This window comes from Rhinolophus hipposideros, assembly GCF_964194185.1.
Source record: "Rhinolophus hipposideros genome assembly, chromosome: 12".
Classification (NCBI taxonomy): Eukaryota; Metazoa; Chordata; class Mammalia; order Chiroptera; family Rhinolophidae; genus Rhinolophus; species Rhinolophus hipposideros.
Genome location: NC_138058.1, coordinates 2,853,943 through 2,962,998, shown reverse-complemented (window position 1 = coordinate 2,962,998; position 109,056 = coordinate 2,853,943). Strand labels below are relative to the sequence as shown.

The 109,056-nt window shown below is 47.5% G+C and overlaps 1 protein-coding gene across 2 annotated transcripts; it reads right to left on the bottom strand.

Annotated features, from left to right (window-relative positions):
* Positions 1–12,266: 12,266 nt before the first annotated feature.
* MERTK (MER proto-oncogene, tyrosine kinase) lies at positions 12,267–96,627 on the bottom strand. Of its 2 annotated transcripts, XM_081068348.1 has the most exons (19): positions 96,433–96,627; positions 77,077–77,452; positions 68,282–68,382; positions 66,390–66,563; positions 55,141–55,227; positions 52,288–52,403; positions 47,050–47,233; positions 41,771–41,922; positions 33,897–34,050; positions 31,827–31,980; positions 29,283–29,368; positions 27,754–27,849; positions 27,004–27,084; positions 24,585–24,677; positions 23,424–23,542; positions 20,598–20,707; positions 19,052–19,211; positions 18,308–18,444; positions 12,267–13,515 (listed from the first exon to the last, which is right to left on the bottom strand). In XM_081068348.1, the coding sequence occupies exons 1-19, from the start codon at positions 96,506–96,508 to the stop codon at positions 12,993–12,995; spliced, it is 2,979 nt and encodes a 992-aa protein (XP_080924474.1). In that variant the 5' UTR covers positions 96,509–96,627; the 3' UTR covers positions 12,267–12,992. The 2 variants fall into 2 exon arrangements, with proteins under 2 accessions (XP_080924474.1, XP_080924475.1); XM_081068349.1 differs by lacking the exon at positions 27,004–27,084 and having other exon boundaries at positions 96,433–96,612.
* Between the last annotated feature and the right edge of the window lie 12,429 nt (positions 96,628–109,056).

Below are 109,056 nucleotides of genomic sequence, written 5' to 3'. Positions count from 1 at the left end.
AGACTATAAAATGACAAAAAGAACTGGAAACAAATACTGAACTCTAGCTAGTGTATTTGTCTTTCACAGTGACATAGGGTAGCAATTCTGAGACAAATTTCTGTGTTTTTCAGAAGTAAATATATTGAGGATAATACGAATTAGGTTTCCCACTGCCAAAGGAAAGAGTTCAAATGTGGACATGAGAAAGGTGAAAATAAAGCCTGTAATGTTGGCTTGTAACTAAAGATAGGAGTATGAATTCAGCTTTTAGAATTAGATATATGAATGGATTTAATGTGTGTGTACATTTATTTATATTTCCTTGCTCTGATCACTGATGGGACCTAGTGACACCTCAGTGGCAGTGAGCACATCTAACACTAGGTCTTGGTTTATAAACACTACTCGCCACTAAAATAAACCACGGCTCCTTGGAGAAGTGGCTAATTCCAGCGATCGGATAGGGAGGTCATGATGAACTTGGAGCACCTTGTTTTGCCAGAAAGTTAAGGAAGTGGTCAAAGAACGGTGAGGACATGCCTGAAAAACACAGGCACCAGCTTGCAGAGGCTCCCTCCCACTGACCAGGTCTGGGGCAATTTGAGCACCAAAATAAATTATGATCGCGATGGATTATAACTCAATGAATCAAATAAGAACCCATGAGTCCATACTGACATAGATAAGTAAATGATTAAATACATAAATAGGAAAGAAAGAAAACCTCTTCCTTACAGAATACCAACAAATAAGCATAGAAAGAATGATAGTTACAAAAGTGTCATTTGGTAACTGTCATAACTGATTCCGAAAGAATCATCAGTCTAAAATTAGTAAAAGTTTGATGAGGAGGTATCTGCCACAAATTACTTATTAATTACAAAGAGAAAAATAGTAATTTTACAGTGGAGAAACCTGGCAGACTCCACCTTCATGACCAAAGTACATATCACAAGGAGTGGGATGAATTGACATGATGTGTCTCATGATTTGATGCCCTGAAAAGCAGCAGCAGCACTTGCGTGGTCCTTGTGCAGAAATGCATGACCTGAGTCTAATCAAGAGGAAAGGCAAACTGAGGAACATTCTCCAAAGGAACTGGCTGTTGCTCCTCAAAATTGTCACGGTCACAGAACAGACCCTAAGGAACACTTACAGATTAAAGGAGACCAAAGAGACGTGATCACTAAATGTGATTTGTGATCTGACATTGGATCATGAACTAGAGAAACAGATTGTTTTTGCTATAAAGGAAATGAAAAGGACAACTGGTGAAATTTGAATAAGGACTGTACAACAGAAAATAGTTTTGTATTGACTTCAATTTCTTGGATGTGAAAACTATAGTGTTATCAGACTGTAAGAGATTGTCCTCATTTTGGGGAAATACAAACGGTAGTGTTTAGGGGCAAAGGGGCATCTTGTCTGAACTTACTGTCCAAGGTTCAGAAAGAAAAAATACACACAGAAAATGAGAAAGCAAGAAAACCACGAGGTAAGTGTTAACACTTGGAAAATCTGGATCTTCTTCCAGCCCTTGTTCAACTTTTCTATAAGTTCGAAGTCATTTCAAAATAAAAATTTCAAAAACTAAGAAAGAGGATAGATAGCTCACACCTGCTCAGTCCCACACGGAGATCTCTGACTTATTGTCCTCTGCAGTGGACGAAAGTGTTATGATCAGTTGGTCCAAATGTATTGATGATTGATTGATGGCCAGACTACTTTACTCATTCTCTTTTGAGTCTGATAGGATATTTTAAAAGCTACAATATAATTTGAATTTACAATCTTAAATTGTACCATCTGATCTCCAAGGGACAAGAAGAACAAATCTGTGGCAAGCTGACCATTGGCTGGAATGAAAAGCCTCTCCCCACCAGACAGACACAAACAGGTTCTCCTCTTGTGGGGTTGATTGCACCTGAGGTGGAAATGAGACTCGGCCAGGACGGGGCTGTGGGAGGATACGGAAATGCAGCTGAGAACCCGGGATGCCATGTGTCCTGTTCACTGCAGGCCTCTGGGTGTGGTTAACAGCAAGATGGAATCGGTGCTATTTTGTATAACACTACGTGGGACTTGTTACTTTTATTTAATATTTGCAGAGTTAGTGAAAGATTGTGATACAAAGCAAAGCACCTTTGCACCCACTTGCAGTTGCCTTCGTTTAACTTTTTTTCTTAATCGATACTCTCCAATTTTAGTTTGTTTTGTCTTTTGTTTTCTGTTTTTTATTGGGGAATGTTGGGGAACAGTGTGTTTCTCCAGGGCCCATCAGCTCCACGCCGTTGTCCTTCAATCCAGTTGTGGAGGATGCAGCTCAGCTCCAAGTCCAGTCGCCGTTTTCAATCTTTAGTTGCAGGAGGCGCAGCCCACCATCCCATGTGGGAATTGAACCAGCAACCTTGTTGTTGAGAGCTTGCACTCTAACCAGCTGAGCCATCCGGCTCCCCTCTGATTTTAGTTTTGAGTTGAGGTTTAATGTATACCTAAACGTGAAGACTGAAGTTTTGCTGGTTCCTCTTCACAAGAAGCTTATAATTATATATCATACAAATATTTTTTTATTGTGTCAAATTTTTATTGTTTACTAAATTCAAGAGCAGGAAGAAATAGAATTGTTTCTAGAACACCAGCCAATTCTCACCAGCAGGTGACACTAGCAAACTGAATATACTGTTTCCCTGAAAATGGGACCTACCCGGAAAATAAGCCCTAGCATGATTTTTCAGGATGACATCCCCTGAACATAAGCCCTAACGCATCTTTTGGAGCAAAAATTAATATAAGACCTCGTCTTATTTTCAGGGAAACACAGTAGTTTATGTAAAAGAGTGTTTACCCTAACTGTCTTTTTAACCTGCAGTTTATAACATCTAGTTTCAATTGGTGATGCTAGACCTATATATACCTCTGATTTAAATTATTGAGATCTTCAGTCCACAAACACGTGTGCCTTTCTCAGTGCTGGGTATCACACATTTGTGCCGACTGTCCCCAGTGGACTACAGGGGTGTGGCATTGTCACGCAGGGGACCCTGCTCGCTGCGCCATTTGTCGTGCAGGGTCTCAGCTCCCACTCCCCGCCCAAGAACGCAGGACACGGTAAGGCCAAACAGGAACACCCACGGAGCCATAGATAGGGGAGTCAAACCAATATATTCTCGCTGGCGGCTGGGCTGGAGACACAGGAAGCAGGATCTACATAATCTGCCTAACAGCAGTCCGCGCTTGCCAGCCACCATCTTCTTGCTAGCCCCCATTCCTTTTTTTGCTAGCATAGCCACAGCCGTTATATTAGTGGCCAATGGCCTACGGGTTACAGCTGACGGCCAACTAGCCACAGCTGCTGGCCATCTGATCACAGTTGATGGCCATTTACTACCCGAGCCAGCACCTTTCTATGTGAGGCCGAGAGCCTGGAAACTGTTTTTTTGGGGTTTTGTCCCCACAGGCATTGTTCAGGAGCAATCACTTTCATTTGTCGTTTAGATTTTTTTAGATCTACAGAAGGCTTCTTAAATTTGGACATGGGGCCTTTACAGAGGTAATTAAGGTAAAAATGAAAGCACACAGGTGGGCCCTACTCCTTACAAGGAAAGAATCACAGCAAAGAATAAGAAGGGACAGTGCCACAAAGGGCTAGGAAGACGCTGTCCCCACCAGCTAACCGGAACACCTCACCATTCATAGGGCATTGGGGACAGTGCTCAAAGCTTCTTGCCTCAATAGTGGGGACCATTAGCTGTAATTAAACAGGCCTTTGACCTCAATGAACAGATCTTAAAAGTGAGACCCAAAAGAACCAGTTTTCAAGTACTGTGCCCGAGAACAAAGCTCTAGGCTATTTACAGGAAAATCTTTAGCACCCTATACCAGCTCAAATCGCAACGTTGGTCATCCAGTCAAAGATTCCCAGCCATTCAAAGAATCAGAAAAACGTGAGACATAAGGAGGAGAAAAATCAATCAAAACTTACTTAGAACTGACACAAATGTTAGAATGAGCAGAAAAGGACATTGAAATTTATTGTTCATTGGACATTGAAAGGACATTGAAATCCATATGTTCGTAGGCGAAGTAGAGACATAGAAAACAGAAACAAGAGCAAATCAACTTTCTAGTAATGAAAAAAAAATATATATATATAATCTCAAACACACACACACACACACACACACTGGATGGGATTAATGGCAGATTGGCTATTAAAAAAGGAAAGATTAGTAAACTTTAAGATACAGGAATAAAAACTAACCAGAATCTCAGGTAAAACAAGAATTAAAAACATTAACAACAGCATGAGTATTCAAGTGGTCTGATATCTGTGTCATTGGAATCCCCAAAACAGGAAGAACAGAAAGAATATTTGAACAAATGATGGCTGAAAATCCCCCAAACTTGATGAAAACTGTAAACCCACAGATCCAAGAGGTTTAATTAAAGCGGAACAAAAGAAATATAAAGATCACATCAAAGCACATCGTAACTACATCACACAAAACCAGTGATAAAGAAAAATCTCAAAAGCAGACAGAGAAAAAAGATATGTTATATATGATACAGGCCAATGAGTAAGCCCCCCCACCCACTGAAAAACTTTAAGTTTTCTTTCCTATAGAGATTTTAAGTGTCCTTCTTCTTAAAGTTTCCTTTTCCTGTTTTTTAACTCCTACCCCCTGCTTTAGATAATTACCCTAAAACTTGTGATTTATACTTGATTGTAATTATTGAAGTCATTAGGCTTCCCAACCTGTTCTTCCCAACCTGTTCTGGGCCCAGCTCCTGGACAAGTGACGTCACCTGAATAACCGGTTTAGTGGCAATAGGCTCCAAAGAGTAAACAGATTTTCTATCACATAGCCACCTCGCATGAGTAACTTTGAGCACTGCTCTTTCAGAAATTTATTAATTAAAGTCTACTTTTTCTTCATTCAGGGGCCTTGGGGATACAGATGATACCCAGCAAGATTACCAGTTGTCATGCAGGGTCCCTGATCCCACTCCCTACACAAGAAAGCAGGATATGGTGAGGCCAAAAAAGAACACCAATGGAGCCATGAATAGGGGAGTCATATCACTATATTCTCAATAGCAGCTAGTCAAGACACAAAGGCAAACATCTGCCAGTACCCCAACGGGGGGGGGGTCTTCCTGCACCTCAGTCTCGCTGGTAGCCGGTTGAGACACGGGAAGCAGGATCCACATGATCCACAATCTGCCATCCATGCTTGCTAATCCCACTTGCTAGATGCAATCCACAGTCCGCTTCTCTGCCTGCCAACCAACCAACAACCAACCAACCCCCTAGCATAGCCATGGCAGTTATATTAGTGGCTAATGGCTAACCAGTAACAACTGATGGCTACCCAGCCACAGTGGATGACCATCTGATTACAGCTGATGGCCATTTAATAACCAAGTCAGCACCTTTCCACGTGAGGCTGAGAGCCTGGAAACTGCTCTCTGGGACTCTGTCCCCACACCAGTCCCACCCAAAGAAGCCAACACAGTCTTCCAGGGGTCTTCCTGCACCCCAGTCAGCGGCCGGGCGAGACACAGGAAGTAGGATCAACATGATCCGCGATGCAATCGGCTCGCTAACCACACTTGCTAGCTGCAATCCGCTATCTGCATCTCTGCCAACCAACCAACCAACCCTCTAGCGTAGCCACGGCAGTTATATTAGTGGCTAATGGCTAACTGGTAACAGCTGATGGCCTTCTGCTAACCGAGCCAGCACCTTTCCACATGAGGCCAAGAGCTCTCTGGGACTCTGTCCCCACAGATAGGCATTGGTCTCTGCATTCCTGCACGTCCAGCACAACCCTCAGAATGCAACCTCCCAAAAGACCTCCCCTCTCTGCCCAAAACTTCCCCTTCTCACTATAATTATCTACCCCTATAAGGAAACAAATGGGTACAAAATATCCAATTAGATTAAACCCTTCATTCACACCTGTGTAGTAAAGGCCACAATGACTTTCATTTCACCTGGGCCTCATAATATCATGCATATGCCTGGAAGTTCATTAATATCATTATAACAGACTGAATTCTGGGAAAGAATATGCTCAGTCTAAAAAGATGAGGTAATGGCCCCTTGTCAATCACAGGTGTCAATCAAGTGGTCCCATGCCCAGAAAGGAACAGCCCACTTTAGAGAAAAAAGAGATTAAAAACTCCAAGTCCTCGCCAGCCAGGGCCTTTGAGCCTTTTCCCTCCCACCCTTCTTCCGCCTCCCCCCTCACTCTGGTTCAAGCGGTTGTTTCTCAGTCTAGTTGTGTAGGACACAACTCCCTGGCCCATACTGGTATTATGAGTCTTGCTCAAGTCACCGGTCATCTGCCGGCCGTGGGCAGCTCACAGGTCATGTTGGCTGCTGGCAGCTCCAGCACATGGTAGCCAGTGGCAGCTCACACAGACTTCCCGCTGCTGGCAGCAGCCCGCTCGCAGCAGCCCAGCTCCAGGGAGAGCTGTTGTTCACAATCTTAGCTGTAGAGGGCGTAGCTCACTGGCCCATGTGGGAATGTGAACTTGGGACCTGGAGTTAGGAGCATAGCGCTCCAACCACCTGAGCCACCGGGCCAGCCCCCTGTGAGCCTTTTGAATCACACTTCTGCTCAGGCCCGCTCCAATCCCTTTGGAGTGTTCTCTTCTAACAATGCCCTTGAACCATTCTCTACTGCTTGGGTCTGCTCCTATTTCTTTGGAGTGTACTATCTTTTAAATAAATTACTATTTCACCATTTTATTTCTGTGTCTCGTTCAATTCTTTGCTCGAGATGCTAAGAACCTGGAAATCACGCCGAGGAGGGCCCTCTCTCTGGTAACATAGAGGAAAAAAAGATGAGGATGACATCAATTTCTCGTCAGAAACAATGTAAGCAAGAAGACAATGGAGAGACATTTTCAAAGAACTTGAAGAAAAAATAAATTATTTCAATCAAGAATCAATATTCAGCAGAATCATCTTTCACAAAAGAAAAACACATTTCAGATCTATAAAAGCAAAAAGAATTCATCACGAAAATCCCAGCCTTATTTAGAAGACGTGTTCAGAAGACGATTCCAGAATGAAAACTGGATTTACACAAAGGGCTGAGGAGCATGGCAAGGATAGGGTGTGTATACCCTTGTTATTGAAATATATTTAAGATATTTAACTATTAAATAACACTTTTGAGGTCTGTAGCACATATGTAAGTCATGTGGCAATAACATAAGGCCCAGGAAAGGAGAAATGAAAATGTACCCTTGTAAGGTTTTTAAATATTTATTTATTTATTTATTTTGCAAGTCAACTTGTTGTCCTTTCAATCTTAGTTGTGGAGGGTGCCATTCAGCTTCAAGTTGTTGTCCTTTCAGTCTTAGTTGTGGAGGGCGCAGCTCAGCTCCAGATTCAGTTACCAATGCTAGTTGCAGGGGGCGCAGCCCACCATCCCTTGTGGGAATCAAACCAGCAACCTTGTGGTTGAGAGCCCGTGCTCCAACCAACTGAGCCACCTGGGAGCTCAGCGGCAGCTCACCTCAAGGTGCCGTGTTCAATCTTAGTTGCAGAGGGCGCTGCCCACCATCCCTTGCGGGACTCGAGGAATTGAACTGGCAACCTTGTGGTTGAGAGCCCACTGGCCCATGTGGGAATTGAACCGGCAGCCTTTGGAGTTAGGAGCACGGAGCTCTAATCGCCTGAGTCACCAGACAGGCCCCCTTGTAAGGTTTTATTACTGTATTTGAAATGGTGTATCACTGGATGCAGACTGCAGTAAGCTGAGCATATACACAATAAATCTTAAAGCTACCACTAGAAGGACAGAAACAGAACCAACACTTGGTATCTGACTCTGACTCTAACTCTTCCAGGTGGTTTCTCATTGTGGCTTAATTTGCATTTCCCTAATAGCTAACGATGTTGAGTGTTATGATATCTTTTCATTCTCTTAACAGTATATTTCGCAGAGCAAAATTGTAACATTAATCCTTTATGGATAACGTCATCTATGGATAAAGACAGTTTACTATTTCTTTTCCAGCCTGGGCACCTTTTTCCACCCCCTACAATTTTACATCCTGTGGGGCAGGGCTTTGGAGGCTACTTCGCGAGAGAGCACTGGTCTCCAGGTGTGACGTTGCTTAGTGTGTCAATAGCATCTGAGGCCCCACTAATGCCTTCACCGTGGAATTAACATGGTATTAACGGATGTCAACAAAGAGGCAAGTCAGGGCTTTCTGGGGACATTCTTTAAAAGAGAGCCTTCATTAGAGGCCATCTGGTCCCTCTGGACTGTGACCCAGGTCAACAAGGCCAAGGCCTCGACTGCTGTGCAAACCCCACGTCCAAAACAGCCCTTCTCCTCAGGAAATGTCAGCAAGTGGGTGAGTGGGTGGTGTGTCCTCACGTGGCTGTTGTTCCAAGTAGAATTTTTAATTAATTTAATTGTGCCAGCTCAACAAACCCAGTAATCAGTTTAAAGTTACTGCATGCGTAAGAAGTGGGAAGGGTTACTACAAGTACTTAGAACTCTCAAGTTTCTCTTTCAAATCTCTCTTTCAAGTACATGGAATCCCATTTCAATAAAAGATATCACAGACGAATCTATCCTAACACAGTGGTCTTTGGGTTGAAGTTCATTTAAATGCGGTTCATTGCATTTAAATACAAATAAGTCATTTAGGCATGCTTTTTAAAGTAGAATGGCAGTTTTACTTCAGTTCTTAGAGCTTTAAAAGAGAGTAATAAAATCCACATATAGAAATATTGTACATTACTGAAATGTTCATTAAAGAAAACAAACCTTCCCGTTTTCCATTTGTCACCCAAGGTTAACTAAACTTTGTCTTTGGAGAAGTTAAGTTGCTGCTGTAGCTGGTTTATTTTGGGTCACTTATTTTCCCATCGACTCAGCAGAAGTTCCAACTTGCTTTTGCTGTTGACCAGAACTTACAAAGGTCTTGACTTTCTTGAGTCAGAACTAGTCTGGTTAGAATCAATCTGACTTATAAAATAAGAGACTGTGGTTTGGCCCGTTTCCTGAGCAGGGAACATCTGCTTGGTCTGGGGGGCATGGAGACACAGGGAGAATCTCGCCCTCCCCAGGGGCACTGACTCCCCTCAGGTGCCAAATCCTGTTGATAAAGCCACCACTGTTTGCCATCACCCACATCTTGGGGGGCATGGGCCCCGAGGCTCAAAGTCATTGAACTCAGGAGCAGACCAGTAGGAGGGAGATCTTTGGACATCAGGAGTTGCCCACCTCTGAGCCCAGGAGCCCTCTGCAGTGACCGATAGCAGCCAGTCTCTTTCCCTCTGCTATCTGCCCCACTGCCTGCGTCACTGGCAATGATGAAATCCTTCCTTCCCTTCCCAGTTAGTTTGTATTATTTTGGAAGGAGTGGATAATATAATCAGGGAGAATATTTTTAATAGGATAGTGAGTTTATGCTCCATAAGGAATGAAACTGGCAGCAGCCATCAATTGGGAGATCCTCCAACAAAGTACTCTCAAACAGTTTGTCCCCTGCTTCCCCCACGGCCACCCAGGGGCTGCAGGAGGTGGCTGTCGTCATTGTGCATGGAAACATGGGCTCCAGGACAGCCAAGCAACCTGCCCAAGACTGCTGGAGGGGAGTGTGCAGACTGGTCCCTGCCCAGCCCTTCGACTGCTCCTCACTTCTCCTTTCTCCTCAGTAAGAAAACCCAGGAAAAGGAAAAATGAAAAAAGAAAGGGAGGAAGGACTAAGGAAAGTGGGAAGGGAGGGAGGAAGAACACCCCAGAGAGGCAGTGGTAGTTTCCACCTGCAGATCACGGGAATTTCTTCGTAATTTCTCTCACCCTGTTGTCTGACCTCCCCAGCCCTGTCCCAGCCCGGCTGAAGGCAATGACCGGACTGATTTGTCCCTATTTTCTCTCCCCCACGTCTTGTCCATTAGAGCCACTTGCAAAAGTAATTTGAGTCAATACAAAAGAGAACCTGAGAGGCAATTTTCGGTCCCTGCTCAGAATTCAGTACCAGAGTTCGCCAAACACAGGAGACTCTGAAAGCTCATTCTTTCAGACGTGTAGACATTCAGGTGTGGCTGACAGAACACACATAGGGCCACAAGTTCTCAGTGAGGTGATTTCAAACGTCCTTGTCCTTGTCCTGTTGGGAGAAGCAAGCGGGTGGGAAGGAGCTTCTCCCAGTCCTGTAACCTGGCCCTGGAGCACGGCTATGGGCTGATGAGGTGCATTTCTCTGCCGTTTGCTGACATCCCAAGAAAAGCCAGAAGACATTGTGGCTCACTTGTCTTCTCCTGGCCTCTTGCCCTCCTCCGGCCACAGAGCACATACGAGCAGAAGGGACAGGGCTGTGGGGGACCTGTGCCATCCCACGATTGTTCATTATGTATTTGTTTACATCATATAATTAAAATTAGAAGCAAAAAAGCACGGAGGACAGCAAGTGCTCACTTCACGTCCTCCAGGGGCTCTTGGAAACTGCGACTTTAAGTGAAACAGTGTGAAAGGATCCACTGTTACTCGAGGCCGACGGAAACAACAGTTAGGTTCCCAGGCATATTTCTGGTCATAAAAGCCTCACCAAACTTCTACATAAAGACTCAAACACTCCTAATGTTAAATACTGAGCTCTACACACATTGAAGAAAAATAAAAACAAGTAAGAGAATTCTTTTCTAACCTGCTGATTTCAGTGTCATGGGGCTGGGGCCCATCCTGGCAGCTTAGGGCGCAGGCGGGGCCCACCCTGGACTCCATTGCAGGGCCACTCGCAGCCACCCACACCCACTCAGACAGCAACAATGGAGACGTGCCCCTCATGCGCTTGTCTTTGGGACGCAGGAGTAACCAGCTCCCCAGAGAAAACCCACGCAGACCTGGGGGGACCATGCACACTCCACACAGACAGCGGCGCCACCGCGAACCAATTCTTTTTCTCATCAACGTCATAATGAAACGATGTTGAACTACATGATGTTATTCGAGGACCTTTTGTATTCATTTAGAGAGTTAACACTGCATTTTATGAAACTTCCAAATAGGTTTTTCCATTTGCCCACTTACCTTACAGACATGGACACACCATTTTAAGCTGGGGTTTTGCGCTTGAACTGCCACTCAGCTCCTGACCAAGACTTTAATGATGACCTAGTCATATTCTTGAACGTCACCACTGGAAAGAAACTTTGCACAAAGAGACAATACACAATTTTGTGTGTGATTTTTTAAAAACAACCATTCAAACATTTCCCACAACAGAAAGGATTTTTGTTTTTGTTCTTTTGCGGGTCAATGTGATGCTGGTACTTCTCATAACGATGCAGTCTTTTCAAACCCTAAGAATTTTCCCTCCTGGAGCATTTCACAGTAACAGGGGAGCCCCTCAGCCTGGAGACCTGGACATCGGGGCTGGCGGCCAGGGCCAGGACCCAGGGCCACACCGTGAACCCAGTGCAGATATGTGTGGCATCACAGCGGGGACAACAGGCCTGAGGATGACACTGGCCCTCGCCTGCATGACTGCCCTGAGAGCTGAGTGATCAACACTTTAACTGAGCCCTTACTAGCAGAGTAAGGCAGCCTCTTCTTGCCTCAGTCTGCCTGTCTGTGAAGTGGGGATAACAGCAGCACCTACCTGGTAGGGTTGTTATGAGGACTAAATGTGGGCCGTGCCTGGCACACAGGAAGTGCCATCTCTGTGCCTAGTAAATAAAATGAAAAGGCTGAGTCTCTGGAGCAGACCCCAAATCACATGCTTGGAATCAGCCAGAAGCAGGCACCTCGGTTCTGAATTCTCGCTCATGGGCTGTCTCGCTCTCTGGACATGTGCTGTCATTGGTCATTGAGCATCCAGCCTCGGTTCCCGGCCCACACAGGATGACGACACAGGTACCCATGGTTACAATGCACTGGTTCAATAGGAGAGTTCACATAAAGTGCTGGAGGCATAGTAGGTGCTCCACAAACACCGGCCACGGTCACAGCACAGCCCATGCCCGCTCCCTGCCCACTGTCCCGCCTGCCGCCCGCACAGGAAGTCCTTCACCAGCCGGGTGCTCTTTTACTGTTCGTTTTAACTCCTTCTGCTCAGAGCGTATTTTTCAACCCTTTCATATTTTTGTCCTTCCCTTTTGGCCTCCACAGGTGGTTTTTCCTTATCTTTAAGAAATATCTGAGAATAGCCGAGCCAGTGTCCGGAGAGCCAGGCACTGAGGGGATCCTTCTTCAGGGAGCAAGGCTGTCAGTGACCCCGTTTCCACAACTCAAGTAAGCACAACACATCCTTCCTCGTTCATATTTTATTAGCAAGTCATATGGAAAAACAGCTATAAAACTGTTAAGAGTTAAATATCAAATGAGTCACTTATAAACAGATGATTCATGTAGGAGCATCTGATTTGTCAGAAGATTAGAAGAAACAAAGTCAAAAGATGGCATTTCATTTCAGAGATATATTTTTTTAAACTTTTATTTATTTAAGTGTGTTTTTCCAGGACCGATCAGCTCCAAGTCACATAGTTGTTTCAATCTAGTTGTGGAGGGCGCAGCTCACAGTGGCCCATGTGGGGATTGAACCGGCAACCTTGTTGTTAAGAGCGCTGTGCTCTAACCAACTGAGCTGATCGGTCATCCTCAGAGATATTTTTACATTTCATAGTCAGGAAAAAGAAAAGAACTTGAAAAAGATAGCTTTGACTGTTTGCACATGTTAACAGCAAGGGGTAGCTGCAGACAGCAGGCTGACAGAACCCAGCATTTAGGGTCTGCAAGGTAAGTGACAAGGAATAAGGCATCTTCCATTAAAATATAATATTTACATCTCTTTCCATCATATACACACAAAGATTTTTCTCCTTAAATAAATATATACTCTGCATTTTTAATGACGGCAGACTGGACAATACTCATCTGGGGCTTTCGGGCGTTTACTTGGTAAGAAAGACGGAACGTGGGCATGGACGTTGGGGACACAGGCGTCCCTGGCTTGTGGGCGTCTGTCCTCCCTTGTCACACCAGGACTTCCGAGTCGTCTGAGTTGTCCGCAAACAAAAGTTCATCTGGCGGTGGGCCCCTCAAGGGCAGTGTGCTGGCCTGGGACCAGGAGACCCCAGCACTCACACATCTGTCCTCCAGTGGGAGCTCGCTTTCCTCCTCTGTCCCCGTTACTGGGGTGGCAGGGGCCAGGTCTTTCCAGTCCCCACTGCCCCTGTCCAGGATGTACCTTTCCTCGTGTGGTCTGTCCTTGTGCTGTGAACTTGCGTGAACTTGGGCTGTGATACTGACAGCAGTGCTGGGCATACAAGAAGCATACATGGGGTTGGGGTCCATGTCCCTATCTGGCTGTGCAGCTGGGGGGCCGTCTGCTGGGCCCTCACAGTCCCCGGGAGGCTGTGTGTTCATGTAAATGATGTCAGCTTTGTCCTGCTCTTGAGGCAAACTTTCCAAGAACTTCTCTAGCTGCAGCCTCAGCACAGAAAACGCAGGCCGGTCCAAGGGGTCTGCTCTCCAGCAAGACTGCATTATTTCATACCTGCAAGGACAGAAGATGGGTGAGACCCCAGTGCAGCGCTCCCCTTGTTTCACCTCCTCATGGACTTTATCCCATTTTAACTCATGCTAATTCTACCCTTTGGGAATTACTGAGGTTTTCTTAGTGACTTAGTATTTGTTCAAGTTTTAGAAACTCTCTGTGGGCATGTAACAAGAGCTCCTCTGGCTCCAGGAATACAGGACACTTGTGGCAAATACACCTAACCTTGCAAAAAATGAATATTTCAGGCCCTTTGCTGTATTCCAGAGGTGGGCAACCTATGATCCATGGGCCAAATCTGGCCCACCATCTGTTTTGTAAATAAAGTTTTATTGGAACACAGCTGCATTTATTTGTTTACCATGGCTGCTTCTGCTGCAATGAGCAGTTGCTACAGAGACCGTATTGCCTCCAAACTGAAAATATTTGTAATTTGGCCCTTTACAGAAAAAGTGTGCTGTCCCCTGTTCTAAGCAAACAAACTGGGCTTGTCACCAGGAGAGCAGAGTCCGAAGGGCCGAGGGGCAGGGGGAAGAGTGTGCCTCATCGTGTTGGGTGTTTTGTGTGTGTCACCACATGGCATCTTCTCAGCAGCCCTGTTACTGTTATTTTGTAATAAACGTGGGAGTGAGCAGCAGGTGGAAGCATGGGAACCTGCCTGCCGCTACACAAGCCCTGTGCCCAAAGGTCCCTCTGCACAATCCCCTCCTCTGTGTTCCGTAGGGAGGACTGCGTTCTGGGGATGTCCTCACTCCCCAGGTCTGACATAATTAAGAATTACAGTCGGAGGGACAGTGACGTGAGTGCAGTCAAACAGGGAGATGACTGACTCAGGAAGCGTGAGTGGTGCCCATCATTTCACGTGAATTCTTTCCTATTTTGAGAAATTGATATGTACATTGCTGAATAAGAAAACAACCCAAATATAAATCACCTGACACATGAAGTAGATTACTGACCTGTATGAACACAAACATGCAAATCCCGTGTCCATATGCAATCATGCAGAACTTTCACACACATTCATGCACAACAGATCTCGTTCATGCACAACTACCGACAGCTTGGCCTGTGTTTACTTTTCAGCCTCTGTCAACAGGTGCACGTACTTCTGGAAGGTGGGGACCTGCCGATGCTTTACCTGTGAGCACAGGATGCGGAGCTGACAAGCAGCGGGCACATTGTCACCTGGGCATCTGCTTATTCTGCCACTCTCCCTGGGTACTGAGAGGCTTACTGAGAGTCACAAACAGGTTTTGTTTCCTATTTTGAGGATTTTATGGTACAAATGGATTTGCATGAGTTCCTTTTTTCCCAGAGCCTTGGCTGTGTGCAGTATGAGATGAGCTTTGAGGAATCCTGTCCTTAGAAACACGCTCTCCTTTTCTCCACGCCATCAGGGCGCTGTGGTATTTAATTTACTTACCTTTATTTCACGTCTCAGGAGAAAGCATTTAAATATTCTATGCTCTTCTTCATGTAACATGGCAATAACATCACTTTGAAACTTATTTTACTTTCAATACTTCACGAAATATGTAAAAATACACATATGACTTGTAAAGATGTGGCAAGCAGGTACACTGTCTGAGTCGCTCCCACAAAGGGCGACTCCAAGGTAGCAAACCAAGGAAAGCGGCAAGAGGGCTGTCCCTGGGCAGCAGGGGAGCGCCGTGAAGGTCAGCGACTTCAATCTCAGGGATGGAAAGAAACAAGCTTGGTCGCTGCCTTTGCAAACAGCCATTTTTGTTTTTCTGTTGAGATTTTATAAAAGATGTAATCATCTAGGTTGCTGGGGCTGGGGGAGGGTAGGGAAGGGTGCTGTTTCATGGGGATAAAGTGTCAGTTGGCAAGATGGGTGGCGGGGGTGGCTGAGCAACAATGTGGAAGTACCCACACTACTAAACTACGCACTCAAAAATGGTTATGGTTATGGTGGGGGGCGGCCGGGTGGCTCAGTTGGTTAGAGCGCAAGCTCCGAACATAAGGGTTGCAGGTTCAATTCCCACATGGGCCAGTGAGCTGTGCAATTCCCACAGGGGATGGTGGGCTGCTCCCCCTGCAACTAATGGCGACTGGACGTGGAGCTGAGCTGCGCCCTCCACAACTAGATTGAAGGACGACGACTTGGAGCTGATGGGCCCTGGAGAGAAACACTGTTCCCCAATATCCCCAATAAAATTAAAAAGAAAGGTTAAGGTAGAAAATGTTCTGTTCTGTATATTTTACCACAATTTAAAAAAAAGGAGTTAAAAAAGGTGCAAATTTACAAAATTTACAAATGTATCCATATCTGTCAAGCACCTGCTTTCTTCCTGCATCTGAGGATGGCTGAGTGCCTCACATCCGCTCAGAGAAATGGCCCCTGAGAGGCGGGCATCACGTCAGTAGAATGTGTCTACAGCGCTAAGCAGGGTTGGGTGTGCTCTGCCACTCGGCCCATAGTGACCCGCATTGCTGTCCTTCTTGGGGCCTGCGCTGCCGCAGGCACAGTGGATGGACTGGTCAGTAAGTAGAGAAGGGTTTCTGAGAGGGGGAAGACGGTGTGAGCTCAGGTCCTTTCTTACACTGTCGTGTCACTGTGTCACCAGTTCCTCAGGTATAATGAGGGGTGGGAGCAGATGACCCCAGGTCCCACCAACCTGCGCTTCTCTGGTTTTATGGCACTGATGGCATTTGGGGTGAGATCGGAGCTAAGGGGGACTCTGAAGGATATCTGCTGGCTGAGGGGAACCAATGGGATAAAGAAAGAACAGCATGGCTCCCGAGTGTCACTGGAGGACAATGGGAAGGGGAGCCACGGCAAGAACCATAGTGGTCAGCTGGTGAGAGTGTCCAAGGGCTGTGGCCGGGAGGCTAAGAGCTTGGTTGAGGAAGTGTGCCCCGGGGGTACAGAGCGGCCTCTGGGCAAGTGGAGCAGGCCTGCCACCTGGTCACTCGGAGGTGGGTGACGCTGTGAGAAGAGGTGGCCTCAGAGGGCAGGATGGGAGGGGAGGGCACGAAGCATGCTCCCTTACGTTGTTACACATACAGTTGACTTAAAAAGATGGAGGGGCAATGAACACAGGAGTGAACTCATCTCAGAGGACGTAGGCGAGAAGCTCAGTGTGGCTCATTTTGAAAAGAAGATTCCGCAGGTAAGGAAACAGGGTTTTCTCTGGGGGTTGCTGTTGTTCAGCAGTATCCGGACGGGATAGGGACCTGGGAAGGATGCCTGGTTCAAACTCACGGTGGTCTGCACCACCTGGCCGTGGGGACCACAGGGCCACCTGATCCTGACCTCCCGGCCACATGGCGTGTGCTGACTCTGGGACATTTTCCCCTCAAAATCCTCACAGGAAGCCGAGTCAGCATTCCTCACAGGGTTGTCAGACCCCAGACATGACCGCAAACACCATCGTGCTGTCACACACAAAGGGAGCCAAAGAGAAGTGGCAATAAAACTCTTCATTCAACACTGTTGGGCTGAAACGTCCTCCTCCTTTTCAGAAGCACACACTGCATTCATGTGGCCCTTTAAAAAAACTGCCATGAAACCTCAGATGTAATTGAATTAGGAGTTGAGGATGTTGTTCAAGGGCTTACATTTCTCATCTATGCTCTGAGTGTTATAATTCACAACCGCAGTGACAGCTGCCGCCACCATGCAAGCTGAGGCTCTGGTCCTGAAGGGTTCCTTCTGTTTGGTTTGCACAGGGACTGGAAGGCCTGCATGACGCCTGAGCTGTCCCTCCCCCGTGTGAGGGTGTGTGGGGGTACTGCTCATGCCTACCAGCCCCAGCACCCACGCAGGCCATGGTCCCGCCATCCTGCTGGATGTGGAGAACGTGTCCCCTGTCCAAGCCCATGAGCAGCACTATGTGGGGAGGAGACTGGCACTGGAGGGTCCATGCCACCAGCTAGGGGCAGCGGTGCAGAAATTATCTTAAGAAGGTCAGCAAGGCCTGGGCAGGGGGTCTGTCTCTCATAGGCAGCATTGTGTGACACTTACTTTCTGCCTGCTGCAGGCCGGGAGTGCCATGCACCGTACCGTCTTTAACCATCCAAGTACCACTCTGAAGAGCAAGCGACTAGACTTTTCTGTGGCTGATAACGGGCACCGGAGGTCAAGTGTGCTGCGGTGTCCCCACACATGGCGAGCTGGAGGCAGAGCCTGGCCTGTGTGACTCGTGGGCCCGGGCCTCTCCCCAGACCGCCCACCCTAGAGAGGAGGAGCCTAGTGGGATGTGCACCGTGGTCCTGTGTGCTCGGAGCTGGGGCCCCCACGCCAGGCTGAGCACCCATCTCCCAGAGAGAGACTTAAAACACGCACCTCTGAGCCCACTTTGTCCCAACACTGTCACGGTTTCCAGGCACAGGGCCAAGGAACTGCGCTGTCAGAATATACCCCACGTGATTCTGATGACAGCCTAACCTCAGAGTCACGGGCTCAGATTTTAAAACTTCCTGATTGAGGACATCATTGAGATGGGTTTTTTTTGAAATGCTGTCCAGAAAGAGAAGGATGATGCAGCACAAGAGGGCAGGTGGCCATCAGGTACCTCATGTGTGATAAGGTCACCTGCTTATCTAGGACACATTTCCTAGAGCCACCTGCAGACCTGGAGAAGGCACGGGCCTACTGCCCCCCGGAAGCACCGTCTCCCACACCTGCCAACGCTCTGGCCTGTGTGTCTGCACATGCCCGCCTGGCTGAGAGCATCCCCTCCCCTGTGGCTGAGTAACCCCAGATCTCTGCAGAGACACCGGCTGGTGAGGGCAGGTGCCCGGTGGCATGGAGGAGCTCACTCACAGTTCGCCCAGGCAGTCGTCTGGTGGCTTCAGCCTGTGGCCGTGGAGAAGGTAGTCATACATCTCATGGTTCTGGACTCCAGGGTAGGGTGTCATGCCCCGAGTTGCTATTTCCCACATGGTCACGCCGAAAGCCCACTGAGAACAAAGCAGTGAGAAGTCCGGACATGAGCCTTTTCAGGGGACTAAACGGCCTTTTCATCAGCAAAGGTCACTTCCTTAACACCCCCATGACTGTGCACAAAGCTAACAATTATGTCTGGGACATGCTGCTCTCCCGTCACGGCAGTGACGTGAGGTCAGAGCGTCTTGGTCCCCACCCACTCGTGCTGTGCCGGGCAATGTGACAAAGGCAGACAGTCTCCTGTCACACCCCTGCTCGGTTCCACTGCTGCGTCTGCTTGAGGGTACAACTACACAGCCCCTTTCATGCTGTGGCCATTCAATGAACTCACTGAATTCAGTGTGAACGTGAACTATCTCAGTTGTGGGAGAGAGAAAAGTCACCATATCGTGGCAAAGAACAATGGGACTAAATTAAGGGCCTGTGCGAAGCCAGAGATTTGGGTGTCAGGAGATCCCACCAGCATCTAGGGGTCCAGCCGAATTAGAGTGTCTGGCACAAAGTAGGAGGTATAAGTGTGCCCTCCAACCCTCAGATTATCCGACTAGCAACACCAGCTACATTGCTTCCTTTGGCATGGGTCCCCTCGGCCACAAGGGGTCCCGAATGGAAACTACGTACCACGTCACTTTTACTAGTGTAGACACGGTCCGCGAGGCTCTCGATGGCAATCCATTTCACAGGCATCTTGGCAATACGGCCCTGGCGGTAGTAATCGCCGCTGTAAATTTTCTTGGAGAGGCCGAAGTCTGCAACACACACGGTCATGTCATCCCGCAACCTACGGAGAGTGAGTGTGTGTCCTCAGCAACGTCGGAGGCAAAGGCCCAAGTCGCAGGTCTGTTCACACGCCGCTGAGGACATCCACAGTAAGTGACCACCTGGGACGGTCCTGCTTGGGGACCGACGGCAGGGGCAAGGGGGAGTGGGACAGTTACAACTTTGCACCCCTCTGGTCTGGGAGGGGTCTGCACCAGCAAGGCCACCTGTGCACAAGGACGGAGACACATGGAGGGAAAAGAGGTGAGGTCCAGTGGAGGAGGAGCCCAGCTCAAACCTAGGGCCTCTGGTGACACATCAAGCACCCCAGTGACATCGGCACTGGCTCTGGGAGCTTCCTGACAGCTTGGGGGACGTGGGCCAGTACATGCTGGTACAGAGGCCCCTGGGCTCCTGTGAAGACAGCCAGGTGTTACTGGAAGAACGAATCATTCAACTAAAGGGTTACAAATGCATTTATAGCCCAAGCTTTAAAACAGATACTAGACAAGGAGACGGAAGGGGACAAATGGATCGTCTGCAGGTAGAGTGACAACCTATCCCTGTTTTCCCAACACTGACGTTTCAAACTGGACATCCACAGCCTGCAAAACCCCTCAGTTTCAGGCAGACCAACAGCTGGTCACCCTACCTGGTGGGAAAAAAATTCAAGGAAGTATTAAAGGGAAAGAATATTTTCATGATTCTTCCGTTGTAGACAAATTATTCAAATAAACAAAAACAACACCCTCTGGACCCTCAAAACTGAGGTGAAAGAGGTGGGGGGCCAATGGGTGGGGCAGGTGAGAAGGAGTGAGGGGCAGGTACCACTGTCACATCTCCACCCAAGGAAAACTGACGAGCAGCGCATTTAAGGAACACTGCCTCTTCTGTGACAGTGAACCCAAAATCCAGACATAGCCATTGTTGTTGAAGATTTACAGAAGATTTACAGCTGGAACAGGGTGAGGAGATGGGCAGAACTTAAGCTCAAAGTTCTCTAAACGTCCTCGTCCTTCTGCTGGCAAGGAAAGTGTCCACAGAACAGAGGAGGCATCACGAGAACTTGGGGACAGACCTTTAGGATTTTCAAGACTCTGTCTGTCACTAGAAGACTTACGTATAACTCTGGGCCCACTGCCAGCTGCTGGTGATGGGCAAGGAGCACAAAAGCCATCCGTCACCTTCTTGGGATGTGAGAATGTTAAAATACAAACGTGGTTACTGGAGGCAGAGGGAGGGAGAACCCTCAAGCAAAAACCCAGTCACGCATTTGAGCCATAGGGATCCCACCTCCAGAACCCAGCTCGCCTCCTCTCATGACACAGACAGGCCGGCGCCCTGCGTCCCCCCCACAAACACCAACAGGAGGAGGTGTGACCCCCGGAGGACAAGCCAGGACCCTTACATGCAGTTGCGAGCAGCTAAGTCGCGATGAAGGAAATTCCTGTTGCTCAGATACTCCATCCCCTGGGCTATGTCCAGCATGAACTTCACCAGCGTCTGCATGGGGATGTGCTGGGGGGGGAGGGAGGAGCAAGAAGAAATTATGTTTTTAAAAGGAAAACCTGTAAGTCATTTCCATCTGCAGGCGGAAACGGTGTTTTTACTTCTTGAACATGTGACCGTGAAACAGGGAAACAAACCTTTCCTTTCCGTATCACTAATACCACAAGTAAGGTTTTAAAAAAGGAATTAAAAGAAAAAAAAAAAACCACGACAACAAACCCTAAAACTTTTTGGCAAATACCACATTCTCTTCTCCCTGTGTTTAAAAGCATTGATGGTGAATAACATTCTTTTCCCAATTTATAAGATCACAGGCCATCCTCCATGTCCTTAGTGGCCGTGGGACTGAGCACCAATACCATGCAAAGAGGAAACACGAGTGTGGTCTAGCTTTTGTGTGTGGGGGTGTCTAATATTTTGAGGCAAAAAGCCCATTTAGAAGGAGCAGTTTCCAACTATGCAACCACAGTTGCTGTCACTTTACTTTGAAACGCTTTGAAAGGTATAGTTTCTTCTTTCAGAGAGAAATGAGGATGGTCTCATCCCTTACGGCCGGAATATTCACTGTTTCCCGAGGGCCCTTCTGTAAGTTTCAGCAGTCACATTCGGCTGCCAGGTTAGGAACCTGCCAGGTGGGAAGCGATCCCGAAAATGGTGACAGGGGAAGCCGTCCCCACAGTACTTACACGTTTGAGCCCAGTCAGAGTCTACAAAGGAAGGTTCAGCTCCTGCCACCACCATCCGGTCCGTACCCACACCCTGTCCCCAAGACCCTGGACTTGTCATGGCATATGGGCTATCGCACATGAGTTTTCCAAAGTGAAACTCAGGAAGACACTGCATTTTTAATGATTTATGTTCCTAGCCAGGACCTGTGTCAATCACACACTGCATATACGACAGCACGCTTTGATTCTCCTTCACCCTTCCACGTGGAGTTGTTAGAAAATGAAAACAGACCAGGTAGGACAGGATTATGCTCTGTACATCTGGGGCATCTGATTTTCTGGGTGCTAATTTTCAGGGAAGCATTGGGTGCTAAGAAATCTAAAATCTGCTGATGTTCCTGCAGGCAGAATGATCATGAGGTGCTACTCATTTGTGCTGCTTTCTCTAGAACGACTGACGCTATTCTTGCAGACCATGACCAAAAGTCATTTAAAAGTTAGTAGAACTAACACGAGTTCAACAAGGCTGCAGGATACTAGATACAAAAATCAACTGCATTTCTATGTATGAGAGATGAACAATCGGAAAATAAAATTAAGAAAACAATTTTATCACCACCATACTGTTGCCTGCGTCCATGAGTTTGTTCATTTGTTGCTTTCTGTTTTGTATTCCACAGAGGAGTGAAATCCTGTGGTTCTTGTCCTTTTCTGACTTACTTTGCTTAGCATGATACTCTCAAGATGGGGGAGAGGGGAGGTAAAAAAGGGTAAAAGGGGTCAAATACAGGTGATGGAAGGAGACCAGACTAAGGGTGGTGAACACACAATGTGACAGATGATGTGTTACAGAACTGCACACCTAAAACTTCGATGTTATTAACCAATGTCACCCAATAAAATTAATGAAAAAAGAAAACAATGTTAACTATAAAAGAATCAAATATAAAATATTTAGGAATAAATTTAACGAAACAAATGAGAAACTTATACTCTGACAACTACAACATGAAAGAAATTAAAGTAGACCGAAATAAACAGAAAGATGTCCTGTGCTCACAGATCAGAGTGGGGACAGAATGCCATAAGAGGCCCTTCTGGGGACATTCCATAACTGGGACCTCGTCCTCCGCCACTCCTACAGACACAGTATACCTAAGGAACTGACTAAGCAGATAGCAAAGGAAAGTCTGAATAAAACCTTGATTTTCCAGCTTCTCTATGTAACTGGAAACTACCAACTGCCAACTGCCAACTTTACTTGTGCTGCAAAGTATCAAAATATGAAAACATATTCTTTTTTCCTATTTATAACACCTGGGTGTTCCTTTCCATCATTGGAGATGTACTTGTATTTTTGTGAGTAGAATCTGTGCATTAGCCAGTAAAATGCTATGTGCTTGCCTTTCTTGTTATTTTGTTCGAAAGAATGTAAGATGGCAGCACTGTTTCCAGCTGACACAGAGAAGCCATAAAATTTATATGGCAACAGAAGGAGAAGACCTAAAACGATTCCAGAAAGTTGGATAATCCTGGAAGAATCACACTACCCAATTTTCAGATTTACAATACAGCTCTAGCAGCCAATGTGCTTTCTGATTCGAGGACGGAGCAGCTCGTGATCAAGAGAAAGATGGATGGAGTAAATTCATACTCAGAAATTACTGCAAAACAGCTCAGGGCACCTTCTCTCTGGGAACTGAGACGTTTCTGCACCCAGGGATTTCAGAGTGCACAAGCTAAAAAGAGGCCACTCTAAAGAAAGAGGCCACTCTGACAGCATGAGGGGCCCCCTGGCTCCACTGTGATGAGTTTGGGCCAGGAGACCAATCCCAGTGGGCTCCCTCCCCCAGTACAACAGGAACAATAAGACAGAGGAGCAGGCCTGTTGTGAAAATGTTGTGAAAACCCCCAGGGCACACAGTGAGCCCTGCATAAGGGCCAATGTCTTCACTTTCCCTTCTCTATTTTCAAGGTCAGACTTACTGTCCAGGCCCTGTCATGTAAGCCCCACCAGCCCGGAGGGGTGTCCAGAGGCAATGCAATGGGATAATTACCTTTGGTCCCGTGTCCAGTCGGGAGTAGAGTAGGTAGGTATGCAGGTCCCCGTATTTCATGAAGGGTAAAATCACCATGGGCTTTGGAGTGCCTTGAGAGCCCATCTCTATACAAACACCTGAAATGAAGAACAGAGATTGTTACAAAGAGCCCTTGTCAGTAGTGACCAGGAAAGTGCAGTAAGGGCACTGGGCAAATTGAAACCACCTGTTCCCAAGAGGACACTTAAAACAACACATGCTCACAGCTCATGTGCCGTGTTCAAGAACACGCACATAGTGGGTCCACTGCTTGCTGTGTTCTCTTTCAGATCCGCACCCATCTTTGCAGGAGAGCTCTCAGAAATGAACCTACAACAAGCACAGCTCTCTGGAGACCGGCGGAGCTTTTGAGATACTGACTCTAAGTGAGGGGCAGTGACCACACTAGAATTCAAGGGCAAACTGGTTTCATGTGAGAGTTAATACTTAAGCATATGAGGGCATCCACTGCCTAAAACTATGAAAAGGATTTTGGGGGCCGTTAGGTAAAGTCCACATAACTAAATTTTAACGGTTACACAAAAGAAAAGCCCATTTAATGTGGAATTCAAGTACTAGAGCCTGTGTGTTACCTGACACCAGGCTTGCAAAGCCCTTGCACATTTTGGTGCAATGACAAAGCACGATTGTTCTCAGTCTGCTGAAGTCAGTAATCGCAAATGAGTCACAGTCGTCTCTTTGACATAATATTGTATCCAAACATGTTTTCACATCTCCCTGTAGTGCCAAAGACACTTTGCAAGTTCCCCAGAGAATTTAGCATTTGTCAATTCACAGGACAGGAAAAAAAAAAAGTCAGCAGGATAATCAGTTATTTGTAGACTGTTCTTCCCTCTTGGAACAGTGTCCCTTACACAGCAACCTCTGGGACCTGAGCTCCCCCTCTTATGTTTTTTAGCTAATGGAGCTAAAAGCCAAATTCTGGTGTTAAATTGCGCCCTATTTTTACCACTAGCCTCCGAAAATGTAACCGTAAGGAGAAACCTTTGAGGTGAAAACCCCATATCATAAAGTATTTTGGGGTCACACCCAGTGTGCATGTCTCTTCCCTGGAGGTTTCCCAGTAGACAGAGTGGCTGAGCTCCCCTCTGGCCTGCAGTCCCACGTTTCTTGGGGTACCTAGAAGTCGGATGACATTTGGGTGGCTGAAGTCTTTCATGCATGCAGCCTCACTGAGGAACTCCTCGATCTCTCGCTGGGAAAAGCTGTCCACTGAAAGGAGAGACAGAAAATGTCAGGTGTGAGTGACACACTAGGTGAAGGGGAGGGACAGCAGCAATTTTGTTCTCTAAGAGTAAAGTAAGGCACAGGCAAAGCCATGGCGACAGTACACACATGAATGGCTGTCAGGGGTTGGGGGGAGGGACACAAAGAGGTGACATTATAGAGGTTTTAGGGTGGCGGGACTTCTGTAGGACACTGTGATGGCAGACACATGACTATGCATTTGCCAAAACCCACAGGATGAATCTTAATGTAACCCGTGGATTTCAGTCAATGTGTCGATGTGGGCGTGTCACCTGGGCAAAACGCACCATAGCAACGCAAGGTGCCAGCAACAGGGAGGCCGTGTGATGGGAGGGCGTATGAAACACTGTCCTTTCTGACGACCTTTCTGTGAACCGAAAGCTATTCTAAAAATTAAAGTACATTATTTAAAAAACAAACAAACAAAAAAACACCTCTAAAAGCAAATGGAACTGGTCTGTTGCAATCAGCTTTGCCTTTAAAAAGAACACACGCCTTTGTCAGTGTGTTCAAGTCTGGTTGCTCAACTCTGCCTGTGAGCTAGACGCACTTTCACGCCAAGATGCTGGACTTAAACCAACTTAAAAGAGACATTTAAAATCCTATACTGTGCTAAGTGACATCAGCCAGTCACGAGAAGACACATAGTGTGTGACCCCCACTCATATGAGGTCCTTAGGAGGAGCCAGCCCACAGGGACAGAAGCCTGGGTCGGGGGAGAGGCTTGTTTAACAGAGTTTGCATTTTATAGGAAGAGAACATTCTGAAGAGGACGGGGATGGGTGCACAACAGTGTGAATCCACTTAATGCCCCTGAACAGTTAGGGTGGTGTATTTTATCACAATTAAAACCGCACACACACACACACACACACAATCAGGTGTGCCTTAGGGAATCTGCTCTCACAGGATTCTCATGTGACTGACATCACACGAGAGTGTCTTGCACAGTGTCTGTACAGCCTATGGTTTAGGATATATTGATCTTCCTATTAAAGGAAATTTTTTAAAATGTAAGACATGATTCTATAGACCCGTACCACGTGGGCCTCCCCTACAACCTTTGCCGAAACAAGCGGGTGGGTGCGTGGAGAAGGTGTAGGTCTGCCTGCAAACCCTCCCCGGGGACCCGTGGGCAGGACGTGCACAGGAGCCTGTGCTGGAGGCGGGACTCGCACCTCTCGGCCTTTGGTAATTAGCACGGATCCAATCCCCATGCAGGTTATTTTAACTACGGTGAATAGTCAGTTCCTCTGACCAGGTCCGCTGAACCTCCTGCTCAGGAAATGGGGACAATAGAAGGAGTCTTCCCACAGACACACTGCAAGTTTCCGAGGAAAGAATGTGGAGTCCTTGCAGGGCTTAGGCTCAGCAATTGTTCTGACGTGGGTGTCAAAACAGGGAGAGCAGCAGCGTCCTGGGCACATGTGAGCGGCCCGGAAGGACTGGCCATCATCACAACCACGAAAAGCAGGAAGCACCAGCCAACGGTCTGGCTGTTTATTATGGTTCCTTTTCATAAGTGAACTAAGACTTCAGCCTCTGGTTCTGGTTAGAGTCTCAATACATGCTTTTAATCCAACATATGCTTCAATGCCCAGTAAACAGTGGACTTCAACTTTAGAAAGAAATTAATTTATTTTACTCCCCGATCGAAAATCCTATTGAATTTACCCAGGGATTAATGAGGAAGTGATATTAACACACTAAGCACCAATCCTGTCCTCCCAGTGCACTGGCAAGACGGTTGTGGGTGACATGCCACTCGAGCATGCTCTACTGTATGGGCGCCCAGCCTGACACCTGAAGAATCAGACTGAGACACATGTGGGGTCACATGCTTCCATGGGATCAGCGCTGCCTAGAAATTCTTTTAACTCTACTAGGTGACAGAGAGAGGAGAAGAGAGGAGAGGAGGGGAGAGGGAACGGGAGAGGGAGAGACGGAAGCGGGAAGAGGGAGAAGGAGTGAGGCAGAGGAAGAGGGAGGAGAGAGGCAGAGGAAGAGGGGCAAGTGGAGGCGGGGAGGGAGAGAGGGAGAGAGGGAGAGAGGGAGACCAGGGGAGAGAGACTGACACAGGTTGCTGCCTTGAGTTGGAAGACTATACAGCACAGGTATAAAGAGCTCATTACAGCAACTGTCCCTCTGCGACCAGGCAGCATTCCGGATGGCCTTGGGACCTATCGGTGACTGACACCATGACATCTGAACCCCATCTTGGTCTAGGGAACACCAGCCACTGCAGCAGCTGCCCACACCTGGAAGAATGGGTGTACTCAGTGACACTCACACTTCATGGTCTTCACGGCTACTTTCTGAGAGGTCCCATCTTGCTGACTCAGATTTCCTTCCATGACAGACCCAAACTCTCCTGTGAAGTAAAACAACACTGATGGGGACTTTGTGAAAAGTCCCTCCTGCCCACGGAAACTGTCAGAGCTGCTGTTTTCATATGGCCTGAGAGTGACCCACAAACTGGCAGAGCTGCCAGGCCACCCACACTCGCACACCAGGCCCAGGCCAGGCAGCGGCCTCCTGCCTGTCACCAGCTTGGTTGGCTCAGACCTAGCTTAGTTCATCACTTTAGTACAGGACAACGTGGAAAATGTTTTTAAAATTCATAAAGTAGGAGCTCTGGATGCCATTGTCATTTGTCCTGAGATCAGTTTGACAGATTAAATATGTCTTTTCACTCTTGTTCCCGGTTAAGTAGGAACGGGCCAGGAACAGCGAACTTGAGAACTAGATGAATAAATTTAAACAATATAGGAAACTGGCGGATGAACTGCATGCTCATCACTGAAGGGAATTCATATTTCCAAGGTCTATGGCGTGCTAGGCACTGTAGAGCCCGCTTCATGTGCCAAGTCTGCGTTTCAAAAGTTGCTATTCACTTTTTCACTTTAAATGGCAAAACAAGCCTATGTGTATTTATCACTTAAAGTCATAAATATGGTATTTAATAAATGCGTATTTTTAAAAATGACTGGAAACGGCTTACTTTCATACCACACATTTTTAAAAGAATTAAACTGCTTACCTTCGCCCAGAATTTTTCCAAGGCTTAGAAGGTGCCTGTCAATCACGACATCTTCCAGCTTATTTTGCAGCTCCTCGCTGACGCCCAAGCTGCGTACTATAAAGGGAGTGACGGGATATGCGAGTTGTCAGGGTGATTCCTTTCATTGGAATATAATTAAAATTATGTATAAAGTCCCTTGAAATCGTTGTACATTTTCTTCATTTCATACCCATAGCTGTCTCCCCTTCCCCAAATGCCAGTAATAAAACATCACACTTAACTCTGTGATTGAAGTGAGTACAATGAAACCTACAGGGCAAGATCAATTCTGAAGGGTTAGAAACATCAGAATGTGCAGTGCGGCAGCCGGCAACCAGAGTCTTGTCGGGGAGGTTTGCCCTTGACCAGAAGGAGTGAGGAAGAGAGGTCAGTAGGCATTTCCTAATGGAGTATTTACTGTTCTCACTCTAAGGACGAAGACAAAGAAGCCATCAGGCACCCCCCCATCCTCCTTGCTAGGGAAGGGGGTGCAGAAATCACAGGAAGCACTGAGAGCACAAGGCACTGTGCTCAAGTGGAATATGGAGCCTCGTGATGATGACGTGGGAGCTGCCAAACTGAGTGCCTGGTGGGGGCTGGAGAACAAGGTCTTCTGTAATCAGGTTAGACATGCGGTCTGACCGTAAGTGTTATCAACAAGGAAAACTAACCCAGGAGAGGGAGACCAATCAATGACCACTCAGTATGTGCCAGGTAGGGAGTGAGCAAGGCTTTGAAAGAAAAGAATGTGGATAATTAGAAAGGACACATTAGCTCTTAGTGAAAAACTTTCACCCCGAAAAAATACAGCCCTCCAGTAAAGGAAAGAAACTGGTGTGAATTAAGTTTTTAAAATGCATGAACAAACATCTGAAAGTCAAACTTCTAGGTTAGAAAAGTAAGGAAATTAATAACGTCCAACATCACCCAAGATTTTATCTCATAGCAGTATTCTTCCTTTTGGCTTTTTGTTGTTATTTCTGTTTTTTTGGCAAACCTTTAGAGTTTGCATTTGATAATATTTACATACACTTTCAACTTTGTTCCTGAAATTATTCAAGAACGTAGCGATCTATTCCCATTGTTCAACTAGAAGCGTTCGCACTCTGATTCACCAAAACTCAAACCATCACTGTTACACAGTTCTCTGAGTGGGTTGTCAGAAACAATAGGAAATGAGTTCTGAGATTGTTAGTTTTGCTGTTTCCTTTAAACCCGACCTCTACTAGCATTTTCTCCATCACCTCAGACTTCCTTTCCCCCAGTGTCTTATGGCACCAGGAGTCCTTCACCCTGGCTGTTTCACCTCAGATTCCCAGTAAACTGGCCAATTGGGGAGCACAGGGCAGTGTTTGACTCTCCACCTGCTGCTAGCTGAATACACCTTGCACATTAAAAACATCCATTCTTTGACTCTTTTGGCTTTTGTGAGAAACCTGTCAATTCATTTGTTGTTCTTTCTTTGCTCATGAACATTTGCTGACAGAGGGAAAGGAGAGTCAACTTACAGGTGAGTTCAACGGCTCGCCGACAGAACGACTTCTTTGCTGTGTAGTTGACAACCGGTTCTAATTCCTCCCCTGTGAAGGCGTTCCTGGGTGAAGGAGAACAGACACCTCACGCTACGACAACGCTGCAAGACACGTGCTGACCGCACTGTCCTGCTCATTTACTCTTCGAGACACGTTTTCAAATCAGCTTGCCAAGTTGTATCAACAACCCACAGCAACTTACATGGTGATTGTATCAAATTTATGGTTAACTTGGGTACAAATGATCTCACCACAAAACTGAGTCTTCCCATCCATGAACATGGTACACATTCCCTATTTATTTAAGTTTCCGTCCACAATGCTCCTGTACATCTACTGGGTTTAGTCTCAGGAACATAACAGTTTTCACACTGATGTGGGTGGGATCTCATTCTAGCACTTTGCCTTTCATGGATTTAAAACCAGAATCAAAATATTTTTACAACATATAATGTCCTAAAAAATGTTACATTTCCTCCTAAGGAAAGCCAGAAAGGAGGGTGCCAAGAGGAGGCTTTGGAAGAAGCAAAAAGGTACTGAAATTCCAAAGACTGGGAAGGATGGCGTTGCTACACCTTGTTCCTTGGCGAAGCCTCAGAAGGCAAAGCAGAGTCCTTCTTCTGCACCCACCCCTCCAGATGCCCTCACCTGGCCCTGGGAGTGACGGCCGCACCTGGATCTTTGGCCATCATTTTCTTGGTTCTGTCTTTACTGAGCCTATGTTGGAAGTGGGCTCAAGCACATATGTCTATGCCTCCTTCTGTAACAATTACTGTTTCCACAATGATAACAAAGGACTGCTATGTGATGACACACATTTCATGCTGCCACTCATTCCTGAGGACACCAGCCCCTTAGACTTAGTACGTCTCCGTTACTGACTGAGTCTGAAAGTCTCCATTCAGAATCACAGCAATTAGAACTGGCAATGACCTTGCACACCATTTAGAAAGAGATAATATAAAGGAAGGTTGGAAAAGTTAAAAGACTTGTTTCTGTGACAGAATGAACGCTGGACCCCAGGTGTCACCTCCTGTAGTCCGGGGCATCCCGTCTGTGGGCCAGACTGCCTGCACCACAGTGCCTTTGCATGTGCCGTGCTTTATTCAGCTCAGATGTCAGCTCTGGGGGGAGGGCCTTTCTGCCTTTCTTAATGCAGTCAAATCTGTTATACATTCTTAAAGTCCTTTTACATGGAATTTACCACAGTTGCCATTTTATATTCACTTGTGGGATTAGCCTGACTACCCACTAACTGTGAGCCCTATGACGGCAGGGGTGGTGCCTGCTTTGTTCACCATGTACCCCGGGAGACCACAATGCCTAGCACCTAGGCCTTCAATGTACAGGGATTAACTAGTCCTATTCCTTTTGCAGAGGCTCTCCGTGATGAGCCCCCAACCTATACCTCAACTCTGGGGAATGTTATAGTCAACTATGTGTCCAGGGTTTGGATGGCATTTTGTCCACATCTTTAAAATAGTCATTCTCAGAATTCACATACTGATACATACAATGACAAGGACAGAGTTGTAGGTGCTGTGGGTACCCAGCTGCCACCACTGGGATGGACACGTAGAGAGAGGGCTAGCCTCCTCACAGGAACTCCCTCCCTGACCACAGGGAGATTTGGAGGGAGTGCTGCCTGCTCATGCATTGAGTGTGAGAGGCCGTACCAGCCACCCCCAACACAGCCACCTCCTCCCCACCATTCTGTCCTACACCAAGCTGTCAATAACTCGCCTCTTTTACAAAATACTCCCTCCAACCCATGAGAGACACACTAGATTTCACAGGAATCCAGACTCCCTGCCGATGGACGGGAGCCCGAGCACACTGAGTTCCCAAAACAGCATTTATACACAAAGCCTTATTTTCATGGGCCGCTTTACCATTTTTCCTGATAGTCAACTACTGTTTGGCTACAAAAGTCAGATGCATAGAAAATAAGAAAAAGAGCTTAAATTTTAATGTGAACATATAAAGTTTTTCTCTATTGGAAAAATAATTGACCCTCATAGAAAATCTGTAAAATACAGCAAAAAAAGAAAACACAGAATCACCCACAATTACACCATCCAAAATTGCTAATGCTTTAGTGAATCTCCTTTTATTTTATTTTATAATTATTTTTTTTAAATAACTAAGATAATTTTTTAAATTATTTATTTATTTATTTATTTTATTTACTTATTATTTTTTAAATTCTCCCCCCACCTGCTGTCGCCACTGCCACCGCCGCCCAATAACCAGGATCCTTTTTAAAGTTTCTAATAAAAATCCTTATTTAACAGCAACCGACTTTGAGTGGCGAAGGCCTGGCTGGTCCTGGGTGTGAACAAGTCCCCCTGGACTGGCTGCCTCTGCAGCAAGGGCCTCAGCGAAGGGGCTGCTGGCTCCAGAGCAAGTGGAAGATAGGGTACCTGGCTAGGACACGGAGGCGCTAGCTGGGGGACAGGCACTGTCACTTGGCATGCCAACCTCATCAACACCACGGGGCATCTCATCTGGGACACTCACCCGAACCGCGTCTCCTGGACTCTCTTTTTGATGGCCAGAGAAACATAGAACGCCAGCCCAATCAGGACAAATCCGCAGAAGCAGCCAAGGACAATAAGCACAGGGCGTGTGCTGCCAGGCGCCGGGGTCGACGAGGGGGCAAAATCGACCCAAGCTGGTGGGAGACCAAGAGAGCGACTCAGAACCCTTCTCCGGGATCCAAAACGCCGGTTTGTCCCAGGAAAGAGCCGATGGCCAGAGGCTTTAGAACCTAGTCCTGGTATATGCGGTGACTACAGATGCACATGGCCCTCACGGTGACATTGTGAGCTGAGGCTGTGCAGAGGGAACCTGGCTAACTCCATTCATGTCAGCTACACAGGTATGAGGAAGTGAAAAACTGGGAAAACTCATACTTTTCCGGTACACTGTAGTTACAACCCTAGAAACATTGAGACTGAAAATGTTGTATTTCTGTATAAACACTTATCAGGAGCAGTGTGACAGGGCCTGCCTCCTAGTCCTGTAACTTCTGATTTGGACAGAATCTGCTTCTAGGTCTGTGCATTGCCACGCTGCATTCTAAATTTGGGTCCGTCCCAGCATCATATCCTTTGTATTTTCGATGTTGTAAAGTATCTCTGGGAGTTCCTTCGTGGGAAGACTTTGGCCCTTTGGGACATGTCGTCCTTTTAGGCGCAATCGCTCCATTCATGTGGGTACACCTACCTTCTCTGAGCCCCTGGCTACTCCCCAGATAACTCCCCGCCTTGAAGCCCACCTCCAATGCTCCCTTTTCCTTTCCTGGTTGCACTTTCCTCTTTGCTCACCATCTCCCTCTTTCAATTGTCTCTTTTTGTAAAACGTGGGTTAGTCACTTGGCGACAAGGAGGCAACAGGGGATGTGCCTTAGATGTGAGTGAAGCGAATACGAGAAGTGCGGTGACCAACCACCGTAGGCTGAGAAGTGCCTCACTGATGCAGGCACGACACATCTGTTAGGTGTAGGGTGTGGGCTGAAGAGCTGGCGGTGACGTGTATGCTCTGTGCCATTCCTCACGTGAAGGTAACTCAAACTCGAGCCGTCGTGTTCACGAACGGGGTTCTCTGCCTCAGTGTGGTGACATGTACGCATACTAGATCGTGCAAAGCAAGGGCTACCAGGATAGCGAAGCTCTTTATAATTCTGGAGAGTTTAGTGTGTCTGAAGGTTCAAGCTCTGTCACCTGAAAGTCTCAACCTGTGACTTTACAATCAGAGTCTCACTGTCTTTGAATTTCTAAAAGGCTGACAAGCCTTGTGTGCCCATCCCCAGTTACTCAGGGTTCCCAAGTACAGAGCCTCGGGGCTGCAGGCACCATAATGTGGCTCTGATTTGGCAGTAACAGGAGCATGTGTTTGAGGGCCATGGGAAGTGCCAGACGGAGACGCCGCGGTCTGCTCACAAACCCGTCTGCCACAAGGACTTACACGAGTATATGCCCAGGTCACGCTGACACTCATGCCTGTGCATGGACTTGGTGACAGTGTTAACATCAAACACCCGGGGGGGCAGAGTCAGAGCAAAGGCAGCTCCCCAGGTCTCTGGAAGCAAGCACATGCTTGGGCCACTTGGGGCACCACGGTGGCTCCGTGCCAAAGGGCACTCGAACAACCTGCAGAAGGCAGCACGCACAGCTGGGCACTGGCTCAGGTAGCCCAGGGCAGAGGAAACACTGCATGTCCTGCACTGGTCAACACGAAGGACACTGGCCAAGGCCCACACAGGCGGTGACACAGTAAGCAGCACTGATGACAACAGCCCAGCGGGCACTGGACACGAGCAAGTGGCCAACAGTACTGGTCGTAGAGAGAGGCGCAAGCCACCTGCCTCTCCAGCACTCAGCCATGAAACGTCACATGAGTCAGCCAATTCCGACCTGGTACCCAGGGTGCCACTTCTCCTGTCACTCAGTGCACTCACAGTGATGCCGGTGGGAGGACTCTCACATTGGCAAGGCGTGTCCCCCCAGGGACCCTCTATTCCTCAGCCTTAACCCAGCCATCCAACCTGGGTGGAGCGCTCTGTCACCCATGGGTGCCCGCTCTCACCGTGTGCAGGAACGAAGACTTTCACTGGGGCACTGAAAGGCCCCACCCCTCCTTTGGTGACAGCCGCGACCCTCACTGTGCAGGTGGCGTTGTGGACACGGACGGGGATCTGAGCACGACTGCTGTTCTGGCCGACGTCTTCAGACAGCTCTTTCTGGGGATGAAGAAGAAAGGAAAGGGCATGACATGCCGGGGTGCCACCCTTCCTCCCACCCCCCAGGGACGGCGGCGTGCTTCCACAGCAATCCCGCCGCAAACCGGCACTGTGGGCGCCTGATCCTGGCAGTTATAAGCATTTTGACTAAAATCTCCACTGAGGAGAGCACCAACACTATTCTTTCCCTTCCAGTGTGACAAATGCACAATTTGCGCCGTTTTTCAAAATCTGGTTTGACTTTTGTTTTAAAGCCACTGTCATGTAACTGGAGCCATGAAAACACAGGGGAAAGTTGACTTTTGAAAACATAACCAGGACTAAGTATTTACACAACACTTTGCCCTTGGATTCCAACCTGGTCTATCACGACATTCTCTCGGGGTGGAACCTAATTGTGTACTAGGGCTAGCTTTTCAAATGAGGACTGTCCGGTGGCAGCTCTAAAAACATGTCTTTACCTCTGAATTGTGAAGAGCTGTTTCACAGAGAGAAAGAGAAAACTGTCACATCATGTGGGGCACGAACGTCACGGGTCACCAATGAACAGCAACAGCCTGGTTTGGAGGGTAACTTTGTCCTCTGGTCACTCAGTCCCATGCTGGTCACTTCTAACCATGGCGCAGGGTGGAACCAGCTCAGCCCTTAAGCAGAGGACAGTTCCACCACTTGTGACCAAGGGGTCACCTGAGTCAGCCACCCAGAGACTATCACTAAACTACAGACAATGACCACAAAGACCCAGAAACACCCTCAGACAAGGAATGAAAAGGGAAAATATGGCCTTAAAATTGTTTTGTTTTTTCTACCCCACTGGACTCCACTATTGCAGAGACTTAACAGGTTTTTTTCTTGTTGTTGTTAATTAAGTAAACAAATAACTAACTAACTTTTTTGGGGGGGTATATTCAGGCAATATGTTTTTTAGAAATAGAGGATTTTATTTTTGGCAAACCCAGTTTTTCTGATTGAAATATATTTGACATGTAGCACTGCATAAATTTAAGGTGTACAGCATGTTGATTTGACACATTTATGCATTATAATACGATTGCCACTGCAGCCCCAGTTAACCCTCTGTCATAACACATAGTTACCACTTCCTTCAGCGTGGGATAATTAGGATCTAGTCTCCTGGCTATTACAACACAACACTGTGGTCTGTATTCACTGTGCTGTAGGACTTATTTACTACTCGTTGCAGAATTGGGGCAAACTCGGTTTTGATTACGGGTTAGTTGGTCATTCTCTAATTTGGGAGGTACAGAAAATCATCAAGCAGAGAGTATTCGAACCCCGGTCCTGCTGCTGTGAGCCAGGCAGGTGGCCGAGGGACAATGCAGCTGCCTCAGTTTACCACCTGACAGCTCTTCATGTCCAACCAGGAGCACTGGCCTGCTTTTGTTCCCTACATTTTGTCAACAAAGATTCAAATACAAGACATCATTTATGAGAGAAATGATCTCCAAATCAGAGGAAATGCAAGAATTTAATCCCCAGAAGAAGAGAAACGCTGACAAAAGCAGAATTGTCCTTTGGGAAATAAACATAAAGGTTGTTTATGATACCTATCGTCTTAGGGCCTATGACTCACTATAAAAATCCAGAGAAGCTACTTCTTATTTTCCACCTCCTGGTCTATAAGTCAGTAAAGAGCTAATCCATGTAAAGTGCTTGGAATGGCACCTGGCCTGGAACAAATGTCACCCAAGCGGAGAAATGGCCACCATCATAGCTGCCATCCTCATGCTGAGGGATGGAAGTGAGGCCGGGGTACCACTCACTGACCACACTTTGGGAAATCCATACGGAATTATCCCAGTTTAGGGGTGGGAATATAATACAAGTTGAAGTTGTGATTAGAAAGGTAGATGACAAATATTCTAGTGCAGATTTAACAATTTTCTCTAATAAGAATATTCCTGAACGGCAAGCTCCAATGTAGTTTTAAAATGATCACTGTTTTTAAAAATTGATTTTTATCCCTTCTGTTTTGAGGCCAAGTGTGTAAAGAGAGGCGTGACCATATCCACATCTTCAAATATCATTTGATTTTGAAAGCTGACAGAGAAACCCCTTTAAAATTAAACACGTGCAGAAGAGTGCTGTGTGGAGGGTCCCCTTGGTGTCGGGGGCCGACTGCAGAAGGGGGGCCATGTCCCTGGTATGAGGGTCGGTCATGGGCACATGACACTTCATTTTTCACCAGCATAGGCCCATCAAGGACTTTGAATCTAAACGCATTTCCGGGAAATGAAATGTACTACGGCACTGACTACAACAGCACTCCCGTGTACGTGGGCCTGGCCTGTCGGGGCACATATGAGCACATCTGTGAAACGTGACATCTTCTTTCTCAGGTGTGGCACTAGTTAGTCGGGGCAACCGCAGTGTTGTCTGTGACCGTACCACCCCTAGCTCTGGAGGAATTCACCACCTGTTCTCTCGTAGCTGGGTTTAGGAAGATGGCCCTTCTTACTGCCTCAAAGAACCATGACGTTCAATGGGGAAAGGACTCCCAGATAGAAGTTTCATTCATGCTCCAAGTTCACAGGCATCAATGCAAAACTCTCATGTCTTACTCTCCAACATGTCCTGTTCTGACTTCTTTCTGCTAAGGCACCACACTGTGGAGTCTGAACGAGAGACACAATATTGTGAAGAAAGCCAAGGGCATCTGGTTAAGTGCAGGGGAGCTCTGAGAAATACTGGCTTTGCAGTCAGTCAGACTAGGGTTCTGATCCCGATGCTGCCACTTCCGAACTTTGTGATGCTGGGTATGTTACTCAATGTCTCTGAGCCCCAATGTCCTCCAATGGACATTGAGAAGTAGACTTTCTTCCTGCCCGTGTCTTGTAAGGGTTGAGTTCCTTTGTGGGAAAGACTGAGCACGTGATCTAGAGCACAGCAAACGGTGGAGGGGCGACTCTTCTTCCTATACTGGGTCCAACAGGGAGTCACATTTGGGTCTTCTTTCCCTACAAACCTAAGTCCTCCTTGCAGAACTGGCCTTGCAGTATGTCTCAAGCCCGTCTTGTTCCCCAAACCAACACGTCTGACCCATTCACCGAGTTTATCACCACTGCAGTTTCCTCCTCTGGGAAAAAGGTACCATCCTTGACTGACTCTTGGGCTTCAAAGTGTTTCAGACCTCTGAGTGGCCAGTCTCAGAAGAACCCTGCCTGTTTCTTGTATCTTAAAATGACAGCAGCGGAGATTCTGTGCCCTCCTTTGACAGTGAGAGAGGGGAAGAAAGTAGGGAGGGGGGGGGTACAACACCCAGACACGCAGTGTGTGGGGGGCAGAGGTCTTAGCCAGGAAGGGACCCCTCGAGCGCACTGCGACTTCCCTTCCAGCGTCTCTGAGGAAGCTGGTTCTCCATAACAACTTGCTATGAAACTTCCTTCTGGTCTGGGATTTCCACCCTTTCCAAACACAGTCAAATCAGCATTAGAGCCATGTCCCAGGCAACGAGCTCTACAAGAATGACCCGTATCAAAACGAGTCTCTGTCTAACGTATGGGCAATTCCTGGGTCAAGGGTAAACTGATTTCTTTTCTTTTTTTTTAAATTGGGGAACAGTGTGTTTCTCCAGGGCCCATCAGCTCCAAGTATTGTCCTTTAATCTAGTTGTGTAGCGCGCAGCTCAGCTCCACATCCAGTCGCCGTTTTCAATCTTTACTTGCAGGGGGCACAGCCCACCATCCCACGGATGGAATTGAACCAGCAACCTTGTTGCTCCAACCAACTGAGCCATTCGGCCACGCCTCCGGCAGCTCAGCTGCAAGTCGTTGTCTTCAGTCTAGTTGTGGAGGGCACAGCTCACAGGCCCATGTGGGAATCGAACTGGCAACCCTGTTGTTCAGAGCTCGTGCTCTAACCAACTGAGCCATCCAGCCACCACTAAACTGATTTCTTTACTATAGAACATTGTAGAGCCTGGAACTTGCCAGTATGTTCTTTGGGTCTTCAAGAAAGTGCATCAAAATCAATATTTTAGAAACTTATTTGCTCACTGAATTTTTTTCCATCTGATGGGAATGACAGTGAGATGAGAAACACCAGTGCACACTCATCACAAGACTGTCCCAATCCCGGGGGACATTCTCCCGTGGAGCAAGATGTTGGCCAGGTCCATGCATAGAGTCCTCGGTGCCATAAACGTCCTTGCTGGACGTTTGTGACCTGCATTCATATGGCGCCAAGATGGGCAAGACATTCTCTAACTTCAAGGAGAGCAAACTGCATTTGCTCCTGACCTTTAGATGTTGAGCTTCTCTTTGGAAGACAAAGGATATCAAGAAAAACAGAACAAAAAAAAAGTCACTATCTTCTTCAAGATCTAGGAAATGTCAGTATAGTAAATATCAGGAGTTTCTTAGTGTGGAAGTGACACAACAGCTATGGGATAACAAAGGTATAAACCTTTGAAACTAAGTTTTCAGCACAACCACCATAACCCAGCCTTGTTAGAATAGTGACTACAAATTCGCTTTCAAAAATAGCCAAATCTATTGCCTTGCATAACAAAGACGCAGTGTTAGTTTTCTAAAAACGGAATGAAAGGACAATTTTGAGAGATGTAGTTGGGCCTAACAGCTGCCCCTTCGAAATGAAGGATATTTGGGAAATAGAGGTGGAGGGCGCAGAAGTCCTTTCCATGTCGCTTGGGGTTGCAGGCTCCTTCCGGAGCTGGCTGTTCATGTTTTCTTACTGGCTGCCCTTGCACCTCAGCAGGAAGTTATCCACGGCAAACTGAGCCCCTGAGTCTTCCGTTGTCACAAGACTGTCATGATGCACAAAGAGTAGCACAACTGCAATGCAAATGTCTTCCCACGGGGATGACCCAGCCTCTCCAAGGAGGTGATGACTGAAAGGTCACAGCCGCAACCATCGTGTGGAGGCATTGTTCTTACTGCTGAGGGGACCGCTCTGAACAAAGGCCACAAGAATGCCCTGCCCAGCTGAGTGGTAGTGGCAGTTAGTGCATTCGACTCCCTGTGGCTGCATCACTCATGGGGCTGTTGTCAGCCCTGCCCTTCAGCTCCAGGGCCCGTCTAAAGAAGGACAGAGGGTAACCTGCCGCTTGTGTGTCTGCTGACCATTATCTTCTGCCAGCCAGAGAGAGACACAATCCCCACCGAACGGAGACACAATGCCTGTGCCTTCATGTACTACCCTGAGAAGTCAGTGCTGTGAAAAGGAGCTTTCCCCTAAGATTCGATCCCCCTGCCCCAGCCAGGGTGCACCATGCATGGTGCCTCAGGACAAACACTAGGACACGCAGGCCCCTTCCGGTGTGGCTGGGAGTCTCTTGCGCAGGGTTTGCCCAGCACAAGTAATGTGCTGCAGCCAGTTCCTGTCAGGCACGAGGCTAGGGACTTTGAAGCCCTCTTCTTTCTCCTCTACCCATCACCTCCTGCTTCCAACAGTCTGCTTCCTGATAGGTAAACTGAGGCAAGAAAGGAAAAACAATACCCCTGAACGATCCTATTGGGAAATAGCAGTTTTGGTAAAAGTTGGACGATGTGAGGTTTAAAATGGCTGAAACAAAGCTTGGACATCACCAGTGAGTACAGCTGTTCCCCCGTCCCTCTGTCCCAACAAGAAGCTATGTGACTTTCATGTGGTGTCCTGTACAAATGCCACGATGGTGCTGAAACCTGACCCGTCTCCAGGATTAGACGGAGCAGGAACATGAAACATGAAAGAGATGCTGTCAAGACATAGTTCTGATGATGGAAGCAGGGCCTTTGCCCAGAAGTCAGCGTCACCTCAACCCTCCTCCTTTCCCAAGTGGGAAGGGGACCTGTCTGGGAGCTGCCCACACCCCACACCCAGGCACCATCACTCAGCTGTGTCCCCCACTTCTGTTTGGGTCAAGTATTCTCACTGTACCTATCCTGGATAGTAATCCAGTCAGGATGTCCCACTGGCTTGACTGGAGTCGTGCCTGAAAACACCATGCCCCCTGGAAGGGCACTGGCTGCCACTTAGGGAGGCAGTCACGTAGACCCCTCTGCCTTTTGTTTGCTGTTGTGCAATGAAACTACTATTTGCACTAGGCGTCCTTGCTGAACCCCACAGGCTCTTGGCACATTGACAGTAAGGCAGGGCTATGTGACATTCTGACACGTGGACGTATCCCTCAGTTCCCAGCACAGGCCTGTATTCAATCAACGCTCACTAACAATTCTGACGGTTAACGTTAGGTGCCAACTTGGCTAGGCCATGGTACCCAGATACGCGGTCCAACACTAGTCTAGAAGATGCTACGAAAAAACTTTTTAGATGAGCTGAACATTTAGATAAAGTCCTTGGAGGGAGAGTGCAAGGTTGTCTTCAGGGCTGGGTGCCGTGCACGACCCCTGGCCCTCCCTTTGCCAGCCAGTGTGTTCCTCCCCCAGTCACACTGCTGGGTGCCGGAGGGCCAGCTTGGCCCATCGTCTTCTCTACCTTCTCAGCGAGCAGCAGGAGGAAGAGGCTGCATGACGTGTCAGTCGGTAGTACGCTCCAATGCAAAGGCGGCAGATCTGAAGGTTACTTTTATCATTACACTCAATTTTCTTACTTGTAAAAGGTTAACAGTCGTATGAGCCATCTTTGTAATGTACAACTCTCAAGTTGTACTCCTGGCTCAAGACTCTCCTTGGCTCCCTTGCGATTTACCAAACTCTCTCAGATACTACGGCCAAATTCAGGCCCTGCACACATGACCATGCCTCCCCAGTCCAGCTTCACCCCTAAAAGCATTCGTGTCCCAGGCCCTTGAGTGAGTCATGACCCCCCAAAGCTGTCACATTGTGCCTCCTGTCATATTATCCTTTCCAATTGATCTCCTCCATTTTCACCACTCAAAATTACTCCAAGCCCAGATGAAGTACCACCTTTGCTGGAGAGGCGGTCTGCACGGGCCCCAAGCAGCCTTCACAGTCTTGCTAAGCAGACCAATGGCAAGGCCTCCCCATCCCTGACCCTGTGCCTTTCTGGGGCTGGTTGGGTAGGCAGTGAAGTCCGTGAAGGTGGTGGCTGTGCAGACCATGGGCTGTGTGCTTCTCGCTGTACATGGTGCTGAGCTCTTGGCCCAAGGACCCTCAGCCCCATGGAGCTTGGGGACAGGGAACCTGTTTCACCAGGCTGAGGCTCCTCCTCAGGCTGAGGCCATGAGTAACAACAGCCTTGCTCAGGTTCATTGAATCTCACATCTAATTTCAACTCCTGTGTAACTGTGTCAGGTGGCCTGTTGTTTGCTCAGCCCTCTGGTTACCTCTTGCCATTCTCTGTGTGGCTGGGTTCTTCCCTGACAGTCTTCTTCAGAAACGCGTTCTCTGGCATTGCCAAGAAGCTGTGAACGGCTGGCCTGCTAAGCCCTGTAGCTCCTTGACCTTTTGTTATGATTACTTGGGTGGTCACAGCGTCTTCCTACAAGAGCCCAAACTCCCTGGGAGCAAGAATGAGGTGATAAGAGATGAGCTCCACACACAGGTACTGCATCAATAAACGAGCCAGTGAATGAGTGAGTGAGGCCAGCCCCAATGAGCCCTTGGAATTTGTAAGTATTCAGTCACCTACAATTTTAATGACATTCTTCGTCTCCCACTGTAAGGTGCTTTGCCCAACTCAGTAACACCTGGTCTTCTCACAACAAAACCAACGCTTCTGAAACAGCACTAAGCCAGTAAATCAGAGGAGATGTGCGCTCTGTTGGCACTCGACTTACAGAAATGTCGGCACTCTGCCACACGTGAGAAATCCGGAAGCCCACCAGGTCCCCATCCTGCCGCTCAATCGGAGGCTTGGTCCATCTGATGTCCACCTTGTTGCTAGATTCATTCAGAAACACAGTGACGTTCAAGGGTGCGACCGATGGGGCTAAAAAGGGGGAGGAGAGAAGGATGAAGGAGCACAAGGTAAAGCACACAGGTAGAGATCCACTCTCTTCTTGGTTTTTAAATGTTCTACGGGAAGCCCTCAGCTGAGACTAAAATGAAAGGCAGATTTTCACCCTCTTTTCAATTAAGAACCACTGAGATAATACATAAGTTTTAAAAAGCCAGCCTTTTCCAAACTAAAAGGACAAAGGACAGGAAGGCAGAGAAGACAGTGGTGTTGTTCGTGGCCCCCTCCTGGGGAAGCAAAGCAGACACAACTTGAACAGGTTCTCCAACAGAAACCTGTGGCACAGAAGGTCACCCAGAATGACTGGGGGGTCAGGTCCGTGTCACGTGAGGTGTACAAGGCAGGGAACTCTCAGAAGGAAGCCACCACTTTCAAGTCCAGAGGCAGGTGACTGATGATCTGAACACAGCTAATCAGTCAGTAAATCTTCATATATATGTCAGACATTTCATTATTGAAGACCAGAGGAACAGATGTTAATTACTGGGCTAGATGTCAAAATGGGAGCATTTAGCACTAGTTTTCATGCTCTAGTTTACAGTAAATCCTGCTAAGTCACATACCCACTTCATATCCAAATGTTTGCTATCTCTCACAAAGACACAAGGACAATAAAATCTAAAGTACTTTGGAAAAATTATATATATACATACATATGTATATATGTATATATATGTGTGTGTGTGTTTTATATATATATATATAAAATCTCCAAAGTAATTTAGGAAACAGGTTAAGGTTGTTATTACATTGTTTTTTGGGAAGGAAGAACTTGACTATATATATTAAAACTGAAAGAAAATATGCTCTTTGACCAAGTATTTTATTTCCGGGAATTTAATATAGAAAAATTATCCTGTGGATGGTATTACAGAGTCATTGAAACATAATAGTGACCAAAAAGGTATAAATGTAATGCTCAGTCAGTAACTGTGATATAAGAAATTTTGATACATTTTCCAATGGAATACTTACTACCCAGCTACTGAAAAAAATTAGGTGGATCATAGGAGTATGTATTAAAATGAAAAAATATCTAATGGAGGAAAACATTAAACTGCTACAAAGTATGTATCAACAATCCATTTTAGAAATAAAAAAGTGTATATATATATATATATATATATATATATATATATATATAACAAAAATAATTGGAATAATATATAACAAACCATTGCCTGTAGTTGTATTTAGGGGAAATTACATCATATATTTCTGATATGTCTGAAAGGAAAACAAGAGGGAACCATAACTCTCCTCGAGACTCTGCTGATTCCAGGAGCAGTTAGATGAATTTCAGTTTAGGACATGTGATACGGTCTCACTCAGGGCTAGGAATAGTTTGTTCTCAGCAATCAGACTGGAAAATCTAATGATTCAAGGAGCACTGGGCAGAGTACATATAATGGTCTTGTCTCAATAGCAAGTAATAATTGACGTTAGACTGAGCACTGTTCTGGTCTTGCCTCATAAATCTTAAAAGCAAAATCCAAAAGGATCAAACTTTTCCCAATAGTTTAACAGTATCCCAAAACAAAGCTCAATATTTACAGGAATACAAAAACACCTAGCATCCCACAAGGTTAAATTCACAATATTGGGAAGCCTATCAAAGATTACCAGGCATGCCAAGAAACTGGAAAGTACTCTACATAACAAGAATATAAGTGACTCTATCAAAACTGCCCCAGAAAATAACACAGATGTTAGAATTAGCAAGGACATTAAAACAGCTATTATAACTGAATTCCATTTGGTCTAAAAGTTAAGTAGAAATATGGAAGATCCAAAAAATACAATGTGAGAGATGAAATATGCACTGGATAGAATGGCACATTAGATACTGCACAAGAAATGATCAGTGAATTTGAAAACACAACAATAGAACCAATCCAAAATAAAACACAGAAAATAAAACATGGAAAATAATTAAGAGCATCAATAAGTTATGAGGCAACTTCAAGTGATCAAATATATGTGTAATTGGAGTCCTCAAAGAAGAGGAGAGGTGGGAACAACAACAAAAAAATACTTGAAGAAATAATGGCTAAAATGTTTCCAAATTTGATGCAAACCACAAACACACAGATCAAAGAATTCAATGAGCCCCAAGCACAAGGAATAAAAAAAAACAACAAAAAAAAAACGATTCCAAAGCACTTCATAATTAAATTGCTCAAAATCAATAATAAAGGGAAAACCAGAGACAAAGTACAGACAGATACATTACATATGGAGGAACAATTAAAGATTACTTCAAAAAAAAAAAAAAAGATTACTTCAGATTTCTTATCAGAAATAAGTCAAGCAAGAAGACCATGAAATAACATTTTTAAAGTACTGAAAGGAAAAAAGAATGTGAATCTAGAATTCTGTATCTAGTAAAAATATATTTTAAAAACAAAGGCAAAAGAAATACATCAATGGTAAAATAAAGATTTTTCTCAGATATACAGAAGCTCAATTCCTCACCAGATCCATATAATAAGAAATAATGAACTCCTTTATGAAGGAAAGTGAAACCATGTGAAAATATGGATGTACACCAAAAAATGAATAACATTAGAAATGGTACTTTTATGGGTAAGTATACATTTTTTCTAATTATAGAAATCACATTAAAACATTATTGATTTATGAGACAAAAATAATAACAATGTAGTATGAGTATATAACATATGTAAAAGTAAAATGGATGACAACAATTGCACAAATATTGGAAGGAGAAAAATGCACATATACAATTAGAAGGTTCCTACACAGTACGCAAAGTGGTATAATATCACTTGAAGGTCAATGGTAATGAGTAAACACGTTTAGTATTAACCCTAAAGCAACCACTAAAAGAATAGAAAACAAGAGTTATACAAAATAAGCAAAGGAGATAAAATAGAATAAAAAATATTTAATTAACCTAATAGAAAAAAGAGAAAGAAGAAAAGGGAAGCAAATTACAGACAGAACAGAGAGGAAATATGATAGATTTAAATCTACCCATATAAGGGGACATCCCAGTTTCAGGTACCCCCTCTCATAAGAGAGCTGTATTTTTGCTTTAATAAAAATCTTTGCTCCTCTAAAAAACAAATAAACAAACAAAAAAATCCCTACCCATATGAATAATCACATTACATTTTAATGGATTAAATACCCTAATTAAAAGGCAGAGATTGTGAATGGATTAAAAAGCAGGACCAAAGTACATGCTCCATATATGAAACACACATTGTATATAAAGATATAAAGAAGTAAAAAATAAGGATGAATCAGATAGACTATGTAATCAAAAGAAAAATAAATGGCTATTATAATATCAAATGTCACAAAAAATAATATTACCAAGGATAAAGAAAATAATTTCATAATGATAAAGCAATTTATTAGGACAGCACAGCAATATTAAATATTTATGGACAAAATAACAGAGCTTGAAAATATTTAAAGTAAAACCTGCTAGAAGTGCAAATAGAAATAGATAAATCCACAATTATAACTAGAATTCAATGCCTCTTTCTAAGTAATTGACAGAAGTGGGCAGAAAAATCAGTAAGAACACAATTTGAAAAACAAGATCCACAACTTGATGAAGTTGACATTTACATAACATTCCCTCTAATAAAAGTGGAATACATATTCTCTTCACGCACACACCGTTTATTGAGACAGACCATATCCTGGGCCATAGAACAAGTCTGAATAAATTTAAAAGGATTCAAGCGATACAAATTATGTTCTCTGACCCCAACAGAATTTAGGAATCAACGTACAGGTCTCCAGAAAACCCCCAACTATTGGGAAAGTAAGTTATACACCTAAACAACTAATGGGTCAAAGAAGAAATCAGAGAGTATTTTGAACTGAGTGAAAGCGAGACATGGCACATAAAAATTGTTCTCAAATGTTTTCCTTCCTTGTTTGAGGAAAGGAGACATTTTACAATTTGGGCACTAGAGTTACATTTGCTCAAGGATGGAGTGCTACCAGTTTCTGACTGAGATCTGTCCCACAGTCTGTACTAAGAGGAGAAGGCTGACTGATTGAGGCTGGAGCAAGGGGCAGGAGGCAGGTTCTGAGTGGTGTAGAAGTCTATGTGAGGAAAGAATGAAGTCGGTGCAAGTCAGATTGAACAATAGTCATTCCACTAGTCATAGAAAAGAGAAAGAACCTCAGAATTCAAGAGCAGCACACAGAAAATCACTTAAAGTTTAAAGATGTAAATTGAGTTCGCTATGAGCAAGACAATACAGAGAAAACAGTCCCTAGTCCCTAGGGCTGCTGTGAGAATCTAACAGAATAATGCACATAAAGCACCTAATGTGTCCCTGCACATAGTAGTGTTTGGCGAACATGAGCCCTCTTCAAATTAATTAGTTCTCTTGTGTTTGGTGCTATGAGTAATAGCTTGTATATTGATGTGTATATATACAGATATATATATAGTGCCTAAAAAATGTATACACATTTTAAGAAAGGAAAAAACTATTTTAAAATTATGCTGATGGTAACCATTTTGAGCACCTCTTGTAATTGCAGGAGTCAAACACGACTTTATTCATTTTTTGTTATTGGTATGCATTATTACAATTTTAATAGTTTTTCCTTAAAATGTTTATACATTTTTTTGGCTCTTTTCTCTCTCTCTCTCTCTCTCTCTCTCTCTCTCTCTCTCTCTCTCTAGATATATAGATATATATTTTTTCTTTTTAAACTAAGCAAGCAGTGAATGTATTGATTTATTCAAAGAAAGAGGATAGGACAATACACTCCCAGAGTGGTGGGAGTGGGCAGGCTGGGAGAAGAGCCACTGCCTATGTTGCTATATTTTAATTTAAAATAATGTACACTATAAAGAGTGTGGTATTATTACTATTTTTCTATGTGAAAGAAAATATGACCTATCCATAGTTAAGTGTAAGTTTGTTACTAATCCTTTGAAAGTATAGAAGGAAACACCTTCTTTCCCATTTTTCTGGCCACATCAATAAAACTCTCCTCCAGATATGAAGACACACCAAACAAAACAGAAACTCCCGACCATGGCTGGGGTGTGTGTTCAATCATGTGCTGTGAGGGGCGGTGCTCTGAACCAGCAGTTACCTCCTTCAGTCGTGCTGGCCAGGACCCAAGGGCTCAGCGCAGACCAGCCGACTTCATTTCTGCAGGAGACACCAATGCTGTAATTCTCCAGGGCTCGCAGCTGCTCGATTTGATACACAGGTGGAGAAGCAGAGGTGTTAAAGGTGATGATGGAGCCATTACTCAGCGGGTCAGCTTCCTGAACCTAAGTGAAGAGTGGACATGTAGACCAGGATGAGTAAGGTGGCGGGAATGTCAGACCCGGGCTCTGAGGTTTTCCGTGCATGGGGCCTTCCTTTCCACCGGGGGAGTCACCTACTTCCTTCCAGGCCACACACCAGTGTCCCCACCATTATTACTGAGCATTAGTCATGCTGCTGATGGCCCTGAGGACAATGCCTAACAGCAACATGTGCACGGTGGTTATAATTCATGTTATAATACAAAATAAAGTGGCCTTTCCTCTCTCAGAACCAGTGCAATTCTCAACTGCGTTCAGCTGTGTCACAGAAATCTGCAAAAAAGGCAACAAGCATCACATGTGAGGGCTAAGCCTGAAGTATTACTACCCAGGCCTTTGAAGAAAACCATGCCCAAATCCTACTTTAGAAGATGAGACACTTGATTTTTTAAAAAAATCTGTATTTCTTTTCATTATATAGCCTGAAAACCTTTGCTATTCTTGGAGGTGAATTTTTGTGTGTCCTATATTCTCCCCCAGCTCCACCCTCTATGAAGTCACTCCACAAGCATGTTATACATAGGGCCGATTTTATGACATTTCTTGGTGGGGAGATTTGTCATTTACCCCTCACCCACCAAAATTTTCTCCAAGTTTCTAAAACGTATCAGTTCTTTCCTCTGAGTGCCTTCTTCGTCCTGTCCCCATAAGCCCCACTGGTCTCTCCACACCCCTGTCCAGATGTCCTCTGTATGCACAGGCAAGAGGGGGGGTTCCCAGCCAAAACCTCGTCTACGCCACACTTCAACCCTTTTCCTTAAGCTCACCTCCTGTCTGGGAATGGAGACACCTGAGAATGGTTGTTTTTTTTCACTACATGTTTTTCAAATTTTCTATAGTGTGGCATACTTATAAAATCAGAAAAGACAAAATGATACTGAATAAAACAGAAGTAACCAAAAGCAAGTTGGGGTAAAAAAAATCTTAAACCCTGTATTTATTTCTAGTCGTAATGGGCTTGCAATCATGATGTGTACAAAACCAATGTTGTTATTTCAGGACATATGTGTTGCAATTTAGGCCAAGGGGACACAAATCAACATTTTGGAATTCCAAATCCACTAGTGATACCTCGAGGGGGGCCAGGTCAAGACTCCACTGTGCGACAAGAAGCCACCAGAGAAGCAATGAGTGGTGTGCTTATCTAGGAGGTGATGGTTGGCAGACAGCACTATCTGTTTCTTCACTTTAGAGTGTGCACCTCCTTCCTGGTGACCAACCATGGCAGCTAAGGTGGAGGAAACCTGTGTCCACCCGCCCATTTCAGGAGTACTTCCAAGCACAGGGCGTCCTTTGAGAGCACATTCCTGGAAGAAGACGGGGTTTCTATAACAATCCTTCATAGTGGGTCCTGGGGGAAAACAGGGCATGAAACGGCAAGAAGTACGTGAGAGAGTTAAAAATAGATGCAGAGTATGCAGCCCAAAAATGGGTGAAGAGAGGAACTCACATCAGGACCAAAGGAAGTGCGAGGGTGTGTCCTACTAGAGCGTGGACCTGAATCTCGGCCAAAACATTCATTTGTTACCAAGTCAGAGTTTAAAACTGCAATGGATCAGGAACCCGCTACAAAGCTACAACTATCTTTGCTTCCTTCAGGAATGGGAAATATTGTTAATCATAAGAATATGCAAGTGTAATGGCTCGAGCCAGTCCTGACCAAGCCTGCCAGGATAACCAGAAAGGATAAGGCACTGGTTATATGTCAAATTTCAGGTTCACAACAAATAATTATAGGTATAGGTATGACACAGAATTACTCATGGAATTTAACTTTCAAAATAACTTTCTTATTTGCTAAATCCGGTTGCCCGACCAGACATGGAAAGGAGAAAGGGTGAGGGGAGGCAGACCAGGCTGGTTGGCAAAGATAATAACAATGTCGGCACTGCAGGATCCAAGGTGGGTGAGGGAGGCCTGTAGTTTGGCGCTCACAGGAAGCTTGTTCACTCAGGCCACAGCCACCCAAAGCCAAGGCAAAGAGAGAGAGAGAGTTGGTGAAGCTTGGGTGTCACCTCTTCCACCTTCAGGGAGACCTGGTGTTCTCAGACTTTCCAACTGCCCTACTCCACTTCACGTCTACCCTGAGCCTGCCTCTCTCGAGGTGGGACAGCTCTTCCCCAAAGCCCCCCTGAGGGCAACCATTCTCGTATGGGAGGAGCCCCATGTCCTCTTGGGCTCTCCAAACAGCTCAGTAACTGGGTAACAGTTTTTAAGGGCTGAACCATGCTGTACTCATGTCCCCATCTAGGGAGACAGGCCCTGGTAGTTTCCAACAACAGAGCCCTGAGCTACATAAAGCAAAAACTGACAGAAATGAAGGGAGACATAGACAATTCAAAAGTAATAGTTGAGACTTCAATTCACCCCTTTCCATAATCAGTAGAACCACTAGCCAGAAGAGTAATAAGGAAACAGAAGAACTGAACAAAAGTATAAACTAACTCGACGCGACAGACGTAGAACACCCTACCAGCTCTCGCCAAGTGCACACAGAGTACTCTCTGGGACAAAGCTTATGCTCGGCCATAAACAAGCATTGATAAATTCATAAGGGTGGAAATTGTACAATGGAAATCGTATCCTCCAAACACAACAGAGTAATATTAGAAATCAACAAAGAAAGAACATTGGAGAAATTCACAACTATGTGAAAATTAAACAACTTACTCCTACATTACCAATAAGACAAAGAAGAAATCACAAGGAAAATGACAAAAAAACTTGAGATGAATGGGAAAAACACCAAAAAAAAAAAAAAATCAAAACTTATGGGATGCAGCTAATGCAGTGCTTAGAGGGAAATTAATAGCATATTCACGCCTATATTATAAAAGAAGACATTTAAAACAATCATCTAACCTTCCACCTTAAGAAATAACAACACAGAAAGAGCAAACTAATCTAAAGCAAACAGAAGAAAGGAAATAAAGATTAGGGCACAAATGAGTGAAAGAGAAAACAGAAAAATTTACAAAACCAAAAGTTCATTCTTCAAAAAGATCAATAAAATTGCGCTTTAGCTATAGTGACCAAGGAAAGTAAGAGGGGAGATCTAAATTATTAAAATCAAGAATGAAACAGGGGATATAACTACTAATGACAAAGAAAAGAAGATTATAATGGGATATTATGAACAACTGTATACCAACACATTAGATAACTTAGAGGAAATGGACAAATTCCTAAAAGACACAAACTTCCAAAAGTGACTCCAGAAGAAATAGAAAATTGGAATAGACCTCTAACAAGTAGAGATTTTTGAGTCAGTAATAAAAGAAAACCTCCCACAAAGAAAGTCCAGGACCAGACAGCCTTGGTGGTGATTTCTACCAAATATTTGAAGAAGTATCATCAACCTTTCACAGAGTGTTCCAAGAAATAGAAAAGGGAACACTTCCCAACTCGTCCCATGAGGTCAGTGTCACCCAGATACCAAAGCCAGAAAAAGCCAACACAAGGGAACTACAGCCCAGTGTCTCTGATGAATACAGACACTACGTAGAGGTGATGGCTGCACAACTCTGCGAATATACTAGAAACTCCTGAATTGTATGCTTCAAATGGGTGAATACTATGGTGTGTGAAATACACCTCAAAAACAGCTGTTAAAATAAAGGCTATCCCTGGTGAGGACTTGGGAGACACATAAGAACTCCTGACGCTTGACAGTGCTTGGGCGGTTTACAAATAAAGCTGGGCAAGATATAAGCTTGGCTGGGGTAGTGGGGTGAAGGTGAGGCTATGGGGGAGGCGGGATGAGGGTGAGACTACGGGGGTGGCGGGCGAGGGTGAGGCTATGGGGTTGGCGGGGCAAGGGTGAGGCGACTTTGGGGGTGGTGGGGTGAGAGTGAGAAGACTGGGGGTGGCGGGGTGAGGGTGAGGTGATTTTGGGGGTGGCAGGGCGAGGGTGAGGCTGTGGGGATGGCGGGGCGAGGATGAGGCAACTTTGGGGACAATGTATGCTTTAACAGAGCAGTAGCTGCGGTAGACAATAGTGGGGGCAATAGGAGTAGGGAAATGAATTCCATTTGGCATTAAAAACATCTGGTGTCAACAGATAAATTGTCTGGAGGTCACTGTCACTTCCTTAAGCTGTGTGGGCATGAGCCACCTGTGTCAGGTTAACGTGTTTGTAACTAATAAGAGCAGGCATTACGAAGCTGGGCACCGTACCTACCCTACTGTAAGACAAAGTGCAGGACAGAATGCATCCAGTGGACAAGCCACACACATCCATGCCTGCTCCCAAATGCAGTGTCTCTGCTGACACTCAGAGGGCCAGGTGGGCTGGGCACAGTTTGAGGCACCACTGCCCGGGCTGGAGTTCCCAGTCACCACTCTGGGCTCCGAGGCGGCAGTGCTGCTGTGGGTGCTGGTGACACAGCATCTGCAAAGCCCTTGGGCCGGATGTCTGCTCCCTCTGCAAGCCACAGCAGGGTTCCTGCCGCCCCTTCCATGTTTATGAGGCAAGCACTCAGCAGAACCCACACTGTGGCGTGGAGTCACGGTCAGCACTCACCTCTATTTCTTGCAGCACCATTTTATACCAGTTTCAGAGAGTGGCTAAAAATGGGTGAAGACTTTGCAAGGCCTGTAAGGCCCAGGTTTCCTGGAGCCATAGGCCAAGGTGCTACAGTTGACAGCAAAGGTGACCTGGCTTGGGCCTGCACATCTGTCCTTCACGGCCACCAGCCCTGGAGGGGCCAGGCTGACGCCGAGTATCTCGCTTCAGGAATGCCTGGTCCCAAGCCAGCCCTGACTTAGGGATGTGTTCTTGTGCCTTAACAATTCATTCTCCCAGCTTTGTGGTCCCCTTCTGGTTGGGACCTGGCCGTACAAGGAGGAGGCATCCTCCTAGGGCGCCATGAGACGGACACTGAGCAGGGATGGTCAGTGTGGGCACTGGACGGAGGTGCCGAAGTGCCCACAGCGCCCAGCCTCGGGAGGAAGAAAAGCCAGGGAGAGCACAGGGCACCAAAGCCCCACTTCGCTCTGTGCCCTGCATGTCTGTTTACCTGGACGCTGCAACTGCTGAGTGGGGAGTAGCCATCAAAGCCGGGGACCCAGGAGATGAGGAAGCCATGCGCGCTCCGGTTGCGGACACTGATATTAGCTGGTGGAGAGGGAAGTGCTACATGAAACACAAGGACACACACACAGACACGTTAGAAACCTCAGGAGGCCACAGCGACCACAAAGACACTTTAATACCAAGTCTTTCTGTTTAAGATTTGGAGACTCAAATACAAGTCACCCTATGCCTGAAGGTGACCGTGTTAGCCTATGACAGGCCTTCCAGTGATGGGGGCGTTCTGCCTGGGCCGCAGGAAGGGGACACGGGCTTGCTTTTCTGCCCACAGATGAAGGGAGAGCATTTAGCTAGAAAAGGATGTGGAGACGTCCATCTCCTTCACTGAGATCGCATCCACGGTCCTACTGTGTGCAGACACCTGGCTGAATGCTAAATGGGGATGGAGAGCCACTGCTCTGCCCTGGCAGAGCTCTTGGCTGAGTGGGGGATCCATGTGAGCAAGGATGAGAGCACCCTGCGCCAAGAAGAGAGGGTGCCACAGGAGCATATGTATACGTGTGTGCATATGTGTATTGTGTGCATGCACATGTATGTACTGCATGAGTGTGTGTACGCATCTGTGTATATGTGTGTGCATGTGTGTGTATGCATGCATGTGTGTGGAGGGGAAGGAGAAGCTTTCTAGGCCAAGGAAGCAGCTGAGAGTCAGTTCAAGCAAAAGGGCCACTGCCTCCGCTGAGGGGGCATGAGTGCATGATGACCTCTCAACATGGGACGTGCACAGGTTACTTCCATTAGAACCTAAAAAGGAGCCGGACTTTGGGAATCTTATTTTCTTGTGCTAAATCTAATTCTTAGTTAATAGCAATAATCACACTAATAACAAAAAACGATGACTAATGCTGTGTGACCTACTTTCTGACCTCCACTTCCTTGAGTCACTATTGGAACCCCATCAGAGAGGTCTTCTTACCACCCCCATTTATGGATGAGGAAACTGAGAATCAGAGCAGTTAAAAACTAGCCAAAGGTCACAGAGCTCATAAGCAGTAGAATGGGGACCTGAACTCAGGTCTACCTGACCCCAGAGCTCGTGTGCCTTTACAGGACATAGGAGGCTGGTTGAGCAGACAGCAAGCAGAGTGGGGTGAGTGCCAGTAGGGACTGTGGTAGTCTGGTCACCGCTGGGCTGGCTGCATGGCCTGGGGCACAGTTGGATGCCCTCTCTAAACTCAGTTCCCTCTCAGTGAGATGGGGCCATGGTGTGGACTAAGTGAGCAGACACGCACGAGGCCTGGGGCGGGCGTGGAGGTAGGGAAGGCGAAGACAGAACAGCAGGAGGGCTGTGCCATATTCAGGAGTTTGTTTTACCAGTTTTACACGCCACTTGGTGAGTGGGAAAGAATGAGCGCTTTGTTTGGCTCTCTTCCCTAAACAGATTAGTTGTAGAACTGCCCTAAAAGGTCCACCTTTCCATCAGAATTTGCCCACAGACATTATAGCCAATAACAGACTAGAAAAAGGAAGTCCTGGTTGCTTTGATATAAATTTTTAAATGAATGAAAACCAAAAACGTAAGTTTTGGAAATAGGGTTTATCCAAAACAAACAAACAAACAAAACTTAGTTGACATTCTGTGTGAAGCATAAAATTAAAGAACTACTTCACTTTTATGGGTTTTTAAATTTTAAGATGTTTGTGCTTGATGAAAATGTCTATAAATTTACACCCACTCATGAATTCCTGAAATTCCCAACATTTCTTTTGGAAATGGTAATAATGGTGTTAGGAGTGAAGAAAGGAAGTTGTACAAGTACTGTGTGATGTGCTCAGTTTTTCCTCCCCAAGGACTTTTAGAAAACGCCCTCTCGTCGCTACCTCTAGTGGCCTTGCTGAATAGAAACACCAGCACCTTTTCAGAGTTTAGCTTCCTTTGTGATTTTGAGGCCACTGCCCTGCATCCCCTCACTTCTAACTGGGTATTATACTCATTCTGTTTTTCAGTGTTGTTTCCCCAAGGGGAAGACCAACAGCATTAACTGCTTCTGAATATTTAAATTAAGAATTAATACTGAAACATAAAATGTGCTTGCATTTCTGTGAGAGCGGGTAGAGAAGATGATTTGAAAAGGGATCAAGAGACAGTTTTTATGTTTAGGCTTTCCTGTCCTTTCACGTTTCGGTTTAAATGATCCCACAGAAGGAGGAAAAAGGCAGATGACTGAATTGGGATGGCTCCACTCACCGGGGGACCTTCCGTTAGGTTATGTCCCAGCTCAGAGGAAGCAAGAGGGACAGGGAGGTGAGGGCCAAGGGGCAGGAGGGCTGGGCCGGGAAGGACAGTGACCCTGCCCTGCTTCCCCGCCCTCGAAGCAGCAGCTGGCGGACTAGCTTCAGTCCAGCTGCCCTGAGAGGACAGAGCCCATTCTCAGCCCAGGGCCCCCAGCCGCCCCCACATGAGGGTCTTCGAGGGCTAACGGGACTGACTAGTCCAGGCTAGAAGAAGGCAAAGTAGAAACAGGCTGAGATGGTTAAGGTCACATTTTAGTTTCCTTTTTCAGACTAAGCCCAGCTAAAGCGGCTAATGCTTATAAACTTATATGCCAGGCACCAGTGTGAATGTTTCCATGGGCGGGATCTCAGTTAAGCCTCAAGAAAAGGTAGGCTCTGTCATTATCCTCATTTTACAGAGGGGAACACTGAAGCCGGAGAGGTGGGTGACTTGTGCTGGGTCACAGAGGCAGTCCGTGGGGAAGCCCGGGCTCCTGGCCGCAGGGCTCACACTGTCCCCCAACCCCAGCTCCCAGCCATGCAGAGGGGCTGTCCTGCTGCTCACCTTTGATGTTGACCTGTGCGCCCGTGGACACGGTCAGCCCCTTGTCATTATGGGCCTCACAGCTGAAGACCGCTGTCTCCGTCAGACCTGGAGCAGAAGGGGACCGTGAGACTGGCACAGAGACACAGGACGTCGCAGAGCAGAGCCCTGCGGGAAGGCGCCTGGGCACGCTGCACTTCTTGGCTCATCACTGTGAGCCTTGAAGGCAAAGTTAATTTTTTTTTTTTAAAGATTTTTTTTTTTTTAAATCTTATTGACTTTTTATTTATTTATTTATTTATTTATTTTATTTTATTTTATTTTATTTTTTTTTTGTTGAGAGCCCACTGGCCCATGTGGGAATCGAACCGGCAGCCTTCAGAGTTAGGAGCACGGAGCTCTAACCGCCTGCGCCACCGGGCCGGCCCCAAAGTTAATTTTAAAAGTGTGCTGGTGTTTGAAAAACCACACACACCTGGGATTAAACTCTAGGTGCCAGGAGCCAACCACACGGGAAAGGCAGCTGCCCTCCACTCAAATCTTTCTTTTCCCCTGATGGTGAGACATCAGGTAACAAAGCAGTATCTTTTCTTTTTTTTTTTTAGATTTTTAATTTCTGCAAGGAGGTGTGGGACTCCCTGGCCCCAACATCAAGAAAAAACAGTCTGCTGCAACTTGGCCACCCAGGACACACTGTGTCACACCTTGCAGACACTTTATAATTCCAAAACTAGCAGGATAAAGGCCACAGTTTAAAAAGTTTCAGATGATCTGCAGTGGGGAATCTTCTTTTAATAGTAAAAATCGGTCGATTCATAAGGAATTATTATGCATAATAATACAAGGCAGTAAGGCAGTACCATAATACAAGGCAGTAATACAAGGCAGTATTACTATTTGAAGAGAAGATACTTGTGCTAAATGAAGAAAAATTCTATCTTTTCAGAAGTGTGAAGACCTCTGGTTCATTCATGTCAAGTAGAAAGGAATAGAGGTAACCCAGGTGTTGGGTCCTAATTCCATTTTCAATAAAAGAACCTGGGCTCCTTGGAGGAACAGCTGATTCTCAGATAGGGACAGGAAACATATAAGAGGAGCCTGGGGCAAAATGTAACACAAACACAGCATCACACAATAATTTAAGTAAGAAAATAAATGAAGTACTACTGGATTCTAACCCAAAGCATAAGATAAATATCCACAAGTCTACACTGATATAAAAAATGATTAAATAAAAGGAGAGAGTAGACAACCTCCCATGCATGAGATGCCCCCATAATCAGCATGCGCATTCTGCTTTCAGCACGGAGCGTAACTCACCCTCCTTCTTAAGTGCGGGTTGTGCACAGTGACTTCATTCCAAAGAGGACAGTGTGGAAAGGAAGAGAAAGGGAAAACTTCAGAGAGGGAAAACCAACAGATGCTGCCTCAGCCCAAAGGCCAAGGTCAGCACCAGGAACATTGAGTCACGTTGACAGAATGCGCCCTCGATATGACGTGATGCAAATGGCACTTCCCCTCTGAGGTCTTCCTCCCAAGAACAGATAACCCAGGTCCACTTGTGAGGAAGATGACAAAAACATCAGACAGGTCCAAATCGTGGGACATTCAACAAAAAATCTGACCAGTCCTGCTCAAAACTGTCCAGGTCATTAAAAACAAGGGCACTTTGAGAAACTGTCAGCCAAGAGGAGCCTAAAGAGACATGACAGCTGAATCCTGGATGAAATCCTGGAGTAGGACATTAAAATTGGGGGAGAAATTGCCCTCTAGATTAATTATCCTTACAATCATTATTGGGGCACAAATGATCGAAACAATATATTTAACTCTTAAACATATAAAGTAGAATTTCATTGGAAGGGCAACTCCTTGGCTGAGCAAAATTTGGGATATTCGATGCAGTCATCTAGAAGACACTTTAACCTGGAGCCAATGCACTACAGACATTCTCAGAGCGCGGGGTCCAGGGCTTCCCGGGCACCCCACAGACCCTTTCAGGGGTCCTCCAGATGAAACCTATTTTTGTGACAACAGCAAGCTGTTCTTTGCCCTCTTTATGCCCATTCTCTCAGGAACGTATGACTAATTTTCTAGAGGTGGCGTGCTGCGTGATGATGGCCTCAGCTCCATTAGCTACCAGAACATGTGCTGTATATCCTTGGGTTTTAAAAGTTTTCAGTTTCCACGTCGACTTCAGTCCACATCAACGGACAGAACTCTGGTTGGGTTCTCAATAATTTTTAAGACTTCAATTTTAAAGGAATCTTGAAACCTAAGCATTTGGGTATGGAGTCCCCATGGTGACTGGAGATGAGTGTGTGTGTGTGTGTGTGGGGGGGGTGTTTCGTAAAGTCAGGAAGCGAAGATAGGGGAGCAGGAGATGGGACAGGAGACCTGGCAGGGTACCTGGACTTTGGGTACTTTGTCTGGCGTGGATTTTAGGAAAGAAGCCATATCCAGGATAAGGATGGAGACACTGACCCTCTGGGCCAGCGCTTGGGGCTCAGGTTCCCAATCCCTATTTCACTGCTGGCCAATGACACTCAAGTTTCATGCTGAAGTATCCCTTTTAACTTTCCAGCTTGTAAGCTCCCAAATGAGATGCCTGTGTCACCAGGTTCCAACACTGGACTTATATTTAGAAAAATCAGCATTGGCTCAATCAGAAGACACAGGGAATGGCTATGCAGCTTATTTTTTTTACATATTCAAGCACATATTTGAGGCTAAAACCAGTCACTTGAGTTCAATTACTCTCACCAACACTCTTGGGAAATACTTGAGTGCAAAGTACAAATCACGTCTGGCGGAGATGGGGGAGCCGGCCCGTCCATGAACCGGGAGGACGGAAGGCTTTCGCTGAGGTCTGTTGTCCGTGGTCCTCGCGTCCTGCAGGGTTCATTGACGCAGAAAGTGAAACTGCTTAAGGCAGGCCATGACTTCAGGTTAAGAGGAAGTCAGTCTTCCTCTCTGTGTTTCTTTTCAGAGGGCACACAAAGTCAGGAAGGCCATCTGTGGCAAGCTTCCCGGCACCAAACTGCCTCTCAGAACTGCCTAGAAGGAGCCAGACCACCGATGACAGCAACTCTCCACATGGGCCAAACAGATGCCAGGAGAGCGTGGAAGCTGGTCCAAACCAGTGAGCTCTCTCCCAAACCACATGGACGCTTGGGGCCGAGTACTCTCCTTAGCTTGAGGTACTCAGTTACACCCCTTTGGGCGCGAGCTGCCTAATCAGAGACACATGTATCAGCCTGGGTTGAACACAGCGCCTGGAGTGCACAGGACAGCCAGCTCTCTGGACGAACAATAACCACCAGAATGGAATAGACCTGCACGTTTTATACCCAAACGCTTGTGGCTTTCCAGGGAAAAAATGATCCAGGTCTCCACCCTGCCACCCACTCTCCCCTGAGTGCCCCACGCTCCCGAGCCGTGTCCTCTTCTGGCGAGCCCCCCTTCCTCCATTACATCTCACCCCTCCACCCCATGATGGCTCAGGTCCCTCTTGTTTGGTCCTCTGCTGTTTTAAAAAAAGATGGCCTCTGACACAAAGTCTGAGAGATATTTTAAGGAACATTCAGTAACAGGACATTCCCTCGAGGGAGGGACATTCAGAGCTGCTGACGAAGCAACTTCTAAGAGCACAGTTAGACCATTTCTTTGAGTTCTGATTAAGCAATCCTGTCCTTTCATTTTTTTCCCCCTGGTGTCTATCTTTCTACCCACAGAGGCAAGAAATAGAAAAATATGCTGCACAGATTAAGGTGCTTAGGCTCCCTACCTCGGAATTCATTCAATTGCTGAGACCTTACCACGTGTCAGACGTTTGCCCAGGCACTCGGGTTTTGTCCCTGCCCTTACAGAGCTCACGTTCTCATGGAGGGTCATGGGCAAGAAATAATAAGCTTATAAATAAGTGAGCTGCATACTCTCTCAGAAGGTACTTAGTACTGTGGAAAAACAGAAGTCAATCACAGGGTCAGAGGTGGCTCCTTGAGAAATGTCCTCTGAGGAAAGACTTAGCGTGAGGGAATAGGTCAAGTTTGTCCTGGGGGTGAAGGAAGATTCTAGGCAGAGGAAACAGGTAGAACAGGCCTTTGCTTTGTCCTCTAAGTGGGGTAAGAAACCAGGAGCTTCAAGCAGGAGACTGACATGATGTAATTTGTGTTTCATCAGGATTGTGCCAGCTGCCATGTAAAGACTAGACCTGAGCATGCATAAGGTATAAACAGAAAATACAGTGAACATTTAAATTTTAAAAAGTTTATTACGGTAAAAAACACATAGCCGTTAATCACCCTCAAAATACTCCCCTTCACTTCAAAGACACTTATCCCATCATTCTTATCACTTTCTGAAGCAGTTCTGGAAATCCTCTTTCCTGAGTGTCCTTACTTGTGCTGTCGTGGCTGCCTCGATGTCCTGAATCGATTCAGAACATTTTCCTTTAAGGGTCATTTTGACTTTGGGAAAGAGCCAGAAGTTTCACAGTGCCAGATCCGGTAAATAAGTGGATGAGGACACACTGTAATGTTTTTATTTGACAGAAATTGCCATATCAGAAGTGATGTATGACATGGAGCGTTGTCATGATAGAGGATAAAATAAAGACACTCACAAAAGAGGACTTCCAGAACTGCTTCAGAAAGTGGCAAGAACGATGGGATAAGTGTGTTCGAAGTGAGGGGGAGCATTTTGAGGGGGATTACAGTGTCTTTTACCGTAATAAATACTTTTAATTTAAACATTCACCGTATCTTTTGATCACAACTTGTAGATCCCTAAATCACTCCAAATTTTTTCCTGGTCTGTAAAATGGGTATAAAAATGCCTAACTATATCTTAGCTTGCTGTGAGGTTCAAACTAAATCTTTATTGAAGGCACTGTGAAAATTACAACCCCATTTATATAAATCCTAGTTATGTTACCATGGTTATTCCAATGAATATTAATAACTACATCCAACTAACTAAAATAAAGACTGGCTTTGCTGCTTTCTAAATGTGGATTTAAATATAAAATAAGTATTGATTTCAAAAATAGAAGCCAGAGGTCAGCATAAGCCCACCACTCTTCATAGGCAGGTGGCACAAAATCGACAGTAGTTAGTAACTATTTCATATGAAAATGTATAACAGGGAACATTTGAATCATTCCTGCAGGCTGTTTCTGCACCCAGGGCTTTATGTTCATTATTTCACTGGATTCTCATAAAGCTTCCATGAAGCAGACACTGTTATCCTCCTCTTTTATATAGAGTCCCTTGCCCAGGGAGACACGACAGTAAAGTGGCATTAGTCTCCATGTCACAGCTGGGTACCTCAACTGTTAGCCTATTTTGGATGCATCCCACCATTAGACACCATGCAGCAAACATGCTCTGCAGTTCTGCTTTTTTGGGGCGGGGGTGGTGGGGGTGGTGATTGGGTGATGAAGTGATTCTTTAAAAAAAACAAAAAAACACTGTTTTGAAATAATTTTGGATTCACAAGAAATTACAGAAAAGTAGAGAGTTCCTGTCCACCCTTTACTCAGCTTCCTTTGCTGATAATATCTTACATAATCATAGGACGCTGACCAAAACCAGGAAAGTGGCTTGTAGCAACACCATTCACTAAATACAGACTGTATTCAGATTTTGCCCGTTTCTGTCTTATTCTGTTTCGGGAGGGAGGAGTGAAGAGTTCTGTGAGATTTTATTACAGGTGCAGACTATGTACAGACACAGAACTCTCCCGTCACCAGAAAGAAGGTGCTTCCTGTACCCCCTTTTAGGATCATCACCCCCCTAACCTAACCTTGGCAAAAGCTGGCCTGTCCACTCTACCTGTGCCATGTTGAGGCTGCGACATAAATGGAATCCAACAAGTCAGTCGCGTTTGATTTCAAAATGAATTCCAGTCTTAATATGACACTTACTAGCCCGACATATGAAGGAACATCTCAGAAGACAGAGAAAAAAATGGTAGAAAAAAAAACAAAAGTACGTAGACTGGCTGGTTGGACAGTAGCCGCAGGAGTTGACTTAACGAACTGAGGTCAACTCAGGGCTGCCTGAATTAACGGGCCCCTGGCTCTGCCCTTGGTTAGATCAGAATCTAGATTTCCATCAACAACATGAAACAGACCAAAACGGCAGCTGGCACAAAGCAGGGAGAAAATCTGCTAATCCAAATGAATCAAGGTTCAAAATGGGTTCAGCAGGCTAGCACGATGGATAAAATTTTTATAAGGATAAATGCCACGTGGTAGGCAGAGATTTCAAAAATAATTAAATATGCAAGAAGCTGGAGAGCTTTGGCTTTGCCTCAATTTAATGAGAAAAAAGACCTGAGGATTTCAACTAACCTCAAACTCAACTTTAACCAATGCATTAACCTTCATCAAAAAGCTTTGCATTATAGGAAATATAGTGTCCGAAACATGAACAGGACGTTACAGCCTGCACAGAACCATATGGATGTCTCTGCAAAGTCACATCAATGTTACTAAATTTTTCAGAAAACAGAGGATGCGGGAACACTTGCTACCTAGTTTTAGGAGGTCAACACTACCCAGATGTCAAAACTGTCATTAAATAACAAATTATAAGCCAATTTCCCTCATCAGCATTGTTGTATAATAAAGAATCTGACTGGCTTTTGTCCCTTACAATTTCTTGAATGATCAGAGTGGCTTTGTTAAGCTAACAAGGTGACTGTGGTGGGCCCCTCAGATAGCTTCAGGATGGATGCTGGTCCTCAGAATGACTCATCACGTGATGAGAGGATGGGGCGCTCAGCCCCACCTCCAAATTCCAGGGAGCATAAGGCGGTCTGGAGACTGTGTTCAGTCACGTAAATGATTTAATCACTTACACCGATGCGCCAGAACCCCAACAATAACTCTGGACCCTGAGGCTCAGTGAACACACTGATGTGCCAGGGGGTGACACACCTTCATTCCGCGAGGAGAGGACACGGAAGCTGTACGCTCGGGACTTTCCCAGACCTCCCTCTGTATGCATCCTCTGTAATAAAACTGTAATGCTAAGTATAGCACTTTTCTGAGTTCTGTGAGCTGTTCTAGTAAATTATCACAAGAGCTGCCACACTTACAGCCCATCAGTAAGAAGTGAAGGTGGCTGGGGACACCCCGTCCACCCCAGTCCTGTGGCGGACTTCACCCTTAAGCTGTGGACTCTACTCCCTCGGAGAAGTCAGTATCAGAACTGAACTGCAGTCTGTCCACCCAGTGCTACCCCAGACTGGGGTTGAAAAAGAATAAACATAAAAGCAAAAATCATTAACTCAATGTCGAACCCACCACCACACATTGTGACCAACTAGAGTTTACCTCGGGAATGCAAAACTGGTTGCTCATTTGGAAATCAAATCAGTGTAAGGTACCATACTGAGAGAATAATGCAGAAACCACACGAACTTCTCAGAAGACGCAGATTAACAAATTTGACAAAATTTGATATCCATCATGATAAAAAATAAAATTTTCAGCCACCCAGGAATAGGAGCAAACATCTTCAATCCAATGACAAACTTCTACAAAAACCCCCACTTAACATCATACTCGCTGGTCACTGTCACCACTTCCATGCCGCATGTGGCACAGGTGTCCTGACCAGGGAGATGGGAAACAAGCTAGAGATGAAAGGTTCGGACTGGAAAGATAGAAGCAAAACTGTGTCTATTTGCGGGTACCAACATTGTCTACAAAGAAAATCCAAGGATAGCAACCACACTAATAAGTAAGTGTAGCAAGGTTGCGGAATGTAAGAGCCACACAGGAATCCATTTGTTTTCTACAAGTTACTAGCGATCAGTTGGGAAGTAGAATCAAACGCCACTCACCAGCATCAAAACCAGAAAATATTCAAAAATAAATTCCACAAATGACATGTAAGATCTCTACTCCCAAAACTATAAAAATCTGTGGAGAGGAATTAAAGAAGACCTAAGTAAATGGAGAGACGAGACTGTGAACTGGAAGTCTCAATCTTATGAAGATGTCATCTCGCCTAAACTGATCTATAAATTCAATACAGTTGCAAACAAAATCACAGTAGTTTTTTTAAATAAAAAATGTCAAGCTGATTCCAAGATTTATATGAAAATAGGCAAAAGACCTGAAGTGACACTTCACCAGAAAAGATATATCATTGGTAGATAAGCACAAGAAATCCTTTCTAAATCTAACCTAAAAGTAGACACCAGGGAAGTGAAATGCGAACCAAAGTCACAGTCATCAACATTTCCCATCCATTAGAATGTCTGAAATTAGAAAGACTCACTGTATCAAGTACTGGCAACATGTACAGAGAGCCCCCAACGCCTCCTCCACGGCGGAGGGGCACAACCCTTTAGAAAACAGTCTCCTGGTTTCCTTAAAAGTCAAACAGATGCCTACCATGCAATCCCGTTGTTTTTCTCCCGCTATTTACCCAAGGGAAATAAAAATATATGCTTCCCCAAAAGACTTGCATGCCAGTACTCAGAGCTGCTTTATTCACAATTAGTCAACAGCCACAAACATCCTAAGTGTCCACCAAGCCAATGGATAAACACTGTGGCACCGTCACACAACAGAGCGCCATCAGCAATAAAAATCAGTGCATCACTGATAAACAACGTGCGTGAGTATCAAAAACATCACATCAGCCGAAGAAGTCGGACACAAACAAATATACACTTTATGACTCCATGTATTTGCGGAGTGAGAATAGGCAACAGTGATCTGATGATCGTCAGAACAGTGTTGCCTGTGGGAGGCGGGGTCTGATCAGAAGAGAGCACGAGGGAGCTTCCGAGGTGACAGCCATTTTTCTATATCTTGATGGAAGCGGCAGTTACAGGGGTGTCTTATCAAAACCCGGAGTTGTGTACTTAAGTTCTATGCAGTTACTTGTAGGTCCATTTGACCTCAGTAAGATAATCCTTCTTTGTGGGACTTCAGAGCAAACATCCTACAGAGGATGGAGTGTATTTTCTTACTGATTTTCGAACAAAGAAGTCACTGATGATCACCTCTTTGAAGAAACTCAAAGAAAACTCAGATGACGGCAGAGAGAACCATAATTTTCCTGGTGGAGCCAGGAGTTAGAAAAGTGACCCAGACACAGCACGGAGGGGCGGGCATTCACTTGCTGATCTGTTCTTGCCACAAATATTTAGTGAGTGCTACCACGGGTCGGGCTCTGCCTTGGGACAAAGTCCTCGTCCTAACTGAGCACACGTTCTCAAAAACAGGTAAGGCGACTAAACAAATAAACAGGGTAATTAGAGGCTGAGAAGCACAATAAGGAAGTCCCCAAGAATGCATGAGTGGGAGTCAATAAAGGGGCGCAGAGAACGGAAAATAGTTACCTCAGAATGACCAGGGAGGCCTCTCTAAAGTGCTATTTGAGTTGTCATGGGACAAAGGGCAGTTGGAAGAACACTGTAGGCAGACAGAAGAGAATGCAAAGGTCCGGCAGGAAGGAGGGAGGTATGTCTGAGGAAATGAAACACAGCGTGACTGGTGCTTAGTAAGCAGGGAGGACAATTGGGAGGGGGCAGGAAGAGCTCTGAGTGAGTCTAACACATTGGGAAGTCACTGAAAGGTTTCCAGCAGGCGGGTGACATGTTCTGATGGTCCTGTTGACAGGGGCACCCCAGAGAGCTGTGATAAAGGAGTCGTGTGGGCACAAGGCTGAAAGACCGAGACCCTCCAGGAAGCTGCTGCAGTGGTGCTGGCCAGAGCTGGTGGCCACCCAGACCAGGAAGACGGACGTACTATAAGAGCAGGACGGGTGGAAGCTGCTGATCCATCCATGTGAAAAAGGAGAAGAAGGAAGGATGGCAAGTGGTGACATCCTTTGCTAAGAGGGGGAGTTTTGGGTGGAACAAGTACTGGGGAAATCAAGAGTTTCATTTTAAGACGCCTACATACCCAGCAAGTGGAAACACCATGGAGATGAGCATGGAGAGAACAGGAGCCTGGAGCTCAGGAGAGAGGTCACTGTCACACAAACGGTCAGGGGCCGGGAGGAACTCTCCCAGGGGCGGGTCTGAGACAGCAGACCCGAGGGCGCCCCCCATTCAGAGCTCTTGCCAAGAGCACAGCAGAGCAGTGAGGTGGGGACAGGCAGGATGATGGGTCCAGGAGCCACCAGCACGTCCTCAGCATCCAGAAGTGCCACTCAAAACACTGGCTGAATGCAAGAAGGAAGGAAGGGCTAGGGGGTATGCGGGTCAGAACGGGCCACCCACGCGGTGCCTCTGTGGTGTGCCACTGCTCTGAGCCAAAGGCAACCTACCTGGCTGCCTTTAGGCTCACGAGAAACTTCTGCCCCTCCCTGAGCGCCTAGAAGAATTTGAATTAGGGGCCACAATAAGAGATGGTCAGAGACGACCTCTTCTGACCCACCTACAGGGCAGGGCACCTTCTGTTTACTAAGCTCTGCTCTTGTCATCCTGCAGTGACCCTCTGAAGCCCCCGGGGCCCCTGACGTCGTCCCTAGCTCAGGGTGTCTTCTACACCCAAGTTCCCTTCCCGTCTCTCTACCTTGCCTGCAGGTGGGGTCTGACTCTCGTGTGTGGGGTTCCCACAGGTACATGTGCATTAAATTGGGTCATTTTCTCTTGCTAATCTGCCTCATGTCTATTGGTTGTTAGACCAATGGGAGAACCTAGAGGGTACAGGACACTTTCTTCCCTTCCACGGGGCTGGTACTCTGGCCAGATGTTGCAGAAAGTCACAACAGGAGGAGCCCACTGGCGTTAGCCACACAGGGACACCAATGGCATTGCCTCAGAGCAATGGAAATGAAGCAGGCACATCCATTTAGATAAAAATCAAGATGACCTCGGACCGTCCTTGCAGCCACAACACACAATGACTCAGTCGCCCACAACAGCACCCGGGACCGTGCGCCTGCTTTGCTATCAGGCCTCACTGGCGTCTTCACACCAGTGGTTCCTGACATGCCACACCTGCCAGGAGAGCAAGGCCACAGCTGCCATGGGGGATGTGAGTGGGCTCCCTGTCTGGGCTGGGGGTTCTGGCTACTTCCCCAGCTGAAGCATAGCCACCCTCGGAGCGCACTCAGCCAGCTGGCAGCCCCGGCCTGAGAACTCTCCCAGCCAGGACTCCTACCAGGCTTGCCCTCACCTGGGCCCCACATCGGCGTCTCTGTCCTCCTGGTGCCCAGCAGTGCCCAGCAGACTTCTGACCCTTCCCACTACTAGAGAGAAAATAAAGAAAGAAATGAGCACACGACTTGACTCACCGGGAACAGTGAGCACGGACGGGGACTTTTCGGGCCTTTCGTTAACACGGCTGCTGTTTTGAACCCAGAAAATGTTGACAGGCTCGGGCGGGCCCACGGCCTGACAGGTGAGGTTGAAGGCGGTGTTCCTGGTGATATTCATGCTCTCAGGTGGCTGAGTAAAGTGAGGAAGTCCTGCAGAGAAGGAGTTAAGGGAAAGAAGGCTGCAGATCACAGGCCCTGGGGCATGGGAACCACCTCCAGATTTCCTTCTGTATCACCTGGTCCTAAATGCCAGTCCCCACTTCCCCAAGACGGATATGGAGGGGGGTTGGGTGGGGGAGTACAGCAAACAGAGGCTAACTCCCACCAGCCTAGCTCCAGAGGATTTTCTAGGACACTTTCCCGCAGGGCTTGTCATGGGGATTCAGAACTGGTTTTACCAGAAGGGAGGCCTGGCCCGCTTAAAATCAAGGGTTGCTCATACCCCTGGGGCAGGCTGGCAGGCTTTCAGTAATCCTTACCAAAATAAGAACAGAGTAAAAACCAAACCACGCAATAGGTCTGCCTGCTTTTGAGGACAATCTATTGTGTGGGAGACTCTGAGATGGGTAATGATGAATTTTAAATTCTGTGCACGTGTGAACTCCTTTGAAAGCACAGTGTTGTGAAAACACTGTAGGCACAGTTACAGTCCCAATCCTAAAATCTCTCCCTGTAATCCAGGATCAAGGCGGTAAGAAACGGGACTTCAGGGACATCTCAGAGAAATCCAAAACTTCTCTGGGGCAAGTGCCAAACTTCAACAGATGAAGCCAACAGTCCTCGTGCATTTAAATTGTGTCCTGGTGGACTGGGGACTCAGATCTGGTCCCCACAGGAACGATGCGGGAGTGATAAAATGAAAATCTTTTTTTTCCTGCTTCAAAGTTTTGCAAAACTCCATTTGGACTTAACGTGTTCCTGGGCATTTTGCTGGAGTTCTGACAAGTAAAATATCCTCTAAATATTTTCCCCAGATAAACAGCAAATGTAGGATGCTATCCCCCTACCCCCTCTGCTTAGACAACCCTGAAGCACTAGCTGTCCAGCCTGGGGTGAGGAGGGTCAGGAGAAAGGAGACAAGAAAGGTGACCTGATAGTCTGCCGACAAGGGGCCCTCAGGAAGCTGAAAGCAGGGGCCCCGGAGGGTTCCCCTGGGAGGTGGGGACAGACCACTGGGGTGATTAAAGTAAAGGTGCTCCCTCCTTGAAGCCTTTCTCCTTGATTCCTGCCACTGCAGAACCAGGCTTGCAAACCCAGAGACCCAGGGACCTGGGCTCACCTGACCTGGCTCACCTGGGCACCAGCTCTCATTCCCCAATGGAGTTCAACTCCGCCAGGGCACAGACTGCCTTCCCCTTGTCTCACTTCGCACCTCCACTGAGCCCCTGCCACGTCACGTTGTGGGACTACACTGAACACCCATCTAACAAATCCTAGGGCCCAGAAAGGAGCCCCAGACCGAGCCACTGACCCCGTCCAGGAAGACCGCTCACACCCCCAGTCTCAGCACCCACGTATGTGAGACAGGAAGAGATGCTGAAGAACAAGCAAATTGCCACTTGACGAGGTGAGTGGTGCCTGGTGCCACTGAGAACCCGACAGTGCAACGCATTTGCTCCCTAAAACACGGTCATCAACTTCTTTATTGTACATTACCCAAGGAAAAGGAAACCCCCAATCTCCTAGGATAGAGCTCACACTTTAAGAAATAAACTCATTTTATTGTTACCTAAAGTCTGAAAGATGATTGGCTCGTGAAGTTCCGGGGCTTAGCGGTCTGCAAGGTTTGCACCCCGTGTTATTAACGGGCCTGCCAAACTCTACTCTCTCACCCCCAGCAGTACGGCCGGCCCGCTGTGGCCTCTTACCTTGGACCTCGATGTAGATGGGCTCAGACACGATCTCTTCATCATTTACTTTCGTCTTACAGATGTACGACCCGTTATCTGGACGCTGCACGCTGGCGATGCTAGAGGAGACACAGGAAGGTGTTTACGGTGGGCACCTTTGAGCCCCCGCTACAGACACCGCGTCCTTTACTTCTGCTGTCTGCTGTGCTGATCAGTCTCACGTGTCGAAGAGCTAGGCTGCGGTGCTCAGACAGGGGTCAAACAGCACCCCCTGCGTTCCTGTGCAGGTATTTGGTAGATGAGATTAGCACTTACATCAGTGACTCTCAGTAAAGTAGGTGAGCCCCCATAGCATGGGTGGGCCTTGTCCAGCCAGGCGACGGCTTGTGAGCAAAGACTGAGGTCCTCCGAGGAAGAGGGGTCCTGCCCGCAGAGCTGGCTCTGTGTCTCCTTAGAACCCTGACTAGTGCATGCTCTGTCACTTGTCTGGACGTCTGTGGTAGGCTTATATTGGGGTACTGCCCCTCGAGGCATTTTGCAAACTTGTACAGTACTTTTGGGTGGTCACAATAAGTAGGGGGCACCATGGCTTTTAGGGGCTGGGGGTAACTGTTCCACATCCCAAATGACCTTCTGAGACTAGAACTCAATCCCATTGCACATACACACAAAGTATGTTGCCTGGTTTTAATAGCCACATAATTTCCCAGGGCTGCCGCTACCATGAAAATGGACGTGGTCACCAGCTGGAAAATGGATCAGTGACAACACGGCTCCAGCGGCCACGTGCATGGGGGTGGGCCAGGGCGCAGCTGTCTGCGTCCCTGATGTGGCCACACCCCACATTTACACGTTCACATTCATGTTATTTTGTTATTAATCACCTTTCTTTTGTTTTTCTCCCTTTACAGCTAGGACACTATGTTACAAAGTATCTGATACCAAGAGTCAGCCTTGGCTGTAAGAGGTTGAGATTCCTGCTTTCCGCCTTTCTGGTGTGTACGTGACACATGCACTCAGCCAGGGCTGGGAAGGATGAGGGAGGGGGCACTGAGGTGCTCACAGACCCTCTCTCACAGAGGGTGCCCCTACTGGAATGGGGAGCAGCTTGTTTATCCCAAAGCAAAAGACAACCCATCCCTCAACCTGTCAAGGGCTGAGGCTTAAGGCTTAAAAAAGACAGGGAAGCTGGCAAACTTGCTGGGGGCCCCACAGGCAGCGAGAGGCAGCCTCCGGGGGCTAACAGCACAACACCATAGAGGCAGTGAGGCCCTCAGGCTTCCAGAGCCACAGTTCCTTCCCTTGGGGCAAGCACACAGTTTTTAGCACAAACACTGGACAGTTTGCAGAATCCCACTAGCCTATGCTAAATAGCCGCTAAATTCCATGTCAAGAGTGGTGTCAATCAGAACTAGGGGACCAGGGTTGCTTTGTTAACATCACCTCCTTATTCCCAGGACCCAGCAGAGTGACTGTCACCTGACGTGTAATCTGAGCAGCATCTGTCTTCCCCTTTCCCGACACTGCTGTGTGGGGGCAAATTAATTCTGGAATACATCTGATGGCTGAATGTTGGACCTGGGAGGACCCAGGATCCAGGAAAGGCAGATCTCTCCATGCTTTAGGGCAGAGGCTGAATGTCATAATGTGTAGAGGTCAGCAGGGGAAAATGGAGAGACCTCCCAGGATGAGTATCTCCACATCAGGGGCTGGCCCTCCCCTGGTCATCTCCCTGGATGTCATGATAGCAGGAAGGGGCTGACGACAGAGGAAGAAAAGCCTGTCTGGGGTGCTGGCCTGTCCGTGGAACAACCAACGTGGGAATGGCACACACTGGTTCAGCAGCTCTGCAAGGCTCTGTCCAGTTGGCCAGCCAGTCTAGTCTTCTCTGCATTCCCAAGAGAGACAGGTCATGGCTGCTGCAGAGGGAGCCATTCCACAGCTCACAGTTTACTTTCCAAGAGGCGTCATTTTCAGGCAAGGCCCAGGGCTTGACGGAGCGGACAGAATGATCTGACAGACGGAGGGCGCTTGCACCTTCCAGACCGGCCGTGGCTTGGGGCCTGGGACTTTGGTGTCATAGCAGGCTCGCCACGCGGCGACTCAGGGAGCCAGGGACCAGGGACAAGGCAACAGCCACAGAGGGAGGCAGGGTAGGGAACCAGGAAGGCAGCCCACGGGGGTCGCAGAGGCCCAGGGAGCCCGAGAAAGGACTGGCACAAACAGCAGGTGAGCACCTTGAGCTGCAGAAGTCACATTGCACAGAAAGTCCAGGTATACAATCAGGTCAGGACTAGAAAAGGGGACACCAAGGGAGCAGGACCAAAACTCTGTGTTCAGCCATTCAGGTCAGGAAGAGCTTAGCAGTCGTCTGGGGAGAAGGACTATGTGCCTGCACGACAGCCAGTCCACATCCATCGTGCCTACAGCAGGGGAAAATTTCAAAACTATTCTACGTGTTGTTTCCAGACACCAAGCAAAGGCTCCCGTGCTGAAGGCAGGGTGGGGTGGCTACAGACAGGAGGAGTGGCGTCTCTGAGCCCCTCCTTGTCCTCAGCAGAAACAGCAGGCACAGTCTCCACGCAGGCTCAACAGGAAAGGCTCTGAGCTCAGAATAGCAAGCTAGGCGTTCCAACAACTGAGGAACGGTTCCAGAAAGAACACAGAAGGGGGGCATAATTCAAGAAAAGGCCCAGAACTGGAGATTCGGGTATTCCCTAACCAGGCCCCTAGGTGAGCAGCACAGTGGGAGCAAAAAGGAAGCATATCAATGACTTCCAGGTGACAACAGGAAATTATTTTCATTTTGACGTCTCTTTCCAGCCAAAGTCCCTCAAGGTGAGGGTAGGGAAAAAGATGAGAGTAGGGGGAAAAAAATCTCTGAAAGACGCAAGTCCCAGGAGGCTAGTGGAAGATGGGCTCCACACCAAGTGAAGGAGTAAAAGCCGAGAAGGGGCTGAGCTCCCGGAAGCAGGAGAGTGAGGGTCCCCAGAAGGAGAGCAAAGACAGCTTAGCCGGACCCCAGGCTCAGAGGGCACCGGCCCAGAACAGAGCAGGACAGGGGACCTTCAGGGCAGGCGTCTCCAAGGAGAAAGTCAGACCTGATAATTTCGTTATTTGGAGAGGAGATGCATATTTTCCTGTAGAGTTTAGAGAAGAATGAGTGGTTGCTACTTACAAAATTAAGCAAACTAACAAGCAAGGAAACTATTAACTTCAGGAAAATAAAAAAGCTGAGAAGTAAAAGGTGATGACTGTCTACGACTTCATTCAGCTGAAAACAGCATTTATGTAGCCCCCAAAACATGAGTCCTATGACACTCTATTAGATTAACACAGCACACTGGGGCCTGGCACACGTGCACGCACACACACAGAGACACGTGTGTCCGTACAGAGACACACATGTGAGCACAAATGCAGACACATGTGCACAGACACACGTGTGTGTGCACACATGTGCACACATGCGCACACACACACACACTCCGTCTGCAAAGACACCTGAGGAATCAGTGACCTCAGGTCCCCAATGGGAAAGAGCTGGGGGCTGGAGTGGGAAAAGGAATTTCTGAAGAGACGAAACATTTCACCATATGTGTGCGCTGCTTTAGAAAAAGCATAAAGACCCCATGAGATGTTGGTTAAATACAAACGTCTGAACCAGGGAGAACCCAAGAAACCGTGCAGATGGCTCTGGCATCCAGACAGGAAGCACCTGGCCAAGCCCAGGGCCAGCCGCTGCACAGCCTGTCACACCAGGGCAGCCTTGGCTGGCTGGCCTTGGGACGTCCTGCAGGGACACGCAGCGCCTCTCTGTCCCTCAGACCTGTCCCAGCTGGGCTGGACTGCTCAGAAGTGGCGCATGAGCAGCAGCTAAGCCCTAGAGCCTCTTAAAAGAAATCAAAACAGGACAAATATTGTATGGTTCCATTTACGTGAGGTCCCTAGCATGGGGAAATTCATGGACAAAAAACGTGGAGTGGAGGCTGCTAGGGGTTGGGGGACGGGGGTGGGCGGGGTCAGTATTTCACGGGCACGGTTTCCGTTTGGGAGGACAAGGAACTTTTGGAGGTGACAGAGGTGATGGCTGCATGACATCCTAACTGTGCTTAGGGCCCCTGAACTGGACACTCAAAAGGGCTAAAGTGGTCAATTCTATGTTATGTATATTTTACCATGGATTATAAAGGAAAAATGAAAAAATATTTTAAAGCAATGCAAAGGCGCACTGACAAGCATCCTGTCTGTACGTGCCACGGATCAAATGGAGCCCACAGGCCACCCGCGTTCAGGGCCTTGTACAAGTTCTCAGCCGAAAGGAAGTCTTCTGAGTATGGAGCAAGTCACAAGTATCAGCGATCTGTGGCTAATGACAACTTTTCTAGCTGACATCAGGCTTGGCTTCAGAAATCATGTCCTTATTTGCTGTTTTCTCATGTATGATGCCATTTAGAGGCCACCAAAAGCAGCAGGATAAGAACACCCTGCAGCAGGTGGCAGGTTCCCACAGGGCAGCTGTGGACACGCCCCTCCCTCCCCCCGGCAAACACCGGCTGCTCAGGGCACCAGGAGCCCACAGGGACACAAACCACTCACTTCCATCTTTACAAAGAAAGTGGACTAGGAAAGCAAAGTCCTTCCAGCCTCAGCCATGGGAACCATCAGGAGGCCCCGACTGTATGGAAAGCAAGCCGCAAACACTTCCCGTTTGCCACAAGTCCGGTCACTAGGTCTACAGGCCCCAGCCACAGGACCACCGGCTTCCGCTCTGCTTGAGCTGCCTCCCCATCTCTAGTCCTGATGGCAGTGCCCCCGCCCAATGCTTACCGGAGAGGGGGTGTCCCCAGCTGGCGGGAAAACCATCATCCCTACCCCAGCCCTGAGAGCTAATTATGTCCCACAAATGACACCCTCCTGTAGGGACGCCAGGCCAAGCGGTGTCTGAGGCCTGGACACACGGATGAACTACAGTTTTGAGCTGATGTCATAAGGCAGAGGGGGCTGGATACTGGTTGGGAAGCCAGGGGGATGCCAAGCCAGTGACTTGAGTCCCGAAAAGGAGGCCTAGTGAGGTGGCCTCAGCCCCACACCATCCAGGACAGGGGAGGAGGGCTCAGTATTAATCATCAGGGAGGGCACCCCAGGGCTAGCTGACACTGAGTGTTTCTACACCTGCAAACGAAAGACAACTCAACTCTTGATAGGAACAGACAGCCCAGTGAAACAGGGAAACAGTGTAAATTACTAGCACAGACGCAGCTCAGGTGAGCTCTGGACCTGAAGCACTGTCTCATTTGTCCCTTCTCTGTCTATGTCCCCAACCTTGGCATTGTAAGAGTAATTTTAAATGCCTTCCCTTTATAATTTTATTTGCATTCTTCTGTTTTACCATAGCCGATTACAGTGGCATATAGCAACCATTAAAATATTTTGAAGACTTTTAACATCATAACAGAATGTTATGTGATTGAAATAAGACATCCATGCATCTGTGTGATAAAGTACAAACTTATTTCAAGAGTATTAAGTTTATATGTGCCTGAAAGAGTTTCCTCGTGGGTGTGGGACCCTAGTTTTCTTCTCTGTGTTTTTCTGATATTTTCCAAGTGTTTTAACAAGATACACATATTACTGTTAAAATAATCCAAGAGCAAACACAGGCAGCAGTTTTAAGAATCGTTCACGCCTGAGCCCGAACTTCCATCACGCTCATCAGACAGCATGGGACTCGCACTTAGGTGCCTTGGACTCCTCCCGCAGTCCCCATCGTCCACCCTCTGGTTTCAAGAATCTAAGGTTTGACTGAGACATGTGGCCCCACCGAGTGGCATCAGTGCCCCTCTCTCCATCCTGGTGCCAGGTCCTCCTCCCCAAATGATCCTTCCAGGCCAGACCTGGAACCTGAAGGAAACACTAGTGTGTTAACACTGCCTGAGCACTCACACTGGATGCTGGAGTCTCCCCCCTGCCATCCTGTGCCCAAGCACAGCAGGCGGACAGGGACCGGTCTGCCCTCCATCTCCACGTGCACATGTTCGTTCAATTAGCTGTTCATCTACCCAGTGATGGCTTGCCTGCAAACGCACGAGCAAGGCCGGCTGCTTTTATAACTGGTGGGCAGTGGCCTGTGTTCTGATTGGGGAATAAAAACTCTACTCCTTGTGTCCAAAATGATGTCACCAATGGTGCTGCAGCTGTCCTTTGCATAAATTACTTTGTCACATTGCTTTCATCCTTTGCAAGGGAGCAAGCACTCAGGGCCTCGGTGGGAAGAGACAGTAGAGCAGTGGATGAGGGACAGAGAAGACCGTTCTGGTGATTCGATACACAGGCCTCCTGATTACCCTTCAGCCAGGCCAGGTCCCATTTGAGGATCAGGACCAGGCGCTTACTGAAGGCATTCAGGAGCTTAGGGGTGGGATGAGAGGAGGTGAGGGTCTGCACGATACGGAAGAGACAGTGCGGAACCCACATCGGGCCGAGAACATTCAGTAGAGTGTCCACAGTCCTGCCAGGCCCCAGCAGTTCACAACCCTTTGTACTTTAGTATGAGACAGATACAAACTGTGGGGCCTCCTCGATTTCAGGTTCACGTAAGGTCCGCCCTTCTTTCCTACAACAGCTTATGGAGACCTGAGGCAAAATGCCTTGTGTCTCTCTCTCTGAGTTCCTCTGCCTCTTGTCTGTAGTTTGCACATTCCCTTGAATAAACGCGGTCCCTACGGGTGTCGCTAATGGCAACCCCAGCAAAATGCAGGCTGAGGGATTCCTCTTGGAACTGCGTGCACCAGAGGCGTAGGACTAGTTTTTAACTGTTCCTGTTGCTGGAACCAGAGTGGACTCCCTCAGGGCCCGTGAGATGGGAGACGAGAGGACCCTGCAGGTGTGCGAATCAGGCTGCCCGCCTGAGGATGGCCAGCTCGCCAGCTGGTGACCCCGGGCAAGTCACCCTACTCAGAGGGACCGCAGGGCCCTCATCTAAAAGACATCAACATCCTCTCTCTTGCCCCGAAATTACACAGATATTTATAATCTGGATGAAGCCACTGTAATTTACCTCCTTGAATCACTCTACAGCCATTCTGCCACCTGAACATGACTTCATTCAAGTTGCATGTTATGGCAGTGACTTGGTATTGTCCCAAATGCTCCTCAGTTCAGCCGAGTGTCCATCATTTGCAAGAATTCTGGTCACTGAGATTTGCTTTAAGGCTTAGTTTGGAGGTCAAATAAGATGTTTTTCCTTCACAGTGAATTCATGAGAGTTAAGCTACATACATGAAAATGTATACTTTTTCTCTGAAGTTCTCAAATGATCACCCAGGTCACTTCCTGAAGCCTAAAGACATTAAGTCCAAAGAAAGATCAAACACTCTCTGATGCGAGTCCTCTGACCCTCACGATGTACCTGGACCTGATAGTCATGTGGCCCAAGCCCACCTCTGCCAAGCAGGCCAGGGTCTCATGGCTCACCCTGCTTAGGACCTCAGCCCAAGGAGAGAGCAGGGCTGCGCTCCCCTCTCAGTGACACCTGATGACACCAGTGCACCAGCTTTGTTTCCTTAAGCATTTAAATTGCCCCTGTTCATTTTAAATGGCAATTTTACTTCTTCCACCAGAAGCTGTGTCTGCATAATGGTAAAGCATCTGTGTTTTGTAGTTAATGCAAAAAAAAAAAAAATAGTCTAATCTCCTGAGGGGTCTCAGCCACTGGCTAAGAAAGGCCGCCCAAGACACTAGCCCGAGTTTGAACCAACCGAAGGAAATAGGGAGGGTGTGATCTGTGTGTTGGCCTTGACCAAGCCTGTAACTGGGGAAAAAGGCAAGTAAAGGGTGCCTCATATGGGGGTGTTGACGCACCAAGTTCTAACTGACTCCAAGGTGGTCTTCTGTAAAGGAAGCATGAAATGGTTCACCAAAGACATGACACAGACCGGACTGCCCCGAGGATCAGGCCAAAGGAAGTGACCGGTGACAGAGGGCCCCACGCCCAGGGGAGACCCTGCGTGACTGACCTCATTCTGAGTGTGCAGCGACTACAGGCCCACCTACTTCTCAGCATACAAGCCAGGAGGTCCCCACACAAAAGCAGAGCCCTCCCAGCTAAAGAGGAGAAAACAGAGAATAACACAGGGTGGCGGGAAGAGAGCAGCTCCCTCAGGTCTAACTTTCTGAAGCGGGGTGCCTCCATCCCACTGACAATGGACTGTGCCAGGTACACATCCTTGCTTGGCGTGGCCTTGTCACTCCCCAACTCAATGGCTTGCCCTGACAGAAAGAAAGCAGAACACTGAGATGGTGACCCAAGTAGCTGAAGGTCTGTCTCATTTCCCAGGACTTTAGAACTGTATCTTTCCCTACACCAATTCGCCTGCGGCCTACATCAGTGCCTTGATCTGCAGCAGGGTGGGGGTTGCTGGGGAGAGGTTGGGGGGGCTGGTACAGGGTAAATGAAAGCGATGGGAGGACGGCATTGTTTTAAAAGCTCCAGGCAGGTGCTTTAGATGTGTCCTTGTGTCCAAGAAGAAGCTGTGCCTGGACAGGTTCTCGACTCCAGCCCTGGACTCAAGCAGCACTTGACATGGCAGCTAGGTGAAGTGGGAGGTAGGCCCACAGGACCCAGAGCATCTGATAAGCAACAGTTCCAGTGCGGCCAAAAGCAATTTAGAAGAGAGCCACCATACAGACTGTCACAGTCATCCACACTCTGAATGGACCAGTGGAACACAAAAGGTTGTTGTTTTATTGACGAGGCTTTTGCTTTCGAACCATCAACAGCCTAATGTTTAGAAAGAAAGGAAAACACATACCTGAAGGACGCGATCACTTCTGTGAATTCATCGTCTGGATAGAAGTGAGTGACTGCATGATGTGCCCCCAGTAGCTCCTTGCCATCTTTCCACCAAGAAACGTGGATGTCCTGGTATGTGTTGGGAACGCTGATGGAGCAGTTGAACTTGACGCTCTTGTGCTCAGAAAGCACGACGTGGCCGGCCGTGTGATGAAATGCAAGAGGCGGGAGGCGCTTGGCCCTGGCAGAGGTCATGCTGGGAGGGGTTGCACTTCCGGGTGGTGACAGCTCCATGGAGGCCCCACGGCCGAGAGGAAAGGAAGGTGGCCGGTTGTCGGGCGGGCCTCCTGGGAATGGCAGGGTGTGCATGGTTTCTTTTCCCACCTCAGCGAGAGCTGCAAAAGAGAAGACGGAGTTTCCTTTAAAACGCTAGAGTTTTCTCCAAGCAGGTTCCTAACTTATGCGGCCACGACGAGGGCGCAGTGGGACACCCTCAGTGTCTTCAGACCCCATGGGAGGAGTTTAACACACACGTCTGATTCACAAGCTCCTTCAGTGTTCATTCAACACCTTCTAAAGAAGGTTTAAGAAATATAACTGCCCCCACCACTACAGTTGTGCCGGGGGAAGAAAGTGTCCTCTCCCCTCCAGGTTCTCCCATTGGTCTAACAACCAATAGACATGAGGCAGATTAGCAAGAGAAAATGACCCAATTTAATGCACATGTACGTGTGGGAACCCCACACACGAGAGTCAGACCCCACCTGCAGGCAAGGTAGAGAGACGGGAAGGGAACTTGGGTGTAGAAGACACGCTGAGCTAGGGACGATGTCAGGTGCCCCAGGGACTTTAGAGGGTCACTGCAGGATGACAAGAGCAGAACTTAGTAAATAGAAGGTGCCCTGCCCTGTAGGTGGGTCAGAAGAGGTCGTCTCTGACCATCTCTTATTGTGGCCCCTAATTCAAGTTCTTCTAGGCGCTCAGGGAGGGGCAGAAGTTTCTCGTGAGCCTAAAGGCAGCCAGGTTGCCTTTGGCTCAGAGCAGTGGCACACCACCGAGGCACCGCGTGGGTGGCCTGTTCTGACCTGCACACCTCTATTAGAAAATATTTGTATAACTGTGACTCATTCCAAGTTCTTCATACCCAATTCAGCAGCATGGTAGGAAGATGATGGCAAGGACATCACTTTCTGCCAGTGGTCTTACAAATAGTGCCATTGGTCCTGCGAAGGCTGCTACTTGTCACAAAGAGACCCATCCCTACATATGGGGCGATCGAAGCGCGCCTGTCTCCAGCCACACGACGAGTTGGTCCTTCTAGCAAAATGCTTGCCGCTGGAATGGACCTAGAAATGCTTTTTTTTCATGTGGCTCACAAGCATTTCTAAAAGAACAGGCTCACAATAGTAAGACTTTTAGCTTTTTTATGGCGTTTTTGGAGCCTACAGTCTACGCTGTCGTTACATTATATATTCAATCTTGTTGACCGCGAGCTGGGGAGACTGGCCTGGTGTTCTGTGGGTTAGTGACCAGGGGTACACCGAGGCACTTCAATCCCTACTGGAGGGCTGTGCCTGCTGTCATGCTCGAGATGTCACACTCTCGTGTGTGTGCAGGAGTAGGATGGTCTGTGCTTTGGCCTGTGCCAGATTTAGGGAATAAGAATACACCACACCCAGTTAAACTCGAGTTTCAGGTCAACAGCAAATACTTTTTAGCATAAGTACCCAGCTAAACACTGATATGGCTAATGGAGCTACAGGCCGGAGGTCTGGGGGCAGAAGGGGGGACCTGACAGTGTGTTCGTCTGCCCTTGTCCTGGTCACAGCTCCGGCCAGCCAGTCCTCTCCATACAACTGCCTCCCACGCCAGGCCACTCTCCTGGCTGCTGCATTTGGGAACACCGCAGGTGGGGGACAAGAGATGTCACTAGAAGGAACCAGGGAAAGCCCCCTGCTGGCCCTTGGCCTGAGGTCCACGGTGGTGGGGATACGGAGCCCTCTGCATGCCTGGGGGACAGCTCTGGGGGCAGCCTTCTGGACAGAGGAGTGCGCTGAGGCTGGAGGGCTCACCTACCGAGGACCATGCCAAGCCAGCCTGATGCCCCATGTGGCCTGGGCTCTCAGCACGGGGAGGAGAAGCCCAGCCTGGGCCTCCTGGCCCCCACTTCCTCCGAGTTGGGGAGCTTTGTGCCATAATGACTGGTCTGGCGTTCACCTTGTGCCTTATGTATGCACTCTTCCTGCAGGCTTCCAAGCACCCGGGTGACCTGTGCCTCTTCCATCAGCAAACTTATTGCGAGTCCTTCTTCCTCGCTGAGCACCAAACACGGGAAAGCCGGGTTTTGACCAAATCACTATTTTTTCTTTTTCTTTAAATATACATTCCTTTCATAGAAGGCAAAAAGTAGAGTGAGGAAGAAAACGGTACTTTGGTTGGTTTGTTTACCTTACTTAAAAATACTTGACCTTTGTAATTATAAAGGTTAACACCAGTCTGCTGTGAAAAAGCCTGCAGAAAGTATGAAATGGAAACCTGTTTTGTAATCCCAACCCTGCAAGTTAAGCCCTGATTACTGTTTGGGGTGTAACCTTCAGTTTTCTATGAGCAGAGCTGCTAACTGAACCAAATAATGGCGAGCCCCCCACCCGCTCAGGGGATGTCATAAAATCAGGGAGCAGCCACACCCACCCTGTCACCACCAGATGCTTTAAAGATAACTCATCTCCACAACCGAATCTGCCAGAAGTTGGCAGAATTACTTAATTGCCAACAAATATATCTGGGTCTCAGATTTGCTATGAAAACCCAATGGGTCAGAGAGAGGCACTTGCCCAGGATAGGGGAGGCACACAGCTAACTGGGGGGTGGAAGGGGCCGCTGATCCCTCCCCACCTGACGGGTCAGCCCTCCCAGGTGGGTGCTGCCCCCCACTTTGTAACATCTGTGACCACTCATTCAGTTCCTTGGCCCCCGCTGGACCCCTGACAGCCGGTGAGACCCTGTGTGGGTAACACTATAGCCAGTTCAAAGAGGTGCTCAAAATACAATATGTGCATTGAATAAATACATACACATGAATGAGAGGAGGGTAGGGGGTGAATAGGGTGTCAAGGGGCAGAGGTGGTGGGAAATTGGAGAGAAAGTAGAGGTCCTAATAGCCTGGGAATGCCATTTAGCTGTAGGTGGCTCTCCTGTGAGCCCTGAATCCTGACAGGGGCTGCTGGAAGGTTCCTGAGCAGGGGAGGAGGGAGATCAGAGCTGGACCAGGGCACAGGGAGAGGCAGCCAAGAAGTGGGAAGGACGCAGGAGACACAGGGATCTGGCCACATGAGCATTCTCCCCATGGCCGCCATTTCACACAAGAAAGGTCAGTCTGACCCAAATATCTAGGAAGCACGTAATCTCAGAAGTGGTCACTTGGCAGCTTTACTCTGGGCCACTGCTCGAAGAACATAGGCTGTGAGCTGCTTCAGGTCCAATCTCCTTGTGTAAAAATGGGAATGGAACCAGGAATTTTCCTGGGAGTGCCCCCAGGAATAAAGAAAGCAGGGCTATGTCTGGGTCACAGTAGCGCTCGGTCAAGGTTGGCTTTTAGCATTTGATTCATTCCTTATCTTATCAGGAGCCAGGAAAAGCCTGCCATGGTGACATCCTGGAGATCTAACTGCTCATCTGCAGGCTTGGGACTCAGGCCCTAGGTTGTGAGGCTCATACTGCACGTTTTTGGGGTGTCGCCATCCACACGGTCAGTGAGAACAGAAAATGTGCAAAAAGGTGAAATGAACATCATTCCTAAGTTCTGGGCCCAAAGGCAACAATCGCTTAGAAATCTCAGCTGAAGCTGCCAGCTGTTCACTGTTCTGACTACTTCATTTGCATGATGTCCCACCTCCCCATTTTTCCTCCTCCTAGTGGATTATTTCACCATTATTTTGGAGGGAGTGATGGCAGGATGAGGCCAGACCAAAAGTGTCACAACTTTTCATTTTCATTAACCTTTCCCTGAGAACTCATCTTCAAGGTGACAAGAAGTAACGAGCTGGACCTGTGTGACGATTGCAGTTGTGGAGACAGCGTTCAGTGTGCAAGGGGTATGAGAATTCCAACCAGAGATGCAGCGGGAACGGCCCTTTCTACAAAGCACACACGGAGAAGTGGGCTGCCTCTGGAACTCACAGGATATCGCCCCTCCTTACCCCTCCCACCTTCTCTCACAGTCATGTCCTTGTGTTGACTGGACAGCAGCTAAAGTGGGAAGTTTAACCTGACAAGCAACCCTGGATAAGTGGCCTCCCGCTCGGGTCCAAGAGTCGCTTGCTGTCCAGGTGCTCCGGCAGCTGCATTTGTGAACTCCCGGGGCCACTCCTATCCAGCCCTGGGGTGACATGATGGAGTGTCCCTAATGCCCACGTGTCTCCAATCACTGCTCAGCCCTTGACCAGGTTGCAACGTCAGCCTCTTCAAGACGACTGTGTCTCCATCATCTTCCTCCCAGGCCCAGCACAGGGGCAGCCTGCTTCATGTGGCTTTGTCTTGTTCTTGAACAAGTTTGTCTGCAGCTGCCTTGAAGACTGGGGAGGTAGGAGGGGGTGGCATCTTCTGAGGACGGCGTGGTGCATAGAGTGGAACAGACACGCAGTAGACACTGAAGGAGTAAAGGGGTGTGATGCGGGCAGCATCCCAACAGGGGGGCAGGGAGGAGAGGTGGTCAATGCAGGGACACTGCTGTGGCTGGGAGTGGGGCCGCCTCTGAGGCTCCCCTGCCACCAGCCACACACAGCACAGTGGGCCAGACATTCAGGGACCTTAGTGTCTTATACTCAAAATTGGTCCATTAGGGGCCCCTAATAAAGAAGCTATTTTCTATGTGATCAACTTGAGCACACACCCTGAAATCCACAACTGTTTGCTGAGTGCTGGTGGGCATGTGCGACGGCAGGCAGCGTGGGGAGGTGCTACTCAGAGCCCCCAGCCACTTGTACGGAGACATGACCTTCCCAACCACCTAAGTGGATGAAGACGACAGGATGTACAGGTCCCCAGAGCACTGCACAGATGCTGGCTGATGTTGTGTTGCCTGCATCTGAGGTGGGCTTGGCGGCCACCTGAAGCAGGAATGTCTGCACCTCATGGGAGCGAGTGCTGCGATCACCAGGGTGGTCTGTCTCAGAAGACCACAGGGAATGGCAGTTCTGGAGCAGGGTGACTGCCACCCATGAATGAGCAAGAGGGTAAGTGAACTTCCAGCCTGTGATGGCCAATGAGCTCTGAGCTCCAAGGGGCCTCCAGAGGGCTGGCCCCACAGCGTCTCCTAGCACGAGCACCTTAGATTCTCCGAGAGTCTCAGGTCAAAGGTTGAGAAGGGCACAGGAAGCGGCAGCTGCTGAAGTCACGGGTCCCAGGCTAGCCAGTGGAGTAGCTGTGTGAAGTGACCCCTGGCCCTGGATGGCTAAGCAGGGCGCTGGGCACGAGGAGCCCTGTTTAATCCGTGCCCTCGGGTGTCTTATGCCCTCAGCCCACTCTACAGTCCTGGGCACTGCGTGGTGGGACAGGAGCACCAGGGTGTGGACTCCTCCAGGGGAGGCTGCAGGAACGGCCAGTGGCCTTGTACTTCCAGGGGCTTTGATTCCATCACGAAGCACATGTGGGCAGGGAGCAGACGGCAACCTGAGGTGGGTGCTGCCGGTGACCTCGGCCACCTACCCGGGTTTGCTGTCCAGCAGCCCCTGAGCAGGGAGCATCCGGGCTTTGCAGAAAGGCCTATGTCCTCTGGAATCCCATTTGTGCCCACGACCGTCCGCCCACTCCAGGAGAAAGGCCAAACCTGGACCGGTGCCCTGTCACCCTGTGTAAGGACCACTCCCCAGGGCCGCCGGCTCAGGCCAGACCCAGAACAACAAAAAAAATTCTACTTTAGGCAAAAGCCAAGAACTCTCCACTGATAAAGAGTAGCAACAATGCTGAACGAGAGAAAACTTAAGGAAGACTTTCAACCTGCAGTCACTTGCCCTGGTTGCTCCCAAGGCGTAAACAGTAAACATTAACTTCGCTGGACTGAATACACTCAGCCACTCGGAGAGGGCCGGCCTGGCAGGGGCCTTGCTGGGAAGGAGGGAACTGAGTGGTGGGCGGCGTGAGCCCTGGGGGGTCACAGCTGCTGGTGGCAGTGGGGGAGCCAGTGAGGACCCACCAAGAGGCCTACGCAGTAAAGTTGGGGATAAAACAGAGTTGGCATCAGACTTTCCACATGGGCCCCAGCGGGCACAGGGCCACCAGATAAAAAACAGGACGTCCAGTTACATTTGTATTCAGATAAACAAGGACTGCTTGTGCGGGGGGACACCCTTAGTCAAATAAATCTGACTAAGTATCATTTCACGGCACCAACTGGAGCTGAGCCCCGGCAGTTAGTTCACTGTTGCCCCCCCCAAGCTGGCTGAAGAGTGTGTCTGGGGCACACAGGGACTCCCGCACACCCATCCCGCCTCTGTGAACCCTCACCTGGAGGGGCCGAGGGCTCGGACCTCTGAGCAGAGTGATGATTATCGGGTGCCCTCCCACTTCCCGGGCCCCACACACTGGCTCAAAATAAGAACAGCTCCTCCACCGCCCCAGCCTTGTGCGCACACTCAGTAATGGAGCCCCAAGGCCCCCCAAGGGCTCTATACAGCCCCTCATTATCCCCTTCAGCCCGAACCCCACTTTCTGCCTTCGGCATTTGACTTTTTCTTGGTAGAAGTGGTTTGCAAAACAAACTCCTCAGGGAGGCTGTAGCCTCAGGTCCTTCGTGTAGGGGTACCAATGCAACCAGAAAAGAGAGTTCTAGAACCTGACTCTGACACCCCCACCTCCACACGCTAGTAAGCTCTCAGACCAGCAAAACATCAGCATGTCCAGGGAGGGCTTTACCCAGAGCTCGCGTCCTTTGGCCGAGGAGGAGGGATGCAGCTGGGCGTCAGGGTTGTAACAAGTCTCTTCTAAGATTCTGAAGGTCGCCAGAGCCAGACCCCCTACTCTAGGGAATGGAGCCGGTGGCCCAAATCACATTGGCTAGGGGGCTCCTGAGGGTCCAGCCCGAGAACCCCCACTCAGAAGGCCCAGGTTTGAATGCATGTGGCCCGGGAGTGTGGTGAGTACAAGAACTCTAGGGTCAGAGGGCAAGGGGCAGCCCCCACTTAGCTTTGCAGAGGACCCTATGCAAGTCACCTGTCCATCTGAGACTCAGTCTCCTCACTGTAAAGTCACACAGGTGACACTGACTTGTCTCCGAGGTGAGAGCAGAAGACTGCACGTGGAACACTGGGCATGGTGCTGGCAGATGTTATTTTCATAACACGAGACACCGAACCTGTCTTGTTTCAAAGGCGCAACTAGTCATGCCTGGACGATCAGTGCTGAGCACCCAGGACCCATCACACCGCCAGTCCACTCAGCCTCCTGCAGTGAGGCAGGCACATGCACCTACTCCACCCAGGGCTTGCCTTCTCCTTCCCCTCTGGCAGCACACCAAGTGTCACAGAAAGACGCCGAGGTGACACTTTCTGGCCAGGGTCTTGCAGCAGCCTCCTCACTGGGGGTCGGGCTGATTCTCCCCGAGGGACAGATGTGGTTGCTCCAAGACTGGGAGAGATTCTCAGACTCCAAGTGTGATTCCGCTATCACACCACCCCCAACAGACATTCCCCAGCCCACCAATACCTGAATTCCTGTTAATAAAAAGCCATTCTTTTAAAGAAAAATACAATTTCCTTTTAGAATGTGACTATCTCTGGAAGACCAAACACCTCAGCAAGAGTAGTTTGTCTTTTCTAAGTGACAGAGGGCAAAGAATTCCTTCCAAAAACAGATGCACTTTCCCTTATCCCCCCACAAAAACATTCAACATCATATATAAAACAAACATTAAAAACAAAACAAAAAACACAATGAAACTGAAAAGTGGAGAGAAGGCAGACTGACTAGGGATTTCAGGACCCAATAACACCATAGTGATGAATTTCCGGGGTTTTCTTTTTGCCTCATTGGTCCAATATGAAAAGGCTAATAGGCAAAGGTCAAAAAAAAAAAAAAAAAAAAGAAAAGCCCCAACTAAAGTCTGTTCTCCCTAGCCAAAGGACCAAGAAAGGGGCAGCGCAGCGACTGAAGACTTTTAGGCAATAAACTGCTCTCCTCCAGGTAAGCAGCCCAGAAAATAATTACACCTCCCTCCCCACCGAGACCAGCAAAGGCCAAGTGGGGAGCCTGGACCTCACCCTTACCAGGCTGTAAAGAGGTGACAACAGTTCCTCTGTGTGGTATCAGACAGGGCCAAGTAGAGAGCTGGGACTTTCATCCCCACTGGCTGGTGTTGGTAAAGCTCATGTGGGGAGCTGGATTTCCACTCCCACCTGGCATTAACAAGGCGACCATCCTCGTCCCCATTGGGGTGGTTATCAGAGGAAGTCTAATAGAGGGTCTGGGCTTTCGCTGCCCATTGAGGGCATCCCTCCTCCTCCTGCTGGGGAACAGTCAGAAAGTAACAAGATTCCCCTCCCCCTCCCAGCCAGGGAGGTACCAGTGGAGGCCTAGTGGGCAGTCAGAAGTCCCGCCCCACCTATGACCAGCAGTGACGAGGGGGCTCCCACTCTCCAATGTCAGTGGAGGATGAGTGGGGACCTAGAATTCTACCCCCACCAGGCAGTAAAGGGCACATACCCTCCTCCCCTCAGAACATTTCGGAGGAAACCAGGTAATTCAAAAGGTTTATATAAGAGCCAGAGTCTCTTATATAAATGTCTAAATACCCAAAATGTCTAAATTTCAACAAAAAAATGCTGTCTCAAAATGAATGAAATACCAACACTGAAATGACAGAGAATTATCCAAAAAAGCTTTTAAAAAATTATAAAAATACTCCAATGAGCAATTATGAACACGGAACACACGAAGAAACAAAGTCTCGGCAAAGGAATAGAATACATAAAAAAAGAACCAAATGAAAATTTCAGAACAGAAAAATACAATAGCCAAAGTAAGAAACTCAATGAATGGGCTCAACAGCAAAATGGAAGGGCAGAGGAAAGAATCAGTGAACTGGAAGATAGAACATTAGGAAATATCCAATCTGGCCAACACAGAGGAGGAAGGAAGGAAGGAAGGAAGGAAGCAAGGAAGCAAGGAAGGAAGGAAAGGGAAAAGAAAATAAAAGAAAAGAAAAGAGAAAAAAGAAATAAAAAACAACTAGAGTTTCTGGGATCTACAGAACTATTACTAAAGATCTTACATTTGTATTATCAGTCCTGGAAGGAGGGGAGAAAGAGGGCAAGGTTAAAAAGTAGTTAAAGAAATAATGGCTGAAAACTCCCCAAACCTGGCAAAAAATATAAACCTACAGAATCAAACATCTGAGTGAACCCAAAAAAGGAGACATCCCTAAAATATCCATGACAAGATACATCATAGTCAAACTTCTAGATACTAAAGACAAAGATAACGTTTTGAAAACACAGAGAAGGAAAGCTATGAGAACTTGTCACCAGCAGATCTAAGAGAATAAAGGAAATTCTTTGAACAGAAAGGAAACAATAAAAGAAGGAAATTTTAATCATTGGGGGGAGGAAAAAACAAAAAAAGCAAAAATATTGGTCAATACTCCTCGTGCATTTTCAAAATTATGTCTAGTGGTTGAAAAAAAATGGAACACTATCTGATGGGTTCTATATATGAAGAGAAAATATTTAAGATAATAATGTTTTAAGTGGGAGAGGTAAAGGGACTTAAAAAGCGGTGAGGGTTCCATAGTTCATTTGAACTGGGTAAAACATAAACACCTAATATACCAATAATTACATTAAATGTAAATGATCTAAATATATCTATTGAAAGACAGAGATTGGCCGAGCAAAAAAACATAACTATCTGCTGTTTATAGGAAATTCACTCCAAATATAATTATGTACACAAGTTGAACACAAAAGCATAGAAAAATATATCATGTAACCATTAATGGAAAGAAGTCAGGATTGCTACATTAACATCAGATAAAGTCGATTTCGAAGCAAGAAAATTGCCAGACACAGAAAGGCACACTATATAATGATAAAAGAGTCAATCTACCAAGAAGAAATAGTCTTAAATGAGGACAGTCGGTCCTTTGTATTCACAGGTTCTGTATCCACGGATTCAACCAACTGCAGATGGAAAATATCCAGGAAAAAACATTACGTTGTCGCCGACACAGGTACTATGTAGTCAGGCCTACTATGGCACACGTACAGGCTTTTTTTCTTGACATAGTCCCTGAACAATATACTGAACAGTATATACTGAATATATACTGAACAGTATAACAAGTATTTGCGTAACATTTACATTGTATTAGGTATTGGAAGTATCTGAAGTAGGTGGGAGGACGTGCTGTGTATAGGCTACATGCAAAACTATACCATTCCATGTAAAGGAGCATCCATGGATTTTAGTACCCTGAGTGGGAGTGGGTCCTGGAACCAATCCCCACAGATAACTAGGGAATACTATATGTGCCATAGCAAAGAGATGCAAAATATGGGGAGCAAAAATGAATAGAACTGAAAGGAATAAACCAATCACAATTATAGAAGGAGACGCGGCCCCTTCCCCAGACCTTGCCCTGTGTGTCTCTTCTATTTGGTGGTTCCTGAGTTGCATGATTTATAATAAAACTGTAATCATAAGTGCTTTCCTGAGCACTTATGTTATGAAGCCTGAGGAGGAGAGGAGGGCGTGGGGACACCTGAATTTGCAGTCTCTCCATTTGAGCCAGTGTCTGATGGGGGATGGTCTTATGCAACAGAGCCCTTAACCTGGGGGTCTTCACTAACTCCAGGTAGTTGGTGTCAGAACTGACTGTAGAACACCAGTTGCTGTCAGAGAATTGGAGAATTAGCTGTTGTTGAAAAGACATATTTGATGGCCGAAAAAAAAATCACACACACAATTCTTAACGATCCTAGGAAGACTTTTTGTAGACACAGACAATATATTTCTAAAATTTGTGCAGAAAGGCAAAGGAACTAGAATAGCTAAAACAATTCTGGAAAAGAAGAATAAAATGGGAGGAATCAGCCTATCCAATTCCAAAACTAGTTATGTAGCCACAATAACCGAGTTGTGCAGTGTTGGCAGAGGGACAGACACTTAGATCAATGGAACGGAAGAGAGAACCAGAAATAAACCCACAAAATTCACTCCACAGCTTCTGGCAACGATGAAAGCAGTTCAATGGAGGACAGACGGCCTTTTCAGCAAATGGTGCTGGAGTCGGTACTGGGGTACAGGCATGTGGCCACCGGAAAAACAATGAACTTTGACCTACTCTTATACCATATTCAAAATGAACTCAAAATGGGTCACAGATGTCAGCGCAAAACATAAAAGTTTTAGGAAAAAAACAGAGGAGAAAATCCTCAGGATCTAGAGCTAGGCAAGAGTTCTTTCCCTCGATACCAAAAGTACGACTCCTAAAAGGAAAATTTGATAAACTGGATTTCAACAAAATTAAAAATGTTTGCTCTGCAGAAGACCCTGCTGAGAAGATGCAAAACGTGCAGACTGGAAGAGATGATTTGCAAAGCACGCACCTGACAAAGGACCAGCATCTAGAACATTAAAGAACTCTCAAAACTGAGGTGAGGTTTTCTGTGACATGCAGCTAAATGGAAACCTTAAAGGAGTGTTGTCGGTACAATTTTGTGTGGTCACAGGATAAGGAGATGCCTGGGAATTAAAACACTTAAAGTGAGGAGGTGGTTTCTCTGGGGGAGGGGAGGCAGGGGATGACATGGTGAGGGAAGGAAGGGGACCTCACCTGTACTGCTGATGTCTACTTTCTTTTCCTTTCTTTTTTTTTTAAGGGGGGGCGCAGCTCACATGGACCCATTTGGGGATCAAACCGGCAACGATGGTGTTATCAGCACCACGCTCTAACCAACTGAGCTAACCGGCCACCCCTGATGTCCACTTTCTTATGCCAGGTGGTGAGCAGCAGTGAATTTCAGTATCCTTTATATCCTTTTGTGGGTCCTAAATATGTTATAACAAGACTTGAATATAAAGAAAAGGAGTAAGGGAGAAAAGAGAAAAATGTAATGGTAAAAGTGAGGTCTCTTTGTTTCCTGGCTGGGCCACAGGGTGACAGTGGTGGTATCCCTCTCTGACGGGCTCACACAAGAGACCTGAACCTTCCTTCCACCTGTTAGTCCTAAAATCATAAGGGAGCTTGGCTGGAGCAACCATGAAGCCTGCAGTTCTCACCCTGGGCCAAGACTTGCCACCTTCCCTGGATAAACGTAACTATCATATTCCTGCCCTCAGTGGCTGGTTCTGAGGGAGCGGGGGTGTGAGGCTCCCCACCCCTCCTCAAGAATCAGACACACTGGATTCATGATGGTAACAAGAGCTGTGTACCCAAAAGGTCCTGGGTGGGGCCTGGGCTTCTGGAAAAAAAACTTCACAGAAAAGCTTCCCAGTTCACGTTCTCCTTGTCCACCCAGATAAAACACTTAAGAGATTTACATTCTACAATTTCTATTATAAAATATATTTTTAAATTTCCAAATATAAAATTACATGCCAATAGTAAATACATTTTTAAACATGACACTATTTCCCCTGGGCCCTGGGGATTCTGCAAGGCACCTGGGGAGACATGCCCCCCGCAGCCCAGTCAGACTGACTTTGAGTATCTCCTGCCTTGGAAGCCAAGGTCCACGCTCCCTATGGATTTGAGTTCATAATTTAGGCAGATTCAGTTTTCACAGAAATACACCTGTGCATTTCCAGACAATTCTACTGCTCCAGATAAAGCCGCAGGGGCTGCTTCTTGGGCGTAGGGAAGGGCAGCTGCCCACAGTAAAGAACCCACAGGTGTGACCCATTTTTAGGAAACGCCCTGCATTTCCAGGCTGATGCCTAAGGATAATGACAGCCAGAGTCAGGCTCAGACTGAGCGGGTCATGTGCACGCTGGCACCGTGTCTAGAACCCATACCATAAGCAAGTGGCCCAGCCCACCTTTCAGGCAGGTGGAGTCTGTTTCCAGAATCACCTATCTGCCCTGCCATTGGACCAGTGTGGACTCGGAGCTTCAGAAAGGTGTCACGCCACACCCCCATGCCCCTGCATGCCAACATCAAAACTGGGGTGCCCACGTACGCCTACGCCGCTGGGCTCCCAAAGCATTTTTTGGTTTTGTGTTTTTTAACTAATGCTTCAGATTTAATGCTGAACCTAATGAGCTTCCTTTTTTCTTTGCTCCCAAACTTTCAGAGAACATTGTTTTCATCCACAGGTCTGCAAATCACGTGCCAGAGCTGTAAAAAGGCTGACAGTCTGGTTCCACTTCCTGTGTGGGGCAGTGGCCAGGGGCAAGTGGAAACAGGCCCTTGGGAGCCATGAATATGGATCAGCTCGCTGTGCATTCCGTGGGAGGTCAGTCCCAGGACACAAAGCCACGTGCAACAAGTCTGGGTCCCTGTTCTAGTATTCTCCACCGCAACAGCCCGTTCTGACTTGTGAAAATGATCATTTTTCTGGAACCATAATGAGGCCAGTCTATTAGCAGCTTTAACAAGCCCGAATGCTTTCTCCCCAATAAACAAGGCTTCCCTTCATGTGTCTTAGCAGAGGCAAGACCACAGCTAAGGCTAAGATGTTAACCGTTCCTGAAAGCTGAGGGAACTGGGCACCTCGCCCTCCCCCAAAAAAGTAGATTACATACACAAAAAAGGGATCTGTCCCATTGGCCCGGTTCTTAGGTGCCAACCTGAGACCTCAGTCCTGAGGGTGGGCTCCTCCCCGAGAAGCTGGGGCAGGCACTACACGGTGACCACATCTTGCTGAGGCCTTAGCTGGCTTTGCAGACGCTAGGCAGCACCTTCAAAGGGATCGACTGAGAAATATCCAGAAGACACCACTAATAACAAGGAAAGACACACAAGCATAAAGATCCCTATACATTCAGATAGGAAATGGATTTTCTCCAAGCTTAAGTCTCTCAAACATTCTTAGCTTTTAGTGTGAAACTTCTCTTACATGACCTTGGTCCAAACGCAATGTCAACATCTGTTTCTCCCTCCCACCTTCTCTTCCCTCTACCCCTGCTTCTTCCCCCACCCACTGCCACCCCAATATTCACGGAAAGTCCATTTTACCATTAAGTGAAGAAAGAAGCACTAACAGCGGACACAGGGCAAAGGGTGAAATAAAATGCTTTAGAGTTGAGTGTAGGTTTCTCAATGAGATGTTGAAGACACAATCACCCTTTCTTCCTTTATTGCTTTAAAATGTGGGGTTCTGCTGCCTGACAGAGGCCCAGAGAGTGGGGATGACACAGCTACCAAGAAGGAAGCTACCAGCTTTGGTCTCACAAAACGGGGGAACACCTGGGTCCTCCAACAGTCAAGTTCAAGCCACAGTCAGACAAAGCAAACCGAGGAAGGAGAACACAAGTTCTCTCAGGACTCAGTGGGTCCTCTCAGTACTCATGTCTCCTGCCAGATCATGGTGACATTCCCAGGCCACATTTTAGCTGAAGGCAGGAGGGCTGGAACAGGGAAGAGGTGAAGAAAGGGAACAGGTTTCCTCCCTGTCAGGGGTCAGCAAATGCCCAGAGGACCAGAGGTAGGATCAGGGCTTCCCCCTGGCACCTGGGGGCTGGCTCACACCTGCCATCCACAGGAAGTGTCCAGTCAGAAGGGCACCTGGGCTGTGCTCCCTGCCGGTCTGGCTGCTGCAGCCCACCTGCAGACCACCTGCGCACGGGGCAGGTACCTGGAGCGTCATCTAAGAAACAAAGCCACGTTTTCCAACCACTGCTGCTAGAGACTTTACTTAGAAAACCCGGTTTTAGCTGGTACAAAAGAAAGGAATTATCTGAATGTTTACACTCAACAAACAAAAACAAAAACAAAAACCACACCCACATTGGCCCAGTTATGTGGGAGAGTTGAGAAGGAATTGGCCTTCATTTTTATGTCTTCCTGAGAGGCACGTGACAGGAGGTGATTCCTGCTGCCAGTTAAATCTGGGTCCAGCAGGTGAAGGTAAGGGGACTGTCAGGGCAGTGGCGGAAGGGCAGGCTTGCCCCGTGCGGACAAGCTGGGTTCTGCCAGGGAACCACCAAGAAACAAAACCCTACAAAACACAGCCAAGACTGGACGCTCAGGCCAGACACCCCACAGCCCTGCCCCAGAGGGAACAGGGGAGGGTGGTCCACAGCTCCGCCCTCATAGTTCAAGGTGCAATTTAGGACACATTTTGAAGAGAAAAGCAGAGCCTTTGTCTAGGAAAAAGACCCCAAAATTTGAGCTCAGAAGAGCGGTGGGAACCATTGGGAACAATGGCTAATATTTTTGGAGCACTTACTCATTAGCTCATTTCATCTTCCACACTGCTCTATGAGGAACTTAGAGTCCTACTGACCAGAGGAAACTGAGGCCGGCCAAGCAGCATCGGAGTGGGCTTGCTGGCTACTCGACCCAGAGCCAAGCCCCTGTTAAGCATTTCATTCCAGGTGAGCCGCTTTTGCCAGTTTTTATAAAAATTAACCTCCTGCCGAGATGCATGTCAACGAAAGCCATGTGCTCCAGGTTATGAATAAACTAGAGACAATAGCGCAAAGTCCAGGCACTCAGGACCACCAGCTGAGCACTGGGTAACCCGCGCAACCTGCCCACCCGATGAGGAGCTGCTAACTCTGTGTGTTTAACGTGTAAAATCCACTTTTTATTTCCCCCCTACTTGTAATAGTTAAGAGAATATACACCAGGTTAACTAGCTCCACTGGGTTAATGTAGTCCAAAGGCCATCTTCTCTCGAGGTCCTGACTTTTCTAGTAATGAAATCACTTTGACATCACAGCAAAATGAAAGATGGCTTTCTATCAACCAAGCCCCAGGGACAAGGGCCCAGAGCTGCAGCAGTTCTGCTTCTGGAAAAGCCCGTCGGGAGAGAGAAGGAGGGCACAGGAGGCCGCGGAGGCTGGGCCTTGGCCGTGTCCACAGACACCCACTGAGCGTGTGAGTGGGCCCAGCACTGTGCCATCCAGTGTGAGGTGGTCAGAAGGGTCATCAGGAAGTTAAATTTGATGGAGAGAGTCTGTGTGTGAGTCTGGCTGGGGAGGCAGTGAGAGAAGGCCACTGAGAGCATGATTTGAAACCCAAACAATCAAGCAGACCCTGGGAAAGATTCAGCCAGAGGGCTCACCGCCTGCAGACTAGGAAGGAGGCGCTGGCTGGAGCAGCAAGGACGGGGCGGTGACTGCCAGTGAGTGGACAGGAGCGGAGGCCCTGTGAGACCCTGCAAACCCTGGGAAGGAACGGGAAGCCACTGGAGGAATCTCAACAGGGGACAACACGGTGGGCTTCACCCTCAAATCTCATTCTGGCTGTTAGGTGGGAGTGGCCATTACACGTGTGTCCTTTGGCAGGTGACGGGGAACCCATTAAAATCCAAGGTCCCAGCTCAGATGTCCACCTGGTTGCAATGGCCCCAATTCACGGGCATCTAAAAAGCCACCTATTCAGATCCAACTCCAACTGGTAACTCACTGGCCCTGCTCCTAGGATTCACTGGAAATTATTTCTAAAGATTAAGATTGAGAAACATCATTAGTCTTAATATGAGAATCATGTTCCATTCAACACATTAAGAAAGTGGGGAGTGACCCGTTAGCTAAGTTGGTTAGAGTGTGGTGCTGATAACACCAAGGTTGCCGGTTCGATCCCCATATGGGCCACTGTGAGCTGTGCCCTCCTTAAAAATCAGTAAATAAATACATAAATAAATAAGTAAATAAATAAGAAAGTGAGTCAGAACAACTTTTTAAGGTTTATTTTTGACATACGAGTATGCCCGGCTTACCTCCAACAAGCATTGGAGAGACCACTGTTGTAAAACGCACAAGCAACAAGACAGATGAAAGCTCTCCCTGGGAAAATGTTTACGCATATCGTAATGTCTGCTACAGCATCAGTTTGCGTGGAATGTGCAAAATCGAAGCATTTTAAAAGCCCAGTTTGTTCTGAAGGTTGACTGTAGCTGCCTCCCAGCATGGTCTTGAGCTACGTCCTCCACATGCCTGCCTTTAGCCACTTTTATGTTTCTCTTCTGTCCTCTCCCACCCCAAGAGCCAGCTCACTAGCACCCCCACCAGAGACTGAAGGGGAGGAAGGGCTGAAATGGCTCTGGTTCAGCAGTTTCAGTTCCGCCCAGTGTGGCTTTGTGGGATGGTGTTTTTCTGTAGGGAGGTGGGAGGATTCCTGGGTTACAGCGATGTGTGTCTTAATTCTTTATCCATTTGTCTGTAGAGCAGAGTCTATACACACAATCCACCCTGTCTCTCCCCCTCTCTCCTGTCCAGTAAGCAATATATGATACGCAAATCTTAAAACTAGACGAAGAGTCTAAGTTCCATTTGTGATCTCTTCCGAGAGCACTCTTCCTTCTGCTCTAATTCAGAATCCCACTCTCGAAGCTTTTCACAAGGTAAGTTGTAACACCGCCAGACATCTCCAGGTAAACGCTAGACAAGTGAAAGGCAGAAGAAAAACTGGAGAAATTCTTTACTCCTCCTACTGGCTGCATTTACAGACCGTTCATGATTATCTGACTAAAGCTGATTGTCAGCTACGAAAGTTTTTTATTACAGCTTTTAAAAATCTGGAAAAAGAAAAACACTCTTTTTAATATCTTACACAAAACTACTATTTCCATTGTTTCCCCATCATTTTTACCACACTCACTACCTCCAAGACTATTATAGCCACGCCTCACTAGTAGAAAAATATAACAGCTCTGCAGATTATGAAAAATGGGTCTGGCAGAAATGCTGAGGAATATTTGAGGGTTTGGAGGGGGAGTGGAGAACAGAATTGTTTTAGTTCTTTGACTGGTTTTGGCTTTCGATGTTTGGTTCAAATTGCTATGTTGTTCCAAATTATAAATTGCTTATGTAATTTAATATGCAAAAAGAGGGGGCTTAAGAACTTTTCATTTGAGCAACTGAGCTTTCAAAGGAAAACCTCAAAAGAAAAAGTTGTAAGAAAATTGCTTAACTTTAACTAGAACTTTCCAGGTATCCTTGAAAAACATCTTTGACTCTAACAGGCAAAAGCTACTCACCATATTCATGGTCAAAAGAGACCCCAAAAACCAGCACTTTGGATAGAAATAGTTTAGCTACAGAAAAATGCCTGGTATGTGTTTATTTAGCATACCTTTAACACACCCCCATCCCCTCCACACACCATTCTTTTGTCTTTTTGCTAAGGCCGGGTTTAGTTTCTTCCAGCTTTATGGAGAAGTGCATGGGCACCCAGACTTCTAAGCCGCTCGTCCCTCACCTGAGAAACAGCTGTGGGTGCAGGACGGGCCATTGTCTTACAACGGGATGCCAGTCACCACACCTGGCCAAAATGGGATATATGCTATCCAGGCAGGTCCTGGCCGGCAATAACAGGGGTACAAAACGCACCCCCTCTCTCCAGGCCCCGCAGCCCTACAGGGAATCCAGAAAAGGGGCGCTAGTACTGCTCATTAGGGTCCAGCAGGAGCAGCCAGATGGCCGCCCCTCGCCGGCTCAGGCCTTGGTCCATCGCGCGCCGGGACCGCAACCGCAAGTCCGCAGCCTGCGCGTCAGCTTGCGCGGGTCCCTCGGGTCGTGGCACTGCGGCCCTAAGCTCCCCGCGGAGCTGGTCAGCAGCGCAGGGATCCGAGAGGCTTTTCCGCGCATTCCCGCCCCGGCCCGCGACCACAGTCCTCTTGGCCGAAAATGTAGGGGCCCGCGGTGCGCCCGCCGAGCTTCCCCTCCTCCCTCTGTGCCCCGCGCGCGTTCCACCGGGCGCGTGCCCACAGCCAGGCGAGGCGCGGGGGTCCTGCGTGGTGCCCACCCTGCGCTCTGCTCCCCGCAGCGCCGGGGGCGCGGACGTCGGCAACCTGCCCAGCAGCCGGGCGCCCCGGCCCCCGGCCCCCAGCCCCGGCCCCGGCCCCCGGCCCCCGGCCCCCGGCCCCGGCCCCCGGCCCCCGGCCCCGGCCCCCGGCCCCCGGCCCCCGGCCCCCGGCCCCCGGCCCCGGCCCCCGGCCCCCGGCCCCGGCCCCCGGCCCCCGGCCCCCGGCCCCCGGCCCCGGCCCCCGGCCCCCGGCCCCGGCCCCCGGCCCCCGGCCCCGGCCCCCGGCCCCCGGCCCCCGGCCCCCAGCCCCGGCCCCCAGCCCCGGCCCCCCCCCGCGCCCTCCTTTCTCGGCCCCAGCCCGGGGGCATTCCCTCCCTGCGCGCCTCGCGCTCTTCCAGCCCGACCGCCCTTCCCCCGGCCCCGGCCGTGCTGGCGCCCCCTGCCCGGCTCAGGCCCCAGCGCGCTCACCCCCTTTCCGGAGAGCGGGGACGACGAGCCACGGCGGCAGCAGCAGCAGCAGCAGCAGCAGCGGGGCCCGCCCCATCCCGGGGCCGCGGGAATGGAAATGCTTCCCGTCGGGCCGGCGGCGGGGCGGCGAGGCCAGCGCGCAGACCAGCCCGGCCGGCGCCAGAGCGGAGCGGGAGGCGCCGGCTCTGAAAGGGGCGGCCCGGGGGCGGGGGCGGGGGAAGGGGGGGACCCCGCGGGCCGGGGGGGCGGGGGAAGGGCGGCCCGGGGGCGGGGGCGGGGGAAGGGGGGGACCCCGCGGGCCGGGGGGGCGGGGGAAGGGCGGGGCACGGGGGCTGGGGGCGGGGGAAGGAGGGGACCCGCGGGCCGGGGGGGCGGGGGAAGGGCGGAGCACGGGGGCGGGGGCGGGGGAAGGAGGGGACCCGCGGGCCGGGGGGGCGGGGGAAGGGCGGGGCACGGGGGCTGGGGGCGGGGGAAGGAGGGGACCCGCGGGCCGGGGGGGCGGGGGAAGGGCGGGGCACGGGGGCGGGCCGCGGGGGAAGGAGGGGACCCGCGGGCCAGGGGGGGGCGGGGGCGGGGCGGGGCACGGGGAAGGGTGCGGAGCCCGCGCGGGAGGCGCGGCCGGGGCGGGGCGGGCCAGGGGCCCGGCCTCCGGCGTCCCGCGCAGCGCCCGCCCCGCGTGGAGGAGCCGCAGCCCGCGTGCCCAGTGGGCGCTCGTGGAGGGTCGAACATCAGGCAAAGCGCGAGCAGGAGTGCAGGGAGGCAATCCATGTGCGGGCGTCAGGGGAGCAGCAAAGTTAATGCTAAACGACCTCTGAGCCACGTTCACATAATCGCGACGATAACAGGCATTCCTAACAGTACTTTCTCAAAGGAAACATTTTCATGTGATCTTTTCTGACAGCATAAGCTAGACCATGTCATTCCTTGGCTCAAAACTGTCAGATCCCTACAGTGGCCCCCGCCTTCTGGCTGCATGAAAGTCTGCAAGGTACTGCATGGCCTGGTCCGGGTCCCCTCTGACCCCACCTCCTCACTCCACCTCCGTTTGTGCTGGTTTCTTGCTGCGCCATCCCTGACCCCTCAGCTGCCTGGCCTCTTCAGGTAGGTTTGGCTGTAAGGAGACACCCAGGCAGTGGATTTAGACAGGTGAGTGCTTACACCCGCAGGCGAACAGAATCAGCTCCTTTGTCCCTATCCCACAGGACAACACCAAGGCAGGTGACCAGTGGGTGGGCTGCTGCTGAGCGGCCAACGTGAAACTAGAGCCAAGCCATTTCATTGACTTGTACTGAGCCTGCAGCTGTGTCCTTGGGAGCCAGGGAGAGGCATGGAGGGGAGGAGATGGACAGGCCTGTGCTCCATGGAAACAATGGAGGAGGAAGAAAAACAGCCTTGCAGCATTTTCCACAAGATGGGAATATGGCGCTGTCCCCCCCCCCACACACACACACACACTCATACACAGCTGCTCCCCAGGCTTCCCTGCTGTGCTCCAGGAGGAATCTTGGGCAGTGTGCCCAGACGTGGAGAAGACTACAGTCAAGCCTGGCCTACATGCCTTTGTGGAGGGGTCCCCAGGACACCTCAGCAGAGCCCTTCTCACAGGCTCCTGGCCCTTCCTCACATACACCAGGCATGCTCCCACCTCAGGGCTTTGTAGGGACTGTTTCCTCTGCCTGGAATGCTGTTCCCCCAGACTCACACCCTCTCAGTTAACTCTCTTCCTTCAAGTCTTTGCTCCAATTTCACTTTCTTGATGAGATTACTGCCTTGTATAAAACTGGGCAGGTTATCTATTGCTGTGGGACATACCACCCCAGACATAGCAGGGGCAAAACACCACCATTGTATGAGATTGATGGAGCCTGTAGGTCAGAGACTTGGACAGGGCTCACCGGGAGATGGTTTCTTTCTTCTTTCGTCTCTGCTGCCATCTGAGGCCCAAATGGCCAGGGACTAGAATCACCTAAAACAGGGGTGAGCTAAGTGTAAACTGTGGGTCCATCGCCTGTCTGGCAAATAAGTGTGATTGGAGCATAGCCATTCACGTATGTATTATCAATGCTGCTTTTGTGTGATAACAGCACAGTTGAGCAGTTGTGACACAGCTCATATGATCCACAGAGCCACACGACCTGGCCCTTTACAGAAAAAGGTGGCCAACTCCTGACCTAGAGGCTCCTCCCGGCAGATCGCTGGCCCTAGTGCTGCGATCATATGAGTCTAGGGCAGCTTCTCCACTGTGGCCTGGGTGCAGCCGGAAGTCTGCGAGGCGTCTCCGGGCGCCAAGAGCAAGCGTCCATTATAGTGAACAAGGTAGAAGCTGTATGGCCTTTTATGACCCAGCCTTAGGTCACCTAGCTCCACTTCACCATTTCCTCTGGGTGGAAGCAGTCACTATCCACCCTCTCAGGGAGGAGCCAGAGCAACCCCCTCTAGAAGAACTTGCAGCCATGTTTTAAAACTTCCACAAGCACCAAAACTAAAAGGTGCCATATCCATTCCATTGTATCAGTCTCATACCTGACACCCATCTAAATGACATAGGCCCCCGTAGGGGTAGCTACATGGCTCAGTTGGTTAGAGCGCAAGCTCTGAACAACAGGGTTGCCAGTTCGATTCCCACATGGGCCAGTGAGTTGTGCCCGCCACAACTAGATTGAAGACAACAAGCTGCCGCTGAGCTTCCAGAGGGGTGGCCGGATGGCTCAGCTGGTGAGAGCGTGGCTCCACAACAAAGTTGCCGGTTCAATTCCCGCATGGGGTGGTGGACTGTGCCCCCTGCAACTAAAGATTGAAAATGGTGATTGGACTTGGAGCTGAGCTGTGCCCTCCACGACTAGATTGAAGACAACGAGCTGCCGCTGAGCTGGTGGAGGGGTGGCCGGATGGCTCAGCTGGTGAGAGCGTGGCTCCACAACAAAGTTGCCGGTTCAATTCCCGCATGGGGTGGTGGACTGTGCCCCCTTCAACTAAAGATTGAAAATGGTGATTGGACTTGGAGCTGAGCTGTGCCCTCCACGACTAGATTGAAGGACAACGACTTGGAGCTGATGGGCCCTGGAGAAACACACTGTTCCCCAATAATCCCCAATAAAAATTTTAAAAATAAATAAATAAATGACATTGTAATTTAATGTCCTAACTATTCAAGTGATCAAAATATGGAAAGGGAAGTGTGAGCAAAAGAAAAAGAAAAACCAGACCCCACATTACACAACCATTTCCATGCTTATAGGACCTCTGCCCCAAAAGGCTACATCGCAAGCTCAGCAGGCAACTCCAGCCAAGAACCCACGTTCGGAGGCCCAGCATGCTGCTGGTGTCTGCTAAGATTCCGTGTGACGCTGTTCACTCCGAAGAAAAAGAGAGACTGGCCACAGCCTACAGCAGCAGTCCTTCAGGAGATCAACACCCACTGATTCCAGTGCAGAAGGGCTGTGCCCCAAATCAGGTGGCATTGTGACCAGTCCATCATGCTGAAGACACCAGTGGTGGGATTGAAGACTTCCATCTGCAGGCCCCATGATGACAGGTGAAATGTGTAATGACTCAGTCCTCAATGACACTATTCTAAACCCACATCCTACCTCTCTTTGTCCTCCTACCACCCTCCCCATCCCTTGCTCTTTTCAGCCTTGACCCCAGCTGTGGCTTGTAATTTACTTCCTCCTCCTGCCTCCACTCTATGACATGGACCTCCAACTCAGAGCTGGCCTCCTCCCGTCCACTTTGACATATAGCAGACTGCCTAATATTCAGACACCTGGCTGGACCCCAGAATACTCTGTGAATGACGGTGCGACCAGAAATGGCCTCATCCCGGTGTCTGTGCCAGAGGGCTATGCATTCATTTACCATCGCACAGAGGTTGACTGAGCACATGCTCGATTCCAGGTGTAAGACACATACCTGGGATGTGTCACTGAGCCAATGCATGGTGCCTCCATCAGGGACCCTAGAGCCAGCCAAAGCCTGGACCACTTGGGCTCTCAGCCACTCAGAGTCGTTGCACAGTCCACCAATCACAGTACCTTGGTGTTCCTCTGCTGAACCACTGGTTCCCACACTCGCATGCTCTCCTGCCCCTGAGCTTGGTGGGGTTCCTCTGGCTGCCTGAGACTATTTTGTGTCCCTGCTCCACAGTGTCTCCAGCTTTGAGCCATATGACCTCAGACTGCTTGCTGTGGTCATCCACAGACCCCTAGGTCTCTCCTCATTCCTTGATGATTTCAGTGCTAACACCACTGTCATCCCCTTCACTCTGTCTTTGTCATGATTCTTGGTGGTTTTGGTACTATTTAATGACCTTCCAACACTTTAAATTCCAAGCCCCTTGGCCTCTATTCAGTATGCGAGCAACACGTTGGTAATATAAGTGCCATGTTCTCTCAGTTTGCTGTGGGACTGGTGCTTATAAGAGAGTCAACTAAAGTGCACCAAATCTCAAGGGAGGCACAAGCAATTGTCATTTCTTGGGTTGTGTGGATGGTGAGTGGGAGAGTCTCCATGCAGTGTGCTGGAAGGACAGCTGGATGGCTTGGATTCCGTTGCCGGTAAGGTGACCCATTCAGATGACGGACTCAAACACAGTGTACACTGCACTTGTATGAGTCAGTGCCAAGCAGGAATCCATAGCTGAAGAACACGTCCGACTGCAAGCCTGCAGTTTGTGATAGGAAGAGGGTACCACGGAGCAACAGCAGTAAAGTAAGAATATGTGTGCATGCCCCACAATTAAAGGGACCAAGAGAGGCTGGAGCAGGGTCCTTCGTCCTCCCTTCTGCAAAGAACGTGGCTGGATATACTTTCTCCAATCAGGAGCCACCTGGAGCACTTGGACATCAGGACCCAAAATGGGGGCTCACCTGGGGACTTATATTCTGCTGGTCATCTGCGCATAGTCCCAAGACATAACCAGCCTCAAATGTCCACCTCGCTCTCACAAACCTTCCCATCATTCTCCTCATTCCTCTCTTTACTCCGACTTATCTTTTGTTCAGAGCATCCAGCACACTGATTTCACCTTATGTATCCATGTGGTTGCTGGTTTTTTTATGCCAACATGCGCTTCTCGTGCCTGGCCCATAGGAGGCGCTCAACACACACCTGTGAAGGGAGCGGGGATTTCTGCAACGAGTGCAGTGATTAGCCCATTAGCCTAGTCCCCCACCTGGCACTATATAGTTGTTACAGCATTATTTACTATATTCCCTATGCTGTACTTTACATCCCCGTGACTATTTTGTAGCTACCAATTTGTACACCTGAAACTAATGTAAAATATTGAATGATAACTGTAACTGAAAAGAGTAATTTTTTTTAAAAATGGAGGGGGTAAACTGGCATAGGGATATGCATATATTATCTCCTGGCATATTAAAATAAGATCTGACTATTAAAAATAATAAAGGAGCAAGGAATGACTTCCCCTTAACTTAGTCTATAAATTCTATGAGATCCTAATCAAAATTCCAAGGGATTTTTTTTTTTGAACTTGATCAAATGATTCAAAATTTATACATACTAAATTTAGGATATGCACATTTTTGAAACCAAAATTCTATTTACAGGAAATTATTAAAAAATAATTGAATAAATGTTCAGAGGTACCCATACAGTGATGATTATTACAGAATTATTCATAAAGCAGGAAATAAAATAATTTTTAAGACCATTAATTAGAGCTTAGTTATGGTATATCAGGAGAAGATACTAGAAAATATTATTTTTCAGAAATATTTTTAATGGTATTGTAAGTAGAGTATGTTATCAAACAGAAATACAGCATAAGATTTTTAAAATATGGATAAGTGTATATTTACATATCTGAAAATGTATAGAGATATGTATAATTATTTCCAACTGGCTATGTGGATGACCTTCACTTATTTTAAAACTTTCCCTTTTCATGAATTATTTTAAAACTTTCCCTTATCATGAATTAACCATGAATTATTACTATTTAAAAAAAATTTTTAATTGGGGAACAGTGTGTTTCTCCAGGGCCCATCAGCTCCAAGTCGTCCTTCAATCTAGTTGTGGAGGACGCAGCTCAGCTCCAAGTCCAGTCGCTGTTTTCAATCTTTAGTTGCAGGGGCGCAGCCCACCATCCCATGCAGGAATTGAACCAGCAACCTTGTTGTTGAGAGCTTGCGCTCTAACCAACTGAGCCATCCGGCCACCCCCATGAATTGTTTTTTACAATGAAAGAAATCTATGTTTATTTTGAAAAAGAAAAATAGCATCTAGTCCAATTTCTTTATTGTACAGATGGAGAAATTGGTCTCAGGATACAAACTGTGTGTGTGCGTGTGTTTTGAAATATTGAAGATGGGGATAAAGAAATTTGTCCGATTTGATCCATGTTTGGTTTCAGTGAAACCAAAGACGAAGTTTGGTTTTACTGAAAAATTGGAGTTGTTTTAATTTTTTTCTGAACCAAATAGTACTTTTAAAAAACGAATCTCATGCTTAGCTATCAAGATACACTGTGGCAAGACACTCAGTTCATGAAGTGGGTTGTGTATCACAGAGCATTAAGGCAGCATAATACAAAATACAACCTCACAAAAATCTGTTTCATTCCCTCGTTCATCCCCTTGTTCATCCTCCTGTTTCTATACAGGTCTATCATGTTTTGTTATTCTTTTCACGGCATAGTCTTACAACAGTCTATTGCCTTGCTCTCTGATGACTATTTTCCTTTTATTTTCTACTTTTATTGTATTTGACCTCATCTATCCATTCTTTAGTCTTGCGATTTCTTTTCCTTTTTTAAAAAATATTTTTCTTGTCTTTAAAATCTTGTTCTAATATAGTTGAAGAAAAAAATATATTTTAATGTGATATAAAAATTCACAACTTCCTAAATCATGTTTCAATTCTTAAAGTTTTTCATTGTTTGTATTAAACGTTTTACTACACTCGTTTCTTTTACCTTATCTGTAAATTTTACCTTTACTTCTTATAGTCTTCTACCTTCCTTTATTTACCTTACTTTATTTTTTCTCTATGTCTTCCCTTTCTTCTCTCTCTCTCTCTCTCTCTCTCTCTCTCTCTCTCCCCCCTCCCCTCTCCCACCCTGTAACCTACCTGTGTGGCTGGAGGTGTGCAGTGTAATTCCCAGGCCTGTAAATAATAAACCCACTGCCCCCGCCCACACACAAAGTTTCCCATTGGTTATTGCTGAAGAATGCTTTGCAATCATCATAAGAACCACAAGGGCTGGTCTAGCCACAACATTTGTTATTGATAAGCTGAGACCAGCAAAAAACATTAGGTAAGCAACTTGATTGTACTAGGTGAAAATCATGACACATAAACATTCTGCCACTCGTTCCCCTGCCGGCTCCCCACCCCCACCTGGCCGGACTTCCATTTCTGTGCTTGTATGTTTACAAGCCTGCCTCTGGGCATCTCAAATTTTGCAGCTGCCTGCCACTATCAAGTGCTTTTCAACTTTCCTTGTTTTTTTAATATTCTTGCTTTCCATGTAGGGTATGGTATCTCAGAGGACTTGTCTCTGGTTTAGTTCTATCGTTGTTATCTCCCTAATTTCTTATCAAACAAGCATTAAAGATATAGAACAATTAGATCCAGGTATTTATCCTCATTCTGTGGAGATGTACACACATCCAGAAACATGTATGGTGTTTCTTGTGCTACCCTTAAAAAGAATATTTAGTATTGCCTTGTTTTGATAAACTTTTAACCAGGAGTTTCCATGGAGAGATTTTGTATCTAAACATGCTCTCCATGAGGACAAAGTCCAAGAAAATGCAAATGCAGTAAATGAGATCATTTTAAGAACCATTTCCACTTGTGCTGTCAGTCCTTCAATGCTCTGCTCTCAGAATAGAGTTTGAAATCCTTAAAATGATTTATTTGACTGTTAGCCATTCTGGTGGGTAAGAAGACATATTTCACTGTGGTCTTGAAAATGTTGAGCACATTTCCTGTGTTTATTTTTCCATTTGCATATCATCTTTCATAAAATGTTCACGTCCATGGTCCACTTCTTGTGTTGTTTGTAGGAATTCAGTGCATGTGATTCAGCCTTTGTCAGGTACATGCAGTATTTTCTCCCAGACTGTGGACAGTGTCTCCTGTTTTATGCAGTGACCTTCGCTCTGTTCTTAGCTCTCATTGCAATGTGGGTTTGCTCCTAACATGACAGCACAGCCATTGTATTTTCCTGTATAATATCATGAAACACAGGCAGAGTAGAACACGCTCCATCCATGCCAGTGTGAATTTGATATGTGATGTTAACATTGCGGTTGGGGTTTTAAGATTGAGCAGCAGAATTGTTGTGGACAAGTGTTAGATGCTTCCCAACACGTACACCCAGATTTTTGTGTGGAGAACTGCTTATTCCTCATTGTGTAGAAGCAATGTGACCCATTTATTTCCAGACCTAAGTTCTTTTGTTTTTTAATTAAAATTTATTGGAAGTGACAATGGTCAACAAAAGAGACCAAAGTTTTTTTTGGCTTAACCTGATTCCTTTCTATCTCGTGCAGCGAACAGATCAAGAAGTGTGTGACTCAGTTTGTCAAAGGAGGAGCATAAACTCTGTGATTTGTGCAGAACGTACCACAACTCACAGGGGCTGACATGCACTTGCTTCTGCTAAGCCATGTATGTTTGGTTTTGATTACTTGTGACCAAAACAACCCAACTACATAGTGATTTTGTAATTTGTGGTAGAGTTTATAGAGATGTCCCTGAGTCTATCTTTATATCAAAAGTCAACAGCGACACTGACGTTATGCTTGCTATCTATTCAGTCCCCGCTTTCTGTTCTGTCCAGGTTTTAGTCTCACCATCTCTCTATACACTATTCTACCCATTCATTCATCTGCCCGGTCCTGTGATCTCTCCATTTTGTTCTTATGTCCACTTCCTCTCTCCTTATCTCTCTTTTTTCAATTCATTCATCAACTACTTCCATCTTTTTTCATTGATTCTCTCAGTTCATACATCTATGCATTATCCCATCCATCTCTTCCTACAACAAATACTTTTTGCATATGTACATTTTAAAATTCAACAAGGATGGTTGAAAACAAAAACAAAACAAAACAAAAACTATAGGGCAATTCATTTAAAATACATGCAAAAATCCTAAGTGCAAATTTACTCACAGCCGTTTTACAAAAGAATAGCACACTGTGAACAATTAAAGTTTTACCCAGTAATAAACATTCAACATTAATGGAATTCATGCAATTAACAAGGGGAAAACATGTACTTCAATAGAAGTCAATAAATAGCTTCACAAAATCTTGTGAATTTTGTGAGCAATTTAGAAACTTTTGAAGAAAATATTTTTTAATTTGATACAGGACACGAATTGAAAATGTACCACAGACATGACATTTGATGTGACAACATCAATAGCTTTCCCACTGTAAACAGAAGCAATAGTCCACTGTCAACACTAAAACCACGCCTTAGATTAGCAAAGTAAACAGAAAAGGAAATACTCCTAGGAGGGCTAGAGAATGAAAAAGAAAGCTGCCATTACAAGATCACATGCCTTAAAGTGCGAAATCAACCCACACAAATAATAGGAATTAAGAAGTTAGGTCAAGATTGATCCTTTTCATATACAACAGAAATAACCAGTTTGAAAATGTGGCAGAGAAAACAATTTCCCTTTACTGTAGCAACAAATTCTATAAACTAGCCAGAGCTAAGTGTGACCAGATAATGTGTTAGCCATGTGTAGTATATATTGTATCAAACACATATTATATTTTTAATGATGTATGTCAATCATATTACATGTGCACCTGGATCACATTAATAAAGAATGATGAGTAAAGGACAAATGGAAAGATAGAGCAGATCTGTGAGTGGGAAAACTCAGAATTGCAAATAACATTCGTTTTCCTCCAAATGAATCTATAAATTCAACACATGGCCAGCCCAAGTTTGAACTATTTGTCATAGCATTTGCACCACCGATTCTAATGAAAAAGTCTGCAAAAAGAGCCTCAGGAATATTTCAAAAGGCAGCAATGAGGAGAGAAGTGTGCTACCGGGTATGAAAACATATTAAAAAGTCTAGCATACTGAAAGCATAGCATTTCTTCAAGAGGAAAAAAAAATCAGTGACATATACCAGAATATGTCAGATATTCTGGTATATCTGACATATACCAGAAACAGAGTGATTTATATGTAGGAACTTAGAAAATCAAAAGGTGACACTTCAGGGAGGCAGCGTCACGGGGCCATAAAACGTGCCTCGATTTTGTCCCTCCACGGCCAGTGACAATTCAGGAAGAATAGGAACAGTTCGACAAGTGTCCACGAAGCAGAGCGCGTCCGCGGGGGCTGTGGGATGAAGCACGTTCGCCGGGCCGGGAGGCGTCTCGCCCACCCGTGCGCTGGTAAGAGGCAGACAGACCTGGACCTGGGCCCTGCGGTGGCCCTGCGGTGGCCCTGCGGTGGCCCTGCGGTGGCCCCGAGTCGGCCTGAGCCCCGCCCCGCCGCGGTCCGGGAGCCCCTGGAAAACAATGTCTTAGACAGTCACGCAGGGAACAGAGACTTCCCGGGAGGGAGCCCAGGTTCCCAGCGGAAAAGTTCCAGTGTGAGCACTAACAATACGACGAGTTGGGCTTCCCCAGCCGCTCGGGACTGCACCCAGGGACTGGCTTCTCTCTTGGCCGATCCAGAGGTCTGACTTGTGAAAGGCACGAGGGGGCGGCAAGTGGCAGGGATTGCTGCACGTAGGACTGCGGGAGGACACGAAAGGGATGCGGCTCCTATTAGCTGCCTTGCTCGGGGACCCCCGGTGGGCGCGCGGCCCCGCCAGCGCTCCGCCCGCCTCGCCCACCCCCGCCACCCCGCGGCCAGCGCCCTCCGTGCCCTCCGCCCGCCGCCGCAAGACCGCGCTCAGGCCGAGGGCTCCGCGCTCCCGCGGAAAGCTGGCGGGCGTCTCCCGGCCAGGGAGGGACAGCAACCTTGAGCTTTAGCGCCACCTTTGGGAGAACAACCTAAATGTTAGAGCTAAAACGATAAAATTTTAAGAAAACAAAGGAGTACATTATCACACACGATCGTGGACTTGGCGATAGATTCTTAGGTACCATCTCTAGAGCACAAGCAATGACAGACACAATAGGTAAGTTGGAATTCATAAATAAGCCCAAATCATGTGCCTCCGAGGACACTGTTAGGTCGGAAAGGACAACGCATGCAGTGGGAGGAAATATTAGCAAAGCAGAGATCCGTGAAAGGTCTAGTACTTATACAGATAAAGAGCTCTTGCAACGTCTGATCGTTAGTGTTATGTGTCAGTTTGACTGGGCTACAGTACCGTTATCTGACCAAACACATCTGCAATCAGTCGACTTTGGAGATTGTTACTCTTGAAAATGGGGGTGGGTCTGTACTCAGCTGAAACCCTTAAGAGGAAAAATTGAGGTTTGCCTCATATCACAGTACAAAATCTTGCTGAGTTTTTAGTCTGCTGGTCTGCCCTATAGACTTTAGGCTTGCCGAGCCCCATAAGGACAAGAATCATTTCATGAAATAAATCTCTTTATATGTGTTTCTCTGTGTATGTACATATGCATACATACATATATGTATAAACACACGTATCTTCATGCTAGAAATATACATGTTCATTCTTTCTGGAGAACTCTGATGGATACAGGTTTTTGGTAAACAGGGTGGTTCTAGAGGAATAGAACCTAAAAGATGTGTCTTCTCAAGCAATCCTGGATCTTCTGGAATTGGTTCTCGAATCTGATAAAGGCACTGATGACCGTATTGCCAGTGTTGAAGAAGGCATGGACAGTCCATAGCACAAGGTGGTAATAGAGATATACAAAGAATCACCACTGGATATTCCTAATCAAATATGTATTTTAAAAAAGGTTCTAGGTGACCATGAATTTGATATTTTAGATCATGTTTTACAAACTAACAAATGTGACAAAATTAGGTGATTGCTCCTACTTGCACTTGAATAAAGAAAGAAAAAGGTGAGCTCAAGGTGTCCAATTTCCAACGCAAGTGCCCCTCAAATGCTGAGAAATTTCTATATCTTCCCTGAAACTCTTACTTCCTATAGCTTTAGAGCTGAGATGTCTCAAAACCTAACGCAGTCTCATCTTGCATCTGGCGAGGGCTCACTTTCTGGCTCGTGGCCGGCTGTCTCTTTTGCTGTGTCCTCACGTGGTGGAAGGGCTCCAGGGAGTCCTTTCCTTTATAAGAGCCCTAATCCCATTCATGAGGGCTCAACCCTCAGGACCTAAGCGCCTCCTGAGGGTCCCACCTGCAAACACCATCTTACAGGGCTTTAGGTTTCAACGTAAGAATCTCGGGGGACACAAGCATTCGTTCCTCAGCAGGCTCCTTCCTCTGGGAGGGAAGGCTTCTGAGAAGAGGCCTATGAGCGAACCTCGGAAGGTTGCCGTTCCTAATGAAGTGACAAGAATGAACTCACATACCAAGGCCTCAGAGTGCAAGGTGTGTTTGGGGACTTCCATGAGACCACTTCAGTGCAGAAAAGTTTCAGCCAATTTTATATTTCTGGATAAAGAATTTGAACTTTATTCCTTAAGCAACAGGATGCCTATCAATACTTTTAACTCAGAGATA

Excerpts from the sequence above, each read along its gene's own strand:
- MERTK (XM_081068348.1), bottom strand. The coding sequence starts at position 96,508 with ATGGGGCGGGCCCCGCTGCTGCTGCTGCTGCTGCTGCTGCCGCCGTGG. Across the intron at positions 66,564-68,281 it reads CATCTACATCGAGGTCCAAG|GACTTCCTCACTTTACTCAG; the intron begins GTAAGAGGCCAC and ends CCTTCTCTGCAG. Across the intron at positions 24,678-27,003 it reads AGCCGTGAAGACCATGAAGT|TGGACAGCTTTTCCCAGCGA; the intron begins GTGAGTGTCACT and ends CTCTCCTTTCAG.